At 43.3% G+C, this 132683-nt stretch overlaps 9 protein-coding genes and 2 long non-coding RNA genes across 25 annotated transcripts; 6 read left to right on the forward strand and 5 right to left on the reverse strand.

The window, feature by feature from the left end:
• Positions 1-2068: 2068 nt before the first annotated feature.
• LOC112560290 (RING finger protein 141-like) lies at positions 2069-8313 on the reverse strand. 2 transcript variants are annotated; one of them, XM_025232051.1, is made up of 6 exons: positions 8180-8313; positions 6400-6561; positions 5838-5946; positions 4867-5021; positions 4274-4399; positions 2069-3752 (listed from the first exon to the last, which is right to left on the reverse strand). In XM_025232051.1, the coding sequence occupies exons 2-6, from the start codon at positions 6537-6539 to the stop codon at positions 3593-3595; spliced, it is 690 nt and encodes a 229-aa protein (XP_025087836.1). In that variant the 5' UTR covers positions 6540-6561; positions 8180-8313; the 3' UTR covers positions 2069-3592. The 2 variants fall into 2 exon arrangements, with proteins under 2 accessions (XP_025087836.1, XP_025087835.1); XM_025232050.1 differs by having other exon boundaries at positions 6400-6581.
• An 11943-nt stretch (positions 8314-20256) lies between these two features.
• Positions 20257-21061, reverse strand: LOC112559748. Its single transcript, XR_003098360.1, has 2 exons — positions 20933-21061; positions 20257-20482 (listed from the first exon to the last, which is right to left on the reverse strand). It is a non-coding gene; the product is annotated as an uncharacterized LOC112559748 (long non-coding RNA).
• Positions 21062-21918: 857 nt separating this feature from the next.
• LOC112559747 (pericentrin-like) lies at positions 21919-33493 on the forward strand. Its single transcript, XM_025231130.1, has 3 exons — positions 21919-22813; positions 24894-25480; positions 25826-33493. The coding sequence occupies exons 1-3, from the start codon at positions 22069-22071 to the stop codon at positions 25832-25834; spliced, it is 1341 nt and encodes a 446-aa protein (XP_025086915.1). The 5' UTR covers positions 21919-22068; the 3' UTR covers positions 25835-33493.
• A 244-nt stretch (positions 33494-33737) lies between these two features.
• Positions 33738-53121, reverse strand: LOC112559379 (troponin T, skeletal muscle-like). Of its 12 annotated transcripts, none has more exons than XM_025230571.1 (15): positions 53009-53121; positions 50069-50120; positions 49752-49769; positions 49100-49141; positions 45526-45565; positions 45205-45321; positions 44950-45036; positions 44478-44630; positions 40490-40504; positions 36571-36789; positions 36255-36295; positions 35846-35887; positions 35507-35543; positions 34833-35056; positions 33738-34604 (listed from the first exon to the last, which is right to left on the reverse strand). In XM_025230571.1, the coding sequence occupies exons 2-14, from the start codon at positions 50086-50088 to the stop codon at positions 34877-34879; spliced, it is 1011 nt and encodes a 336-aa protein (XP_025086356.1). In that variant the 5' UTR covers positions 50089-50120; positions 53009-53121; the 3' UTR covers positions 33738-34604; positions 34833-34876. The 12 variants fall into 12 exon arrangements, with proteins under 12 accessions (XP_025086356.1, XP_025086353.1, XP_025086352.1 ...); XM_025230568.1 differs by lacking the exon at positions 49100-49141 and adding an exon at positions 47676-47717 and having other exon boundaries at positions 53009-53119; XM_025230567.1 differs by lacking the exon at positions 49100-49141 and adding an exon at positions 47676-47717 and having other exon boundaries at positions 52935-53042.
• Positions 53122-54719: 1598 nt separating this feature from the next.
• LOC112559531 lies at positions 54720-57326 on the forward strand. Its single transcript, XM_025230860.1, has 3 exons — positions 54720-55918; positions 56515-56750; positions 57185-57326. Exons 1-3 carry the CDS (start codon positions 54999-55001, stop codon positions 57292-57294), a joined length of 1266 nt encoding a protein of 421 aa, XP_025086645.1. The 5' UTR covers positions 54720-54998; the 3' UTR covers positions 57295-57326.
• Positions 57327-57434: 108 nt separating this feature from the next.
• LOC112559532 lies at positions 57435-66925 on the forward strand. 2 transcript variants are annotated; one of them, XM_025230861.1, is made up of 6 exons: positions 57435-57800; positions 58081-58314; positions 58988-59091; positions 61701-61802; positions 62173-62395; positions 64118-66925. In XM_025230861.1, the coding sequence occupies exons 1-6, from the start codon at positions 57461-57463 to the stop codon at positions 64333-64335; spliced, it is 1221 nt and encodes a 406-aa protein (XP_025086646.1). In that variant the 5' UTR covers positions 57435-57460; the 3' UTR covers positions 64336-66925. The 2 variants fall into 2 exon arrangements, with proteins under 2 accessions (XP_025086646.1, XP_025086647.1); XM_025230862.1 differs by having other exon boundaries at positions 64187-66925.
• A 651-nt stretch (positions 66926-67576) lies between these two features.
• Positions 67577-79829, reverse strand: LOC112559530 (kinesin-like protein KIF3B). The gene is given in 27 exon segments (XM_025230859.1): positions 67577-68259; positions 68613-68800; positions 69110-69215; positions 69866-69979; positions 70221-70339; positions 70687-70806; positions 71110-71214; positions 71393-71485; positions 71638-71771; positions 72171-72244; positions 72580-72675; positions 72917-73004; positions 74113-74245; positions 74761-74853; positions 75449-75518; positions 75869-75948; positions 76273-76356; positions 76949-77076; positions 77266-77316; positions 77319-77352; positions 77354-77390; positions 77993-78049; positions 78051-78098; positions 78375-78408; positions 78411-78459; positions 79085-79188; positions 79664-79829. Coding segments are annotated over 26 exon segments (2208 nt in total). The 5' UTR covers positions 79088-79188; positions 79664-79829; the 3' UTR covers positions 67577-68189.
• A 7410-nt stretch (positions 79830-87239) lies between these two features.
• Positions 87240-96751, reverse strand: LOC112560829. 2 transcript variants are annotated; one of them, XM_025232894.1, is made up of 4 exons: positions 96119-96751; positions 89920-90180; positions 89011-89226; positions 87240-87713 (listed from the first exon to the last, which is right to left on the reverse strand). In XM_025232894.1, exons 1-4 carry the CDS (start codon positions 96710-96712, stop codon positions 87399-87401), a joined length of 1386 nt encoding a protein of 461 aa, XP_025088679.1. In that variant the 5' UTR covers positions 96713-96751; the 3' UTR covers positions 87240-87398. The 2 variants fall into 2 exon arrangements, with proteins under 2 accessions (XP_025088679.1, XP_025088680.1); XM_025232895.1 differs by lacking the exon at positions 89920-90180.
• Positions 96752-101006: 4255 nt separating this feature from the next.
• Positions 101007-103024, forward strand: LOC112558601 (zinc finger MYM-type protein 1-like). Its single transcript, XM_025229143.1, has 3 exons — positions 101007-101172; positions 101507-101900; positions 102097-103024. The coding sequence occupies exons 1-3, from the start codon at positions 101007-101009 to the stop codon at positions 103022-103024; spliced, it is 1488 nt and encodes a 495-aa protein (XP_025084928.1).
• A 13322-nt stretch (positions 103025-116346) lies between these two features.
• LOC112559936 lies at positions 116347-117007 on the forward strand. Its single transcript, XR_003098443.1, has 3 exons — positions 116347-116408; positions 116740-116833; positions 116957-117007. It is a non-coding gene; the product is annotated as an uncharacterized LOC112559936 (long non-coding RNA).
• A 7914-nt stretch (positions 117008-124921) lies between these two features.
• On the forward strand, positions 124922-130809 carry LOC112559527 (protein lethal(2)essential for life-like). Its single transcript, XM_025230854.1, is given in 6 exon segments — positions 124922-125082; positions 128147-128336; positions 128773-129090; positions 129244-129316; positions 129319-129375; positions 129378-130809. Coding segments are annotated over 5 exon segments (672 nt in total). The 5' UTR covers positions 124922-125082; positions 128147-128177; the 3' UTR covers positions 129443-130809.
• Positions 130810-132683: the final 1874 nt, after the last annotated feature.

Consider the following 132683-nt stretch of genomic DNA (forward strand, 5'->3'; position numbering starts at 1 on the left):
CTGTCCACTTTTACGACCTGACAGGGCGCCGTGACTTAGGAGGGGAGCGAGAACTAGAGCCGGGGGTGGCAGATGTAGTAGGTACGGGAATAGCGCAGTAGTCAGTGGTTCCCTTAGGATTAGAGCGACAGCGTCAGGCACAGGTAGATTAGGTGACGAGTAGTCACGTGTCTGCTTAGTATATAGTTAGAGGTAGATGTTTAGTCGGGGCCTTTCTTCCCAAACACATTACAGTAGCAAGTCTGTGGGGGCCCGTTCTACAAGAACGTAGTGCGCTGAACGGAGACAAGAGACAGCGCTGACTGCTGGACGATACGAGCAGCCGTGGCCATTGTACAAGCACGTGTAATAAAGGTTCACACACCCGCTGACAAGTTCCTGCCTTTTGGTTGAGTGTTCGACTGTTGTGGTCACCATACGACTCACCTTACCACTCGGTTACACATGTAAAACAAGACAACAATTAAATATATTTCACTCAATATATGTCATCTACTCGTGCATACATTTTTTATATATTTTTCTATTCCAAAAACCAAGACTAGAACTGTGGTGTCTTCTAAAAACATCCTGATATGAAACAAAGAAAAATGTGCAGATCTAAAGAGCTATGTATTCAGAGAGTGAAGTAGAAAATGTAGCATTCCTCCCTCTGTCATAACCTGCACCAGTCTGTGCCACTACTGCCACAAACTTTATGCTCACCCATCCATCATACCCACCTATCATGTCCTCCTGCTTGCCTGTCATCTCCTCCAGCCCAAAAGGATTAAAGATTTCTTGTACAGCTCTGTTTCTAGTATATCTTGATTTGTATTTAGGTTCCTAAGCACTGCAGGCATGAATATTGCTCCCACTGGTCTATAAGGTTGTTGGTCTGGATAGTGATAATGAAATCTCTTTATCTTAATGGTCTTAATGTTGTTAGCCCCATCCAATCAGATTGCTAGTCTGGCTAAAATTTATGCAAATAAATTTGTACTTCGACTAAACTGTTCACTCTTAAACCAGTTTTTTTCTCCCTGCGACCATCACATTTGACTTTGCATGGTCTAACATTCGACAACACTAACCTTTTAAGAATGGCCTTAAAAAGCGTTTCAATGACAGTTGGCCAATAGGAGGAGTATAAGAATTGATACATCATCAGATGTTTGCTGATAATGATGGTTATCACAAATAGCTAGCACATCTTTATATGATACAACCCAGTAGATGGGCTCTATTTCATCTAGATGATACTATTTGGTCATTTTGTCTGCATCAACTGCTCAAAACAATATGTAATCTTTCTTCTTAGATAACTGTTACAGTAGACAATGCATAATACCATTCATAACTGTCAACAAACTTGCAAGAACTGCAGAGCTTTAAATGAATTCATGACACAAAACAGCTGCTTCTATCAATGTAACAACAAATGATATACAAAAAAGTAATGTCTTCTTAGGATTATCAAACCAAAACATTCACACTAAAACTGACCAGAAAACAGTGACACATTTCCAAACACATGAATTATATACAGTGATACCTCGGTTCTCGAACGCCTTGACTTTCGACCAAATCGGTATTCGACCAGGAAATTCGAGAAAATTTTGTCTTGGAATCCGAACAAATATTTGGAACTCGAACATCCGAACGTCCGAGATGAGCCGAGTTGAGCCGAATGGCGTTCATTCTGCCCAGCGCGCCCTGCTTGAGTCATCAGTGACAATAACCATCCCCCTTCCCTCCTCCCTCCACATTCATTCCCTCCTGCCATAAAGTTTGGTACAGGTACAGTAAATGAAACACAATTTACTGTACTGTACAGTACATTTTTTTTTTGTTTTGTTTTTGTTTTAATAAATACACTTTTATTTCTTATTTCTTGTTGAGACTCATGTTTTTCTACATATTATATACAAATTAGGCCAGTAAATAGGCATTTTCTGGGGCTTGGAACGAATTAATCCAGTTTCCATTATTTCCTTTGGGTTTCATTGCTTCGGTTCTCGAACAATTTGGTTCTCGACCGTCCTCCCGGAACGAATTATGTTCGAGAACCGAGGTATCACTGTATTGTTATTCACATTCCCTTACATGGGTATAAAATTAATCACAAAAAATTCTCTATTACTCTCAATCTCAACTTCATTTAAAATGATACGCTTTAAACTATATCTTCTGTATTTTGTGGTACAAGCCGTAAATATTGCACATAGGTCAACAATTTATAGAAAGGCTATAAATAAACTGCATGAAAAATCACACATTATACTTCACACTATACTTATGGATGGAACACAAAGTTAAAAATGATAAAACATTAGAATGACAAAATGTGTCAAATGGCAAATATTTAATATTAGAACGTCTGAATGTGGCATAAATCTTTGATGCAAATCCTGTCCCAAAATTTATGGTGAGTTAAATATTTGTGATGACAGACTTGTACTATCTGATTATTATCTGCTTTTGTCTTACTCCTCAATACTGCATGTAAAAATAGCACAAATATGCACAAAAGATAAAAACATAGGACAAGATTTGACTCTATGTACAAAGACACTGAAAAAAGAGTGTGCTTGCTTTTACTTTTTATTTGCAGTAGCCTAAACACACATACCTGTCTGGATGCCTAAGGCTATGTTAACATACTTAATCTACACTTTAGAATTTAATATTAAAACACCAGGGGAACAAAAGCCTAGTAACAGCTCAATGTATATTATCATAAAGCTTCAGTCTACAGATTCCAATGAATTTCAACAAAGTTAAGCATTTAATAAAACCTCCTACGATTCAAGTCTTAACTCTTTCAGTTTACACCCACGAATGCAAATGTCTTCACAGCTCTATAGCTCAATTGCATCAATAAAAATACTGAATGAGTTAAAAACCTCTAAGGCAGACTGTGCTGCAGTGTTTTCGTAGTATTGAAGAACTAGAAAAGAGATACCTACCCAAAAGTTCTTAGAAAACTGGTGTCTGCTGCAAAGTGTCCTGACTGTCCTTAAGTGTAGCTTCCAGCCCTTTTGACATATGCCCTTGTTCTTAGATAATTGAAAAGGAAGACTGCCACAGGAAGACTGAGCTTAGGTGATCTACTAAAAGGTCAACTGTAAAATTGGAAAGATTACTTTGATTTTACAGACTAAAAGTGCCTTCAGCAGCATCGCTTGTGTGCATGGCATCCCAAACACCAAACAATTATCTTCTACATAATCAAACTTTTCCAGACACATTAATCTGATCAGCCAAAACATATCAAGTCTTCCCAGGAAAACATATCTATCTCCAAAACAATTTAATGCAGTTTTGTACAGAAACACAAATATGTTTTAAAGCATAAATTTGGTCTACATTTAAAGTGACAAACAATTAAAAAGGTTTTCATGACTAATACAACATGTTTGAGCAGAAAATGCTGACAGAGGCTTTGCACAAGTGTCTGGTCCCGGATTCTACAGTTTTGAACTATGAAACACCTGAATCAAGATATGGCTTGGAACTGATGTCTACTGTACCTCCTGCAAGCCTTTCTGCATGAGTACCTCATCCTTATGTCCTTGCTATGAACATTTAGATGGCGTCCATAATTAAAACATTAGGTTAATGGCTCTCCAGTACGATCGACTAGACCTACTAGGTACCCCTTCACTTCTGTCTCGTAGTCTGTGGAGTCTGGCTTTTCTGTCAAAATCCAAGTGTCATCAGCTCCCCTCACCTTTTTACGACACAGCGGACAGTTGCTTTGTCGACGTTCACTTTTTAAACAAACAGCATCATATTACAGGTTAGTGGCATGTCTTGCAATTAACATTTTTATATAAAGAAAGCAAACTAAGTGGGTCTAAAGAATTAACGTGAAACACATTTTATCGTAACTTGCTTACATCCCCATCTAGGCAGGAGATTGAATGAATAAATGGTTCATGGCAGCAAGTCTGGGGCAAATTAGTCATTATCACAACTGCAGTTTTTGCGCTGGCAATATCTTGTATATTTTATTGCTGATATATATGGGGACTAATACAATCAGGGAGGTCATAATGAATCCAATCTATGAATTTTTAGCTCCAGCTAGTAAAACAATTAACAACCTTAGTTTGGTTTTTTTTTAAAAATTGTTAAATTGCTGATTTCAGGCAGAAATATTTAGTGACTACCCAAAGTTTGAAAGGGGTGTTATCATGAAAATGAGGGACTTGCAATCTTGCTAGCATTTGCACAATCTTTTTCCTTGACTCATTCTACAGAGAAAATATAGATGGACTTCAATTCCAACCTGGTCCAAGAGTCAATGCAGATCTCACAGAAGTTGTGGCCACAAGCCAAGATAACTTCTGCTTTACGCTCCATGCATATACAGCATTCATTCTCTTCATCTACAACTGTCCCACCTGATGTGAACCTGACAACAAAAGACAGTCACAAGGCCTTGTTTTCTGTATTAGTATAGCACATGGATTCATACTGAAAATGTTTGTACAGGCAAAACAAACTTTTGTAACTGTTCTAAAATACAATACGAAATCATGCACAAGGAACAAATTTTAATGATGGCTGCCCCTTTCTAGCATAAAATCTTTTTTAACTGGTGGATTTTTATCCCCTCTGCCAGCACATTTCTAGTCCTGCATGTTTTCTCTTCTTCCATTATTATTAATTTACCTGTTTAAAGTTTTTTTTTTTTTGCATGCCTTATTGCCTTGTACTGTTTAACTGTGCTTAGAGCTTTCCCTGTAAGAAATAGGAAGGTTTGTCTTCTTCTTCACAAGGGAGGGAGGGAGGGATAGTATCAAGCAACACTTTAAGTGTAAGAAACATTACTAAGGGGACATGAAATAATCCAGTGAAAATTATCCATGAGCTGCTCACTCATTGAATATGGCTGAGGATGAAATGTCCTCTGGACATGAATGCTGAAGAGTGGAGAGACTGCCTAGCTGTTCCACGATTTCACGGTATATCACAGCATACTGACGCAGTGTCAGGGCCCGACAAGAATCCACCCGTTGTGTTTGGGCATTCACCTGCCAAATGTGGATTTCATCATGTTGATCAAACTGTCAAGTACATACATTGTCCAAAAATGAATGGTCTTTTGTAGCCCTAGCAAAGAAATCTGAGAACAGAATGCACATCTTGCTGATCATGGGAATTGAGCTGATGGTGGTGACCTAGTGACAAAAGCACCTGTCAGCACAACAATGAGGATCTGGTGTCATGGGTTTATAGTTTGTCTCGAACATACCTCTCTAAACATGACATCTGTTATCTGTTCACAGGGCTGACCTTTTGTGTGTGTAGAAATAGAAACTGAGTGAATGGCTATGATTTGAATGATAGTCAATGAATGTGTAAGATGCATTTGATGCCTACTGACAAGAGTGTGATTGACTTCAGGCATGTTAGCATCTTGATCCTGGTGGGACAAGGCACTCTATAAATAAGTAATACTATTATTGATCAAGCAGCAATCAGCCTTGATAATTTACAATCCAATTTCTTACAGATTTATGCTTCTGGATAATTAATCTTAACAGCTTACAAAAATATTCCTGATTTTTGCCAAGAAATATGCTAATCAAGTGTACACCAATATGTTCATCAACTGTACCAGGTGACATGACAAGTAGATACATGGCTACCTTTCCTTCCAATCCATGGTTAGATACCTGTCTTGAAAGAGTGGTACAAAAACAGCCTTTTGTCTCTAAAGGTAGATGGAGACAGAAAATTTACACACAAGAAGTTTATTCATTATATTTCTTTTTTAATTTTTGTAAAGAATGTTTTCTGTTCACAAGTAAGAAATCTTATTATTATCTCCAAGGTGCAAGATGTACCTTGTAACATCGTATCCTAATAGTGACTTTCCACAAGAAAGTGGTGTCTGTCCCTTTCTTCACGATAAACCTCAGTTGCTTTCCTCGGCTGTCACAGAATGTGCTGGTTCTGTACATTACACAGGAACAACAATGTGCTACAGTGGCTTGCTTTTTAAAAGTCTAAAATCTTTGATTAACCTTAACTCTTAGGTTAAAAAAAAAAATTTCATGAAGCAAAGAATTAACGAACTCATTCTTACACTATCAAAACCTATAAATAAGAATCAATTGCATAGTTTATGAATGGCTTAAATATAAGTTTATACTTCTTTTATTAATTAGTTACTTGGATGTTGTCTTCTTCTAAGTTTATTAAGTTATCCAAAAGAAAATTTACAGGTTGTAACTGTTTAAAGATGCATTTCAGAAAAGCTAGATGGCATCTGACGAAATGATCATTTATGATGCCTAAATGCAGTCACAAGTAGAAAAGGGGAGAATTAAATAGAAAAAAGGCCCTGAACAGTAAAAGTACTTGCAAACATGCAGAGTTAATTGTTTTGTAAAGTAAGCTACTCACATATTGTTGATCTCATCAATTGACCTCAAGAACTCTGGGTAAGTTAGTGTGGCAACTGTACTCAGCACATCCAAGTGAGCTTGCAGCTTTTGCATGGGATGAATGTTCAGCTCTTCACCCGTGCTTGTTGCCTGGCCCATCGCAGGCTACAACTGGTTGGTGCTAACAAACAGCACCCAAAACTGAGAAAATAAACTTAGTTACAAGCCAGTTCAAAATTTACTTAATTAGGCTATGGTATACAAAAAAGAAAAAAAATGATCTTACTAGTACCAGGGACAGCATTTTCCTTGTTTCAGAATGTTCGTAACTGCTCACTCTTTTGTTCGTTGTAATAAAATGCTACAAACTCATGCCAGTGAGAGTGTCACCATGTTATGTCAGTATACACCCAATATTATATCTCTCTCTATATATATATATCAATGTACGTAAAATGCTATAATTGAGCATTTTTTGTACTCATGTGTACCAAGTTACTGTAGTGCCTTCTCCTACATGCACATGAACCATTATTACAGCCAACACACTCAGCTTTCAAAAAGACCCTACTCAACCACCACCACCATGCCCACACCATGCATTTTTGATAGTTACAGCAATCCTACTGATAACCAACCATGAGAATGTCTTTAACACCTTCTGTTGCACAGGATATTGATTAAAAAAGGAGGTGATATAAGCTCAGTGACTGCTTCATCTATAACAGCAACTATTTTGTATAGGAATAAGAACTTAGTAACATTAACATGTATGTGCACATGTGTGTGTGTGATAGAGAGATTCAGTACTCAAAAGAATTGATACAATAGCCAGTATCAGAAGACTCCTTTAAATAATATTTGCTACCTTTGCTATGTACAATAACATTATGTTTCACTTACATGATAACAGATATTCACTACCAGAATGGCTTATTTACACAATAGCTGATGTGTCAAACTTCTCTTTTGGATCCCATGGTTTGGAATTCATAGCATTCAAGATAGGTCTATCTATATTTTTCTGTCAACATATCCTTCATAAGAGACAAACTTGAAAACACACTAAGTGATGTGATTTTATTTTGATGAAAATTACTTGTTTAGGCCTGATAAAAAAACTGACATTTTGCCAACAAAGGAATGGAATGAGTGGGGAGTTAGAGAGGGTCAATCATAAACCATCTGCACCCAGTAGCAGCATCTACTCCTAGTAAAAAGGACCAGCAGATTCTGTCTAAAAAATAGGAAGTCCCCTAGACTATTGTTTTGAGAAAGATTGTCTTCTTTCCGTCTAGGCAGCGCAGCAGGTTCATATGTTATTAAGGTAAGCGACTCTTGTTTGACTCATGACTTCTGGCACTTTTGTTGATGCACTGCTTTCGTCATCCCTACTTCCGTTCTTAGTAGCGCGCATTTTTAGTTACCAAAATATCAAACTTTCGATTAATATTGTGCTTAACAGGTCTACCATCGAATAAAATAATTTATGTCATGCAAATCTTCTCATATGGTTCTTCATATATAGCTATGCTGACTTTGAAAACGCGGTTTAGTCAGACTAAACTTCAAGCATAGATATATTGCAGCAATACATATAGGGTGTAAAATATATAAAGTAGTAATTACAATGTTCCTGAATCAACTCACTAAATGACCCTCATTGATAAATATTTAATTACTTTGGTATTATCAATGTCGCTATAACACAGTACATGTATAGCTGTAGTCGCTATAGTCCCACAGGGACATTAGCCACCAAACAAAATTAAGGCGCGAACTTCGTAAAATTCACTTACGTGTTTCTTTTAACGTCAGGCCAAAGAAATGGCAGAATCCTTAAATCAGAATAAGAAGGCGACCATTTCAGCTAATTTCTGGAAAATGTACATGCAAACGACTGCGTAACAACCGAGCCACTGCTTCCGGACATCTTTCAAGGGAGATAACATTTTGCGCTTGTTTTGGGGTTGTCAGGGTTAAGAAACAAAGCTTCTACTTTTTTAAGCACTCACAAGCAGGAATCTTGTTCAATTTTTCTTATTTTAGGATTTAATCTAATGATAATTGTTAATTTATGTTTCTTGTTATTGGAAGGACTGGCGGTGGAATGCGCAAAATATTTGTACATAGTTGTTTCCCTTACTACATTTATCGTCTGCTTTACGGTTCCATGTGCAGCTATCACTGATGAAGATGTGCCATTTAGTTTCTTCAGATGATGATATTAAGATTATTTTTGAGTATAAATAATCACATAATTGAACTTCTTAATGTTTGGGCGTTGTGAGTTAGATGACAATCTTGTGTTTGTCAAATGGTCTCTGTAGGTCACCGTGCACTACGTCATCGTTTGCTGTGTACACAGTGGTGAATCAGGGTGGTTGACTTGATATGTGACAGGAGAGCTGCTCTTCAAATCGAAAAGAAAATTTGCTGTAGCCACTTTTCCATTTTAAAGGTATGTATCTTATTATTTACGATTGAATTCACAACATTTTGGTTCTTGTAATTGCCTAGTAAAATAAGCAGTCGACTTTGCCTGCTGTAAAATGTCACCTGTACCAATATCGTCACAGCTATTTCCTGTCCTAGTGCCTCGATCACTGTCTGTCTCAGTCCTAGGTTTACAGTGCATGCGATAGCTGGATGTGTATCCTACACTTCACTTTTGGGTGTGTGTGTGTGAGTCGCTACCTTTACTTTAAGAGGATAGGAACAATGTCACTTTTACTGATGCCCAGCTAGCTGTAAATTTCGCTTGATCCAAGCACGAAGGTATAAATATACATCCGTGATTTAAAGATCGCTATACCTCCTCATGCAGCCGTAGGTGAAAATTACCATGTCCACTTTTAAATGCATTATTTCTTTTGTTAGGGAAATAATTTAAAAATTTTATGAAGCAGAATTTGTGTTTATCGATATATTTTTGTAAGTTTCGTATAGCGTACCATAACATCTATTCTACACTTGTTCTTGCTTTTAGTCAGCAGCATATATACATTTCACAATGACCAACTTTGAGGCTAGTGTTAGTGCGAGGAAAAGGTAACTGTGAGTTGAATGGAAATTTTTACTAAAAAGTTATTTGGAGAAAATTTTAAACATCTTTTCAGACCCTTGCATACAGTCTATTTCTAATACATTTGAGTCATGCCTGCCATTGCAAATCTGTTTAGAAACTGAAAAGGTCAGAAGTGCACAGGCTTTATTTGGAATGGAGTAGCACTCAATAGAAAATACCAGTAATGAGATCTGAAGGAAGTAGTCTTTCTAAGGAGTATAGAGATTATTTGATAACAGTAATGAGATCAGAAGGAAGCAGTCTTGAGAAGGGATATGAGGACAATTAGGATAATAGTAATGAGGTTACAAGGAAGTGATTTTGCTAACTGATACAATGACAGTTAGGATAATAGCAATGAGATCAGAAGGACATGATCTTGCTAAGGGTATAGGGATTATTTGGATATGTCAATGCTTTTTGGGGGGGGACAGGGCATGCAGTACAAGATTTGAATAGTGCAAAAAGGAGACTGTAAAAGTATTTGTAATGCCAACGGCTGCATAAGACTATAATAATAATTTTGAAACCTCTTTGATGGAGTGCTCATGACATTAACAAATCACACACAAAAATAGGCTTACATATGTACACACTCACTTTCACATTCATTTGACTTTTGCACTCAGTTCTGTAGATATTCACAGTACTTGAATTTGAGCAATAAATGAAGTCCTTATTTCTTATGGGAGTATGTTAAAAAAAACAAACAACCCAGAGTGCACAAAGTTCCTGTGTCCTTGAGACCTAGCCAAGCTCAGTGTTGTTGGCAAGCAAGGGCAGAGAAGAGGCTTCAAGTTGAGCATTTTGATCTCTCCAGGCCAGGTCATACTAACCCTCTTGCTGATCAGGTCAAACTGACCTTTTTGCTACTTGCTTCGTGAGCAGATTCTCAATCACTTCTGTGCATCAATGTGTTGTTTCTTTATCATAGGATACAGTACTGTTTTGTTTCAATGCTAAATAATTTGAAAGATTCACATGTGTGTATTTAAACCTGAGGATGTCTTTACCAGGGAAACAAAATTTTTAGTTTGGCCAGTTTTACCTGCAGATATAATTTTGGTTGAAATTTAGATTTGTATTTGGGTTAGGAATCCTATTATGGTAAGCCTTTCTTCATAATTTATTCTCCTCTCACATTATTATTGTAGCCATTTATGTGATACATGTGAGAAAGTAAAACATCAGAATAAAAACATTGGTCAGGAAGTGCTGAGTTCACAGGCATAACAAATGATTGTTTATGAACAGAGGAAGTGTATATAGCATAGCAAAGTATAGAAAATGTTGCGGAATGGCAAATGCTTTGGTCAACTGTAGTGTAATTTGCGGGTCATTGGTCTCTAACTATTGTGGATGAAAGTATTTTAGTATAATTCTCAAATGGTTTTCTTGTATGCTTACCAATTTAATCAGGTATTAAATTCTATTGTGAAGTAACATGCAAAAGAAAACATAAGTGCATTTGGAGTATTTGTATGTTGAATGTCTTGTATGTGCATGCACATCAACTTAAAAGAGTGTGAGTCAAGTTGTATGGATCTAAGGATGGTTGAAAGCATCACAGAAGCCTCAGGGTTTCTGTTCTCAGATAATAAGACCCAGATTTACTCTTAATCATTTTCACATTTGCCTTAATTAGCCAGTGGGCTAGCATAGGGTGTGTGGTGTTGAATGGCATTTGGTGGTTTTGGCTGATGTAGGGATGGTTGAGGATATCATTACCATACTAGAGACCTAGCATTTAGTTCATATCTATCATAACTGTACATGTTGTGCACAAGATTGTGTGGGCTGGTTGAGAGTACCATTACTTACCTTTCAGTGAACCAGCATATTTAGCAGTTCCCACATACACCTCTCTATAGAGACTTTGCTTCCTCTTTCTTATGACCTCTTGTTTTCTTCCCTGTCCTTTTGCTATTAGAATGTGATATGGCATTAGATTACAGGTATAAGTGGCTTTTTCCTCCCATGATAGCTCAGGATATGACTTGCTACAGCCTTGAGATAAATCATATTAGGTTGGGGCCCAACTGAGGGGGGCTGCCCAAAACCAGGTCCGCTGGCATGCTCCTCGAGGAGTAACAAGGAATAAACTAAACAATATTAGATTGGACATTAGACCCTGGAGATATTTAGTATTTTAGCTTCTTGTACATGTAACACTGAAGAGTTACAGAAAGTCAAATTTGAGTGGGGAGAGGATGCTGTTGATGTTTAAGAAATGTAGTGATTATTTCTGGTCTGGAATAGCATGCTAAAGAGGGAACCAAATGTATAGAGTTGTAGAGAGGTATTAGTGGCCTGTTAGTAAGTGAACCAAATGTGTAGGCATATTTGCACACACAGATCATGGTCTTACAGGCATACATGCTCATAGTACGGCTAAAAAAACAATCCATGCAGTGTTTTTATTTATTTATTTTTTAATTAAAGACAATGACAACTACCTTTATGTAAACACTTGTCTTGGAATGGCTGTTTTCTTTATTATTGAGAGCGGTCCAGTGGCGCAACGGTAAGCGCCTGTCACCAATACAGTGAAGGTTGGCTGCCCAGAGTTCATTTCTCGTCTCGGGCACGCTGTTCTTTCTCTGCACGTGGCATCTGTTTACAGGGCTGGCTGCCTTGCCGTAATATAGCCTCAGTTGCTGCCACCGTGTAAAACACCAACCCCCCCAACCCACCCCCCCGCGCACCCTTCTATATTATTGAGAGTAAAAAGTTGATTGTTTTTGTGCTGCTCAGTTAAATCTAGGACAAATAATTTCAATTAACCTTTGCAAATCTAAAACGATTGAAGACTTTCTTTTCTTAGCAAAGAATTTCATATACATTTTTTTTTGTGGCGACAATAGTTACTTTAAAGCACATCATTGATAACATAAAATGTAAAACTTAGTATGACTTAGTATGCTTCTTAACAGACTTAAACACAAGCTTGATTGCAGCTCTTTCCTCTTGGGTAAAATTAGGCCTCTCATGGTTGTATGATCAAGCATGCTTGATATTTATTTCAATGATATACATCTCAATATCGTCAGGTATAGCTGGCTGATTGAAGACTGGCTGGCTGACTTGAAGGAATGAACTGTCTGGGCTGTATCTTACCAGACTTGCTTACCTACCACATCTCAAGAAATGTCTTTGTGGCAAGTCTTGTTAGATGCTGCGTTCATCCATCCAGCCTTCCTCAGATAGTCTTGTAGATGAGGGCATCAAACAGGCAGACATTGGTACACTGTGTCTGTGGTTGGCAGTGGATATCACCATTTGATATTATACTTCTTGGCTGTGGATATCGCTGTATAATATGATGCCTCTGGCTGCTGTTCCTCTGGTTGGGTAGCTATAGATCAACTGTACCAGTCTACCTTCAGGGATGTTTTACCTTTTTTCCACTGGATTCAACCTCTGAGAGTTTGATGAAGTCCTGTCCATTGAACACATGCAGGTGTTTGAAGACTTAAGAGGTATGTTCTTTTTGGTGCCAGCAGACTCCTCTTTGCTTTTGGTCCCTTGCTACCTCTGTTTGCCTTACTGCTGATTCCTGTCTGTGGTATCAGGTCTCCATTGAACATTGGTAAGATAATGATGCCACACACACATCAGATCACACTGAACATCGAGAGACAGGATAAATATATCACACACATTATTGCATTTTCTGTTGCTGATATAAAGGTCATGTATTTGGTGATGCAGTGGCTAAAGTGCTTGTTATCATTGAGAATCTATTGTCATAGGCTTGAACCATGATCAAGGTGCCTTTTTCTGGATGTAACACCTATTTACAGGGCTGTCTGTTGTTGTTGATTTTTCTTGGGGGGGGGGGTACCTTGGTTTCCTCCACAGTGTGCGTATGCATGTGTGTATGTGCTCTGTATGTTGTGTGCTTGTGTGTGTGTTCCTGTTCAGGTATCAAGGTGCATTAGGTGCTACCTTAGAACTGTGTGCTAATGCGACTGCTTTTGAGCCCAGCCTTGGTGCAGGGGTGGGGGTCATTACAAATGTGTTTTATGTGTTATTATTAGAGTTGATGACATACAGAGACCATGACACAGACACTAACCCTGTCTGTCATTTTCAGACACTCTTACCTGCATCCCTACCAGGTTAAAAAAATATTACTTGCAGAACTGAGAGAGCAGGGATGGGTGTGAAGTGCGAAAGCTGTAAATAATGCCCATAAGCTATTTCAAAGATTTCCCTGGACATGGCTTTTACACACAAGATATTGTCACATAAGTGACGTGCGGTTCAGACACCACGCCCTCCCAACTGTTACTAGTGTTCACGGATGTCAAAGGCACGCGATACTCCAGCGTGCATATCAAAGAACGGGTGGCCACAAAATGGATTGTTGTGTTGGACGTACCAGCACATAAAAAGATATGGAGACGCGAAGTATACATGAATTACAGGCGCTCACTATCTTGACAATTATTTTTGACAGGAAAAGCTAGCATTAACCCAATTCTTCGCTTCTTGTGGTCAGTGTGCGCTGAGGTCACACCTGCAGTCTACAGAAAGCATAGTTGCCGGACTGCATCCCACAGCTAGGACCTCACCGGACTGCTGCCCCCAGTGGACCTCTGAGGTCACTTCTTATGTCGGAGGTTGCCTGACGGCCGCGCTTATCGACATTGAAACAATAAGGGACTCGACTCATTGCTGCCCGCGGCAGTGCTCCCCTCCCCCTATTTTTTTGTCTGCCCTTTGACCTTTTCCTGCTGGAATGTTAGTTCGTGTGGAGGTCGAGCGGCGAAAGTCGGGCTGGGGACTGGGTTGGGGGAAGGAGGGTATGCAAGGCATCCGAAGCTCTCTCGTCTGCACACCATCATCTGATTACCCCGCACCTTCTTCCCTCCCTCCATCCTTCCCTCCCCTCCCTCCTTCCTATTGATCTCCTGTCCATGTGTCGTCTTCCTTCCTTCGAGCGCCGCCACTGTTATTTTAATGAATTACTTGTAGGTTTTCTGAAAACTAGATGGCCAATGACTTGTTGCGGTGTGAGAATTTTGTCGTATTTTAAATAGCAGTTGATAATACGGGGGATCAGTAGAATGAATGTCTAATGGAAAAGACCAGTAATACAGTTTATTGCAAAGGTCAGTAAGGTCATTTGTTTGATGGCTAAAGTCGTTTACATTTGATTGTTAAGGGTCAGCGAGTCTTCACGGGTCAGTGGGTTACTGTAGATGTCCTGTGTGGTGCGATGGTCTGATCGGGAAGACTGCACGGACTGTTTATAGTGATGTGTGTGGTGGTGGGGCGGGGTGTGGGTTACACCCATCCAGCATCGTCGCTAAAGACGTGTGTACATCCAGTTACATCAGTAGAGGGGTGTGTGAGAGAGAGGGTAGGGGTCTTAGCGTCCGTGTGCTTGGAGACGGTGACCACTCTGCTAGTGAATACATTTCACGATTTTATTTCTCTTGGACTAACCCTTGTTGATGCTGTGTGTAGCAGTCTGGAGTCGGCATCCAGCTCCTCATGTCGACGGACTGATGGAACTGTATCTTGTATAGGCAGGCCTGCGCACTGACGACCCTAGGATCCCGTGCCTCCGGCCACTTGCCCTGCTAGTCTACTCCCGAGGTACGAGCACCACAGTCTGTCGGTGCTGCCACGGAAGACGAGGCCGAGCCAGATTTACACAGGAGAGTGCAGTGAGTGGCTGGCTGTGTGCAGTCAACTCGGTCGTCGTGTGGCACTGGGGGGGAGAGAAGCGACGCGCGAATAGTTTTCACTTCCCTTCTCTCACTCCTTACTTACCGCTCCCGACACTGCGTGCAACAACCGCTAGTGGGTGTCCAGTGAGCGAAGACACTAACAGGTACTGGGATTTCTCCAACCGTTTCTTTTTTAAGACGCCTTATTTTGTTTTTTAAGTCATTTGCATAATTTATGCTAATTGTATTCCAAGTCTAGCCTGATGACATTGGGATGACGCTGTATAACGACCTTGTGTCGTATTGTGGGGGCTGCTGGTGGCTGCTGTGATGTCCTCGCTGCTCGCATGTCGGAGAGATGACCGTGGAGAAGATGGGGGCTGGTGGTGGGTGCCTGAGCATACAGTCAGCTGGCAGATGCCTTGGCGCTCACGGAATGTGTGGGGGGAAGGGGCAGTAGTTGACATGCTTTGGTTCGGGCAGTCAGGGTTTTTTTCCTTTCTTTCTCTCTCTCACACACTCGCATACTGCATGCGAAATGTCATTAAAGGTGAGTTACCTGCACAGGTGGTAGTTTTGTCATCTACCAGGCACCCAGTAGCCGCGTCTAGGCAGCCCGGTGTTGTATCTCACCTGATGTTGACACATTGCTTAACCTGATGTACCTGGTAAAAAAAGGAAACAGGCGCGAGTTGTCTTTCCCAGCACATTACAGAAACTCACGGCGGTGTCAGCAGCTTGTGACCCGGAAGGGATTTATAAATTATAAATTAAATTATAAGTTGGTGGCAGCGCGAGCCACGTGTAGGATTGTGTAATAATGTGACGTCGGCTGTACGTCTGCTTTTGCGTAATTATTTTATGACGTCATTGTTCATTAGTTTTATGACGTCATCCATCGCTGCCTTTGTGACGTCAGCCTGTTCATTACCGGCCTTGTGCATGTCACGTGTGTGGCATGTCGGTAATGTCTCTGTCCAATGTCAGAGTGGGGCTCGTGTGAGGTGTGGGTGGAATCGCCAGGTGGCTGCGGGTATCTGCAGTCTCGTCGGTTATCCCACCGCTTGCATGACGGCGACATTGTGACCAGCAGATCGAAGACGAGCACACAGACAAGCACGATGGCTGGTTTATGCACACAAACGCTTGTCAGGAGACACTTCCATGGCTGAGACACCCGTACAACTTTTCTCCCCAAAGTAACAAACTCTCAAACGCTGGCCGTGCTGTGCTTGAGGCACTTACAACCCAACTAGCATAGCCATAGACATCATAGTACCTTGATAGTTCTTGCTTGCCGCTCACACCTACTGCACAAGGTAATTGGTCAGGTGGACCACTCAGGTAACGCTATAAGCACGCAACAAACTTGCTGAGTTATTGTCAGTTATCGCCACACCAGTAGCATCATCTCCATCTGCTCGAATGGATACCTGAAGCTTTATGTTCTGCTTTATTGCACACCTGGAGCGTTATGTGCCTGTCTTGCTGTGTACCTGCAGCGTTCCCTTCACATGCTGTTAGATACCGGTAGCATTATGATTATATTGTATAATGGATGCTGGAAACCTTTGTGTTCATCTGCTCTAAGGATACTGGTAGCATTATGTTCATCTGCACTCCTCCATACCCGCGGACTCCACCCCGTTCCGCCTCAGACCGCCTTCGTCGTCTCTGTGTCCTCAGCTCGTCGAATGGATGTGGTGTGTGCTGATGGAGTCTTTTGTGGTCAATCTTATCGCCCTCACCCGGCTGCACAGTGCACTCATCTGTATGGATTCAGTGAACTTCCATTTCTCTTGTTGGTAGAGACGTGTAGTCTGTGTGGGTTTGTCTCTCTTGTCGCAGACCTCGGCTCCACTTTGTGATAACCTAACCCTAACCCCGATAAGACAGACCTCATGCAGTTCCCGCATATCCAAACAATACATTTTGCACCTAGGGAGTTGACCTTTCGGTCACATAACGTATCGCACTACCTACAGCTGACGAGTTGACCCTTAGGGTGTGCACTGTGGGTTCATTTTAGCACCTGATAGATAGTTATTGTTCATATGGACCGTCATAGTGTTCATCAAAGTGTTCACATGACGGTTCAGTGCAGACTTTGCCAGACTTATCAAACCAGGATCAGTTATTGTCACACTGTGTGTACACACTATTGGCAGTGCCAAATAGTTCCACCTGCGATCTTTGTATACCGTGTAAGGAAGGCGAGAGCTGACACTACAATGTATACATGGCAGTAGTGACACTGTGTAGGTGACAGGACAGATCACAGTGTACAGGTGTAATAGTACACGGAGTATATGTGATACATGTGTGTATGGCAGTAGTGACACTGTGTAGGTGACAGGACACATCACGGAGTACAGAGTATGTAACAGTACACTGAGTATATGGCAGTAGTGACACTGTGTAGGTGACAGGACACATCACAGTGTACAGGTGTAACAGTACACTGAGTATATGGCAGTAGTGACACTGTGTAGGTGACAGGACACATTACAGTGTACAGGTGTGTAACAGTACACTGAGTGTATGTGATGATAGAACTGCAGCAGTAAGCAGATTGCTGGCGGTATCGATGCACCCATAAATGTAATTATTACAAGTCGCCCAATTAGTATGAAGTGACATTTTCTGATGCCAAAGAAAATCATTACTGTCGATGTCAGATTACATCACATCAGCCCCGAGGCAAGACAGGTGAGCACGCCTGTTCTCAAGCTCACCTGTCACAACTTTATTGCTGTTGCTGGCAGAATGTTGTCACGCGCAGGTAACTTGCTCAGTCATACACGCGTTCGTGCGCGCGCACATGTGCACGTGTGTGTGGTACGTGTTGGTATGTGCGTGTCTGTGTGTTGGGAGGGAGGGTTGGGTCTATTTTAATGGCAGACCGACATAAAGATGCAGCTTTCCTGGCTTTCAGCCGCTACTGATAGCGAGGTGTGACCACCACGTAACATCAGAGTTTGTGGAGAGCAATGTTAGTGAGAGATAAAAACATTGCTGACAACAACCAGGTGGGTGGGGCACGCGGTGTAGGGGTGAAAGGGGTGTGTGTGTCAATGGGTGTTTTACGCCGAGCCAGCAGCTGTAAGACTATCACAAGGCAGCCAGCCCTGTAGAGAGATGCCACATGCAGAGAAATACCGCGGACCCGAGACGAGAACTGAACCCAGGGTTACTCGACACAAAGTAGGATGATAAGGTTAGTGCCACACGCGCAAGGGGCCACACCATGGGTCAGAGGGTACGTGTTGGAGCCTGCCCCACACTGACATCCGGGCACGTTTATGACGTCATCATTGGACAGGAGACAGCGTCTTTCGTGAAGATGTCGCTGAAAGAGGACGCGAAGACTAGAGATGGGTGACCCGGGGCCCAGGGCACTTTTGTTGCTAATCAGCGACAACGGCGGCATTTAAAAGCATTGCCATGGGTTGCTATCGGGGTGACGTGTGTGTCACGTGTGTTTTTTGGGGGAGGATGGAACTGTGTGACAGAAGTAATAACTTCCCTGTCTTGGCTAGAGCTCGGCAGGCCATTTTGTTTGTTTTCCTTACCTAGCTTTCTAAAGGAAGGAGTGAAGTAACTGCCTCCGAGCTCTGAAACTGGCGACGTAGGAAGACGGAGGGAGACCACGTGGTGAGGTGTGTTCGCGGTCTCTGTCGTAACGTACAACCTTTCGTACATAGGACTACTTGTTGTGACAGTCTCTTCGTCGGCATTATGGCTTTGTCAGGGCTATATTCCTCCATCCCTTCCACAAACAAATCCGTTGTAAATTTGAGAGACTTCAAAGCTGGATGCCAGACCGACATTCTGAGAGTAAGTACAATCATGCAAGACTTACTGACGACACTGCTGTGGCTGCCCCCTGGCACGTGTTCACAACAAACTGTCGCTAATCCCTCACAAATGTCCTCGCCCTATACTACAACATTCTTACAGTTTACAACTCTCCCCCTACCATCCTCAAACAACTTCAGTCTGCCTCTAATCACCCCACTCCATACAAATGTCACGGTGATTATGGTAAACTAAAAAGGAGATTCCAATGTTTATGGTCAGCTCATGAGATGGTCCGCTGGTCTAAACATCTTATACCTTAATTATACTTTTACAAAATTGAAGCCCGAAGACTTACTTGCCTGTTCCAGAAATTTGTTGACTAGCTTTCATGTTATTTTGTCGCCTGCTGGTCTGGTAGTGTTCATACTGAATTCACTCATACTGCTTGGATGCGCATGTTTGTGTGTGTGTGTACGTTGTGTGTATGGTGTGTGTGGGCGCTTGCTTGCTTTGCCCGATGTTTTTTTTTTTTTTTGCACGTGCATGGAAAGTAACGGTAAATGAGGACTCTATCCGTGCAGACGATAAGAAGTGTAAGGAGAGCTCCAATTGTGATCCGGGCGGCACCAGGTCGTCTGTAGGTCGCATGGTCCGGGCAGTGCACACAGACGCAAGCCCTTAGAGTAGACAAGATTTGGACCCAGCATCAGTGAAATGGCACATTTTGTTTCCCTCCCTTTTGCTTTCAGCCCGAGTGATGTTTGCTGTTGCAATCAGCAGAGTTTGCCGAGTGCATGTTCACAAGGCAGCCTGCACCTCTTTCCATCATCAAAGATGAGACATTTTCGTGTGCATGTGAGCTAGTGCGTCTTTCAAGGAGGGTGATGGGTGGGTAAATGTATATAGTTGTAATTTAAGATTGTAATCTGAAATCCTATTAGCAGGAGATGAAAGAAGATAATTGCTTTTATAATCTTTTTCAAATTTACATTTGGTACAATCATGTTTTATTCCTTTTTTTCAACCTTTTTTCACGTTTCTTTTTCTGTGTTCATGTTCATTTATTTGTTAAACTTTTGTTTACCATCCTTTTACATATTTGAATATTAATACAGGTGATTCTAACTCATATTTACAAGAACAATACTTCTGGCTTCAGTGATTAACTAGTCTCATACTTTCTGATTGTTTAAAAAGTACAGATGTAATATTAAGTGTGTTTCATGTTCTTTCATTGCCAATTGTATTGTCTTTCAACACCATTCTAACTTTAACTGATGTGTGCTTAATAATAATGAAGAATGAAGAACAATGGCAACACACTGGGTTCTGGCAGTAAAGGGCCATTGGTTCAGATTTAATGGTAATGACTGCAGTTAGTAACATCAGGAGAATACCAAGAATATATTGAGAAATCTTTAGAATCATATGGTCTGCAAAAAAGGTGATTGTCAATTCAGCTTATTCACTGCTTATTCACAACTTGAGGTCACTTCCATAGCAAATGAAGCACAGCGAAGTGGAATCCAGCCAATAGCTCCTAACAGATCGCACTGCGAAATAACATTATGTACATAGGCAAGCTGCAAAGTAGAAGGGAGAAAATGCAGCAGAAGTACATGTAAATATGAAGGTCCAATATTTTTATCCAAATCGAAGCATGACTACAACACAGAAACAAAAGGAAAGCTGATCCCCTCAGCCTCAGGCAAAGGGGCAGGCTGAAAGTTTCTTCCCCATGTTATTAGCCCTGGGGCTTTATGGAGCAAAGGTAAGTGATGATCCCAGGTAAATCAATTCCAAGCATCTTGCTTTCACAGTTAAAATGTGGCATCAAGACTGAAAATGCTGCTTTACCTTTGGGATCATAGTTATAAATCAGTGGCATAGACTCCTTGGGATAAAGTAACATAAAGCAATATCCAAGGGTCCGAACAGTGTGTAATAACTACTGAGGATGTTTTTCCGTGAATACCCTACTTTACCCACAGATAATGACTTACCCTTGCTTCCTGAATATGGTTCCCACTGTTTGTCACAGGAAGCATATTTAGTAGTGCCATGTCATAAGATTGCTAACAGAGTAGAATCTTTCATCACAGGGCTAACTGTCCTTTCCTTTTCAGTTTTTTTTCAGCCAACACATGAGAAAGCATCAGTGAGGCCCTGCCATGGCCTATTTCTGTCATGACCAGTCAAGCTTGTGAATCATGCATCATGAGGAAGTGTCGTCTGAAAGCTGGGATCCATCACCAACTGCTATGCATTGTGTCTCCACAGCTGACCTGACACTGTGTGCAGTTGCCATACACAATTCCACATTTTTTACAAAAAGTTCATTCAAGCAACTGTCCTTAAGTCAAAGAAAGTGCTAGGCTATGGATAAATTTAGTGTAGGTGTTGTGATTATGTTGTGTATCTTCATTCGGCGCTTTCTGTGTGGAAGGCAGTAGCAGAGCTTCTGTGTTTCTGTGAGGACAAAATGTTCATATGCAGGAGTCCATGCTAGGGTTAAGCATCAGCATGGCAGTGAGATTGTTAGAATGCAGGCTTCCTCAGGCTGAAGTGTAGGCTGAGATGGAGCTCAAGATATGGGTGGATGGCATCCAAAGAGTGGTGTGTGGCGCCACCTTGGATACCACTTGTCAGGATGTGGTAGTTGCCCTTGCTCATGCCATGGGCCGCACAGGCCGCTTCACACTGATAGAGAAATGGCGAGACATTGACCGTCCACTGGCCCCTACTGAGTGCCCACTTCGAGTTCTCCATAAGTGGGGGGAGTATGCACCCCAGGTGAAATTTCTGTTGTGTCAGGCTGACTTGGATCAGAAACAGCAGCCATCCAAAGAGAAGACATCCGCCTTTGTGGAAAATCGACCTTTTTTTACACCGAAGTCACTGTCCCTTCATGGGCCAGCATCGGACATGTCTGTGAAACGTGCTTTGACATTCAGTGGTGTGCATGGCACCTCTGCTTCACACTCGTCCTTGCAATCAAATGCTTTGGCACCAACCACAAAGTTGCGCAGAACTCATCTGGGACCAGTCCCTATTGGCAGTGAGAAACATTCATCATCTTTGCTACAGTCATCCTCACATTCATCTCCAAGACATCCTGCGTTGCTAGGAAAGGGCAGCCATGAGCAGCACAAGGAAGCATCACCACCAAAACAGGCACAGCGACATCCAGTGGCACCCCCACGCAAAGCGATTATCACCTGTACTACAACAAGAACAGAATGCTAGGATGGTGCCTCATGATTCTTTAGGTTCACCCCCTTTATCTTCTTCCTCCTCTTCCTCAACTCTTCAGAATTCTGACAGCAGCAGGGTACAGTCTTCTTCAACAGAGAGTTCCCAGCAATGTCAGTCATCTGAGTCAAATTCCCCTGTAAACAGTTTCAGACAATCACATGTTCATTCTAGTTCTGGTCTACAGTCTCAGGGAGTACAGCATTCACGTGGCTACCCACCTGATCCGAAGCAGGTTGAAGAATGCTCGAACCAGTCAAGTCCTTCGCCTCCACTTTTACCTTCATCATTGCCACCCAGTGTCACTGGCAGGGACCTATCACTTGATGACTTGATGCAGGACCACAAAAGCTCCATGGCAGACATAGAGACTTCAGTCACAGGCAGGGATCATTCTCATCAAGCTAGTTTGGAGATTGAGGAGTATGACCTGGACAGCAACTTCCCGGACACATACAAAGACTTCAGTGGGAATGAGTGGCCTGCAGTGACTGTAGAGTATCGACTGGAGGATGGGTTGGGGCCAGGTGGCGCTCATGTGGAGAATGAACATGCCAAGCTGGTGAGACTTGTTGACATGCAGCAGGAACGCATGAAGACGCAGGAGTCACAGATTGATCTAATTAACACAGGTATAGTATTCATTGACAAATATAAACATCAATTATCTATCTAAGGCTGCTTTTAACTCGGATAAGATGATTATTAACACAAGTAAAAAGTTCATTTGGGCTTGAACACTATTATGGTGGTAATTATAAATATTTGAAGTAAATTCATTAACACAGGCATGGCTTGAACAAAGAAAGTTAGTTCTATGATCTTGACAAGGGGTAGTAGACTTTAAGTGGTTCACTGTTTTTAGGGCACATGGAAGACTGAGCTTGACCCTTTTCTTCTGATGCAGTGGCGTAGGAATCAGGGGGCGAGGGAGGCAGCTGCCCCCTCAAAAAAAAAGATTCTAAGGAGGCAAGAATGTGAATGTTGTTCACTGTCAGCATGAAGTTTTCCCCCATAGAGGGTGTCTTAAGACGAGATATGAACCCTGGGTTTTTAACTGCAGTGGTGACAAGCAAATTCTCTGCTGTTAGTTTCTGTAACAATCTTTACCAGGCACCCCTGTGCAGCCTTTGACATAATATATGTCTAAATATAGTGTATAATGTTTATAGTAATTTATGTTTGCCAGTGGTAGTCATCATAAAAGAAACATGCGTGGAATTGCATTTGTTTCAACAAATATAGAGTAAAACCTTTCCTTCTGTGACCTCTTAGACATGTCTCCACAAATTTTGACAGTCGTGTTTTGCAATATAAATTTCATTCCTATGACTACCTCCCAACACAACTTATGACCGACAGTTTGTACACTATTATCAACTATTTTGCAGAAATCATTTTCTGAAAAAAAAATGAAGTAAATTTTAAAATAGACAATTTCTGGCCAACCATTTGCCTTATATAATGACTTTCAGCAGAATTAACATAAATCCAAAACATTTTAAAAGAGGTTATTCCTTGTTACTCCTTGGGGAGCATAGGCTGCAACAACACCTCGCCAGCGACCCGGTTTGGACCCCTGTGGTCCCCACGTTCTTTTTGCCTTGCTCTCTACTCTTCTTTCCCAAGTCTACTTTGGTCTCCCAACTCTCCTCTTTCCCTGAGGGTTCCAGTCAAGAAGTAAATTTTAAAATAGACAAAATCTGGCCAACCATTTGCCTTATATAATGACTTCCTGCAGAATTAACTTAAATTCAAAATATTTTAAAAGAGACCTTGGTTATTGTTGTCTGTTTACCAGTCCACCAGATTTCTTCCATTTCAGTTATAATCTATTAAAAACTTTTATTTTCATATACAATATGGATTTTGGGCACAGAATGTGGAAAATAGTGACTGGGAATATGAATTCTTGTGACAGACATTGTGTCACTTTGGAGAGTGATTCTATAAATTTTCAACCAAGCGCAGCAATAGTAGAATTAATAAATGTCTCCAAGCTTAAGAAAAAATGATAAAGAAAAGCACTATGACATGGTTTCAACATTTAAATAAATAAACATGAATCTGTAGATGTTTGAAGTCTTGGTTTGTGGAATAAAAGCAAACTGGTCAACTTCCCTTCTAAGACCTCTCTCACAACCTGATTTAGGTGAATTTTTAGCCTGTCTTAATGGGAAGGTTTGGCTGTATTGTGCTTTGCTGTGAAATTCTGAAGAAGTTATCATGTATGTGAAGGAAGGCAACACATGATAGGTGTTATACCATTGTTATAGACATTGAAGTGGGTAGATAGATCATTTTTGTGATGTGTATAGTGCACATAGTTTAATTTCATAATTTGCAAAATTAACTTCAAGAATTTTGAGGTATTTGATATGCAATACTTATCAGGAGACCATTGGCCTCTGGCCTAGAGGGTGGAAGCAATGTGGAGGAGATGACATGTTAATTCTTCCCTGAAGATTTTGAAATGCTGAATTGAGTGGCATTTAGCACAGATTGAGCTCTGACATTTTGTTTTAGAGAGAGGAATCTTTCACATTATTATGAATAGTAGTAACAACACTATACACAATACACTATAAATACATGCACATCAGACCCAAACTTGCACAGTCCATTACAACTATGCAGTGTGGAGCAGGTTGATATTATGCAAATTGCATTATGTAAACAAGAAAAGTAATGTAACTGGTTTGTTGATTTCAGAAATTACCTCCCTTGAGGAATGTGAACGAGAGTACGAGGAGAATCTGCAGGACATTTTGGTGGAGCTGCTGCAGCTGGAGAATGTGGAGAGGGATCTTGAACCTGAGCTGTCTAGGCTGGAGAATGTGGAGTGGGATAATGTCTTGGATGGTGAGAAAAAATGTGAGCAGGATTTAAAATGTCAGATTGCTGACTGTCAAGCCCAGATTGATGTCTACCAAGAGAAAATTGAGCAGCTTCAGCAGAGAGAGAGGGATCTCACTGAAGAGATTGAAGCAGAGAAAGTGAGAATCCAACATGAAGAAGACATCTTGAAAGCAGAGGAAGCAAGAGCTCAAGAAGAGGCTGACAAGCTGGGCATTGAGGTTGAGAGCCTTCAGGGGCAGCTGCAGGAGTTGCACAAAACAGCTGGAGAAAGAGAAGTGGTGTTAAGGGAACTAGACACTGCTTTAAAATCTGCAGAAATTGATTTGCAAGAGAGACAATGTCAGTTGCTTGAGCTGGAGGAGAACTTGAAGGAGGAGAACTTGAAATGTTATCTTCAAATCCTTCCAAAGATGATCTTCAGCGACAGGAGAGTGGAGAAAGTAAGTAAGATATAAAGAATATTAAAATGTACAGAGTAGTGTTAAGAAAATGTAGTTTACAATGCAAAACTAGGTCTGTAGAGTGGAATAAAGGCAAACAATATATGTTATTCAGTGCATATTAAGCTTTGTGAATGTCTGTAAAAGCATACAGAGAGAAGACTCTATCCAGATAATAAAATGAAATCAAAAAAGATTTCTTGCATGTGTTTTTGCTTGTCAGATAATAGCCAACCCTGCATTCAAGCAAATTTTATTGTGCAAATTTAGATTTTCAATGTTTATAGTAAGTTTTAGATTACTCTGGCATGATTTGTAATCACTTTGCTACTTTCCTTCCTCCAGCTATTCTGAAGATCCTTGAAGGCCGACTTTCTCCACGACTGCCAGCTGCTTCAGGTCCCATGCCAGAGAATGCTACCTTGCCACCTTTTATCTCTGCTTTGGCTCCCAAAAACCCGAGTGGAGTCTGGGTTTGATAACCTATAAAACATGGTGGCAACACCTAAATATAAACTGAAGTTTGATCTGAGGACCCAGAAAACTTGTTCACACCATGTCACTTCTGACTGCAGTGGGCTTTACAAATCTGCATCCATTTTGAGTTAGATGGCTCAGAAAATTTGGTTGTGTCACCTTTTAAGCTGCTTATGCCCTCAGACCTGAGCGGAATTGAGGACTGATGATTCAAACAAATCTTTTATCGTGTCATTGGTCTCCATAGAGGTAGGATAGATTTTGGTCGTAACTCAGTCCGGTGTCGGGGTAGGACTTCTACCTGCTGACTGGTTTGATGACTAGTGCCAGTGTTTCACCCAAACTCAGTTGGTACCAGAGCTGGGCTCTGCTTTGTAAAATAACATTTTGAGGTCTGGAGATAGTCAGCTCACAGCTGACACAGACCTGGAATGACCCGTGATGTGTCATACATTCCAAGAAACTGAAATGTTTCCATGGTACATGCTGCATATAGTGACATCGTCACAAATTCATGATCTTGTTCATTTATAAAGTAAATTCTTGAATGGCTGACAGTGCATCACAAATTTCATAAACTCGTTCATTCCTGTGATCGTCAGGTGCTAACATTCTCTTTTACAGAAGACAAATGAACAACAGATGACAGTAATACTAATGCTCATACTGATGACTCTTGCCAAACATTTTGAGAGGAAAACAATTTGATGTGATCTTAAATAAAAGCACACACATACACACACTTCCTAGTTGTAGAACAATAATAATGATAATGAGGATTTATAGAGTGCTTTTCCTATGATTTGCTCATAGCGCTTTACATAAATAATATACAGGCTGAACCACCAGCAACCATGCACCCATATTCGCATACAGCAGACGTGCTCACTTCTACAACCACATCCACTCATACACAAGTTACAGAAATGTGTTTTGCACCCATGTGGTCAGGACAATAGCACGATGAATCATATAATTAGCTTCGAAACAGTCACCCAATCTCAAACCTGTTAGTGCTGGACAGTACAGCAACTCAGCGTTTGATCAGCCGCTTCACACACAAAAAACATTCAAAAATAAAGAGCAGTTTTAGATCAAGGCTAATCGTCATGGCCAATTGAGAGCATGTTTGCAAGCTGCTGTATGGTAGAAAATGCCATTGTTGCTTTCGTGATATGTTTTTTTAGTTGTGCAATGGGATGGTCAGTCTGTTTAGAGCCAGTAAATGTGCAAAGTGCTTTGTGTGAAAAGTAAGCCAGCAGAAAACATTAGTATTGTCAAATACAACCAAAAAAAATGAAAAGTGGGATACTTCATGTGATCTTATCTGTGATCTAAGGCTCATGCAGCAGTTCTTTGTTTCACTTTTTGCTGGATCTTAATTACTTAATTATAGACTAAGCTTTATATATTTTTTAAAAGTTTGCCTTTTGCTTGTTTTTAACATTCCTCTATTGATGTTTGTTGAGCTTGTTTGAAACTGGATTCCACAGAACCAAAAACAAAAATGTTGAGCTCACTACATCTTCGAGAAAGTTAAGGTGAAGATTTCTAACCAGTGGTCAAATATTTCCTGAACAGCTACATATCTCTGTTCTTTACAATGCTTCTATCAGTTATTCTGTCAGAAGTCTCAATATCAGATGGCAAATTTAGGGTAGATCATGTGTTATTTATCTGTAATCATTGTTTTCCCTCTTTGTACACAATTGTTCAGCCATTTTTTTTAAATGTGAATTGTTCTGGTCAGAAGTGTATATTACTGCACAGTTAACCTGGACAAGTGTGCATAGCTGCCAAAATTTGTATAAAAAAAAAGACTTATGATGCGCACATATTTTCTACGGGTTAGATAAGCTTTTGAGGTTATAGATTTTCTTAGGTACAGTCCTAGCTGATTATTTCACAACTCATTATCTCACCATCTCTTATCTTGACAAACCTGCCTCTTGCCACACATTGTGGTAAAACAAATTTCCCTCAATTCTTCCTTATGTGGATCATATACGGTCTTTCTCTTCTGCTTTGATTTATGCTAAAGATGTGTATTGGATGTGTTAGGTAATGAACTGATGATGCATATACTGCACCTTAAGCCAGATGATAAGATAAATTTGTAGAATACATTTCCCTATGGGAGGTGAGCTCAATGTACTGTACACAAAGGACAACGAAGAAAGACCAGCACTAGAAAACTGATGGCACTGTGGCAAACAGGAAGAGCTTGGACAAAGACGAGGAATTGTGATGTGAGTAGGACATTGTGCTGGATTATGAAAGATATTTCTTACGAAAGAAGTGGATTTTGAGGCTGGACTTGAAAGCTTCCATCATAGACATAGCTTGAAGGGAAAATGAGCTGAGAAGAAGAATCTGCCAGATTTCTCTCATCTGATGGGTGGCACAGAGGAGTTAGCACGTGTACTCATTAGTAAAAGCATTTGTCATCAACTTCTGACTTTTGGGCTTGAAACTGACCAGGCATCATAATTTCAGTGTTAGGTAAATCATCTGAACATTTTGATAGTTGTGCAAGGTTTTCTTTCAAATACAGAGGTGAAAATTAAGCAACGAAAAAATGTTATTATGAGCAGTTGTGATACTTTTACATACAGACACATTCGACTTGAGTAAAAATGATAAATGCCGAGAGCTGTTTAGAACAGTAAAAAATGTTTGACTTAATTTATACGCTTCAATTTGGACTTTTCCATCTGCAAAGGGGTTTTTTTTTAATTTTTTTTTGTTTGCTTCCCTATTCTATATTTACCTCTGTCAACATGAGCCAACATCTGTCAAGTTTTTATGAGACTTTTGTGACAGTCTGCGGCTGTGTACACCCACCTGTACAAGTGCCTTACCAGAAGTTGTGAAACAAGATTCCATATCTATGTTAAACGACAATCTTACTAAGCCTTATTCTTTTTTTTTTGGCACTAATTTTTTTTTTATTCCTGCAAAACTGCATAAAAGGTGACAGGAGAGACAGGATGAACACATGTGAAAATATCCTTGTTCGTCAGACAGTTGGCGACCCACGTAGTATTAAATGAAGTAAATCAAAAAATGAAATTGAAGTGAAACAGTGTACAGAAAAAACAATAAAAGGAACAGACGTATGGTAAGTTGAATTCAAGTTCTGGTCTGCTTTGTCAGTGTCAGCTTGCTTGTGCACTTTAAGGAAATACTTTTTCATGGTTCTGAAAGTGGACCCTTACAGCGACAACCACAGGACGATTCCTGATATGTTCAGTGGCACATCTGAAACTGGTACACGTGATGTATCTCTTTAGCTGGCTTGGGAGATGTAAAATATATTTTGAGTTGTATGACTGTTCAGCTCTATGGTTTATTTATGAGAAACTGTTCAAGAAACATTTTTGATTGAAGGGCGTTTTCATGTTTCCCTACAACCATCTAGGGGAAGGGAGAGAACGGACTAAACTATTTCTATTGTTATATTAAAAACAAATTCATATATTTTGTCATCCTTATTGTTAGAAAAATTGTAAAAGAAGTTATTTATGGAAATTGTTGCCTTACTTATTGACAAGTAGCAGAAATATAAAGTATAAAACATTCCAGATTAGAAACTAGTCTTTAATGTTTAGGGATTTCACAACTCTGGCCAAATTATACAACGACCATTGCATCCTTTAAAGGCCAAACTGTTTGCTTATGGCAGGACAGAATGGTTCAGCCTAAGCGAGGTAAGGAGCACATGCAGGGCAGGCAACCTCATTGATCAACCTTAGTGGTTATTGGTCTACCTTAGTGGCTATTGGTCTACCTTAGTGGTCATTAATCTAGCTTAGTGGTCATTTGCTTACCCTAGTGATCATTGGTCAACCTTAGTGGTCATTGGTCACTGCTTCCATCTGGCCCGACAAGTGCCCTTGCCTCTCCCTGCCAGATGGAATTCATTCTTGTCAGACAGTGAAGGTCTTTAACTGAATGAATAAAAGAGCAATTTGTAAAACTGTGAAAACTGTGGTCTTTGGTCTTTTCATTATTAAAAAAAACATATTCACATTACTTGCCTATGTGCTTATTTCCCGCTCAAAATACAATGAGACAACAAAGGACACTGCTCACTGACTCACTATATCACCAGGTGTTCAAAAGGAAAAAAACTTGATAGACATCGAATGTCTTTATGTAGTCAGTGGTCTTAATTTTGCCAGGAGTGTCAAGCAACTGTCCCTTCAGACAACTTGTGCATCATGCCATGGCTTACTTTAAGATGTAGTGGAGTAGTAGCAGTAAGCAAGTCATGTTGTGGTTGCCTCTGCACTCGGATTCCTTTACTCATGTGGCATTTACAGCCTACCTCAGAACAAGCACCTACTGTATCAATTTCTGCAACTTGATTCACATGCTTTTGCTGTGACTTCCATCTCGCTGTTGAGAGATGTGCTACATAAATTATTTTTATGTAAGCACTAATATTTTCTCAGTTTTCTGTAGGGGCTTGATAACAAATATTGTAAGACTGAGTGATTATTAAAGAAGCATTGTATAATTGATAGCAGAAGTATTCTGTGATTGGATGATTTGTAACAGAAGCATTGTGTGATTGGATGATTTGTAACAGAAGTATTCTGTGATTGGATGATTTGTAACAGAAGTATTGTGTGATTGGATGACTGGTAATGAAAGTATTTTATGATTGGGTGATTGGTAATGGGAATTCGTCTCGCTGCAGCTTGTTAATAAAATCTTCTTGCAGTTGTTTATGTGTACTTACGGTGTACTTAGTAAGCCAGATTTATTGATTTGTTTTGACAACTGAATATTTCTTCAGTTAATAGCAAAGGTTAGATGGATGTGGTGATGTTCTTTGAAGAAGAGGTCACAGACAAGCCACTCCTACATAAACTCTTTTTTTGTTTTTTTGTAGGAGTAGCGGGTGTGTGTGTGGGCGCTAATCAACAGTTTTATCGGAGTGAACACCTGAGTGGTGAGGAGGAGAAGTTGACAAAATGGTCTTAAAAATAAAATTTTGACTGGAAATGCCCTCCTGTATCATTTGATTTATCTGTCAAAAAAAAAATGTTAGGGACATACCAATATTAAACAATTTTTTTTCCAAGTGTGCATAAGGATGTATGTATTTATGCAACACATCATTTTAAGTAGTATGATCCAACAATTGTATACAAATAAGATTTGTTGAATAGTAGCTGTCCTGAGTGTTGACAGTGTGTATGTGTGTACATATGCAAATGAACATGAAAACTTTGACCCTTTTTTTAAAAATAGCCACCATATTCTCATGAGAGTTGATGCAAAGATGTATGAGTGGACAGCGTATTGTACTGTATGTACCAAGTAATGAGTGCATGTGCCAAAGCAAGGAATGATTTAGAAGTGTGGAAGCAGAAAGCATACTGAGTAGTGCTGAGCGAGATCATGCTGTGGAGCTCATTTCCTGATGTGTGCATGCCCATTGCAGAAGATATTCACAAAGGTGAACTTAAACTAAATAGTGAAATTGTGAACCTTGGTGAGGCATGATGCTAAGTGTCATATGAATCAAGCAATGAGAGAATACTCAATAGAATGTTGCATGAACTCTGTAGTGTGCGATGTCAGATGTTAATACAGCGTGCTGTTACTGGAACTATGATACACAGTGATTGGATGTTCGTGAAATGTGATTGGATCGTGAAGGTTCATAGTGATTGGATGTTGGTGTTGAGATTGAATGGTGAAGTAGAGTGACTGAATGGTAAGTGCACTTTGACTATATGTTGGTGCTGACTACATGGCGAGATGTAGTAAGTGGACATAAAACTTGTGTTCACTTAAGGTGTGCGGATTTATTTAGTAATGAAATGCTGAAGTACCGTGACTGCATCCCAGTGTTATTGGATGGTTGTTGTTTATTGTGAATGTTGAAGTACACAGTGCTGCTTGTAAAAGGAGCCTGCTTGAAATCAGTATGCTTATGAACAGAGTGGACTGTACTGCTATATACAGTATGATTGGACTTGATTGATAAAATGACATTAAAAGTTTAGAAGACAGTCAGTGACTGCTGACACCAAAGTACATCAACCTTTTGACCTTAAGGTGTTCATTTCAGTTGATAAACATTATGTATCAAATTCTCATCCACCGATTCAGTTTTAGCTTTCTGTATCTTAACTGTAGTGAGTTTTGTGGAGGTTTTTTTAGCATTTTATTGTTAAATGGATTTTTGTAATGAGGTTTCCAGCTCATTTACAGACTTGGCTATACCTAGATAAAAGCACATGGTCTCCATGGTGTCCATTTTGCTAGGTGCTGTCTACGCAATGTGTGCCATTCTGCAACTTGCTGAAGATTCTATTTCTATGGTAAGGTTCACAGCACTGTCAAGGTCTGCTGTGGACACATGCAGTGACACACTTTGTTGTAGTGCTAGTATTCTGTTTGAGATCCACAAAGACACTTTAAATGACACCAGCAGCTCTCTGGGCCAGGATTTTTGTAGGACTGGCAAGATTCTTTCTGAAGTCCACCAAGACATGTTGTGAGACTTTAAATGACATCAGCAGCTCTTTGGGCCAGAATTTTAGTAGCACTTGCCAGATACTCTCACTATTTTGGAAAAGTTTTCAAGTGGCACCGACATAGTTCTCCCTGTTTCAGTATTATGGGGCAGATTTTCTGCCATGCTGCACCGTGCAGCAAAGGTTGCAGTACATGTCTTTTTGTGAGGAACCGAAGACTTTGCTGACGTGGTTTAGTGCAGTCAGCAGTTGAAACAGACGTGTTGCAATTTTCACCTGATTAATTAGTGCAGCACAATACACCTTTATTGTCTCATGAGAAAAGTTCATGTACTCATTGGGTTAGTGTTGTTCTTATGTATCAAGTGTTCCTAACGTGATAGTCCCATTATATAACACTCCTTACATGATACTTCTGTTATATAATGTGCTCCTTACGTGATACTTCCGTTATATAACGTGCTTCTTGCGTGATAGTTCCATGATATGAAATGTTTGTGTTCCTTACATGATAATATTTTGAGGACACGCTCCTTACGCTGTTAGATGTCATGTTTTGATGGTACCTTTTATCATGTATGTACACATTGTTGATATGCATTTCATGCCATCTTCTCACCGAAGCTCGCATTGCTGACTATAATCAAGACTTTCTTACCGCCAGTCATATTTGTGAACATGGGAAACTTGCACAAGTAGGAATTGTAAGTGTAATATCTGTGACAGAGAAAAGTTATTTTTTAGGTGGGTATTGTGAGAAAACAATGCTGATCCCAGCGAATCAAGTTCATTTGAAGTATTACTTTTTTTCTAAAAGTTTGATTGCATGCTGATGTAAAAAATGTTGTATGATAAGCTTTATGAAGTATGAATGAGGCATGTTAGTTTGGTGATGTCTAAATGTAGTGTGACCACTTGTTTTGCCGCTCGAATGCCTTGCTTATGAACTAGATGGTGAAGAGGAGCGCCTGGTACCGGTCATCTCTGTCAGGAGTGAAGATGTGGCACTGAGAGTCCAGTAAATAAGCTCATACTCTCACTCTTTGCCTTCTCTTTGTGTGTGTGCCTGGCTAAATGGTCGACACTCTTTTCTTCACCTAACCCCGAGTTAGATACAGTGGATAAATCAAGGCATTTTTAGCATAGAAATGGGCTTTGCCTCAAATTGTGAGGTGGAGGCAACAGTCTAATGCTCTCCTTTGTTCATGAACACATGCTGTTCACATGCAAACAAGTAGGCGCACATAATTATACTCACACTGAGTTAGGAATTCACAATGCACTTTGCCAGCAAACCATGACAAGAGTCCTTTATTGCAAGAAAAACCCTCAGGGTTTGCCGAGAATATGGGATTTCTATAGGAATATCACACCATCTCCAAATCTCTCAAATCGTAGTTGTTGATAGCAGTATTAATTTCTGTAATATATATATACACTATGAGACAATGGTTTGCATACATGAGTCTACAGAGGATGTTAGTCCACGAGGCAAAACTAGCAGATTGTGAGTTGTTTTGTAAGGTTTTTGGTTTTTGTTCTTGTCAGCCAGAGGACAGGCCTAACCCGGTGTCGAAAAAGACCAAGTGTACAATTTTGGTAGCCTTCTCTCTCTCTAGGTTGTGTTGTGTGGATAGTTGTATTAACTCACCCCCAAATAAATTAATACAAGTATCAGTGAACACAGCCATTGTTCACACCCGTGAAGAGCTCACATATGGTAAATGAACAGGAAGTTTTCTTCTAGTAAGAACCGAGCAGAGAACAGGAACACGAAAGAATCACAGCATCATGTAAACAAGTCGGGTGGATCCAAAAGCCGAAGGAAATTAATCTACGGAAATTTGAACGCTTTCTTACTCTAGTGACCAGAAGAATGCAAGGAGGGAGTGCCTCAACGGCTCTAATCGACCAATGGCAATGAGTGGTCCAAGATGACGTCATACCGACAAGACAGGCTGTTGGCTATCTGAGGTCCAGTGAAAAAAAAATTGTTTTTGGAAAGTGTAGTGGATCGTCTGAGGAGACGCAAGATTAATTATTTTGTCAACGGAAGGATAAGCAGAGAACCAGCGAGACTAGGCCTCCGACCACTTCAGCAGGCCACAGGCGCATGAAGAATAAATAGACGACACGTGACCGATCAGGCACTGCAACAGATACACCGACAGGTCACTGGTGATGACCGCAGTAGCCAGTCTCACTCACACTTAATGTACTCAACCACCCCACACTCCACCCCACACTCCACCCCGCTTCTCTCTCTCACACACACACGTGAGCGCACCAACTCACACACTTAATGTACTCAGCCACCCCACACTCCACCCCACACTCCACCCCGCTTCTCTCTCTCTCACGTGTGCGCACCAACTCACACACTGGGCAGCAGCATCTGTCGACAGGGAGGCGAGCTGAAGCTTTATTCTGCCTCCGCCGCCACCGCCGCCTCCTCCTGCTCCCCACCCTCGCTCACTGGCCGCACGTGCTGGATCTCGGGTGGCGGGGGCTCCTTGGCCAGGTCCTCGAAAAGGACTTTGCGCTCCACGTAGGTCCTGTGGTCTGTGTGTCGCTCGTACTTGCTGCACAGCTGGATCTTGGGCTGCACACGTGAATACCACAGGTTGTGACTACCTGACCACATCGGTCGTTGTGTTCACCTCCTGTCATACATCGAGTGGCAGGTGAACTCTCTCACGACTCTCTTGTCATGCAGCACGCACAGCTACGTCCTCTACTCCCCGTCCTCTCCTCCACACCCGTCTACCGCACACCGGATATTAAATACTTCAAGGCAAGACGCAGATACACAGATACACAGATATACAGTTATACAGTTACACTGATACACAGCTCACTTAGAATAAGTTTATTCTGACATCGCCTGTGCTAGACATGCAGACTGTGCGTGCGCCTATCTGTACATATAATGTATATATGCGTGCATGCACCTATGTCTGTACACCTGTGTGTTTGTCTGTGTGCATTTTTAGACTGTACACATACTTGTGTGTGTCTGTGTGCGTGTATGTTCATGCGTGGGATAACTTACTGGAGCGCCGGTGAATTTATCTGCCAGGCGGTCAAAGCTGAAACACGAGAAATACAATCTTTTTAATTCGCAAGAAAAAGAATTTATGTTTGAAAGCGCGTGCTACTTCATCGCCATCTGCTCTCTCCCCACACATGAGCACATGGAAACGGCTCTCTCCCCACACATGGTCAGACAAAACATCTTTTAGTGTAACACGAACAAGGCTACACCCAAAACCCTCTGAGAAAGGTGTTGAGAGCTTCGCCAGTGAAAACAATCATGAAAGTAACAACAAACATGAAAGTAACAACAAACACAAACGTAACAACAAACAAGCAACAAACGCCAGTTACTTACGATTCATCCACCTGCACTGCAGACACGCCCCTCTTGCCTTTGCTGAAACGGAGGAAAAGCTGTGGTGAGTAAGAGAAAAAGCAAGAGGGGGAACATCTGTCATGAAAGTGCGCGGATATTTTTGATATGCATGTTGAAATATCATAATTTACTAAAAGATAGACGGACTGGCTACTAGAGACAACACAGTCGTTACACATGATAAATCATGGATGTACTACCAGTGTACTACCAATGGCGGAGCTTGTATTCTTGTCACAGTGTACTACCAGTGTCAGCGTTCACGCCTGTATTACTAGTAGTAATGCATCAGTGGTAACACCTGCATTACCAATGGTAACATCTAATTAGTGCAACTAAGATAATTGGAAGTTTTGTCTAAATATTCCAGTCCACTGAAGCTACTGACCCTTTGTTCATTTGCCTGGCTCTCTCCGCTAGTTCAATCATCTGCAACAGAAACAGAAATGTGTCAGGTATTGTGTGTCGAGGTGTGCAACAGGTGTTACGTACACACTGCAGTCACACCTCGGTGACACACACACACGAGGGCAAGGAGGTCTCTGGCGCATGCCTTTGCTGCACGTGCACACCTCACCCACCCAGCCGTGACGGCCACTACCACCACCACCTCACCCACCCAGCCGTGACGCCCACCACCACCACCACCACCACCACCTCACCCACCCAGCCGTGACGCCCACCACCCCCATCACGTGACTCACGTCGTACTGCTGACGTTTGTAGCGCTGCTCCAGGTCGTACTTGTCGCCCTCCAGGCGGCGGATGTGCTCCTGCAGCTCGCGGGCCTTCTCCAGCAGTTTGCTGGCATCCATGCCCTCCAGGGTCAGCGGCTGGATGCGCTGGGACAAGATGGCGCGCTTCTCCTCCTCCAGCTGTTCCTTGGACTTCTGCAGCTCCTCCTTGCTCATGACGCTGTCCAGCTGCACAGGGGTGGGGGGCAGGGAAAGTGCGTGGGGGGAAGGACAACAGAAAGATGGAGGATGTAAGACACTTTTATATGCCAGCTCTGCAGAAGCACTCTAAAGTTCACAACTAGCAGGCCGTGTACTTATCAACATGTCTTATTATCTCAGACAGCATGTTGTCGTTGTTCTACCCACAACCTGTTTAAGTTGTTTTTTTTTCAACTCTAGATTTGCTAGCGACAAAACATTGCACCTTGTTGTCTTGCTATATCTTGCTATGATCGCCGGGTATGTTTGTAAGCATATTTTTATCACTAAAGGACACTGGGTAATCAGACGTGTGTCTAAGTCTATTATTACAGAGCATTATTATCGTTGTGTATGAAGATGGACTGTGAAAGGCATCGTGAGAACGGATAAGATGAAAAGGACGATGTGGGATGGACAACATCAAGATGGAGGATGGCAGCAGCGATCGACGCAAAACAAGAGGACAGTGCAAATGGAGCCAAAACGTTTGGAAAGATAATTTTCGAAAATTCCTCTCGGCATCAATATTTTTAGTAGATACGAGCTAGTCAATTCCAAATATTTAGAAATATTTAAATATAGAACAAAGTCAGTTCCAGCAGCGCAGTTTATCCTGACTTTCTCATAGCATTTACAAATCTTTTTAGGACTTCAATGTTAACAACAATGCAAAATTTATTTACAGAGCAGTGATTCTTTGAGCTGAAGGTGGCAATGAAACATGATTACTGTAGGTGGGAGGTGACACTGCCTCACAGACTGCTGTGAGGTACAAAGACCATGTCGACCGCAAACACAAGGTTAGTGTGGTCCAGGATCACAGATGTGATTAGGAGCGCGATGTCAAGCCGATGACAGGGTTTAAACACAGAAGGAAGCAGCAAGAACAGAAGAACTTTCCAGAAAGGAGATGATGACTTCCAGGGTTCTTGGTGAGAACTTTAGGCTCGCCACACACTGCGCACACACACAGCGCTTGCAGACGCCGACAAGAACACACACAGACACACAGACAGACACACACAGACACACAGACACACAATGAAGACATATCACACAACACATTGTCAAGTCCCCTAACACATCAACTAACCAAATGTATCAGCTGACCACATCACATTTGTGTCAGTGACTGGCTAGGTCACACGTGTGTCAGCTGACCAGATCAGATATACACATTTCATGTGACTGGCATCTTACATGTACACGTGTGTCAGCTGACTCATCAGGTCACGTGTACACGTGTGTCAGCTGACTCATCAGGTCACGTGTACTCTTGTGTCAGCTGACTCATCAGATCACGTGTACACGTGTCAAAAGACACAAACATAAAGGGTCACGTGTTAGTGCGATCATCCAAAGCTACATTGTCGTCTTACATAATGATCAGACATCTGAGTGACTGCCCTTGTAGCGTGGTCATACGTGATGATCCAGCCACTGCTCACGTGGTTAGCTCCCTTACATTGTGGTCTGACAACTGGACAACAGCTACTTGTCAGTGAGTTATTCCCCTTACACCACACCTAAATGTGATGATCCAGCCACTGGCTGAGAAGGTTTTTCTTGAACACGTTTGCCGTCACACACAGGGTCAAATGTCAGCAAGATGTCACAGAGCATCTTAACAGGACTTCAGTAATAAAAGGACTATCGTTAATCCTCATGAACTATTTGTGGAATCCATTCATCACGATAACAGTGACATCAGTTGTTGCCGATGTTTTAGTTCTACTTGCACAGACTGTTCATCTTCAATCCTAAGTTGCTACAAACAGAAGCTCAATGTCCCAATTCTACATCCACTAGTAATTTCTGTTTTAACGAAGAGAGAACTAGTCTCGCTTTGGGTATTTTGATGTTTCTTTGCTCCGTCACAGACGATTTGTATCCCCCTCCCGACTGGATGACCACATGTACTAGCGAGGTAGAACGACAGTTGTTAATACAACGAACAAAGCAACTGACTGTTTAAAAGCTAATGAAGACTCTGTAACGGATGTGCACCTCAGTCTTTTGTATCTTTGTTTACACTTGCAAAAAGCCCGGATATCTCGTCAGACTTTTGCCAGACAAAATCTTGTTACATGGAAACATTGAGACCAGGTCTGTACAATTTCCAGAGCACAACTTGAGTCCTCATACGCTTTTCACTAATCTGACAATGTCTAACCTGATTTATTCTCGGTTGGAACTGTGAAGAGCTTAGGACAACACACAGTCTAGTCAGGAAAACTAACAAAAGCGAAGGTCGTGTTTTATTATAAATTGTTTGCCGATTGGAAAACAAACAAAACTGTTTTATCTGTAGTTTTTTTTAAATATCCAGCAGAAGGGAACACAGTTTAGTTAGTAAGGTAGTTAGGGGGCTGAAGCACACAGACAAGAGCATTTGCTATCAGTCGGACCGAAACATTTGTACACACCTGATGTTCATTAATAAAGTTTAGGTAGTGAATTCATCAAAGGTTTACCAGCTCAGGTCAAAAAGTGTTTATCGAGATTGTTTAGCAAGCGGGGGACAAAGCCAGAAGAAACAGGCCGAGAAAAGACTGGGTGGGAGGGCAGGAGGTCGGGCTCACAGAAAGTCTTTATGTCAAAAGCAAAGAGAACAAAAAGAGACCTTTCCTACAGTTGCAGGACCTTTCCTTTTAAAAAGGTAGGATTTAGACAACAGTCGGGTTTAGTTTTCTGAAACGATTTCGGGCAGTAGCAAATAGCAATAGAAAACAAATGTATTGTAAACAGGAAACAACAAACACAACGGATGCACTTTTGACAAATTAAAAAGTTTAAACAAGAAAAGGAAGACTGAAGGAACAATAGTTTAAAAAGGCAACAGAGAGAATAACAGCAAGTTGTCACTCGTAACCACCATCACACACACACACACACATTTATGATCACCTGTTCTAAGTACTACATTATGGAAAAGATGCCGTGTACTGGGCACTGACAGTAACAGGTTTAAAAAAGTTTAAACAAAAGCTTTGCATCTTCTTTTAGTTGTAGTTCTACAGACACGTGAGCCTACTCAGTGTATACTCCAGACATGACACACACCCACAGTGCTCTCTTTGCTAGCAAATGGTCTGTAAGACAAGGTGGCACTACAAGCTACCCACTCATCTACTCACCTATCTTGCTACCTGGCTACTAGCGATCTCACCCATCTACCCACATTTTGTAAAGCATGTAAACATGGTCTATGCATTGCCTAGCATTACCACTCAAAGGAATTTCTTAAACTTAAAGGTAAAATGTATAATAAGTCACAAAAGCTTCTGATGTCAGATAAACGAAAAAACCGTTTTAAAACATTAAGCTAAAGTTCCAAACATGTTATACTGACACTCTGTAGTTAGCGTGTACTCAATAACAAACGAATATTAATCATATCACAAGAAGCTTAAACTTCCATTAATGATATCACAAAAAGCTAAAACTTAGATTATTGTTAGTGTCAGCTAGCCATTGTCAATCCAAATAAGTTTTAGCAGTTGCAGAGCACGATGGGAAGGCAGGAACTCATTGGCATAGTTCTTGTGCTAGCAGCCACCTACCACTAAAGTCTGTTTGTCAGGGAGGTGGGAGGAAACCGGAGGCTATAGCGGATGTAGTGTCAGCCTGAGGGAGGAGAGGCGGAGACAACAAATATACAGAAAGCAAACAGAAAGAACTTTACCCCTCGAACGAGTTCCTGATGAGAAATATTAGTGTTTCATTAACAGCAGCGTGTGTCAACATTAGCGTTGTCAATGGTTACACTATATCAATATGTATACATACAACAGCATATATCATCACAACCCAACTGCAGTTTTAGGCAACCAACTTTTTTAAAATATAAAAAATACATTTTGGGTTTTGCATCTTGAAAATTAATCTACAACTCACAAGGCAATCATTAGAAATCAGTATCTGGACAGTTTCTGTGCGTCACGTTCACAAAAGACAAGAAAAGAAAATGTAGACATTTGAAAAAAAAAGGTGATTGCCATTGGTTACATGAAGTCAATGTGAACATTAGAAACACACATTCACATTATATTATGGCAATTCAACAGCAGAGCCCAATGCTCGGACTGTCCGGTCTGTTTGATAGGAAAGCTCGTGATGACCTCCCTGTCAGTCTCCTAACCACCTGTTCGTGATGCAGGTGAGATGTCACCGCCACAAAGCGCGTGTCATGTCGGAATGTGGGGGCTAAGGAGGACTTTACACTTCGGTAACCTATTTTATTGGTTAAATTATATAAACATAAGAGAGTAAACATTGGTTTTGGCCATAAGACGGTCCATGTGATGATGACAGGTGGGTCCGATCGTCCGTCATGACGACTCGCTAAATACTGACGAGAGAGAAACGAGGGCGATGTGTGGGACGTCATACAGCAACAGAAACAGAACACGTGAAGTTGGAGGAATACTAATGATCTTTGTTGTGAAACCGCATGACAGTATGCACAGACTCTCCCTCTCCCCCCCTGACACGCTGACCGCAGATGGCATAAACAAGACGTCAACGACAACAGGATGTGACGTAATGCACGACAGACACGCCAGCATGTCGCTGGCAAAGGTCACTGGCACACGCGAGGTCAGAACGTAAAGACGAGTGTCTGACAGACAACAACCTCTAGCTTTCCTTCTTTTTTTCTCTCTCTCACTCTGCTGGTGCACAACACTTAAGTCTCGCTCTGCTGTCAACAAACTGCAATGGCGGGCAAACTGCAGATTGCAAACACACGTCAACAAACAGAAAATGTCTGTCAAACTAATCCGATGAGTGAACGCCGCGCCACATGATCTTCCCTAACTGTCCTCGCAGCATCTGTCAACCGCCAAAGCCACCTAGCAACGTCATCAAGCATCTTCTGGCCGAGCTCAGCGCCCCCTGCCGGCGGTGCCTCCCTCTACCAACGCCTGCGTGCGACACAAAGGTGAGTGTGTGACCTACCTACACAAGCAGCAGCTGCAGGACCTACTCTGTGTGTGTGTGTGGACTGTGGCAAGTTCCTACCTGATGCTACTCTATTCCCTCGGACTGTCGAGCTGTTACACCAAGAAAGCTGTTAGGGAGTCTATTAGTAAGACTTGCGGCACCAAAATACTGTTTATCTACATTTAGTAGTTGATGCTACATGTCCATCAATATTATTAGGATTAATATTTTGAAAAAAACGAAAGCTTGTTTTCGCCATGTTCTACGCAAACGCTGTCCACCCTGGAGGGAGAACTCAGTCGATGTTTCCAGAAAAGGGAAAAGCTTTTTGTCTGACAACATTTCATTCCATCTTTAGCAAAAGTTAGGACGCGTGGTATGTCTGAGGGCAGCTGAGTGCAAACTTGAACTGATTTACAATTAGGACATATTAAGGTCTCTATGTCAAGGCTGGCGAACAATTAAAAAAGAGAGAAATCTCGGCAGTTTGAGAGGCTAGGAGTACGATGTGTCTGCCCCTACACTTGGGCCACTGCACCACTTTGTAAGCCACAGCTGTGACTTGAGTGAGCAAGTGTCAGTCAGTCCCAGTGAACTGTCAGACTTTGTCAACAATATCCTGAAATAGTTAGGGAGCAGTTGTAGGGTAGAAGCAGACTAGAGCAAGGAGTCATCAGTGAACAGTGCAAGCTTCTTTAAGTGAACTGTGTAGGTTACACTGTGTGAACAGTGTCAGCTAGGCTGTTAGCTAGGCTGTGTGAACTGTGTCAGACTGTGTGAACTGTCAGCTAGGTTGTGTGAACTGTGTTAGCTAGGCTGTGTGAACTGTGTCAGACTGTGTGAACTGTCATCTAGGCTGTGTGAACTGTTAGCTAGAACGTTTGAAGTGTAAATACTAGTTTGGGTGGAGGCCGCTTGCTGCCCTCGCTCCCCCTGCAGGGTGGACCATTAGCACTATGCATAAAGCTGAGAAACGGATACCACGCAGAAGAATGGAAGAGCTACTTATCTGCAATTAAAAATATGCAAAGAACAGGATGAAGACTTTTCTTCAAAATAAAATTCTAATCATCATGAAATACTGCAATATGACATTCTAAAATGATTTTCTAAAAGAATTTTTATTTGTCTACAAATGTAATCGGCTTGCTAAATATCAGCACAAAACAGGCAAAAAAAAAAAAAAAGAGGAAAACAACAAACAAAACCAAAACCCGAATATTTCTGCACAGGTAAGAACATGTCCAACTGCTCGTTAAATAGTCTGAGCTTATAGCCGACAGCACTACAGTCCATGGACTTTGCAATGTTTTCTAGACAGCTGGTCGCAGTGCAGATGCCTTATCTAATGCATGAGCCAGTTACTAAATATTGACAAGAGAGCTAAATGAAAAAATAAATGATATTTTGAACGAAACAACATGAACTACTTCGCCACAAAACTAAAGCCAAGGACATAAACAAGAGAGTAGTTGAGATCACAAGTGCCCCCTGTCACCCACAATGCTGTCCTGTCCTCAGGCGACACGACTTTAGTTTCTCGCCCTGTTCAGGCTTACCACATGTTTCCAGAGAACACATTCATAAAAGAAAAGTTTGCAAAGGTCTCATCATTTGTTTCTTGTACACCAAGACACAAAGTGACCCTTGCATGAACGATGCCAACCCAGCACTTAAAAGTCTGTGACAGGAGGCACTGGAAGAAAACCAAATAATGAACATTGAATCAACTAATTCTGTGCATTGAAAGTGATAATCAGGGATTGGAAACAAAAAGAAAGAGAGAAAAAAACCGCACAAACTGAAAACCAAGTAAAAGTGTTTGAGTGACATGGTCAAACCAGAAAGGTCAGTCCTTTGGCCATGTAAACACCAGAGGTTGGGTGTGCGGGGAGAGTGTGTTTGTTTATCACACGATACTCCCCCAGCCCTCGGTTACAATTCACTGACTTACACCTGACAGGTATGGTCAGACTTTAAAACGGAACATTGAGCCCCAAGACTCCTGCTGAGCTATAACGGATCCCAGGGACACGACAGACTTCTGTACCCGGGCATCAGTCTAGTATAAACTGGGAAATAGTTGGACTGATGCTGGGAGCTGGGGTCGGCTGATCGCACCAACATCTTTACTTGAGGCTGGCACAGGACACATCACAGGACACATCACAGGACACACACCTGTGTCCACTACCCTGTGTCTTGACAGAAGTAACCAGCAGGTCAGCAAGGGACTGTAGGCTCTCCCAGTAATACAGGGATGGTGCCAGGGGGTCAGTGCACCACTCACACTGAATGTCAATCACACTGCACAGTGTGATTCAGTAGCCGACAAGCTGGGAGCGCAATTCACTGTGATGTGAATTCAAACACACCAACACGTGTGATTCAGTAGTAGGTGAGGGTTTCATGGTTTCAGCAACCAGAACCTCATCACAGTCCCCTGCCCAGCTCGCCACTCAAATAAGAGACTAAACATATTTAAATCGTGTTTCTATCCAGTTTTTCTAAGCAGTCCCCCGGTCTTTCAAGGAGTGACGACTTTCTGGTCGACGATGAGCACAGGAAGCTTCGCGAACTCAAGAGACAAGCTGTGCGGTGTGGGACGCTCGAGACTTGCGCGTGACGGCGCCAAAACACAGACATACACACGTGCACACACGTACACACACGTGCACACACGTACACACACACAGACACACGCACGAGAGACAGGGGAGACTACTTACACCGCCATGCACCTTCTCAGCATCACTGCGCTTGGTGATGACGAAGTTAGGGCCCTTGGGCTTGTTGAGCCTCTCCTCCGCCTCTCGCTTCTTGCGGTCCCTGTCCTCCTTGTTGCGCTTCTCCTCCTCCTGCTTCTTGCGGCGTCTCTCCTCCTGAACGAAGAAGAAGGCCAGGGAACCGTTGGAGATGAGAGAACTCGGCAAAACCACGTGGTCTCTTTGTTTTACATGAGTAAACTACAATGTGAGGACACGACATGCTAACTGGCTGTTTAATCATGAATACTGTCCAAGCTCAGTTGTTTGAGCAGATTATTCATGTTGTACTCAGTGTACACAGCTGTAAACAATTACACATTTACTCTCTCTATGTTATTTATTTCAATGTGAACCAAGTAAACCAAAGCTGGTCATTCAAACAATTTGTGGCAGACAGCACGTGTGTCTGTGAGGGCAAGGAACTCAGACTCACATCATCAGCCTTCCTTCTGGCCTCCTCTTGTGACCTCAGCACGGCCCACTTCTTCTCTTCCTCTTCTCTCTCCTTGGCACGTTGTACCTGTCACACAATCCAACAGGTTGTCAGACAACAAACAGCCGAGCTTACAGTCCAACAGGTTGTAACACAAGGTTTGTGGGAAGGTTTGCATGCCGGGAGTAGTCCAGTTCAAGTTTGTGATGTGACACTAAGGTGTCGTAGCCCTATGACCGGCTGAACAGTGCTCACCCTCTTTTCTTTCAGGGCGGCGATCTCGGCGTACTCCTTCTCTCGCTCGGCGCGCCGCATCTCCTCGTACTCCGCCAGCTCCTGCCGCTGCTTCTCCAGGCGAGCCTGCTTGGCCTCCTGCACCACACAGCACGGCATCAAGACGAGAAACACACACACAACACACACACAAACACACAAGCAGCAGTCATTTATTCGCACATCACACTCGTCACATCACATTGCATCTCCCGAGTTGTCTGCCAGTCAGACCAATTTTCACACGAATTTTCTGCTCATTCATCCATCTATCCGTCTGTTAGATGACCTCTGGGTTCATACCTCCATTGCTCTTTTTGCCTCCTCGGGATCGGAAGGGATTCTGGTCAGAAAAATAAATAAAATTGGATGTAAGCAATATTCAATGAGAAAGGAATAAATCAAGAAGTGAGGAAGATACAACAAAACAATTCTGTAAAGATGCCAGACGACATGCCACAGACACACAATCACACTTGCTTATCTCGGTTCATCTATGCAAATATTTGTATGGATTGACTTTGACCATTGACTTTGAGTAGCTTACAAGTATCAGAACATATTTGTTATAAGTTAAACATCTCACACACTCACACACACACTCACACTCACAAAATGCATGTCAGACACCATGGTGTGGTGCTGCACCAAACCTTCAGTAACACTCACAGTCATTCATCGTAACACCAGTCAGCAGCACACGAACATACAGACTGAACTCAAAAATAAACAAACACACAAATGGATAATAAAAGACAATAGTAGGTCAGGTATGTTTAACATATTGCTAGAATCTGAAGACTTGTATCTGTATTGCCAGAGGACAATAGAACATCATAGAAAGCTGAGAGCTAATGGAGAAAAGGAGGGAAAGAGATTTATTGACACGATACCGTGTTGCATGCCAAGGACAACAAATCTTCCCAACACATAAACAACTCGTCTCGCCAAAAACAGTTTAATCACGTGACCTGCTAACCAATGCTTCACACGCAGACACAAGAACGACAGCTCGCAAATAAGCAAAAACAAACAAGCAGTCAGGGTTAGGTGAGAAAATGTCGGCTACTGACTGACATTAGTTGGGTTAGTAAGAACTGGATACAGCAACAGACAGAACAACAGCAACAGACAGAACGACAGCAACAGACAGAACGACAGCAACAGACAGAACGACAGCAACAGACAGAACAACAGCAACAGACAGAACGACAGCAACAGACAGAACAACAGCAACAGACAGAACGACAGCCAGACGAACTCCAGAGGCCGCCAGACTTTTACAAAGTTGTTGTTGTTGTTGTTGTTGTTGTTGTTGTTGTTGTTGTTATTGTTACTATTATTATTCTGGACCATGAGGGTTTGGTGCAGTTGCCCTTCAAATCATCCGCGTATCGCTCTATTTCCTCCTCACTGATGACTGTCCTGGGAGGGCAGCCTCGTTCTGAGTCTTGCAGGTAGAGACTAGAGGTTGATGAGGTGGTTTGCAAAGCTTGTGGGACTTGAATGAGTTCTGCGGCCAAAATGAATGAATACGCCAGCAGCTTAGGGTGTGTTCTCTATGAATGTATGTGGGGTTTCTGTGTGTGCGCTCCGTGCAATGTTAGCTAGTTTGTTTTCACTGTCCTGAGAACACTGGACTCGTTTTAACATGAATAACATGTAGGGTGGGCCATGCGCTGGTCAGAAGTCCAGATGCACAACACAGCGCATTTCTAAAACTTGTTAGAAGAATTTAAAATTTAAAAGATTTTAAAAATCGCTTTGAAGTCATGTGGATGCTTTGCTCGAGGGCCGAAGCAACATATTAACAGCAGTATTGTGAATGTTCATGGCTCGCAGATGTTCTAAGCTGCTGAAACAGTTTTCACAGAGATGGTCATGGTTAGGAAAATGAGCTTCGGGGGGAAGAACTCGAGGTGCAAGAACAGATAGACAAACACGATTACATACGGGTAGTCTCACACACGCGCTCAAACATACCAACACACGGACGTATACAAATATATTCTGATCATACACGCACACACACACACACGCACACACACACACACACAAACACACACAAAGATACAGGCGTTGACGCCAAATACAAGAGAACTAACAACAACAATATGAACCACACAGACACACACAACATTTCCCACTCTACATGTTTGTCATTGCATTCCAGTGCATTACTGTTCCAAATACACAACGGCACTGAGAACAGAAGAGACTACAGCATTCCGTCCATCCGACACACCAGCCAGCACTCGGTGTCCACGATTAGTCCGTGTAAACGCAAGTCTAGAAAACAACATTCCAGTCAACCACAAGCTTCAAACCACAATTCATTCCTCTCAACTCGCTGATGGTTTAAACCGCTGTGAAAACAACAACATTCCAGTCTAACAGTTGCCAAGCAACAACGACAGGCAGACACGTGGCAAGGGGTTGTCGTCGTCACTTACGGAAGTTCGGGGGCCCTGTCTGTATATGTCGCTCGTTCCGGCCTGTGCATTACATTCACAAGCAATTAAAACTTGTTCATTAGGCTTTTAGTCATGTGACTTTTACTTTTAAGTAAGCTGACGATCAACATCTGCTTCTGTCACACGCCATTCATCGCTTTCTCCACGTTTTAGACAACTTTGCAGAGCAGGTTAATACAAGACGATAACACTATTATCTACTCAACTATAAATAGCCACAAGTTATCTTTGATGTCGACAAGCTTTTTGTCCTGTGTGGGTACAGTACATGGGTACAGTACATGGGTACACTAGGATACAGCGCTGCTGTCGAGTCACGGGACCAGGACACGCACGCACGCACGCACGCACACACTGCTGAAACATGCGTGTGGTCATGTCGCACTTGCTCACACGTGCACGCATGTGCATGACACGAAGACACAAGTGTTGTGGTTGTGTGACACAACACACCCATCATCCTTCACTCGTCTGACGATCCGTGCACTCGCCATGACAGGCCCACGTCACCATTGCCTCACAGGTGAGAGACGGCGAGGTCACCGGTAGAGTTCACAGGTGAGGAAAAGAGTCAATTAGTAAAAATGTATCAATACCTACATCTGCATGTCACTGGCTTCCATTGGTATGTCCACACACCTGGCATTGTGACATCTTTGATTGTGATGTCACCATGTGACATGGCGTCTCGTGAGTGTATTGTGTCAGGCTCGTCTAGCATCCTCCCTGTCCTCCTAACCTCGGGCATCAACTCTACGGTAAACCGCACGTGTGTCTGGCCTGACATGTTGCATCGCTCTGCACACCCTCCACTGGCACACACCAGGGTGTAAGCCCACCTGCCACAGTCCAGCAGCCACTGTACCACTCAGCCCACAGCCGCCTACAGTGCACGTGTCGGCTGTCACACACCCGCTACGGCGAGGATCACAACATGCCGGGGGACCACAGGCAGGTGCTCAGGCACTAATATGCAATCCAGGTGATGCAGGGACCAAAGTCAAGGTAACTAGTTCACTCAGTCTAGACACCCGCATGATGTGCCAAGGGGCAGATGAGAGGAGAGAGAGAAGCAAAGTTGTGTTGTGCTGGCTTTGTAGACAGAGCCACACCCACGCTACTCTTGTGTCACGTGACAGGCACAACGATGAAGTCAGCAGGCTAGAGATAGATGACAGCTACAACCACGGTGCGAGGGGTCACAGGGTCATAGAGTGACGGCTGTTCTCCACAGACAAAACTGGAATATCACGGGTGAGCTAGCAACTACAGACAGCAGCACAAGGCTCAGGATGTGGACTACAAGATGGAGCTACAGCTAGGACACGGTCCACCCAGCAAACTCTCATCTACAGCAAGATGTCTGGGGCTGGTCAACATTCACACGTGCATACTGGACTTACTCCTCCTGCACTGGCTTGCTGCTGGCGGCAGACTCTCCCTCCCTGATATTCCGACAGGGTGTTCACATCAAACAGCAGTTCATGGCACATTTCTTTGTTATAATTCAAATGTCGACTTTTCTCTCTCTACATTTCCTTTCTTTCCTCACCTCTCTCTCTCTCGCACACCCTTTCATTTACTGTGTGCATGATGAATGTGTACAAATATTCAGTTCATAGTTTGTGTATACATGTATCAGCTTCTAAACTTCATTCAGCGATTGAAAAATATGTTTGGCGATTGAACTATGGATCTGCTCTAAGTAAATAGTCTATAAATAATTTGTATGTGCAGAAAATAAATTACTACTGTAGAATTGGTCTTAAAAATAGAAAACTAGAAAAGGTTTTAAAAATAATTGACAAAAGGAGGTAAGGGGGAGGTAAGGAGAAGATGTCTAGAATTATAAAACAGAAGTCCTGTCAACAAACAAGGTGATACACTGTCTACAGAGTAGGATAGGACACACTTCCAGGTGATCTCATGATCTTAGGTCACAGCGAGGTACTACAAAGGGAATGTCTGAGAGAAGGAGAGAAGGGGTCAGAGAGAAGGGGTCAGAGAAGGGGTCAGACAGGTTCTAAAGACAGGGCAGGAAACTGCGCTACTCACTCCTCTTGTGGGGTCTCGCTGCAAAGATAATGAGACAAAAGATGAAGTCAGCTGGCGAGGTCCAGCTGTGGCCAAGTCATGGTTTAGTTACAACATTGTCAAAACATGTACACATTGCATAATTAACAGCTGTGTGACGACGTGCACGCCTGACATTCAGTGTTCAGACTCACAAACAGTTGGGGACATGGTTCACTTTCATAAACAATCGTGACACAAAGTACAAGAAGCTCGCTCAGGACTCGGACACTACAACAGTTGTCACCAACATCAACAGTCTGGTCAAGTGCTGACCAACATCAACATGTTATACTTACACAGTCTCCTCGTCGGCCATCTTCGTGTGTAGCTTGTGAGAAAGTGGTCAAGCTGAAAAATAAATAAAGTAGAATAAACAGAGGAAAATGTTACAGAATCTTGTTAAACAAACAGTACACGATGAATGTAGGAATTAATTAATTTACTAGTTTAAAATAGTTTAGCTATGGTCTGTAGCCACCACCTGGCATCACCAGATAACCAAATAGTTTAGCTATGGTCTGTAGCCACTAGCCGGCATCATCAGCACATAAAATAGTTTAGCTATGGTCTGTAGCCACCACCTGGCATCACCAGCAAGATTTCCAAAGAGCTTTGCTGGCTGAGCTAAAAATAGCAACCCGTCCGTTAGCGGAGCGAGCTGCGTTTTTCCTCCCCCTCCCTCCCTCCCCTCCCTCGACATCTGCAGACATCAGACGATGAAGCCGAGCAGCTTGGCCTGTCTCACTCGTGAGGTTGTGACCTCTACAACTTGCTGTGAGCTCCCCTTGTCCTGACTGAAGCACACCTGTAGCGACTGTAACACCTGCCGGCAGCAGATGTCGTTGGTTTCTGCTGAAATCGAGGAATGTGAGGCGGTTTGTTGCTACGGCAACCAGACAGAAGGCTGGAGACGAACGGTGGTGGGAAGCAGCTGGTAGACCAACCTTTCAGTTGTTGCTTCCGATGCACTTTCAGCGACTGTAGACAGCAGCTGTTCACTGCTCTTTGTAGATATTTTCGCTGTTCGTAGTAGACTTTGACCTCTTCGTTACTACTCATAATACATGTACTCAGCACAATGTGCAGTCTGCTGTACACAGCCACACCGTCTGTCAATCATGGCCGTGAAGGTTTCTGAGGACAGGAGGCAGTGCTGTACCCGCTGCCAGAAATCCGTGTACATCCTCCCACACCACAGACAGACTACACTTCGCTAGTAGTTGCTAAACATCGGTCCGGTGAGCAACAAACGACCTGATGAATCACTGACGTGTCAAGACAAACAAACAAACAAACAAACAAACAAACAAACAATACCATCATGTAGCCCAAATGGCTGCACCACTCCCAGCACACCGAGATATTGCTGCTAAACAACAACAAAGCGAAAGAAATCGAAAGAAGAAAAACTCAGATGTGAGCCATTACTTAGGAAAGAAGAGAACGTATCAAACGTATCAACATGCAGGAAAAGCGAAGAAAGCCCAGGAAGACAGCAAGGAGGCAACGACGATGTTGTATGTCACAGGGTCAGAACACCCAACGACCGTGACGTCACCACGCCAAACCGTCATATGACTGACATCACAGCGTCAACAATGTACGACAGTGACGCAACAGGTAGTACTGTTGGTGACATCACGTGACAAGTACTGTTAGTGACATCACGTGACAAGTACTGTTAGTGACATCACGTGACAAGTACTGTTAGTTGACATCACGTGACAAGTACTGTTGTTGACATCACGTGACAAGTACTGTTAGTGACATCACGTGACACGTACTGTTAGTGACATCACGTGACAAGTACTGTTGGTGACATCACGTGACAAGTACTGTTAGTGACATCACGTGACAAGTACTGTCGTTCCCAGCAACCTTGGCTTGACCTCCAGTGCACTTACATAATCGGCCTTGAGTTGCCTCCACTTCTCACCTCCGACCTCCGTTAGGACGGAAGGTCCACTGGTCTCCGAGCCCAGACTTCAACATTTGTAAAGTGTCGGAAGCATCTGACATGTCCGACTGTTACGTCTGCCACTTTGGGAATCCTCGCGACATCGTACTTGTCTTGTTTGTCTATCCTGACTGGCGGGAACCTTGTAGACATGTTCTGCTGTTGTTCATCAAGGCTGTCTGAACATGAACAAGATGGCTGCTGCATGCATCAGACATTGCTAAGGCCAGTAAAGGGTGCTCAGTACAAACTGAGAGACCATAACCTCTTACAGACTATTTCCACAACCTGCAGCCTGCACTTGACACCTGCACTGACACCTGCACTGACACCTGAACAAGCTAATTGCTATGTTCATGAAGAATTTCCAACACTGACAATAAATATAAGTTGTAGGCGGTGACTGGCCACAACTCGGGGGACAGTGTTGAGAGGACCTGCACACCTGTAGTGAGCATCACACAGACCGCACTGCACACACTACACTTCAAGTGTCGACATGTGAACGATGACATCACAAAGTTAACGGTTCACCTCTCTGTTCGCCAGCTCGTCCTACAGACTGACTCGGTTTACCCGAAGGTCGGTTTGCTAACAAAGTGCGGGGCCACCACAGTCGCAGCCAAGCAGGAGTCCAGTGCAGTGAGGACCGGCGACTCCATGCTGACCTCCCTGCGCACCTAAAGGTGGGAGGAAAAGCGGAGGGCCAGACTGCGGCGAGCCTTACCTGACTATTCCGTGAACGATTTGATCCGAGAGTAAGATTAACATGGGTTAGTCTGTCCACGAGACACCAGGCTTGAGACACGAGGTTTGATGAAGACAGATGGAAGGCAGTCGGACTGGAAGTGAACTTTGTTTGCAAAGACTGGGATGGGGAGAGAAAGTTGGAAGTTTCAGTTTCATCACAAACTCACTTCGGAGATGAAAGCTATTTATATTTCGTTCGTTCTATCATATGTTACACAATATTACAATATTACACAAAATATTACTCAGTGAAACAGCCGCCGGTGTCCGGCGTATCACTCACACCTGCATGTGCGCTGGCATCCATGGCTTACCTGAGTTTCGTAGAAAACCGAAATACAACATTCAGGTAGTCGCTTATTAAAGCACAGAGCACACAATCAGATGCTGTTGACAAAACATTCGCAAATCACACGCAGATGATGAGATAACTGATCAGTGAAATCACCAATTACCTGAGAGAAGACGGTTGGGCGGCAGAGCTACAGCTGATGAAATGTGAAAAAACAAGCCCACAGCCGACACTTACCTAGATCAGTCGAAACAAGATGGCTGCCAGAGCTGGGCTGCTGGAATGTAGTACGGGGTAGAGGCTGATTGCAGCAAAGGATGTTTATAGAGGCGCACACGACATTCGCTTTCAGTCTTTACGTGCAGCTGCACGTTCCGGGGAGGTTGACTTTGTCCACCTTTTCACCAAGAAGTCAGCTGAGCTCACAACTCACTGCAATTTGTCTCAGGTGTTTAACTTTCGTCCCCAGCAAGAGGGTTGAGTGAGTTTGAAATTCTTTTCTGTTCAAAATTTGACTTTATTTTAATAAAACATGAGCTCCATGCAGGCCTTATACCCCTCCAGGAATAAAAGTGGACTCGCCCGCACTGCGCGTGCAACTGGGAAACGGTTGCCACAGCAGCCCTGCAAGGCCCGCTGGTCGCCGGCCCCTACTCCTTTTATAGTCAATGAGTAACCCGACCGCTGCCAGCACGCGCGCCGCGTATTTTGGGCACGAGCGTGCAGGAGGCAGTGTGATGACGTCGACAAGAACTGTGCTCTACGTCATCACACCTCGCCAGGCAGTGTGCACGAAGACATCGTTGAGCGGACTTTACTAAGGAGGTCTTAAGGGGCAGCGCTCACTACAACTTGTGTCACGTGGCAGGGACTACAGCCAGCAAGATGGAGGTTCTGTCTGCTCCAGTGTCACAGACAACCAGACGGTCAACAGCTCCAAGCCTCCGACTCATTGGTTCAAGAGAGATTCAATTCGGTCCATCCATACACTGACAACTGACAAATATTTATTTGTGGTAACAGAATAAATAAAAGTTGTACATCTCTAGCCCTCGTCTCTGTAGACGAAGCTGACATTATTACAAAACAAAGACACTAAAATCACAGAGAGAAAAATTAGGATAGGTACAGTGATGATGTTTGATGTCTGAATTGACAAGGATGAACATTTTTGAGTAATGAATGACATATCACGTGATACATATTCAATTTGTCAGTGTTAGTTTAATCTGGGTGGGAAGCCTGTGTAAGACATCAGATGTTTTGATATAGATGAAGTAGAACTCCTGCTTTGAACTTGTATAGACTGGATTCTGTTTGTTGGGGATGTGAAGGAAGCTGTTCCGAAGAACGCTGAATATTTCAGCCTCGTTTTGAATAAGTCGATTCTCGGTATAGGGAGCATTGCGAGTGAGGAACCCTCTTATTACTTTGGTAGAAAATCGTGTACAAAGTGCAGGGGACATTTTGCCTCAGTATTTTATAGGCGAGCAGACTTTTCTGGAATGCCAGTCTGTTTATGAGTGGCAGCACCATCAGAGACCGGCAACCGTGGGGCTGTACTTTGTTGTGGGTAGCACCGATAGTTGACTGTCCTCTGGATGCTTACAGAAGCACCACCACCAGAGTCCCACAGACACGAGGGGCAGTCCATGGCCGACTGAATACAAACAGCATCTCCCACAGCGGGGATGTCGGTGTTTCATTCTCGACGGAGGTTTACTGTGGTGAAGTCGTGCTTCTGTCTGGGGTAGGTTGGGACAGGACCTACTGTCATCAACAGCCACAGCCAGAAGTCTACAGCTTTTGAGGATAGGGCTGTATACAAGCGAAGTCTTCTTATTCTTATTCTTATTCTTATTCTTATTCTTATTCTTATTCTATTCTTATTCTTTCTGTCGACACCAGCCATCAAGAGTTACACGAGTGACGCGGAATCTTGACGTCATGATTACGTAGCTAATATGTTTTACGTCAGTGTGATGTCATGACACAGCCAGTCAGCGTGCCAGCAGACATCTTGAAAAGTCTCAACGCAGACATTTTGTCAAACTTGTAAGGCAGACGCCTCAAGCAATCCACTGAAATATTCTCGCGGACTGTAGCTCAACGTACTACGTGCAGTGCACTACTTCAACCACGACATGATTGTACGACACGTCACGATTGTCAGCAGCAGTAGCCTGTGATGTTGTAAGGGACCACGAAGCCCCCGCGTCCCTGCACCATGAGTTACTCGGAGCCAGCGGCCAACGATGACCAGCTGGCCGAGGAGGAGTTCGACATGCTAGATGACCATCTCGCTGTGAAGGTTCTTCAGGGGCGAGAGGGCCGACACCCCAGTCCCCCGCCACCACCGCCCACCCCTCCACCCCGCGCCACCCCTAAGAACAGAGACTCCAGACTGTCCCGGGGCTGCGGAGACGGCAGGCGACATGTCAACCATGCCCGCACCTTCCACGACCGCAACAGCTTGCACCTGCAGCACCTGCGTCACCTCCGAGCAGCGACAGACACTGGCAACGACGCCCACGACTGCGACCGCCGAAGCTGCCATCAACAACCGCACAACGGCTGTCACGAGAAGGCAAGAGAAGAGCAGCATCATCAATGTCCGCACCAGTTCCACATCGACGATAACCACGACGACGTCGACGACCCAACAGAAAGTTCGAGTGGCAGGTTGTTCAAGGCCAGCAGCAAGGTCCTCTCGGCCTACTGCTTTCAAGACGAGAAAAGTTCAAAGGGCACGCAGGAGACCGGATGCTCAGATCCACGACGTACTGCACCGCCAAAAGAAGCGACCTTGAACTCCAGGCTGAAGGTGAGTCAGTCGCTGTCGGAACACAGCAAGGAGCCCCGCAGGGTGGAGCCCCGTACCCCACGCGCCAAGAAGACAGTGAGTGACAGTCACGTGAGTGACAAGGTCAGCACCAGTCGTACCAGTGACAGAGTCGGCACGAGCTTAGCTGACTTCGTCAAGCAAGAAGCGACCTTCACCGAGGGCGCAGCCATGGATGATGACGAGCTCGCCGCTAGTGACCCTAGTCTGGTGGTGTCAGAGGTCACTGTGATGGAGATCAGCAACATGTCCGAGTACCAGCTGGCGGTCCTCGGGAACGAGGACTCCAAGGAGACGCAAGAAAGGTATTTCCAACTATCTTGCCTCGCTAGATACACATCCACCTGACCTGTAGCTTCGCCAGCTGCTCCATTTCTGTTTGACACTCGCATTCTCATAATTACTGTGACAGTTTTTAGGTTAACGCCCTACACCATGACACGTCCGTTAATAATAAGCTTATGTAGCTGGACATGACAGCGCCATGTATAACTGACGCCTTAAATAGTAAGAACTAAGGGAATACGATGCTTCATTCCACTGACCGATTGTAATTATTGTCAAGTGGTGTAGCGCCTGCATCATTTGTGTAGCTCCACAAGACCTACCTATGATGCTTGCTTTTTGTGTCACATGCCCCACAAGACTTACCTGTGATGTGTAAGGTCTTGTGCCCCCAGAGTGCATGTAAATGTCATCCAAGACCTAGGTGCGAGGCCTTGTGCCCGCGTTCATGTAGATGACGGTAGTAGTCTGCTCCTTTCCTTTTCCTTTTCCTTGCTGTATTCGTTATTTATGAAAACGGACTGGGAAGTGAACAAAAGCTTCGCAACGACCTGACAGACACAACGTCCCCCACTAACGGCTCTCAACTTCCCGTTTGTCGAAACGTCGACGACAGCACCACCATGATGGAAGATGCAGACGATCCCAGGACGAGCGCCGTGGTGGCGGACCTGGTGGGCGGCCTGGACTCACACATCAGAGCGCTGTGCCGCAACCTGGCCTCCTTGGTGTTGCCGGACAGGTGGCTCACACGGGAGCCTACCTCCCAGCGGCCTCCTACTCCGGCTCCTGGCCAAAGAGTCCCAGTGACGTCAAAGTGTTGGACCTCGTCAGCGTGTCGGACGATGACAGGCACGTAGCCAGACTTGTAAGGTCTTGTAATGCCGGCATTAATCCTGCCTACGTTAGAGGTCAGTCCGTTAGTCAGTCCAGCACTACATGACTCTGGGGTAGACAGATCACTCCCATTAAAATACCAGTCACTGCCTTTTCTCTGACTACAGGTTTTCTGCTTTGTATTCTTTGATACTCCTGAAGGTATTCACCTGTTTCCCATCCAGAGGTATTCATCTGGTTTCTTGCCTGTAGATATTCATTTGCCCGTATCTAAAGTTAACCGATGTTCTAATTGCACATGGATGCTTCTCATCTATGACTGTTTCCCACAGTCTTTAGAAACACGATGTTCCCCTCTACTTGACATACTCGCCTTTGTCATATCTATACCTTGTCATAATTTGTTGGAGCTCTTCTGGTTCTCACCTGGACTTGTTCTTCTACTCCAGGTACTACGATTGTCTTTCCTCCTATACTGACGTCACAGAGGTGCCGCCTGATGGCCGCACGCTGGACACTACAGCCACGAAGACGCCGCTACACACCACGAGCTGCATGACGTTTGCACACAGTCCAGCACAGAACACAGTTCACTGGACAAATCCTCTCAGGTCGAGAAGGAGTCTTCGCCAAAAGGTTCTCGAGTAGCGCCCACGTTTGGAAGTGACAACCAAGAGGTTGCACGCGGAGTGTCAGCCAGTCTGGTCGTCCACAGCCACGACACCATGGCACAGGTCAGAGGTCAGCGCGGCCAGAACCCAGATCACAAAGAGAAGAGTGTGAAGGTCAACCAGGTTCGCTCCATGTTGGCCTTGCTCTCGAGGTCACGTGAGGAGCCGTCCAATGTCGTCGAGGTCAGCACGGAAAGCCCGCATGTGGCGGAGATGGACTGGAGTGGGGAAGTGGAGACCGGAGGAAACAGAGGTTTAGTGGCAGATGAAGCAGGTGGAGCAGGTCAACACCTTGCAAGCTGGAACAGCTCCGTGCTGCGAGAACTGAGTCAGGTGCTGGACCAGTCCGATGTTCTGAAGGGCATGTGGAACAATCACAAGATGCAGCTGGCTGGTCAGCTCACTTCTGCTTGCATGTCTTGGGGGTTTCCGTCGCTTTTTCTGACTCCACTTCTGACCATGCTCGTTCTTGCCATCGTATTCTTGCCACCTGTCTGTCTCCACTGTCTGACCATCTTTCTTGTCGTCTGTCTGTGTGAGCATCTCTCTCTCTCTGTCTGTGGTGCTGATTGTTTCATTGAGGTGTGTGGTGTAGAAGGTTAGCCGAGATTGTGTGTGTGTGTGCTGGCTAGTCGAGTGTAGAGGTGCTGGCTAACCGAGAATGTGTGCTGTAGAGGTGTTGGCTAGCCGAGACCGAGAAGCTGCACGCGCAGGACGCCTGGAGCAAGGTCTGGCACGTGCTCGTCACATGATCCAGTCTCTCCGCTGCCAGCGGCGCCAGACGCACCAGTACCTGGAGCAGAAGGAGGAGGAGTGGGCCACGGCCTTACGTTGCCATAGAAACGAAGCGACTTTCCTTCGAAGGAAAATTCTGGTGGGACTGGAGGAGAAGAAACACTTGATTGCAGGTGAGTCGTCTTCTCTCCCCCATTTCCTTGTCCTTGTTCCCGCTGCAGGTGCTGTCTGTAAGTAAAGTCTCCCCTCCCACACACTGCCTCCTTCAGTCGGTGACTACCTGCATCCTGTGCTGAGGCTGAAGATTGATGCAAGAGCCTAAACTGACCACAAGGTCAGCCTCTACCCCTAATACCCTGACAAAGATACCTACTGACCTCGGATCAACATGGGGAACTTGTCTCGAAGATGTTCCCCACCTTTAGTCCAAGTCACACCAGATGGTGTTCGGCAAACTTAACGTAGGACACTTAGAAGGTCAGGGTCACCATCAGATGATTGAAAAACGATGTAGCGGGTGAAGATGAAGAGGGGAAGCAGGGCACGCAGGAGGTCTCAAATAAATGTCTTAGAATATGTATTAAATGTTTTAATCAGTGAAAATGGAGAAAGGTACTACACGACAGACGTCCTGGGTCGGACTCTCTTTACTCAAGATAAATCGAAATGCACTTCTGGTCATAGCCCCAAATATATGGTATCTTCACTATTTAGATTCCAGCTGACAATGTCAGACACTAGAACTTGTCTAACAATTATTCTAGCTGCTAACACACACAAACACACACACACATACACACATGCAATGACCGAGGCACTAACACGCGACTTTATTTCCACGGTGAGACCCCAAGAAGGACGGTCGCCTGGCAGCCATCCTGGACTCGCTACTGGCCCTGCACATGGAGCGAGAACACTTCCTGGCGCTGGACCTGGCCAAACAAAACAAGGTTAGTGCCAGTCACAAGGTCAGTGTCACATGACTAGGGGTCAACCATCGCTGGGTCAGAATGTGAGTGATTGACAGTCCCACCCAGGGATCAGAACGTGAACGCGAGGTCAAGGCTTGTCGACATCAAGGACATGCAAAGACCCACGAGTCCAGGTTACATCAGAGTACAGAGGTCATGTCAGTGCTGTAGGTCACACTGTCAGCTGAGGTTACGTCAGTGTAAAGACGACAGTCTTGCGAGTCCTGTAAGCTTAGTGCAAACATGACAATCACAAGGTGCCGAACACTTTGATGTCTGCTCCTAGGCACGCACGCCCGCACCCATGACAGAGCGGGAAAGAACGAGGGGACCCGTGTCTATGTATATATAGAACCCACCTGTATAGATCCCACCTGTATGACAGATTGTATATATAGCCAACCTCTATTGAACACACCTTTGTAACACATAGTTTACCTCTATGACAGTTTGTATATATGTAGCCAACCTCTATTGAACACACCTCTATAACACATAGTGTACCACCTCTATAGCAGATTGTATTTAGCCTGTGGGAGTGGTGGAGCCCACCTTTATTACACTCCACTGAGCTTGACAGAATATAGAGCCTACTTGTGTAACAGACTATGTAGCCTGACTACTAGACCCCCCCCCCTCGATAACAGAACTCATATCAATCAATGTTTGGCGTCTGGCACGTGAGGAGACAACAACGGACCCCCATCTGGTTCTGTCTGCTGCTCTTGAGGTTCTTGTCGACGGTTCATCTCTTTGGGCCTCTGTTCCTCTCTGCATGCGGTTCCGTCGTAGCGCTGTTCTGGGGAGGGAGTCTGGAGGCAGGCAGCACACGTGACCTCGCCATCGCCAGTGACGCAGTTGGATTGCTTCTGCCAACGTCCACGTCCCTGCCCTGTCTCGCAGCTCTTTATTAGAGATGGTGTTGGGCCAGGAGATCTTTGGTTTGGAACACTTCTAGCTTTTTCTCGATGGAGAAAATAGAGTAGGACACCCAGGACGTTGCTCTTGAAGTTCTTGGAACCTACCGATAATGGTGGGACTCTAGTTTGTGTGAAGAGAACAATCTTAACATTGGTGGCTCTCTGTTTGCGCACAAACCTACAAACTAGCCTGGACATCACCTGATGGACGGACACAAAGGCAGATAGATCACATCATCATCAACATCAAATGGAGGCACTCCCTGCAACACGTGCAAGTCAAGCGAGGAGCAGACGCTGGCAGCGATCACCACCTATTAGTCGCAAAGCTGAAACTGAAGTTGAGAACAACTAAGATTGGACAGAACAGAAACCAACGTTTGGACATGGTCAACTCAGAGAGACCAAGCAATCAAAAATTGTATTAAAAACAACTTCAGCATCCTCTAAAATAAATCAGCAATAACAATCGATGCCAGATCTCAGCCTGAGTGAATTGTGGGTTCCACCTCTGTGACAGACCTAATATAACATCAGAGGCTTAGATGGCTCACACCTGCACACACCCAAAGCTAAACACCCGGGTCCACTACACACACCTGCAGTCAGGTAAGCCTGTGGCTCACTGAGAAGCCTTGAGCACAGGCAGTGGGGTGGGTGCCAGACTGTGATGACTATAAACAACATCCACTTGTCAGCGCGGCGCTGAGTCTGGGCTACCACACCTCTGGAATGTCTGGAGCTACTTGTGTCGTCCTGTACCTACCTGTGCCAGACTGACACACATACATCACTGTTTGAGAACAGTGGGGGCACTGACAGACTAGGTGGGGGTGAGGAACTGAGAAAAAGAAGAGAAGAAAGATGAGAAGAATGCATTCAAACTAAGGATACACGGATTTATTTTGCTTTTGATAGACGCAGTACGTACCATACCTCAGACCTCTCTCAAAGTATCTCAGAGGTTGTGATGTGGGAATAATCCAATGTGGGCGCTTGGTATTTAGACGGCGCTAGTGGGCGCCCACACAGTGGGCCGATTGTAGACAGTACGAGACCGGTGACAAGGCCGCGTCTGTCTATAACAACAGCACAACAGTGGCGTATGAACCGGGTGGGGGAGGGCGAGGAGGGCAGCCGCCCCCTCAGAGGAGACAAGAATGTGAACGTCGTTCACTGTAAGCGTGAACTATGCCCCCTTCCCTGAAGACGAGCATCTTCCTACGCCACTGTATAGACAGTGAGACGATCTGTGCCACCATCTGACTGACACACCATTGAGTTAGTTCCTGAGGCCGTCGATCTTTAAGTCGGTTTTTGAATTAAGTGGTAAAACAAACTTACAGTTCGTCTTTAGCAGCAGTTAGTTTAACTTTCATGCAGAAAACATTTCAGAAACACCTCTCAATACCAATAAACATTTTAAACATAATAATCTAACAAAGTAGTTCCAGAATTAGTTACTAGGAACCAGATGTCTGTAACTGTAATTAATAAACCTGTGACAGCTTGATTGTAATACGGATGTCCCTACTCGAGGAATGCCTGTAGAAGTCATCACGGCTCTAGTGTCTAGAGTCGATGGACCACTCAAATATTTCACCATGAGCGAGATGTTTCAGGTGCTGCATGGAGTTCAGCTCACCTACGGGTTGTCACTGTCGACAGATCAACGAATTAAAATTGTTGGCCATCAGACAACAGCTGTCCATGGAGGAGCTGAAAGAACGCAACATGGAGCTGACCAATGCCCTCAGTCTCCTCTTGCAGGTCGGTGGAAACACATGACCTCACAGACCATCCTACGAACACTGTGACAGAGAAGACCATTGTATAACATTACTACTACATCGCGAGAGCATTTGTAACACTATTACTACATCACATATGTGCAGTGAAAGCGAATGTCTGTCCCTATAGTATTGCTGCTTGCTTCACCTGACCACAATATTAGCTCCTCTGCATGGTACTGCCTGCTACAGTCCTGCACAATATGTATTACATGTACTGACTTCATAGTCAGACCACAACATTAACTACTAGGCATGCTACATCTAATATGAACTGCGTTGTTTAATGGAACCCTATTTAATTACCACAAAAATGTAATAATACGAAAGCTCCATTTGACTGTGAACAGTGCTTGCCGCACACCGGGCCAGGAATCCGCCTCCCGTCTCCCTCCAACCCCCGCTTCGCGTCTTCTTCGACTTCTCGAGGTGTGAGTGGGGGTGGGAGCTGGGGTAGCAGCAGTTACCGAGGATCAGACTTGACAGATCTGTTGTACTGTGACCGAGCCGTCTACCTCCCTCGACAGTCTACTTGCCCCGACTTGGTGGCCATTAGGGTGTACAGCGTGGGAGGTAAGCAAGGCAGGACTACATCTTTCCTGAGGTCACGAGTGCGTTAGGTATGTGTTGTGTGTTATGCCGTCTGGGCAAGGTCAAACATGTCATGTACCCCGAAGTACCGCTGTACTGGACAATATATTGGCAATGTGTTGACAAACAAGCTTAAACTGACCACGCTGGCTTAAGTTCCAATGACCATTGGTCTCCTGCCACCTTCACTCAACTTTGTCAAACTTGGTCAGGCGTTTGACATTTGCCCCGTTATGTATGGTTATGTATGGATATGTATGGATATGTATGGTGCTCGATATCGTAGCCTTGAGCATGTCCCCTTGTGTCTGTTCACTTCGACCTGTACTGCCATGCTCTCCAGTAACGTACTGTGAACACATGATCACTTCTACCCATACTGTGATCACACAATCTACCTTACATCTACTTGTACTGTGAACACACCAACAAGCTCACTTCCACATACTGTGAACACACCATCTACTCCCTTACCTATGCTGTAAACATCACATCACGATCACTTCTATTTGTATGGTAAACACCTCATCTACTCCTCTACCTCCTCTACCTGTACTGTGAATGCCACACACATTTCTACCTCGCTATATATATCATCTACTCTTCTACCTGTAACGATCACATGTCATGTTCATTTCTATATGAACAACGAACACCACAAATGCTCACTTCTACCTTACTGTGAACACATCATGCTCACTTCTACATATACTATGAACACATCATGTTGACTTCTACCAGCACTGGGAATACCACCAATGCTCACTTCTACCTATACTGTGAACAAATCATGATCACTTTTACCTGTATGGTGAACACAATCTACCTCCTCTACCTGTAATGTGAACACGTCATGTTCATTTCTACCTGTACTCACTATATATGATCTACTCTTCTACCTATGCTGTGAGCATCACATCATGCTCATTTCTACCTGTACTCCTTTACATTTCTACCAGTAATGTGAACACCACATCATTTTCTCCTCTCCTGTGAGGCAGCAAGCACCAGGTAAAGCTTGACTTATTCTAGAGCCCACTCCCTGAATCATGTCATGCATCTGTAATCTTAGTGTATGGCCCACTCTCTGAATCATCCTGTAGATGTCTTTTGTCTGTACTATTGTATGTGCCATGAGTGTGTTGTACTATTGTGTATATTATGCAGTTGTACATCCTCTGTATCTTTACTCGTGGACACTGTACTTGTCTTTCACTGAAGGCAGGTTGTGAAGACTAGCTCATGACAATGTATATCTACTGGTTCTGAAGCTACACTGCTGTCTGCACCCAGATATGAGTCACCCCCTCCCTACTATATACACCTGCAAGCTACACCCCTCCAAAATACACAGCACTGAGCCACCCCCACCCTCATACACACGGCACTGTGAGCCATCAACCCCCTCCTAAACACAGAGGAAGAGGGGAAAGGCAAGAGGGATGTGGAATGAGGGGAGAAAAAGGGAGAAAGACAGTGGGGCCGACAGGAAATGACAGAGGGTTAGAGGTAAAGAGCAAAGCAGACAGAGGGGTAGATTGGTCTGCAGGGGGAAAGGTATCTGGCAGCGAGAGCAAGAGAGAGAAAAACCATTGTCTGGAACTTCTTGATGATGTCTGTCTCTTGTCTTGTTGTTACTTTATGTAATGAAAGTTTTGTTACAAGACTTACTAGTAAGCAGGGTCACCTGCCTTGCGACTACAGGTGAGCAGTCTCACTTGGCATCGGCTGTGGAAGACACCTGTGATGTCAACAGACAACATTGTGCTGCAGATGGGGACCATCACCACACTGACCAGCACCACCACAACATTCATCACGACCAGACTGGCCACGACAGGAGTCTGGCAGAAGACTTGCTGCGAGAGTTAAGTCTTTACGGACCTGGCAGTCCCAACTTCACTCTTGCCGATGTGCAGTAAGCCATCCACAGGGTGCTCTGTATATGGCGTGCGGTGTGTCTGCACATCGCACTGAACAATGTCAAGGCCACCAAGCAGGACGCAGTTGGTGGAGAGGACAGTGACACCTGAACAAACCTTGCATGAAGCTGTGGGTTTTTCACCACCTGGGCAAAGATTTTGATCACTGCCATGTGTGGGAACTTTGGCCTGTGGTCAGTGTTTAGCACATAATAGGGAAGGGGGGAGGTGGAGCTGAGGGGACCCAGGTAAATTTACCAAACAAGCCATTACATGCTTCTCACAATGTCATTGAAAAAATATTGACACGTTTCTTTATATATTATATATATTTTATAAGTGAACGCTAAATAAATGTGATATAACACCGGTGAGGTGAAGGTATGTGCATGAACTACTCGTAGGTCATGTGTTGGTCACATGTTTATCCCCTGGGTAGGTCATGTAGCACCTCATCCCACAACCAGAACTTGATATGACAAGCAACCGAAGGATAGCAAGAACATTTTATTTATGTCTTGAACATGGTCCATGTCATCTGCTCTTGTACATATAAAATGTACGACCTTGATCTGCATGAACACTGTTCACATAGTATGCACTAACAGAGAGCACACAGCAGCAAGACGGCAGCCACAGGTTTACAAAGGTGGTAAAAATAATCTTTTTTAAAAAAGAAAAATATTCTGGACGGAGCAGCGCACAATGCAGACAAGAAGCAAAATAAATCTAAAGAGATGTATGATCAGAGCTTACTCAAGAGAAACAACTCTTACTTCGTGCAAACAAAAAAATTAATGTACACAAATCTATACTCATGAGAAAACCATGTAAGATTCTTCAGGTAGAGGTGTAAATTGTAAAGAAGTCTTTGGACAAAGAATGAAACAATGACAACACTTGAATGTATTTCTAATAAATAATGCAAAAACAATGACTTCACACATGGTACATTCAAACACAGGCATAAGGATACTGATATGTTGAATATAAGAAGTGTTAGCAACCAAACATTTTTAAAAAACGATCCCGGCGCTGCTATCAAAATTAAAAACTGATGTCCACATTGTGATTAAAGCTTGTGCATTCTTAGGCATCCAGACGTGCATGCATACACACTGAGGATTACAAAAAAGAACAGAAACATAACTCAGACCACAGATATCTCCCTCTCTAAGCTATTAAAATTTTTTTAATTATCAGAAGCAAAGTGCCAAACGTCAACTTTTTGCAGTCTTAACCAGGATTCAAATGATCTTTTCCAATTAAACAAAGAGATAGAAAATAAAAACGGTATTTAGACTGTTGTCTGTTTAGAATTGGGTCACAGAAATCTCCCCTCTTTGTGACTTGTGAGAAATGGCAATCCGAAAGCCAGCAAACTGCAGAGTTGTGTATGTCAATACAGATATGTGTTATAGCGATGTCATGAATTATTTAGAGAAAGTAACACCCAGTAAAGGGCTCGTGAACAGGGTGTGGAGGCCACAAACACCAGCATAACAGACAGGCACTCAGAGGCAGGAGGCACAAACATCAGTGCAACAAACAGGCATCCAGGGACAGGAGACAGAAATACCTGCATAATGATTACCACAAACCAATTTATTGCTGCATATTTCTCATCTGAAAAAAGAACTGAAAACTGATGATGATTTTGCAAAAAAATGTGTTTCAAAATACCAGCTTGTCAATACAACAAACCCCTAAAATAAAATTGTGTGTGTGTGAGAGCACACAAGAAGAGAGAAAGGGAGCAGCCAATAAAGCCAGTGAATAGCTAGCATCATAAAATTTAAAAATATGAGTACCTCAACTAATGAGAATTCCTGTTTGTCAAAAATGTCGCGCATGGTATCTTCACATGCACTGCTTGACTGAAAAGAAAAGCCAGGCTAAAAAACTTCCCTCTCTCCCAAGTGCCACTCAAGGTCATGGCAGATTAAGCATGGAAACACAGACTAGCTACAGCGAGGAATCAGATTCAACATTAAGCTGAAGAAGGCTGAAAAAGATGTGCATCTACAAGACATCACAGCTATTCAGGACTGACCTGCTCATGAGTCAACCTGAAGGGAAAGGGAAGAGCAGAACTGTAGTCAGCTGCATGTCAGGTGTAATGCCAGCAGTTCATGGGAAGCAGCCATAATCATCATTAAACATGCATTTTGCCAGCCAGCATACACCGACAAATATTCCACACAAAATCATTACAATTCTTTTGTCTATATACACATTTAACACATCTCCCTCCTCTCTTTTTTTTTTTACATTATCTACCAGGTCTTCTGCTTACGCAAAAAATTGCGTACAGTACGCATTAAAAGTTCGGAGGACCCCTTCAATTTTCGTCAATGGGGTCCTCTCCAAAGTTGGGGGAAGAACAGGGACCCCTTAAAAATCTGAAGAAGGGGTCCCTGGGACCCCAAAGAATTTAGCCTTAGCGGAAGCCCTGTCTACATTGTCAATGCTGGGACAAACTATTTTTGCAATCCAGATGTCACATACACTAGCTCCGTTTGGAAATATTTTGTTGGAAAAAAAAACCAAACAAAAACTATCCCCCTAAAAAATTAGATGTAAAACTATTCAAAGATCATCAGATCAGTCACCATGAAGACAACATTGTCATCCATTCATCAGAGCATTCACATCACCATGAAGATCATCAGTCACATCACCTGAAGATCATCAGACAACAGTCACATTGTCACCATGAAGATCATCAGACAACAGTCACACTGTCACCATGAAGATCATCAGACAACAGTCACACTGTCACCGTGAAGATCAACATTTAATTCTCCTGACAGACACAAAAGGATCAGGGTTCATTAAGTAGATTCTTTTGAAAGAACCAGGTGGGTCATTACAGATAAAAAAAGATTATTCAGGTATGCACTGCATCATGGTCAAGAAATTTACCATATTTACATCAGCAAGTGTGAAAATCCAGCATTTAGACTGTTTCCTTGTGAACAATGGTGGTATTACATGAGCACAATTCAGCCGATTTATGATGTTCCCTATATAGTGTGATGTGTCTCATGCGAGTGCACATCGATTGTAATGAATGTTCCAGAATCACAGATTAGCTGTTCCCCTGTATTCCCCATGAATTGTCATGCTCCTTAAGCAACAAGACACTTGTCAAAAATATGCTCCTAACATTTACAGTAAATATCACTCATCAGCATTCAGCCAAATGGTATCTGTCTCCTACCAAAACACCAGCAGTGGCTCCTAAAATCTCAGCAACATTTTATTTCTTGTAAGAATGGCATAAATAAAAATATGCTTAGCTCTCATAAATCTTCCACATTCTTGAAAAACTTTTTTTTCCCATTTCTCCATATAGTATTTTATTCCATCAAAAACAATAAAATATTTCAAAGTACACTTTTAAAAGCAAGATCAGAATTAGTTTTAAGATACAAAATAGAAATAAAAATATGCAGCTGGTTTATAACTTCACAGGTTGAAAAGGCAATATTTATGCAATCTACAAAAAGTCAGTCACAACTATAAATCCCCCACCCCCACAACACTACACCTTCAAACCTGTACAAACACATCAGCTACAAGCATCAGCAACTTCAGCATCAGTTTGTTTGTTTTTTTGTGACTAAAAGTGGAATCGGCAAGTACACAGCAACAATCCTTGTTTAAAAATAAGGAGCAAGGTAGCTGAAAAGCTATAATTAAAGTATCTCCTGATAAAGAGATCGTCTGATTCCAGCAAGCCTGATAATAAGAGAAAGTGTACCTTCAAGAAAAAGTGTTTAATAGAGAGCAGCAGCAAATGGAGAAAAACACAAAATTTTCTCCCAGTGTTGATAGATGGATGACAATGGCTACTTTGGAACCAGTCCACGCGAAGTTGGATATTTTTGGTCCTCCACTCTCTTGCTGGCTGTTTTGGGTCTTGAAATTGAACCAAAGAATGTCAGTATACAGTTTAACAATAAATAAGAAACATCATTTAACATTTTTCCTTTTCTTTCTCCACCTCTTTTCTCTGATGGTACATATCAAAATCATTAAAAAAATACTTTTTAGAACATCTAGATTATCACAAGGAGAAATTACTCTTAATCCAGCCATTTTGTTTGTAATGGAAAACACAACAAAGTCACTTCTAATGCATTATCCTGTGAAGCTTGATGGAGCAGCAAAGACCAGAACTCTGTTAAGGAAGAGTGAATGCAGTTGTCTAACAATATCTTTAAAAATAGTTTGAAAAGAGAAACAGGACAGATTAAAATACTTCAGTGTACCTTGCAGCCTTCTTCTTGGCTTTGGCTTTGCCCATGATTACAGCAGCTCCCCCATCAATGTCAATGTCATCTTCATCTTGAAGAGCTGCATCCAAGGCTGCCTGGACCCTAGGGGCTACGGTAGGCCCCTCATAGTCCCTGGTTGTACGATTAGGCATGTCCAGCTCCACACACAGAATGTTTTCTCCCTTTAGAAGAGAGCAGAATCCTTCAGCACATGCTTGCTTCCTCTTCAGTAAGACTTAACTTATCTTTCACAATAAATTGTCTTCCCTCTGTCTCACAGTAAAGGTTCACAAGAACTTGCATGTCAGTGACTGCTTTTCTGATTAAACAACAAAAATGGTGGTCCCCAGTGGACCTTCAGCTTTCCGCTTTCCTTTCATTTCTATTATCCATACACTAAAAAGAATTACAGTAAATACCAACAATGAACTGATGGAATTAAGCATTCCATAACGAAAAGTAAAGAAAGCAACCAGTAAGAAGAATGTCACCTTAAACCGAGGGTTGCCTCCCATAGCACCAACTTTTCGAGCAAACTCTGAGACAGGACGTTTGTTTCCCAGTGCTGAGACAGGTCGTTTGGCCATTGTTTGAGTGCTAAAGGGGAGGGAACCCAAAATTTTATATTCACTTCACCAACTTCTTGTTTTGTTTGGGTCTATCTAGCATCAGGTAATGCTAGCAATCGCAGGGACTACATCTACTTGCATCACTGACCACAGCATGGCAACAACAAATAACTTATAACTGGCTATTTTCTCTCAATCTGAAGGAGACATTTCCCAAAGAACAAAACCTACATGACTCAAGATGTAAAAATAAAACCCCATGAAAATGGTCAAAATGAATTCAGTAACTTTTTGATAAATCTACTGCGAATATACTTCTGCAGAATTTTTCATTTCCTAACATCTATCAAAGATTTTGGTGACCTCACCAAGAGCTTTCCATGCCCAGGACATTGAGCTCACCTCCATATGGGAAAATGCACTCAATTCAAGTACTGTTGTTATTATTATTATAAATTCAACCTCTTTATATCCCAACCTTCGTATTTTATACATGACAGCAGTCATGATCTAAGTATATAAGTATATAAGCAGCTACATGTTATCTTTTCTGTAGCACTGCTGCTACTGTCAGTTAACATTAACAATCATGTGAAGGAAATCTATAACTGTCTTCACAAATGACTAAACTTGTATTATAGATAATCACATGAGTGAAATCTGAAAGGATTGTCTCACTTTTTGTTGGCTAGTGGGCGCAGCATCCAGGTGTCAGCATCTTCATCATACACAGCGCGGTTCATCAGTTTGGTCTTCTCTTCGGGGGGTATGAAGTTCTCAATTATAAGATACCTGAACATCATTTGTAAATGTGAGCACAAATTTACATGTGACATGTACTATCTGAGTCTTCTTGTTAGTGGTATAATGTTCCCATATCTGTTCTTATATCTGAAATGCGTATCTACATACATAGTGTTCCTAATTCTGATATGTTATGTTCATATATTTGACCTATGATGTTCTTATACTTTGACTTGAATAACATATTTGATGTGAATAATATTGCGATGTAGGAGGGACTGTGCCGTACTTGAGCTTAAGTTCTCTTGTCAGCTCCATCAGCGTCTGTTCCAGCTCCTGCCGCTCCTTAGTGTGCTCCTCCTGCAGGTCCTGGATCTCAGCCTTTGTTGCTTGCAGCTTACCAAACAGCTGAATGCATGCACACACGCATAATCACAAAATAAACACCATATTAGCAGGTGTTACAGATACACAGTAAGCACTAAATTTATAGCAAAAATCAATTAATGTTTCAATATTTGTTACCATCTGCAAACCAAAAACAATCATATTGTTTTAAAACAGCAAATAATGCATCTTTATCGGTCAAAGTTTACAAGTGTTCTGACACCATCTGAATTAATTTTATGATCATTAAGATTGCTGATCCTCATGGTCATGGACTATGATATAACTGTCAAATATCAAATAGATTGCGAATAAGAAATGTCATGTAAAGGGCCTGTCATCAGCACACACAGTTTAATGGTGCTGACCTTCTTGAGTTTCTTTGTCTTGACTTCCACCTCCTGTTGCAGAGAGTTGTAGGTTTCTTTTATCTCCACAGCCGACTCTTCCTTCTCTTCCAGCTTCTGCTGAATTTCACGCTCTTTGCGCTGCAGCCATAGAAACAGAGACCATTACCATCTACAAAATCTGTGCTTGACTGATCTAACCATAAGAATTGTGTCTGTTGAGAAAATTTCGAGATATCTTGATTCAAGCATGATACTTTTTGTATTTTGTTGACAGAGTTCTAAAATAACACTAAATAAGTAAAACCTAAAGACTGCTCTAGAATCTCCTGTTGTTTTTGTATTTTGTTGACACAGTTTTATACTATAACTAAATTAAGTAAAACCTACAGACTGCTCTAAAAGTTCTTGTCATTTTTGTATCACTAAAGAAGCAAAACCCACAGCCTGCTCTAGAAGTTCCTGTCGTTTCTGCTCCAGAGCTCGCTGCTGCTCATTGGTGTGGTCCACAATGTTCTTGCCACCCATCAGGAGTTTGCTTTCCATAGCCTGCAACACAGTGTCTGACATCTGTCCCATACTGCTTTTCTGGTGTCAAGACATGGGGGATTATTTCTTTGTAACAGGATTTCAAAACAATTTATGTTTATTACTAGTTGTTAATCTGCACTTAAACATGCCCTTACTTAAACGTCTTCATCAACCTCACCTGATTTCTTTATATTACCTTTATTTTCATGGCCAGCTGGTCTCTTTGTTCCTTTTCTTTGGCCAGCCGGGATTCTTTCTCTTGGAGTTCTCCAAGGAGTTGCTCCTTTTCCTGAACAAAAGAAATGAACTTACAAGACAGATAAACAGAAGACTTGAAATCACATGCCAACTTACCCCTCTACACAACACGCACTAAATTATTTGGCACTAGGTTTAAACTTATTCAGTGAGGAAGGACAGACCCAAACAGTAACAACAAACCTCAGCAATGAGTGACTGGTTATTGAGGATAGCCTTCTTCTGTTCTTCCAGCCTAGTCATCTGTTCTTGCATGAACAATCCCTCATCTTCTTCATCCCCTTCATCATCATCTTCATCATCTTCTATAATCTGTCCTGTTAGCCACAAATCATCAATAAACAGTCAAAAGATAGATACAATTTCTGTTAAAAAAATCACCAACCCCCCCCCCCCAAAAAAAAAAAAACAAAACAAAACAGTAGCACATTCCGTACAAAGAAATAATAGTTAAAATATCTGCAGCGTTTTTATGTCCTGATCTCTGTCTTTTTTGTGTCTTTACTAGAAGTGAGTATTTTATAACTACTTGGTAGTGAAATCTGTGACCACATTTACGAAATATGATGTCTGCAATGGAATGATTAAATGCACTAGACATGTCAGTTACAGCCCATCTGAGCACATGGCAGAGGCCTTCTGCTCCCAACAGAAATTAAAGACCAACAATACCTGTAACAAGCTAACAAATTACTAGTAATATGCTAACAAATTACCATCTCTTGTTCTCCTTGATCTTCTCTTCTTTTTCTTTTTGGGGCCACCCCGTTCAGCCAACTGGTTCTTCAACCTGATCAATAGAGGTCACAAACCACAGAGGTAGAGTGCATGCTTCAGACAAGCAAGAATACTCTGTATTTTGCAATTATCAACACTTAGCCAGTCATAGAGGGGGTGGTGGTGTGGGAATCAGCTGAACATCACAGAAGACTTAGAGCTAGGTCACGGTCATCACAGAACATAACTGGTTTGGCCTACATATGCTGGGCAAGTTATAGAGTTAAACTTTGGAGAACTCTGGGACTTCTTGTGTGAAAATGTGAGCTGCCGCAAAAATGTTAACAGAACAAACAGAGATGGGACTTGAATGTTATTAAATTTAGTAAAACAATAGGAAATACATACCTGTTAATTTCCTCTTGAAATTCACGAAGCAAGGCGTCTTTTGGATCTTCATTGATTCTGGGCTTATTCTTTATGTTCTTTGCACGACTGGCATACCTGAAGACAATGGCATCTATTTAACACTTCTTTTAACAACAGTAACACCATTTAGCATGTGATCCTAGGTTAGTGTTTTATGCTTCCTCTGACTGCTGTTTTAGTCGGTAAAGCAAAATTTCTATCAAAACTTCCAGCAAAACCCATACAACAAACAGCTGTTTTTAAATCTAATGTAGGAAGTGTGAAAAGTCTCTTTTTGAACCTTTGACCTTCTGCCTATGTTCGTTAAACAACTTACCTCAGAGTGGTCAAGGTTTCATCATAGTTGTAGCCAGCAGGCCCAATATTAGCCACCATCACTGTTTTGCTGTTTCCTCCTAGCGAGTCTGTACCAAACAATGAATGTCTGATGAATACTTGCTCTCACAATACTACTACCACCACACCACTTTCAGTCTCTCCACCCTGTCACCTTCTAGACAATAACACCTGCATATGGTCGTTTCATTTATTGAATTGTCCCTTAACTGATACCGGTTGTCTGAGGGGAGGGAACATGCATGTGATTAATTCTGCTCCTAATTAGAAAAGTAAGATTAACATCTGAGAAGCTAGAGATACTGTGGTAGCTGCATAAAAACACAGCCTGGGAAGGGCAGAAATAATGTAAGGAACTAGCCTCATCATGGTACAGAGACCTGCTGACAAACGTAAGTGGGCCAGTCACAAGGTTGCCAATATACCTTCTTAAGCAGTGAAGACAAAAGTAAAATCAGTCTTACTGCAGGCTAATTTAGATAAACTAATTGCCAACAATATTTGGTGACATAAAAATATGTAGCTGGAATACCATTTCGTTTTTTAATTTATCTTTTTCTTTCATGTTACATATAGTTTTCAGAGATATTAAGCCGGGTTTTTGTTTTCTTATTTTTTTTTTTTTATCTTGGGAAGAGAAGTAAAAAGGTGTATCTCTCTGTGCGAGCTGATATGATGGCAGTAAAAACTCCACAACAGATATCTACATCAGGATCAATCTGTACAAATCGCTTTTAGTGCCAGTCCTGCTTTACAGATGTGAAACATGGACTCTACTTGCTAAAACTGAGAGGAGAATCCAGGCATTTGAAAACAAGTGCCTGAAGACAGTGTTCTAGGGCTTGTGCAGAAAACATAAAATCAATGACTCTGTATGAAGCAAGGTTGCCACACTTGCAGGACACCATGAAGCCTTTCTTGCATCAGTCAAATGCCATAAACTGGTCTTGTTGTCTTGTGCAGGACCTGCTCACTATTGCCCAAAACATGTTTGAGTGGCAAACCTTGTCAGCTGCTATGCCTATCCATGTGTCACCCCAGCAACTAGTTCCAATCAAGGGACAAATGACTAAATGACAGAAAATTTGGACCTACAAAGAGACAATAAAATTGAGTTTTGGATGGTGCCTCATGTGAAAAGGCATGAAAACAGAAAACATGCTAAATGCTCTGCACCTTGCAAGAGACGAGTGAGTTTGGAGTCCCTGTAGGGAACGTGTGTTGTTTTAACATCCACCAGGGCAGAGATGACGTTGCTAAGAGCTGAAAGTGACAGGTTGATTTTTGTTGCTTCTTTGAATCTGTCACCCTAAAATACCAGAAAGCAAGAAATAAATGATCTTAATTCTTACAATCAGAGTTGACTACATAAGACTAAAATTACATTTCTTCACATAAATTATAAATTACAAACACACTCACACACAAACATATCAGGTAAAACTGCAAGAAATATGATGAAGATAGAATTCTCTCAAACAATAATGGAAAAACTGTGGAAGAGAAGGAGACAGTAATGACAGCAGCACAGTGGTAGTTGTGGTTGTAGCGGTGGTGAAGATGATGATAATGTTGAATGTCTAAATGAAATAAAAGAGAAGAATTTCATAAACACCTAACAAACATTTTGCAATGTTGCTTATGATGAAGAGTAAGAGTTTATTATGCTGATACTGTCTGGATATTTATTGCTGCTAACACTTATAGAGTAATAATTTATTATAATTATTATAACTATAAAATATTGATACAGCATGGAGATTCACAGTTCATAGAGTAACAGTTTAATGAATCTGCTGAAAGGACAATACTGCTAACACTCACAGTGGCCCCAGTCTTTGCTTGTCGCTCACTTCCTGCCAGGTCCACCATGTTCAGTTTGCCAACACGAATGTGATTCTCTCCATCTGCCCCAACCTAAAAACCAAACATAAAACCTCATTAAATGCAGTTATTTGTAAAGAAATATCAGTTTATTATTCATCTATTAATTTTTTGTATTCATTTGTGAGTTATGTTATTTGATTCTATATTTGTCATCAACCCTTGAGATTGATAAAAGAAACAATTTATTTATTCAGTGCTTCCCCTTGGCATGACACTGCTGAAAGCACTAGTTTTAAAGCAAAAGTTTGAGACATCAAGAGAAGCGTGAAGTACACCTAAAAATACACAACTACAATGAACATTTACAATGATATTGAACAATATATTCAACCAAAATAAATGCATAGAAACGCAATCACACGGAACCAAATGTTTAATTAAAATAACAAACAGCAGGGTTAATATTAACAATGGCCTCTAAACCATAGCAACTACAAAAATCAATGGGTCAGCGAAAAACTTCCTATTGGATCAACACCATGAGAGCTTGTTTGTCATCAGATGGACCACATAAATTCATGTAAGCAAATCATGATACTAACAAAACTATATAGGTTATATGACACTTCTATTTCACAAAATATTAACAGACTTATAGCTATAAATGAGGCAAAAAAGTTTTTACCTCACTACATTCAACTGTGATGATAAAAATGGCATGAGAGCGTGAACTGTGTTCATTCATGTTTGTGGCCCTGAAAGAACAAACGCAATTTCATGAAATATCAAAAGTAGTTTGGATAACGACATTACATACTAGCACATGCTTTTGTTATTTTGTTATGCATTTATTTCTTGCCTAGTATATTATGTAATTATGATTACTCATCTTGACATATGTTATATGGAGTGGTTGTTGCTGAGAATAGTCATGATATTTGTTTCATTAAAGGAGAAGCAAGTCTAGCACCCTCCTTATAAACCATTTAACAATCATTTGTAATGTCCCTGCGATATATGCTATAATGTATGTACAGTAAACTGATTTAAGAGCTACAATAAATGGCAAGTAGGCCTGTGGTGCTGATAAACAACGTGTGCTTACCCAACTGATCTGTTCTGGTTCCCAACATTCATCACATGTTCGATCTCACGCACACTTTTAGTCACAAAAGAAGACAAGTCCTGGAGACAGCAAATACATTAAAGCAAACAAAACAAATAAATAAAACAACTGAGTTTAACATGCTGACTAATTCTGCTACTGAAATGTCCCTAGCACCATAGTATAATATTAATTAATGACATAAAAGTGCCAAAATGGAGGAATTTTTAGTAAAAAAAACAAGCAAACACAAAACCCCAAAAAACTGCCCACATTTAACTACTAAATATAAAGAAACTCCTTTCCCAAAAGAAGTGCGTGTGCACACACGCATACCCTCAAAAACACACATACACACCCCACCCATACATTCTCCCAAGAAACTCATGAGTATTTTTAATTACCTTTACATAAACTCCCGTGTCTGGACGTTCCTTGAGCTCTAGACGTTTGCTTTGGTCCTTAGACAGCAAGTCCCTGATTTCTTCCTGTTAATCATATTAACTCACCAGTATTTTCCTTCTACAAAGTGCATGATATATGTCTTGAGTGTCAATTTTACTTTTATAGAATTAAGGCTAGACAACCCTGCCATTTGTTGATTGTGAAAGTAAAAGTCAAGCTCTCCATCAAAGTATAGAAGAACAGGAACATGATTTTAACATAATTAGAGTGAACTGCAAAATGAAGTGAAGGCACATTTAGAGGCCATAATAATGAAGTGAAGGTAGCTCACTGCCCTGGAGCAACATGGAGAACTCAAGGATAAGTGTCTTGTTTCCAAAGTTATAAAGCAGTGTTCATCCCCGCATATTTTATCCCTGAAGCTATAGTAATCAACGCAGTGCAAAAAGATGTCCTGAGGTCAAGAAAAATGAATTAATGTCTGTGAGGCCTCAATACCACTTTATAACTGGAAACGAGACGCTTTTCCTTGAGTTCCCCATTTTGCCCTGGGGAAACAACTTGCTCTCGCTTCATAATTAAGCCCCTAGAAGAATAACATTCTCTCAGGAAAAGATACTATTGACCATGCAATATTGTAGCCTGCACAAGACTCTTACATCCAGGACAACTCACCTGGTATATCTCTAGGTATGACGCCCTCACTAAGTACTGCTGATTTTCAGAACGGGAAATGTGACCAAAGAGACCTGCTCAAGACGAACGGGGAATCACACCCCATAACTCTTGATTACCCTTGACACCTGTACACAAAATTACAATCGTTTTCATAATTCCTCTTTTTTACTTCTCTCTACAGCAGCTACCTCTGTGTGCATATATGAGTCCCTACTGTGTACATCCATGTGTCTCTGTGTGAAAATACACGTGTACAAATGTACCTCATATCAACAGGCTATGTTCAAATGATGATGCAACCAACTGCCACAAACCTTGCATTGTGAATGTTTTTCCGGTGCCTGTCTGCCCATATGCAAAGATGGTCCATTAAAACCCTGGAGCACAGAGTCTACCAGGTCATTGCACAGTTTCATCATACAAATCCTGCTGCTTAGAGCTGGACATACAGAAAATCAGGTTTCAACATGACCTATGGATCTTATGAGAGTGTACTTATAACTAAACACACATAGCCAACACTAGACTGTGCTACCCCCCTCAAGTTTCTATTAACATATCATATTTCTGTGATATACCTTTCGATAACAAGATGATACCAAAAGCAAACACAATGTTCAGCACGCAGAATTTCTTTTCTGGGCTAGTCCAGAAGTTATATATAAAATGAACATATCTATCTAAAACTAATTCACATCTCAGCATTTCAGGACCCTGTCTCTGCTCATTTACTTTTCTGCAAGCAGTCGGAAGTAAAGTCTCTAGGCCTCTATATTGTTTTGTCCATCAGTAGCACATACTTTAATACTTTCACAAAAATCTTGCAAATGTTTAAAAGTTTGCATCTCGGCTACTGTTTCTTTTAAAGCAGTACCGACACTTAATTTCACATGATATTCACAAGGTTTTCAGCAGATACTTTTACACAGACCCACTTGTGTCAAGCACATTGCTGGAAATACGTGGTCTTAGCACATGACTCAACAACTTGACTGCTCAATCAATGTTAAAGAGCAGAAAAGTGATTGCATGGTTACTTACTTCCAGTCGTACACTGCATCAAAAGTAAATGTTTTGGTGGTTCTCCTGCCTGACCCTTAGGTTTCGGACGTCAATAACTCCTTTCTTGACATCTATGTCCACAACCCTGACAAATGATATGGAAAGTCTGATGATATGTATTAAGAATAATGGGGACCTACAAAAGCACAAAGACTTCTGGAAAACAAGTAAAATGACTTAGAGTCAAAAGCAGCTTTGATTTTTTTTCACAAAATATTCACAATAAATAAAAGGTCTATTTTGTTCTTAAGGTAGAAGTGTTTACTTTTTGAGAATTTATCCTGATTTTTCCAAGCACATTCTCATCAGCTTCACTGTAATATTCACTTAGAAAGCCCCATGAAATCATGATCAGTCCAACCTTTGATGCCCATCACTTATTTCCTTCTCATTCATGGCCGACATCTCACCACTACCTTCACACACTCGCTCTTGCTGGATTTTGACTGCAACAGAAGAACAAAGTGAATCAGAAGAAAGACAAAGACACAAGTTTGATGATGTCAAAATAACAATAAGCTTCTGTAAACAAAACAAAAAACCAAATAATAAATTCAAAGTGTCAAAGTACGATTGAGCATCAGTTCAACCTAAAAATATTACTTAAAGCAAAATTTATGAAGGAAGTAATATGAAAAAGGTCATGAAAATGTTGACAACACAAAACTAACAAATGTTTTGTATGTTGGTTGTTGAAATTTTAATCTCTCTAGTTCTATACATTGATCATACATGTAATGATGGCTTATAGTAACTCTTCACTTTGTACAACATTCTCTAAAGAAAAATTCTAGTTGGATGGTATGCAAAAAGTGAAGAATGGTCCACAAAATTTGTACTTAAAATTGACACTAGCGGGAAAAACTAATCATGGCTCACAACAAACTGTTTTGTGACAACTAGATTGCTAAAGAAAATAAAAAATACTTCAGTATGACTTTCTAAAATTTGTACAAATATAAATGAAACATTGCGAATCACACTGCAAAGTTTGAAGGATTACACATGCACTGTCAGACAAAACATGTTAATTATATTCAAAGTTTAGTCTATATATGACATGATACTAACCATGACTTCAATTTGACACAATGCCAGAACAGCACAAATTTATTCTGGCAGCCTAGGAAAGCAGAACATTTTCAAGTCTGTAACTGGGAGATGTAGAAAATCTGCTGAGAAGGAAAAGAACATTTACCTTTTAAATTCATCTGAATAAATTAATGACATAAGATATAAATATATATCGATGCTGTAAGTTACACAATACTTTAACATTAATATATATATACACTTCTGTGTTCTACTAAGGAAAAGTCAGTGACGTTCGCTCGATCCCGAGATACACACACTTGCACACATCAAATGCACTGAGGTTCACTTTTAATAACGTCAATAGGCAATAGCACAGGGTGAATGAATACTATTAGGGTTCCTCCGTGAAATTGAAACACAGAGTTTATATTTTGTCTCACGTTTATTATTGCTTTGAACATGCTCGATTACCTTTAGAGTTCAGTTAATGTTGTGAGAAATATCTGATTGTGAAAGGCTGCTGTGGTCAGAGGCCATGTCGCCGAGTTGGATCAACACACAATAAATATTATTTCTTGAAGATGTGAGAAATAATATGAAAAAACTGTAACTCACCTTTGGACCAGAACTGATGTGAGTTGATGTGAAAATGAAAATTCTCAATCCATTGCCTCATTATTATCAAACACCGATCGTTGAGGTAGAAAGTGAGGACTTTACTGACTCACAGGCATTGTCGGTAGATGGCGTTCTAGGCAACAGGCTGCTGTGGCGGGCTCAAACACTTCAGTGGAAATAAATGAGTGAATGGCGCGCCGCATCTACACTGGCGTTTCCGGTAGGCCATGGCTGTCTCGCTCCGCCACACACGTCCGGCAAAGTACCACCTCGTGTAACCAAGTACGCCCACACGTGGCAATGAAAGCGCTAGCTTAATTAATCAAGTCAAATCGAATCAAACTTTATTGTCTGTCCGAGGAAATCCAAGTGATAATTTTTTAGGCTCACTATCACTACACACATACAAACATAATATGAGCATATTAAATACGAAGCACACACACAACATAACGGGCAGACATACCCATACACGATATTCAACACGCACGCACACATCTACACCCTCACACACACACATCAGAAGGATGCCAGGCATTAATTATAACCTACGAGTCCTTGTGCCTTTTATTCAGGATGGTGATGGCTGCTGTCTCAAGGACCTCTGGAAGGCAGCTTTTCACGCACGTGACACTGTAGCGCCTGTCCGAGGGCAACAGTTGAAAGTTAGGATGGAGAGCTAGGGGTGTTTGTCTGGCGATGCTGTATGCCATCTTTCACACTGCATGAAGATACAAGTCAGACAATGGCAGCTGTGATGTACCAATAATTTTATTTGCCTGTGGATGACTCTGGCCAGTCTTGCCTTGTCTTTGACGATCGAGGTGACCACACCAGATGAGAATGTGAGCTAGAATGTCAACAACAACCTGGAGTAACAATGAACTAAACTAGTAAGTTACTGACAGTGAGGCGGCAGAAAAGCCTGCCTCTACACTAGTAGTCACTGATAGTGAGGTGGTACAGCAGTGCAGGGTACCTTGGCACAGTGCTAGACAACAGTTAAACTATCTTTTCACGATCACATTAGTATGTTTGATGTACCTGTTGAGACAACATATGATTCTGGGATCAGCAGCCCTGTCCTTGAAATTCAGTCTTTCTCTGTGGTTCGGAGTCCTCTGTATTGGGGGTAATTAAAGCTTTACAGAAATACAATAAAGACATATACGTGTCCCAAGAAAAACAAAGCCTCACAATCTTGGTCACGATGATGGAATCGCCAGAAAAGAATTAAAAATAAACCTACATCTGTACTTAACTAGCGCAGAAGTACTTGCATAACATAGCTAGGTACAGCGATATGTAGGGTCACATAGAACCTTGAATATTCTTGTACTTTGTCACACACACACTAACACACATTTGTATACACATACCTCACCTTGATTTAAGAGCTTCGTTTACTTAAAAAAAAATCGGTCAAATGCTCCTTTCCGTCCAATCACGTATACAGTCAGATGTGAACCTGCGCATGGAAACGAAATATACTGTACGTAGCTCCTCAGCCGATCAGTCATTCAAAGGCTCAAAGCTATTAAAAATGTTTTGTGTTGGGCGGGGGTGTCTGAACTGAAACACACACACACAAAAAGACTTTTTGAAATGATCTGCAGAATCTGCATGAATGCCGGACACAGCAAGGTATATATAAGTTGTTCCACTCTACTGGGCCAAGATGAGAGAACCTTTGTCTCGAGTTGTCTTTTTCTCGGTGGCAAGTCATGAGAGAGAGATGAAGAGCACAGATACCAGCACAAACATGGAGTATTTATGAGGTATTAGAAGGTGAACTTGCTGGTAACATGGACACAAATGGTAGTGTAGCCGTTGAGGGATGGAAAGCCGATGTAACTATATATACAAGTAGAGAGACGGCAAGAGCCATGTGTGTGTGAATGCATGTTGCTATGAGAAATGTCCTGTCGCAGGATGTGTAAATATTGCTAACCCTTTCCCTCAATCCTTCATGCTTCCCTTTCCACAAATCCGTTGCCATCCCTCTACCTTTACCCCTACCTCGTGGAATGGTGAAGCACGTTGTTGTGTTATTGGTTTGTGGGTATTAGAGGTGGCACTCATTAAACTGTCCAGTTAGAAAACACACAAGAGACAGCTTCATGTCGGCTCCCGCCCAAGTATATTTAAATCTCTTAACCGGAACTAAACCTTTTACGTATTGTTCATTTTGGGAATAAGGCCAACACTTGCCTTATGTCACATCTCCCTTTCTTTAAAATGGACATTGTTTCAATATAACTTAATTAACATTAATTTTAATATTCTTGAATTTCCTATTCAAGTCTATGTGCGTTTGATTCGAGTCAATCATTTACAAGTCAAGTCTCTGTGGATCTTGATGATGCGACCACTCTTGGTAGTCTTGACAGGCTGGTCTGGAGGAGCGATGACTTTGGACGCTGGCACTTCCTGGCTGCGGCTCCTGGACATGGCTCTGGATTGTCAACAGTAACGTCTGGATCGTCTGAGTGTAGACCAGACAAGAGGTCGGATCCTCTTCGACTTTGGGTTTGTTGGAATAAGGGACGACAGAGTCTTTGGGATAGGTCTGGGAGTCTCTGGATTGGATCTCTGGAATCAAGAGACGGCGGTTGCGTCGTTGGCGACCGTAGGGAGTCTCTACCTCATATGATCTGTTGGGCAGAGACTTGATGATTGTCCCTGGTGTCTGGGTTGGCTTCACCCAACTGGCTGACCTGGTTCCAACTCAGCGGCTGGTCTGGCACGGTGTGCTCTGTCGAAGTTCTGTTTATGTTTCAACTTCTGCATCTTATGAAAGTCCTTCTTCTTTTTCCTTTTCTCGGAAAACTGAGATGGTATTGTGGGGACCATGGTGCGTAGTCTTCTCCCGAACAACAGTTCTGCTGGACTGAGACCTTGCTGAAGTGGCGTAGCGCGATATGTGAGAATCGCTAAATAAGGATCATCTGCCTTCTTCAGGATTGATTTCACGGTTTGAACGGCGCGTTCGGCTTCGCCATTCGCTTTGATAGTACGGGCTGCTTGTTGTGTGAGTGAACTCGTACTGTTGAGCGAACGTTTGGAACTGCTTGCTGGAGAACTGTGGGCCGTTGTCTGAGATGACAATTTGTGGAATTCCATGGCGGAAAATATGCTCTTAACATGGTTGATGACTGTTTCCGCCGAAGTATTCTTTAGGTGTGCCAACTCAATATAACGTGAATAATAGTCCACCACTAGTAAGTACTGTTCTTTTTTCAGTTCAAAGATGTCCATGCCAACTTTCTGCCAAGGAATGCTAGTGTGACAGAGGGAATGAGTGGCTCAGGGGGAATTGGCCTCTCTTTGATGCAAATTGTGCACTTCTGTACCATGGACTCTATCTGCTTAGAAGCTTTGGCCACCAAACGCTCTCTCTGCCAAGGCACGACATTTTACGATGCCTTGATGTCCAATGTGAAGTCTGTGGAGAATGTCTGTTCTCAGTACTTCAGGGATATCAGTCTTGATCTGTAGAGAAGAAGTCCATCATGTTCTGTGACTTCTGAACGTACTGTCCAAAATGCTTTCAGTTCTTCATGTTCTGGACTAGAACGTGGCCATCCATTGTGGAGATAATACAGCACTGTCTTACAAACAGTATCTCTTGCAGTCTCATTCTTGATTTCTTCGATGCGTTTTCACTGGCTGGCAAGCTCTGAATCACTTGCTTGATGAAGATCTCTTCTTCTTCACTTCTCTCATCTTTCTGAGTGTTTCTTACTGGGCTCGTGAGAGTGTGTCAGCAGTCACGAGATTCTGCCTTTTGTGTAGACAATGTTGTACTTGAACCTCATCAGCGCATCCGGAATCTCTGAAATTCTCGGAGGTAGATCTTCAAGGTTCTTGTTTTCAGTAGAGCCAATAATGGCTTGTGGTCAGTTTCGATTGTCAGATCACGAAGTCCTGTGATGTAGTCACAGAACTTTTCACACGCCCAAGTCACTGCGAGTGCTTCACGCTCAACTTGCGCGTACCTGCGCTCAGTTTCCGTCATACTTCTTGATGCGTAGAAAACTGGCTTGAGGTGACCATCTGACTGTTTCTGAAGTAATACTGCACCGAGACCGAAAGATGAAGCATCTGTTGAGACGACGGTCGTTTTGTCAGTACCATAGTGTGCCAACACTGGAGCTTCAGTCAGCTGTTTCTAATCTTCTCAAACGAGGTTTCTTGAGCAGTGTCCCAACACCACTCTATGTTTTTCTTGAGCAGGTCACGTAGCGGTTGCTGTCGTTTGCGAGGTTAGGGCCTGCAAACTTCGCAACGTGGTTAACCATTCCTAACAATCTTCTGAGATCAGAAATGTTCTCTGGCTTGGGAAAATTCTTCACAGCAGACAGTTCTCTGGGTCGATGGCGATCCCATCTTTCGAGATGATGTGCCGAGAAAGGATATCTTCTCTTTGGCAAACTGGCACTTCTCATCGTTCAGGGTAATGCCCGCTTCTTGAAGCGTCGACATCACTTTCTTCAAGTGACGATCATGTTCTTGCTTGTTCTTACCGAAAATGAGCAGGTCGTCAATGTCACAAATCACATTTCATGGTTCGCCAGAAGTTGAGACATTCGTCGTTGAAATACTTCTGGCCCTGAACTTATCCCGAAGGGTAAGCGTGTATAACAGTACCTTCCAAAAGGTGTAATGAAGTTGTTAACTCCTGACTTCCTTCATCCAGTGGAAGTTGATGGAAACCCTTTTTTGCAATCAAGCTTGTGAACATTTTTGCTCCTGACAGCTGGGCTAACAGTTCATCTGTTGACGGTAACGGGTAGTTCTCTCTGCGAACTGCTTCATTTAGTTTGCTCAGATCGACGCAGATTCTGACTCTCTCGTCGCTCTTGGCACCACTACTATTGGGCGCACCAATCACTGGGCTTAGTGACTGTGCGAATCACTCCCTGTTCTTCAAGTTGATCCAATTCTGCCTTGACTTTCTGTTTTCAAGGGCAAAGGTAAGCGTCTTGGAGCTGCTACTGCATATGGAACAGCTTGTTCTTTCAGACGAATCTTGTAAGGATCTTGTAGACTTCCTAGTCCTCTGAAAAGTTTTGGGAATTCTTCCTTGTACTGTTTTTCGTGGTCCTCTATAACTGTGTTGATTCGCTCAATCAACTTCAACGCTGTAATGGCTGGTCGACCTAGCAATGGTTCTTCAAGTGTTTTTACGACATACACATCTTGCAGTGTAGAGACATTCTTGTATGTCAGTTTTGCCTTGAACATGCCTTCCACAGCTATCTCAACACGACCTGGACCATACAGTTTCTTGCGCACTTTCTGTAGTGGTCGCTTGGCTGCTGGAACTGCGGTCTGAGGTACGACGGTAACATCAGCTCCGGTGTCAAGCTTAAATACATTCTCTGTGTCTTCCATCAGGAGACTGACTTTCCAAGGATCTGTTGTCACACTGCCTACAATCATACCCATGTAAGCTTCTTCGTCTTCTTCTTCCTCTTCCACTGTGTGAATCTTAGAAGAACCTGAAGAGCGACAGACTGCAGCATAGTGACCAATCTTGGAACATTTTCTGCATTTAGCGTTCTTTGCAGGACAACCATCTCTGTTGTGGGAACCTTTTCCGCATCGAGAGCATGGCTTAGTCTCTGGTTTTCCCCGAAGGCCTGGCTTCGTACCGCAACGAACTTTTCGCTGACCTTTCTGAATCTTGTTGATGGTTTTCTCAACTGTACTCTCGCTGTTGCTTGCCAACATCGAGTGTGCTTGAGTCTTGGAAGTCTCATGAGCTCTGCAAATTTCTATTGCTTCTGTAAGCTTGAGTGTTTTCTTCTGCAACAATTTTTCACGCATAGTGTCATCTTGAACACCGATCACAAGCCTGTCACGAATCATGCGGTCAACATCCTTGAAATCACATGATTTTGCTAACTTGCGTAAAGCTGCGACGTAAGTATCAAATGACTCATCCTTGTTTTGGTTTCGGCTATGAAACTTGTAGCTCTCATACACTTCATGTGTGCTACCCAAACAAAAGTCGTTGAACTTGTCGATGACAGTCTGAATATCTTTGTCGTTCTCCCCTTCTGCAAAGGATAATCCTTCATAGATTTCTTGTGCGTCCTCACCAATGCAAGCTAATAGAACTGCACAACGATAAGCTGAATCTTCTTTATCAAGGCGCGTAGCTACCTCATAGTTCTGCCACTGACGAATAAATTTTTTCCAATTTACTTCAATGTTAGAAGACAAATCCAGCTTTGAGGGAACCGGAACGTTTGCAGTGAAGTGTTTTCTCTGATGTATCTCTGCCATCTTGCGAGAAATGTCACTTTGCGAACTGACGGCGCAATATTTCAAAATGAGAAAAACGTGCCCACCTCAAGGTTTCTGGAGAAATCACACAGCTAGCACTTTGCTGCTCACTTCTGACACCATGTTGTGTTATTGGTTTGTGGGTATTAGAGGTGGCACTCATTAAACTGTCCAGTTAGAAAACACACAAGAGACAGCTTCATGTCGGCTCCCGCCCAAGTATATTTAAATCTCTTAACCGGAACTAAACCTTTTACGTATTGTTCATTTTGGGAATAAGGCCAACACTTGCCTTATGTCACACACGTGACTTCCAGACAATTAGTTCATTGCATTATTGGTTTTATTTGTAACACCTGTGACCTTTTGAGGGGTCGAATTCGTGACGTCATCAAAACCCTCTGACTGGGCTCAGGTAGCGATCGAGGTATGGGCCTTAATCATCTGTCTTGCCCCAAGTGTAACTCACGTGCACTCTGCTGTTTATGGCGGTTGGGGCTGTGATTCAACACAGACGAGACGAGACAGAGGAGGAGGAGAGTAGCTAGCCTGTAAACTCTGGTGCTATGTAACGGAGTGGTGAGGTTATGGTGTGTCAGCAAACTTTCTACCACACACTCTACAGTGCCTTTCAGACGAGGATGATAAATCAAAACACCGACAACAATTTAAAATTTAAAAATAATATAATTTGAATTAAAAGAAAACACAAAACAAATCCGAATTTCCCAACCCCCAGTCACACCACAAACATCCAAACACTACCACAAGCTCTTTCCTTTGCTCGAACAAAAACCTATCAACACCAACTTAACACAAAGGCCGGCCATCCCTGTGTGGCGCGGCACCCTTTCCTAGCTTAAAAAAAAAAAAACACATAAAAAAAAAATTATCGCAGCGAGTTTGTGACGCTCAGAGGCAGGAAATAACCAACAAGTGTACAACCCTCTATACTTATTGGGGTAAAAAATCTTTAATGATTCTAAGATAGTTTCTTCCATTTCATGGATTTTCTCTTTTGTTTCAGCTTCCTGTTCAAACTCCATTTTTTATGTGCATTTCCCAAGAAATTTAGTGAAATTGCCCTTCACAGATGTCAAAAGGAATTTTCTGCCATATTTTTCCACTTAAGTGCCCAATCAAGTCAAAAGTTTTATTTAAAAAAAATTCATTTTAGATTTTAAATTGAATGCACTGGTTGGTATTACCATTATTTATAGGCAGAGAATTTAGCTGAGATAAAATATTTTCTCCATATTGAAATACTTGATATTTAATATTTGAAACTGTAGCTCAGCGCCTGTTTATTGTTGTTGCTATGTGGGGAAATATTCTGTTGAAAATAAACAAAATTTTTAAGAGTTTGTCTTTGATTATTAGACTTTGAAAGCAGCATGGGGGCCAGGTCTGGCTTTTGACTGACAGATGTCTGCAATCTTCACAACAAGAAATCCTGCAACTGGCGAAAAAAATCCTGAAACAGCAGACTCTGCCTATAACCAGATAGTTTATTAAAAGTGTTTTCATCTTTCACAGGTTTCCAGGAATATCCAAGTGCCTCAGAAATTATGCTTTTCAGTTCCTCTATTTCCTCAACTGTGTTGACTGCATGTCTGTCAAACAAAATTTTATGTTCATAGACAAGCAGCGTCTTGAGAGCTGGGGCATGCCGAGCCAGGCTGATAAGTGCATCTTTTGGGATGAAGAGGTTAAGCAGCACAGTGTGCACACACGTCAGTCTCGACGCCATGGTCTGTGAACATAGATACATGATGAGGTTTAGCAGCACAGTTTGCACACACTTTAGTCACCATGTACTGTAAAACAGATAAATGATGAGGTTAAGCAGCACATTCTGCACACTTCAGTCTAGACGCCGTGTACTGTAAACAGACAGTTTGGTTAGAGGAAGACTAGTTCAAAAAGTTTTAATGAATTAGCATTTCTTTTTCAAGGGGTTTAAGGATTTGTACTACAGATGCCCTGTTCTATCATGCAACTAGTTTTTTTTCTGAAAATGGAAAATTGTTATTTAAAAGCCAGATGCAAAACTGCTTTCAAATGACTGAGCTCAGTACCAGATGTCAACCACCAAAATCTGGATAAAAACCTTTATTCCATTTACATTACAAGCTGTGACCAAACCCCAGTTCTCCAGCTCCCTCATGCAGGCGAAGTGCTCGGTCAGAGACTTCAGCTGTGAAGTAGACCACCTAGGCCATGTTGTCTGCATGTTTCACAAGTTTTTGAGTAGTGTTAATAATAAACTGGTAGGTTTGCTGGTTTACTGTATCTAGCCTGGTTGTTTTGGAGGATGTTGGTGTTGGTCTTCAGCTGGAAGTTGTACACATTCTTGCAGTACTCAATCCATTGGTTGAGAACTGCATTGGTTTCTGTGAGGTTGCCATTGCTGTATTTGATGCCTGAGGTCTCGTGCTGATCTGTCTTAGTGAGGGTCTTCACAAGTTGGTAGGCCTTCTTACTGTCACCTTGTGCCATTCCATCCTCTATGGCCTGGCATTGGCTCTCAATTCAGTTCTCCCTAGCTGCCTTCATTCCTTTCTTGAAGGCACAGTTCGCCTCTTTGTATTTGGAAGCTGCTTCGGGTTTGCTTTTCTTTTTCCTCTTCACAGTCATTCTTTGGTCACAGAGATCTAGGATGTCGTTCAGGATCCATGGCTGTTTCTTATTTCTATGTCACCTTAGAACCTCCTGGGTTGTTGATATTAACACCTCTTTGATGTTTCCAGAGAGGGTGTCTTCATCACAGTCCACCAGGTTCAGCATGTGGTCTTGAAGACTTCTGCAACGTTTGGGTCTTGAAGCTTCTCTAAATCAAAGTGAATATTTGAAGGGAGTGTTTGCGAGTCGCTTTGCTTTTAGCTTCAGCTTCAGGTCTGTTAGGTAACACTGTACAATAGGTCCCAACTTGTTAAGTATCTAGCATTATGTGATTTAAAAAAACAACAACATTTTCTCATTGACATTTCTTTAAGGACAATTATGTCAAGTTTTCTTATGCCAAATACAAGTAATATAATGCACATTGCCTGGATGTTAGTAGGCAGGTCCTCCAAATCCGAGAAAGGCACATCGCTGTAGGCGGCTAGCATGAAGGCAATGTGTTCTAGTGTGGCTCCATACATATCGGCTACAGACAGCAAGAGTGTCCTAGAAATGTTGTAAAGAATATGGTCAAATACCAAGCTGCATGCGTAGGGATTTGGGCACAAGTCCACTGGCCTGGTCTTGAACACATAGTGCACCTGAAACAGACAGTAACTACTTTAAGACAGTGTGGATGTTCAAGTTCTGTTGTCAAACAATACCAAGCTCTAAAAATAAAAATGTCGAGCTCAGCACAGAACTTAAATATCACAAGAAGCTATTTCCCTAAATCTGTGTAAATACTCTTGTTCTGTTATCATAGGTACAAGCACACAACTTGTCATGCATGGAAAGAGGTAATAATTACTGTAGATTTACCTCCAACTTAAAAGTATTTCTTATCTTACACTGGATGTAAATAGTCAATGATATAAGCATATGCATGGAGTTTTGTATGTCCTATTTTTGGATCTCCTACTGGCTGTAGTTTAAATGGTCAATGATGTAAGCAAATCTACAGAGTTTTGTGATCTCTTTCATTACATGTTTATGGTTGCAAGATTGCATGTCAAAAATATAACAGGTTATCAGGAAATGGTATTTTGTACTGAGCTGTATCAGCACGTGTGCATCTTGGTAGTCCATTGCATGAGCCTAGTCAACCTTCACTATACAACACTTCATCATTTACTGGATTATTCACATCTCTGTAAACTGCGCAACTGATAAAGAAACCATGATCTTTCTGATTTTGTGGGATGACTTTGTTCTAAGTTCTTTTAAAATCTGACAAAGACGTTAGGAAGATTTGTAAAAACTAGAATTTGATTAAGACCAGTGTGGAAACCTGCCTTTAGTTTCCTCCCAGGTATGAGTTGCAGGGCATGCCAGTGAATGGCTGATCCCTCAACATAATTCAGATGAAGGGTATGCTCATCATTGATCAGGTACAGCTCCTGCAGGCTGAATTCTACAAGTTGTTGCAAAATCAGGGTGTTCAGATATTGGATGGGGCATTTGAGCACACGTAGCGACGTGCAGTAGACCAGACAGTTCATAGGACGCACTGAAGATGTCAACTTCACTCCATGAGAAAAATCCAGGCAGGCAACCTGTCATTCAGGAGGGAAAACACAGTATATAACCTGCCAACGAAGTAACAAAATCTCATGTATAGCAAGGAACGATGAAAATGTATCCTCAAAAACTGAAACCCATTATTGAAGTAGACAAAAGTATGTAAACCACTTCTTGTTATATTCTTGCTCCCTGGACTCGGGAACCATTCTAGCAAGTTTAAGGCACATTTCTATGGAATAGCCTTTAGTTTTTTCACAACTCCAACTAACAGAATCCAGTCAAAGCAGGACTTCTCCAAAACCTATATCAAAACCTTTGATCACTTGCAGAGACCTTCCACCCAATGTAAACACCATTACTAACCATGGAAAAAATTACCATGCACCAAGTGCTGCTTATCTGTTAGTCAAAAATTGATGTAAAATCAACATCAACCCCATCTTTGTATTTAAACCAATTTGTCCTCTTTAAAGTTTAATTTTCCCTTATTTTAGTGCCTTTGTTTTGTAGCAAAGTAGTGTTTCCTGTCTTTAGATTGAAGGCTAGATGTAAAAAGGAAGGGGGCGCTACTCTGTGGCTTGACCCCGGCTCACAATCATTCTCTACGTTTTTTGACGTGTTTGAATTCTACGGGAATTTCGCTTCCTCCAGCTTGTGCATGAATGGTTATAAGTGTTACTTCAATACGTCTGACTGTGAGGAGCACCGTATTGCTGCGTGTGAGTGTCCCTGTACGGGAGAAATTTCTTTTACCAAACCGCGTCCATTTTGTGACCGTTGGTTAGATCTATAGATAGTCAGAAACGGACTGAAACGGACTACATGTGCGGCCAATCGGGACTATCTGGCTGTTTACAACACTCCCTTCAGTGACTGAGTATCGTCCCTACCAAGCAGATCTATTACAATCCCAATACCTAGTTGAATCGGCGATAGATCTGCCATGATCGTGCTATGAGCAGTGTACTCTGTACGTGTGTGCCTGTACGGCAGACTTTCACACTTCGATGTGTTAGAGTGGCGCTGTCTTCATGCTGATATACAGTCGAAACTTTCTGCTCTCGCTGCGGCAGAAGGCCACACAGGCCCCTGATGTGAATTTCAGTGACATTCCGACACAGGGCGGGCAAAGAAAAAAGAAACTGAGAGGATCTAGAGGAGGAGTCAGACACAGACTGAAGAGGAGAGGGTGCCGACATCCACTGCCAGCCATCACCCTGTCGAATGTGCGCTCTTTCCACAACAAACAGGATGAGCTCTCTGCGCTCATTAAATTCGATGGAGACTACCGACGTTGTGATCTCTTCTGTTTCACTGAAACATGGCTAACAGAGGAGGAGACATTCGGACTTGAAGGATACACAACGATTCGATTTGACAGAATGCACAAGCGACAAACAAGCATGTAGGGGGAGGCTTGTGTATGCTTGCAAATGAGAAAATGGGCCACGAACTACACAGTACGAGAACAGACTAGTACCCCCCATTATGAGATACTGACAGTGTCCTTCAGGCCGCATTATTTACCTCGTGAATTCGGCCAAATCACTGTGGTCCTCGTCTATGTGCCCGGCCAGACTTCAACCTTGCAGCTGAGCACATTGCAGACACATATAATCGAGCGACAACAAGATCAGTTGATCAGCCTGTGTTTTTGCTCGGTGACTTCAACCGCTGTGATGTCTGTAAGCTGCTCCCCTGTCTCCATCAATACGTCACGTGTCCCACCCGCCTCGACAGAACGCTAGACAGGTGTTTCGGTAATGTGCCGGCTGCTTATGTTTCCAAGTGCCGGCCGCCGCTGGGCAGATCGGACCACAACATTGTTCATCTGCTACCCACATACAGACAGCTCCTTAAACGTGAAAAGCCGACAACACTATGTATTAGGACCTGGACAAATGAAGCAACTGAGCTGCTCAGAGACTGCCTAGAGGCCACTGACTGGGATCTGTTCTTCACTACCTGTGGAGACGACCTGGACTGTCTGGCAGACACAATCACCTCTTACATCACCTTCTGTGAAGAGTCTGTCATCCCTACCAAGCAGATCTGCAGCTATCCAAATAACAAACCATGGCTAGGTAAAGGACTGAAGCACTGTCTCAATGAAAAGAAGATAGCTTTTATGCAAGGAGACAAACAGAAAGTGAAAGAAAGGAGAAGGAGTTCAGGGCAAAGGCAAGAACGGCTAGAGTGGAATACAGAAAGAAGGTAGAAAAGCAATTAATTGAGGGCAACGCAAGAGATGCTTGGAAGGGCCTGGACACCATGATGGGTAGAGAACGCAAGACACAGAGAGTAAAGTGTGATGACCCAGTGTCATTTGTTAATGAGTCAACACTTTCTACGCGCGGTTTGATGTGAGAGACTCAGCAGTGAAGCAGAAAAATATCTGTTCTTCACTGTCGGCAGCCACTGTCACCATCTGTGAGGGAGATGTTGTCAGAATTCTCTCTCATGTGAACCCACGTAAAGCTCCTGGACCTGACCACGTGAGAGGCAAAGTACTCAAAGAGTGTGCTAGTCAGCTGAGTGGTGTTTTTACCAGACTTTTTCAGCTCTCCCCTTGACTCTCATAGTGTCCCCGCGTGTGGAGAACATCCACAATAATACCAGTGCCAAAGAAGCCTCATGCTACCAACTTGAAAGACTTTCGACCTGTGGCTCTCACGTCTGTTGTGGCCAAGTGTTTGGAGAGAGTTGTGGAAGATTGTTAATCCCCACCATGGCTGATCGCCTGGATCCTTTGCAGTTTGCCTACAAAGCCACGCAGAGGGGTGTCTGATGCAACTCTCACGCTTTTAAATACTATCCTACAACACTTGACACTTCTGGCACCTATGTTCGGGTCCTGTTCATGGACTTTTCCAGCGCCTTCAACACGGTCCAGCCACACCTTCTTGTACAGCGCCTACTAGACCTGGATGTCAACACTGGCCTAGTTCTATGGATCAGATCATTCCTGAAGGACCGACCACAGAGGGTGGTTTCAGAGTTCCACCGACAGGTACTATAGGGTCCAGCAGCTCGTCTGACGGAGTTTATTTGTCAGTGGATGGAATGATTCTGTCAGATGAGCAGATCCTCAACACGGGTACCCTCAGGATGTGTGCTTTCCCCCATCCTGTTCTCTGTATATACAAATGGGATTACTATTAACAGTGCTATTCTCAAACTTGTTAAATATGCAGATGACATGGCCCTTGTGGGCTGCCTGAAAGACGAGCAGTCCCTGTCACAGTACCTGGCCTGTGTGGGGGAGCTGGAGGAGTGGTTTGACCGCAGCTTTCTGGATCTGAACGTTGACAAAACGGAGGAGATGGCCTTTGGAAGAGCCTACGAAGGAAGAGATGGCACAACCCCTCTCTCTCCACCACTCCAAATCAAGGGACAGCAGGTTCAGAGGGCTGCTGTGTTTAGGTACCTTGGTACAGTGATCGACGGGAGGCTCTCATTTAGTGATCACGTGAACCAAGTGTACAAAAAGGCCCAGCAACGGCTGTACCTTCTGAGGAGACTTCGCAGCTTCGACGTCAGCTCTGGGTGATTGAGACTGTGTACAGGTCTCTTGTTGAGAGCATCCTCTCATTCAACATTGCTGCCTGGTATGGTCACCTACTAGTCAAAGACAAGGCAAGGCTGGCCAGAATCATCCACCAGGCAAATAAAATTATTGGTCAAGCACAGCTGCCACTTTCTGACTTGTACCTTCATGCAGTCAGAAGGATGGCACATAACATCATTTCGGACCTGAAACACCCTCTCCACACCAGCTTCCAGCTGTTGCCCTCAGGCAGGCGCTATAAGGTACCACGCATAAGGAAAGCTGCCTACCAGAGGTCCTTCGTGCCAGCAGCCATCACCATCCTAAATAAAGGCACAAGGACTCAGGAGGAATCAAACAGAGACTGAAGAAGAGTGAGTGCTGACATCTGTTGTCAGCCATCACCTCGTGTGTCATTCTTGTCAATGACATTTTTCTGGACGCAGCCGCGGTAAAGTTGAAGAAAAATGAACAATTAGCAAAATAAACAACTGATCAATGCTTACGTGTCATCTACGGTGTCACCGATCACCGCAACTAAAAAATATATCCATGTATTCATATTGCCATGGCATAGCGTCGCACGAACTGTTTCATCCTACACTTTGTGCGAGTTTGCTGCCTGTCTCGCGGTAAGTCGCTGCGATCTGCACGGTTCGGACACGATAGGGACTGTCATTTCTGGTACTGTCATCTGACACCACAGACACTGTTACTTCTGGCACCACAGGCATTGTCACAAGAGTTCTGTGGTGATGGTTTGGAAGAGTAGCATACCACCCTGGCGTTTCCTCTTCACTGTCGTCATCCTGAAGGTATGGCGCCTCCCGCAGTTGAATGTCCTTTATCTTGGAGTATACCAAATGATCGTCTAGGTACACAAGAAGGACTGAAATTAAAAAGTTCGGCATGGTGGTCTGCATTAACCTCTGGAAAGTGGCTGGTGTGGACGTCAGACCCATTGGCATCCTGAACGGGCGTGTTGCCAGCGGCCCTAGCCAGTCCTTTTGTTGACAATGTCTTCTCAAGATGAGCTTCATGCACGGCTGCCTGTACTGCCTGCGCCACATCTGCGGTAGAGTCCATTATCCGATCAAGAACGTTCTTCCCTAGTAGAAGCGACACGCGCCTCCTGCGCTCACTTGTGACCACATCGACCAGGTCCTTGACCACCAGGATAGGAACGTCCTCAGACGCTGGCCGTAAACATGTCCACCACCGCCACTCCTGAGTTTGTTTTAGCTGTAAGTCCTGTATGTGCCCTCGTGCCCACTCGTCAGTGACCGTCGTTACCTCACTGCCGGTGTCGAGCAACGCCATCACTCTAATGCCATAAATGACAACCTCCGCCGTCGGACACTTTCCAGTCAGGCCAGCTACACTTTATTTCCCTGTCATCCTGTTACGGAAAACGGGGGCAGTCACTTTCCCTGACCGGTCGGGCTGCAGTCCTCCGAGATGGTGTCAATCGCCGCCACTTCGACGCTCTGCGCCGCCTTCTACCTCGCCTGCTTAAATTCTGGAGCTTCGCGGCGTATTCGTCAACACCTCATCACGTTGCTGTGGCACTGAATTTTTTTTTCTTTCCGTTTGCCGTACGCCTCCACTAGGACACCCAAGATCTTTCTCGGCGTCTCTCTTGCGTCATGCGGAAGCATCATAACTCGACGTCTGGCAGGTCCTCCAGCGAGCTCAAGATGTAACCACGAGCCGCATTCTGACACATCGGTTTAGGGCGAGAGCTAACTCGACCTCTGTTTCAATCTCGTCGACACTCGTTGGTCCACCGGCAAACTACTGAAAGCGGACTAACTAGTATGCTCGTAGAGCCTCTGCCCACCCAACGGATAGCATCATGGTCCTCTCTATGTACTAATCTTCTGTCGTGGGCTTCTGCCCGTGATGAACAAATGTTTCTTTTTGTTAAGCAGTGCTTTTAGGCCCTTGGTCACCCAAAGTTTGTTGTTAGGATAAACATACACTGCCTTGATGGACTGGTGCAATCAACACTATTTTACTCCTCACTTTTACTTCTAACTGTGTGTTAAATGTCTGTATGGGTATGTGAGCAAAGACAAATTTCTGTCCTCCTGGGCAGACAATAAAGTCTGTTTTGATTTTTTGATTTTTTTGATTTTGAAAAAGCATAACTTTTGCTTATTTTGTTACCCTTATAAACAAACTTTTGTTATAGTATTGTTGATGCGTGCCCAAATTATACTATAGGGACAGACTTGTTATTTTGCTGTGAGACAGCATTTAGTTGGTAACAAATCCCTACCACTCATTAAACTTGTTATAACACAATAGGAAACATCAAACTATCTCAGCCTCAGCTACAGTTGAAGAAAAGTGGTGAAAATAACTAAAACATTTTGTACATCTGTAGAACATACTTTGACTAGAGTTGTACCTCTGCTCACCTTATGCAGCACATTGTGATCGTGATAGAAGTGAAGGAGCTTGGAGGCACCAGTCCGAGTTTCCTCTGAGAAGTAGAGCAAACGGTAGAGACTGACCTGCAGGGAGGGGCTGAAGCTGAGCATCCTCTGCAGAGGTTGGATGTAGGGCACAGCAGACCGGATAATGAAGGAGGAGGAGAGGTCGGGTGGGTGGTAGATGACCAGTGACTTTAGACGAAAACAGTGTGTCTCTAGAGCCCCTAGCAGAGCAAAGTCACTTTCCTCAGGATTGTCAATTAATTCCCAGTCTCTCAGCCATATAACAGCATGGGTGAAGAACTGTCCATACCGTGCAATACATGTGATTTCTTCAAATAAGTAGTTGGTGGACTTGAGAGCATCAAAGGATTGTGCATAGCGGCGGTCGTTTTCAAAATGTCTCCAGCCGAAAGAAGAGTCAAGAATTCTGCTCCATGCTGGGAAGGCTTCCACTGCCATTATCTTTTCCTTCCAGTACAAATACTGGAAGATACTACCTACCACGACATCGGACAAGGAGGTAATGGCGGTTCCTCTAGGGGTGGCATCCACATCATCCAAATCTATGCGCGACATTGCTGTAGCAACTTGCGAGTTAGAGGGCCGTTCTTTGTTGTTTGTGCAAATGACAAGGTGACGTCACAATAAGGTGACGTCAAAATAAGGTGACGTCAAAATAAGGTGACGACAAAAAGGAGCCCAGCCTGCAAGAGCGGTGGCCATTGGTCGAAGAAGCAACATGCCGGATCGGTCGAGGCCCGGATCACCAACGACCGCGCACCCCTCTGGTGGTCTCCAGGGAGGGGGCGACAAGTGTGCTACTGGAACCAAGTCTACACCCAAGTCTACAGTCAAGCTGCCTACACAAGGAACTACTATCGGAACATGGAATGTTCGTACACTCTATCAATGCGGGAAAGTGAAAGAACTCACACACGAGTTACAGCGCTGGGACATAGTGGGACTTGCGGAAGTCCGATGGACTGGTTTCGGGGAGTCAACTACAGATGAAGGCCACAAGCTCTGGTTCAGCGGAGACGAAACCAAGCATGAACGTGGTGTCGCTTTCATTGTCAGGAAGGAGGTGGCTGGAACTGTCATCAGCTGCACCCCAGTCTCTAGCAGACTTATCTCCATCCGAATCTCTGCTCGACCGCACAACCTCACCATCATACAAGTGTACGCCCCAACATCAGAACACGAAGATGAAGAGGTTGAGGAATTCTACGAGGAGCTGGACATCATCATCAAGAAAACTCCGAAGAAAGACATCTTGCTTGTCCTTGGCGACTGGAATGCTACGATCGGCCCTGACGCTTACCAACAATGGGCAGGAACAGTCGGCAAGTTTGGCCTAGGCAACACCAACGCAAGAGGCCTACGGCTACTAGAATTCGCTCAGAGTCACCGTCTCACCATTGCCAATACCCTCCACCCGCACAAGAAGTCAAGAACTGTTACGTGGCATTCGCCGGGAGGTCTGGTCCATAACCAGATTGACTTCATCTTGCTGCCTCAGCGTTTCAAATCAAGCATCAACAAAGCACAAACGAGGTCCTTTCCTGGCGCTGACATAGGCAGCGACCACAACCTCGTCCTCACTAGCCTCAAGTTGAAACTGAAGTTGAGACGTGACAACAAGAGCCCTCGCATCCGATTCAACCTTGAGAAGCTCAAAGATCCGGACACAGAGAGGATCTTCCAGGCCCAGGTGGGGGCAAATTTTGCAGCCCTGGGCTACTTTAGACTGCGACATAGACGCCCTTGCTGGAAGTATCAAAGAGGTGCTACTCTCTACTGCAGACGAAGTGCTGGGGAAGCAGAGGAAGCGCAAAACAACCCTGGGTGACAGACGACATCCTTGATCTTTGCGACGAAAGGAGAGCCTTGAAGAAAGGGAGAGGTCGAGACCCGACGTCAGCAGACAAGTACAGACTTGTCAACCAGCAGATCAGAACAAGGATGAAGGAGGCAAAAGAAGATTGGATCGAAGACCAGTGTTGCAGCGTGGAAATAGGCATGGCAAGCGGAGACAGCAAGAAGGCATATGAAACACAGAAGGCCCTCACCAAGACTCAGCAGCGACCAGCCACGGTCATCGAAGACAGCACCGGACAGCTCCTTACGGAGAAAGCTGCTGTGCTAAGCCGTTGGACTGAATATTGCCAAGACTTGTACAACTACAAGATCGAGCCAGACACCAGCATTCTCCAGCATCACCAGACTGGGACAAGAGAGGCTGAAGACCTGCCAGTCCTCACTGATGAGGTGAGAAAAACTATGCACAGTCTGAAGGGAGGAAAGTCACCTGGTGTACCTGGAGGAGCCGCAACAACCAAGGCCTTCACCACACTGTGTCAAAAGATATGGGAAGAGAAGAAATGGCCAGAAGAATGGGCTCAGTCTATCATCATCCCACTCCCTAAGTCTCAATACAGAAATCGTGTGGACGCAGAGGCTGAGCTGCGAATAGCAGTGGGTACGAACATCATTGACCAACATCAAACATCCCCCACCCACTCGCTGTCACCCTCAAATTATCTGCTATCGCTTACAACCAAAGGGGCCGCACTGGCCATCGGGAACACAAAGCCAGTAACGAATTAGTTGCATACCAATACCCCAGTCTTGCCAATCAGACAGGAACCCTTACACTTTGTGAAAAGCTAGCGAAGCACGAGGACTTCCATCTTACTACACACCAACGGTTTAGTGCGAATTGACGGCTTTGACTTCACCTAAGTAAGGCAAAGACTCTGAGTCCAGTATACAGTGTATACAGTGTATTGGTAGTTTTCTTTAGAGACAGGGAGACTGGTATTATTGCTATCTACGACTCAGGGGGAAGTGCATAAGTAACATTTCTAAAACTACACAAGGGCACTCACTCTTTTATCATCAACGACTGTGGCTGGTACTCAACATAAGTTATCTGTGTTATACTGTTTGGTTTGTATATATGTGTCCGTGTTTTGGTAGATGGCCGTAGAACGTGTCGCATCGCTGGCTCAGCACCGTCGGGTAGCGGAGCGAGGAAGGGGTGGCCCTGCGGCCATTGCTACCCTAGTTTCGTCCCCTGGCCACGGTGGTCTGGCCAGTTTATGGCCCTTAATTATAGGGTAGCCCTGCGTCCCTTCCTCTCTGGTCTCTTTGGTTCTCTTTGGGGTGGATGGGGCTATTTTCCCAGGGTGTGCGGACACCAAGTTCAGGTATAGGGCTGTGCCTCTTTGTAACGTGTATTATCTCGCGGACGCTGGGCCTGTGGGTAGGGAAAGGTTCTGGAGGTTTCTTGAAGCCTATAGAAACCTGCCACACAGGTATATGTGGACTGGGAGGACGGCGGGGCGGAAGAGGAGTTTTTGCGGTGGTGGAGAGACCTGTGCCCGTCTCTGGGAGTAGTCGGGGGTTTGCCACGTGCTGTGTGTACTGTCGCTGGAACTGGCGTGGTGTCTAGAAGAGGGTTCCAGCAACCAGCGTATTTTCCCCGCGTTTTTTGTGAGATAGAACAACGCGTGTCACGAGCCGCTGGGTGAGTAGGCTTAATTAATCTTTACCTTTGTTTTTCCACCCGATGGCTACCCTGGCCAGTAGAGGCGGTCCGGTGGCGCAACGGTTATCGCCTGTCACCAATACAGTGAAAGTTTGCTGCCCTGAGTTCATTTCTCGTCTCGGGCACGCTGTTCTTTCTCAGCACGTGCCATCTGTTTACAAGGCTGGTTGCTTGCCGTAATATAGCCTTAGTTGCTGACACGGCGTAAAACACCAATTCCCCCCCCCCTACCCTGGCCAGTATGCAGACGTGTAACCGAGTGTGACTGCGTGGCCTGTGCATGCGCGCATGTGTGCATAGGTGTGTGCGCGCTGGTGTATATGTGCAGAGCTGGAATGTTGATCGTTGCTGTCACGGGGGTTTGGTGTTTTCATGTTTAGGTATACTGTTTGGTAGTGTATTTTGTAATAGAGGTACTGGAAGAGCTGACCAGTAGGTAACATGGGAGACGGGAGGATTGCTCTTGGCCGGAAGGGCGCCTTATTGTACTGTTGTGTTTCTGGACGCAGGCTCAAATTCATTCTTGAATTCGAACTCGAATAAGCTTCAACTTTATCTCAACCCCAGTCGCCGAGTCGTCAGTTCGTACTCTGAAAATCATTAAGTTTCTGAAAAACATAGATACAGTCTTCCGACCTTGTTTCTATTTATAAGTTTTCTTTGCTATGAGAGCGAGAATGTATTAATGTCTGAAAATTTACTCTCATAAGTAACGCTCATAAACACTGTTAAAAGTTAGGCATGTATGCAATGCCAGTCTTACAAAGACCAGGTCTTTCGCGAGTTGATGTGTCACTAAGTATATATCCCCGGTTTTGTTGTTGACAGTAAGGCGATGTCGCAGCAAGGTAGACAAATAAAATCCCGGTCCAGCTCAAACCATAAGGCTGTGGAATTCCAGTCCCAGAGAACGATTAGATCATTTTTCTCTGCTTCGTCACATGATGAGGGTAAGTCACAGGAAAGACTTAAAGAGAGAGAGAGAACTCAGATTCCTCTTGTACATTATGATTTTTGTGTGTTACCTAAGTAATAATTTGAAAAAATTTATAAAATCACACCAACTTATTTTGTTAACCTTTTTCTAATTATTTCAGCTGCCAGTCTGTGTCTGATTATCAAACTTTTTTAAAACGAAGGTGAAAGGACCCCGTTCAATTTAATTTTTTGATTTAAAATATCGTAGAAGCGGGCACTTGTAGAGGTTTACTGTTAGATATACTGAAGAACCAACATGTTGAATAGTTTTGATGATGTCCTGCTGTTTTTCTTCCGACAGAAAACATCACGAAACAGAATAGCTTGAAGTCTTCTAACGATATGTGTGAAAATCAACAGGAGAATTTTGATGCCACACATGATGGATGTGATGACAGTGACAATAAAAGAGGTGGATATGATACATGCCATATATCTGCAAGTACAGAGGCGCTTGATGAAATCCATGAGAAGCCGGCTGATGGGCTTCGCTCTGAGACAGAGACAGGTAGTGGTACGATCAAGGCTGTGAGGCTGTGAGGCTGTCAGGCTGCTCTGTTTACAGTTGGCGATGAATACCTCACCAGTCAACAGTCTCCATGTCAGTCTACCCTGTGTTGCAGACACATTAAGTCCTTTTGAGCCTGTAAGCGATATCATCCTCTCCAAAACAGAAAGGTCATTTTCTACTTCATCTGCTAGAAGATTGAAAGCCTCGTGGTTTGAGTTGTATCCTTGGCTTCATCTCTGCACAACTAATTACAAAACATATTGTTTTATTTGCATACAAGCAGCACATCATCATGCTAGCAGTAAAGCTGATCAGGCATTTATTTCGATAGGTTTTAACAACTGGAAGAAAGCCTTAGAAAAATTCAACTGCCACCACATGTCTTCTGCACATCGTGCTGTTGTCGGCAACAAGATGGCTAGAGAATCAGGCATTTCAGTCTATGGTCAGATTTCCACTCAGTATGAATCACAACAAAAGCAAAATCTTGCAAGTTTCATGAACGAATTAAAAAGCCTTGTATTTCTGCTTCGTCAGGCACTGCCTATTCGCGGTCACGATGATGATGAGGGCAACCTTCATCAGTGTTTGAAGATCTGCTTTAGTGAGCACAAATGGACAGAAGACGGAAGCTATTTGTCACCTGAAATAGTGAATGAACTTATCCAGATAATGGCACATTCTATCCTGCGCTGTGTGCTGGCCGACATCAGACAAGCAAACTGGTTTGCACTCTTAGCAGACGAAACGAGAGATATCTCAAACAGAGAGCAATTAGTAATCTGCATAAGATGGGTAACGGAACAGTACGAAGTAGTGGAGGAACCAGTGGGTCTCTTGCAGCTTGACAATTCTTCGGCAGTAACTATCTTCTCTGCGCTGAAAGACTGCGTGATTCGGCTGAATCTCCCCGTCGAAAAGTGCAGAGGTCAGAGGTCAAGCGTACGACGGCGCAAGCACGTTTCAAGGCCACATTTCTGGGGTTGCAAAGCGATTCAGAGATGAGGTTCCATCAGCCATTTCTGTTCACTGTCTGGCCCACTCAGTGAATCTTGTGCTGCAGGAGACTGCAAGAAAGACCAAGATTATTAGAGATGCACTTGATTTTGCCCAGGAAATAATACAGCTTATTACTTTGTCACCCAAGCGTCAGGTGTTGTTTGACACCATACAAAAAGAAGCAGGAGGATCCTCGCCAACCATTAAGCCCCTCTGCCCAACTCGATGGACGGTAAGGACAAGAGCGATGGAATCTCTAATAAAGAACTATGAGATTTTGCAAGAAAGACTAGAGGTGGTCTCCGAGGGCAGCGACGAGTATGCTAGAAGGGCTTCTGGTCTCCTGATGCAGCAGTTCTCGACATTTGTGGGCCGATCACTGGCACGGACTGTGTTTGCTGTAACCGAAGAATTGTCAACAGCACTACAGAAACAGTCAACATCTTGTGAGGACGCTTCTTCTGCAGCTAGTGTCTGCATATACACATTGCAGAAAATGCGTTCCGATGAATATTTTCTAGATTTTTTCAATGATGTTAAAGCCAAGGCAAGCAGACTATGCGATGCACCACGCCTTCCCAGGCAGAGACAAGTTCCACGACAGTTTGACGAAGGCTCAGAGGGACATTGGTACACAGATATTGCAGCCTATGATAGACAACAGTACTTTGAAACCCTAGATCACATAGTCGAAAATATCCAAAGGAGGTTTCATCAAGACAGTTTGAACGTGCCGAGACAGATCGAAAAGCTACTTTGTGAGGCAGCACTAGGCAAAAGCACGGAAATTCCTAGAAATATCGTCAGTACCTATATATATATAGCTCTGACATTGACTTTACCACACTGAAGACACAGCTCTCATTTCTGCCAAGTGCCATTACTGTGAACCCAGACAAAACGACAGTTCAGTCAATCGTCAGAGGTATTTCATCAGAATTAGTAGCGGCAGAGACCGTGAGAAAGATGTTAAGCGAGATCGACAAGCTTTTGAAACTGTATCTTACTATCCCAGTTACCACGGCAACTGCAGAACGCAGTTTTTCTGCCTTAAAACGAACAAAAACATACCTGAGAAGTTCCATGACACAAACGCGCTTGAATAACTGTCTCATGCATGTATTTAAAGAGAGGGTTGATCTGCTTAATCTGGACGAGACTGCAATGGAGTTCATTAATAGAAATCACCGAGGACACAGTTTTTTTGGCACACTGACTTGCCAACCTTGATTAATATGATTTATATGATTATAACGTTTATCTCATTTCTTGTGAATGCGTTAGCCGGGGAGTCATTCTTTAATTTGTTTTTTCTTATTTAATGCTGCTTTGCCTGTTAACAATAAACAGCGTGTTGTGATGCTACCACTGTGTACGTGCGTGCGTGCAGTACCCCCCCCCCCCATCCTTGTTTACGTAATGTGCGAGTGAGAACGCCGTTCACTGTCAGCAGGCAGTTTGCCCCCCCCCCCCAACGCCGAACATCTTGCTACGCCACTGATCAATATTGTCAATATTGTGGCACTGGTACAACAACACCAGCTCACCGCACTACAACAAGATGCGCATGCGCGCGGGTGTGTGTGTTGACTGCAGTGCCAGAGGTTGTCGCGAAACGCGATCGGGAGTTGTGGGACTCGCTCTCTCACAGACACACTCGCAATCACACAGACAAACCTCCGCGCACCCGACGCGAGCAGCGAAGCCAGTCACTCGTCAGTGAAGACAAAACGCGCACACGAAGCGACAACACAAAACTAAAGTATAGTGCGACCGCCAGCTCAAAATAAATAAAATAAAAATGTGGAAGAACGGAAAGAAAAAGAAAACAAAACCCCTTTCATACAGATGGCCAAACAAAACAAATAGGGGAGAGCCCCACCATAACACGCACGCACGCACAAAAAAAAACAAAAAACAAAAACCAATCAGACACACACCCACCAACATGTACACCCACCCCTCTAGCTAATGGCACTCGCGTGGTCACAACTGTCACCGCAATTCAAAAGGTTATTCCCCCCTTCCAGGCCACTGCCTGAGTCCCCCGCCGTTGACAGCCAAGTCTGTTCACTGTATGGCAGCGGTTCTCAACCTGTGGTCAACTTGTTTGTGTTTTATGCCGTGCCAGCAACTAGGGCTACATCAATGATCATACAGGTCAAAAGGATTGTGTCTGTCACCAAACACACGTTCCCTCCTCAAATGTCTTCTTATCGTCATTCTAAAGCACAGTCGTCTCGCTGCCATCGTCTGTCACTCTTCACACAAAGAAATCAGAAATGTGCTAACTGAAGTCGCCCGACTCAGCTAAGTAAGGGTTTATACCTGGGGGAGGGCAGTCTTAAAGTTGAGTGAGAAATTTTGTACTTTGCGGACTTGAGTTGTCTTGTGCACACCGAGTTACTGTACTTAAAGTTGAGTCAGCCAACTTAAGCTTAAGTTCATGTTTTAGTTCGCTTATGCACACCAGCCCAGGTATGTACAGCGTCCCCACAAAGGTGCATTTAATACACACAGGATGAAAACCTCCTAAAGAATATTTTAATCACCATTTAAATCATTTCTCACAGCATCAGCACTGTTAAACACCCCCACTGTCACCGACATTCCTTCTTCTTCTCCTCCTCCCCCCAACTCACACACAAATGAAACGCTTTGATCTCTTTGTGGTATGTAGTATTTTTAAAGTGTCAATTAAAACAAATTCTTTCTACTTAAGCTTCAACAGACGCCTTCAAACAAGAGAGACATGGTTTTATTTATCGGACTTTCAAGACATCACAAGATCATCAGACATCGGCATTACATCCTCCACAGTAGTTCTCCCTGGCAGGACGAATTACCAAGACACGTGAAGTAAGTTGAAGTAGAAAAATAGTAAATAGTGGATTTTAAGTGAAAAACAAAAGTATTGCTAACAACAAGAAAATTCTATTTAGAGGAACTGATTAAATAAACACACGGTTGTTAGGTAACAGCTGTTAAACATGTAGATAATTTTTCTTATTGTAATTAATATGAAGAAAGCTTAAAGTATTAAATAGACCAAGATAGGTGTATCGAAACGACACGTAGATTAAAAGAGAAAACAAATCAACTGGTAATATTGGTAATATGTGCTTCAGTGGTAGATGATACTGACTCATATTTCATCATAATTTTGGGTTGCACAATGGACAATTTTTGTGTTGTTAAGAAAACCTCATTGCAGGCAACTGAAATGGTGGATTGAGCTTCTATTTGTGATCAACAAACAGGAAAGCTTCACACACTTTGTCAATACCTTTACACCAGCACAGTATACAAAGTAGCAAAATATAGAAAAATAGCAAAATATTGTAAGTTATACATTAGCATTATGCAGGAAACTCTATGTATGTGTGTGTGAAAACAGAATGAGAGAAGAATACACATTTTAAAGAGATGCTATAATGTCCGTTACTTGAACCCTCATTTTAGAAGGAAAAAAAAAACCAAAAGCATATGATAAAAATGTCAAGGTTACAGGCACATAATAAACACAGGAGAGAAAGAATGAAAGATCAGAGCACAAATCAGTGATTACGAGAGATTAATGGAAGAGATTATTGAACAAGATCAATATTAGAAAAATGATTGAAAGTTGTGAAATAGCCACAACAGTACCAAATATATTAAGAAGAAAAAAGGTCTAATTAAAAACGGCCTCTACAGTTTCTGAATTACACTAAAAATATCAAATGAATAAAGTTTACCGTTTTTGTAACAGTAAAAATCCATTTGCTGGAGCTGTAGCCGTTTTCACAAAATGAGTTTCTGACTTCACTGCTGACAAAGTCATCTCTTACAATCTAAACTTTGTTACAGTCATTCTGTGAATTCGTCAGTTTGGCCAGGTTTACCTAGCATATCCTCGCATTTCTGACGAATCAGTTCTTCAAGAACAAACCAGGAAACAACAGGTGTCTGTGTTGCTTTGTTTAACAGTCTAGCAGTATCCATTGTAAAAGATGGACGTCTGATGCCTGCTGTAGCAGAACCAGAGGAAACGGTTCTGTCACTTGTGTCCACGGCCCTGACGTCTGCTTGTCTAGAAGTCGACGGTTGTTCCTCTTCACGAGAGGTGGAAGGCTGAGGACTAAAGGTCAGCGCTCTAGCCGTGTCCATGTTTGGTGTATTTCTCGTCACCACCTCGTCCTCGGTATTGCCACTCTCTCTGTCAAGTCCTATATACTTAAATGGTGCCTCCTCTAATGGTGATGACGCTGGAGAGGAGGAAGAAGTTTCATCGACAATGTAAGGTAGTGTAGATTGTTCCATTATCAAGTATGAGTGCTCTGTGCGCCTCATCTTAGGTAAGGACGATCCTTCTTCCTCCGAACTCGACGAATCCGCCACTCTTGTACGTTTTTCAGCAGACAGCAATGTAGACCTCTCAGCATAAACTATCCTTTCTCTCTGCATGGCATCCCAGTCCCTTGGTGTGTCAGATTGGGTGTCCAATTCAAATCCACTGAATGTTTCAGGTATACACCAATTTGTGTAGTCTCCTTTATACCTATTTCCTCGCTGGTACATTCCCCATTGTTTAGGAGCAAGGATGGCCAGGTCACTGATCATCGTTTGGTAATACTCTGGAAATTCTATGTGGGAGTGATGGACGAGATCTATTGCATAACAAATGGAGCTTTGCTTGCGTGTAGGTTTTTTATTCCAGTAAGGCTCAAGACTGAAATTAGAATCTGTCAGTCCTTCGAAAACATCAATGAAAGTGCCTTTCAGTCTCTGCTCAAGAGACTGATTGTCTTCAATGAGGTTCTGGCAGAGAGTAAGGAAGACACGCAGGAGCTCCTTAAAGAGCCTTTTAGCTCGGTACGCCAAGGGGTCTCTTGCCTCCACAGTAACAGAAAGGTCGACAGCATCAGTTAAGCTCCAAGGCTGTCGTCGTGGCCGTTCACGAATATTGCAGAACACTCTCTTGGCGATTTCAGAACCTTTAAAAGTTCTCAGATGTGCGCACACAGAGTCAATGTCACTGCGAACACCAAAAGCCTCCAAACACTTTATAGCTTCAGTCAAACGTCTATTGTAGCCTGGTGTTGGTTGTAGTACCCTGTTTTGTTGCAGTCTGAAGGTAACTGGTGTCCACGGCGCACAGCGGATGAAGGCTTCTTCACAGACCTTGATTGGCTTTCGGTGACTCATCTTCATGGAATTTTTGTAAAGTCCTGATACACAAATCTTTTATTTTCTTCGTTTTGTATAGATAAAATAGTTATCTTTCTCTAATGCCTTTCTCTTTGAACCTTTCTCTGTCGCTGCTCAGCGTGCAATGGGGACACGGGCGGAGCTCTGGGGGAAAGCGCAGCAAACCGTGTGACGTCATCAAAAAATGGACCAATCCATGAGAAGGATGCTTGCAGCAGTTGCCGCTGGTTTTCACATCTCTGGCTGTCATGAGGAGGCAGGCATAGCCTAACTGCTTTTTTTCAAAAATGATTCACGCTTGTTATACGCCAGTGATGCCCAACCTTTTTCGGCCTGCGGGCCATACACATTTCCGACATGCGTGTCACGGGCCCTTCACCGCACAAATACAAAAAAGACAAAAATAGAGCAGATACCATTTTTATTAGAAACAAGTTGTACTTACCATTAATTATGTAGTAATTAGTGGGATATTTGAAGTTGTTTTCCCGAAACCAACTTCTGAATGTCCGGCCTCATCGTAGAGACACCAAGTCGGAGCACTGAATCGAAATGTTCGTCCATCGAAAAAAAGATTGAGAGACGCCCCTACGTGGGGATAAATACTTCTTCTTCCTTTTTTTTGGTTTTTATTTTTTTAGTTTTCTTTTTTATTACTAACATGCCGATTTCCTGCACTGTGGGCAGAAGTTTTGCGGGCCGGATGGCACCGCGTCGCGGGCCGGATATGGCCCGCTGGCCGTAGGTTGGGAATCCCTGTTCTACGCTGTTTGTAGCGGGTGTCTGGGTGTCATAACAAATCACAATCCAGAAGTATTTCTATACGGGCCTGCGAGATTTGTGGGATGAAAAGACGCTAACAGATTTTTCAACACTTTTGTAAAAACAAAAGAAAGATAAGAAAATTCTAACTACTTGTTAGTACAAGTATTGTTTCATATAAAGGACAAGCATGTCCTACTGTAGATGGCGTTTGGGTGTGTTTGTGTGTGTGTGTGAAGAGTAGCAACGAATAAGTGTGTGAGTTTGAGTTTAGAAAGAGTATGTGTGTTTGTGTGGCGAGGCTTTGTACCACACATTCCACCTCGCTGTATCCACATGCTTGGGGGCAATGACAAGTTGAGGTTTATTGTCTTCACCAGACATCTGGCAACCGACAACTCGTCACACCATGTTGGTCAGCTCGTGAAATCTTTAGTATAATTTAGTGTTTATAGTCCCTGCACATTTTCCCAAAGTTACAGTAAGCTCAGTGCGATATATACAAACAAAAAGATATTAAACTACAAAAATGCATAAAGCACATTGGTACACAGACCAAGCTTGTCAGTAGAGAAGTACAGACATACTAACAGCCATGAGTGAGTCAGAGACCTACACCAAGTACTACAGGACTGAACACCTGCGAGAGCGAAAGGGTGTGAATGATGGACGTTTCCGGAATGCGTGTCAGTTAGATGTTTAAAAAAAATAAATAAATAAAGAGAGGTGTGATTAGAGAGAGAGAGTGAAGGGTGAGAGGAGGTAAGGTGACCAGACGTTTGGGGAGCAAAAGTGGGATGCGTGCCGATGATGGTGTCGTCACCGACAAAGAACGCCGAAAAAGGAGGTGGTGGTGGTGGTGGGGGGGAACCTTTCCTCTGACTTTGCCGAGTAGTGAGGCTTTCAACGGCAGATCTGTCCACGCCACTATAGTATTCCATTTTAAAAAGAAAAACGTTTTTTTTAAAAAATTAAAATATAAATATTCCTACCTTATCTTGTTTTCCATCTTCTTTTTCTGGTCTGAAGAAGGAGCACCTGCAGATGTTGAGTTTCAAGTCTGCAGTATACAATTTCCAGGCCTGAGGTAGGCGGGGCCGTCGGGGTAGTGGGCCAAGTGTCAGAGGGCCGCTGGACACAATGCGTCGGGGTAGCGGGCCAAGTGTCAGAGGGCCGCTGGACACAATGATTTATCGCGCATGAACCGTCTAGATCAGGGGTGGGCAGTTAATTTTCCCAAGGGGCCGAATGAGAAACTGGGATGGTTTTAGAGGGCCGGACTAATATAGTTAACTCAGTGTTACCCAGTACTGTATATATACTATATATACTGGCGGGCGGGCCAGCGTGCGGGCCGGTCAGAGACAAGAGGCGGGCCGGATTCGGCCCGCGGGACGCCCTTTGCCCAGGTCTGGTCTAGATTCTAGAAGAACGCTCGTGCATTGAGGTCTCTGAATTAATGTGCCACTTGGGGGACCTGCGAGCAAGTTGGAATTGACAGTAAAGAGGTGGATATGTCACTGATGTATGGCCACTCTGTGGATGGAGAGGATGGGGTCCGCCACTGGCACTGCAACCTCTAAGCCCGAAGTGAGATGTCAAAGGAGTTTGTTTCCCATAGTTACTTCACGACACCGTGAAACTTTCTCTTCTCTTTTCTCCATCACCAAGCAAACTACATTAGTCTACAACTCTATACCCGGGGTGGGCTTAAACACGGCCTGTAGATGCCTGTGGATCGGCATCGTCTGCCAAAATGTAAAACGCACTTGTTTTCATTTTTTTTTAAACATCGGCCTAGGTTAATTTGCTAAAAATGTATTTTATCAAGTATAACAGAGTTAGAAATCGGCAGTCTGTAGCATTCCAACACAGACAAAGTAAAAAGATAAAAAATAATAGCAGGCTGACATAGGGGACGGCTGCCTTCAAAGGAAAGCGAGCGACTACAAACAGCTTCACTTTACACAACAAAGTCGGCAGGTGAAAGCCATTATGTACTCATTTGTTGTCCATTCCATTATCACTAGGTTTGGGGTGTAGTCAGCTGGCGTGGGGTTAGGGTAGGGAGGAAAGTTAATGCCACTGAGAAGTAACCAAAGAAGCTGACACCTTCATTACGATGGACGAGCAGACGACCACCGGCGATGTACCAGCGGCGCGTGCAATAAGATGTCGGCCGGCAGGTCATTGTCGTCACGGGTCAAACACCGGAGCCCGCAGAGCAACGAAAAGTAAATCGGGATCAACAAGACAAACCAAAACAAAGGCGTGGATGCGAATCAGTGAGCGTGAATAAGATTTTTAAAGACATGGGTGGCTGGCCAGCCGGTGCGCAAAGTGCAAAGTGCGTGAGCGACTGAGGCTGAGAGATTTGTGTACAGACGTGTGTGCGTGTGTGTGTGTGTGGGAGACATGTGCTGAATCTGTATTTTGGGGATTTTTGTTTGTGTAGTTATGATATGCGATTAGCGTCTAAGACAAAGTCAGGGAATTCTCTTTGTGTAGATAAGGTTTGGCGTCTGTCGGGGCTGACGACGCTGTTGTTGGAAGGGAACAAGAGACGCTTGTGATTGTATATGCATGGTCGTAGAGTGTGTTGCTGATGTACTTCACTTTCTGCAGACTCAGTCAAACACTTGATCAATCGGAGTGAAAAGTTACCGCACGGCGAAGGATGAACAGACCGCCGTCAGTCAGCAAACTGAGGACGTTGACCGTTGACCACCTGCGTGTGACCAGACCGTTGGCCACGCACCGACACTCGAGTCGCGAGGACGAACTGTGTTCGTGACAATAACAGAGGGTGTGACCATGAACGTGTATTGTGAAGTGATCGGCTGTTGGTCTCGGCGAGCTGTAACAAAGTAAATAAACCGGAAGCTATGTCGTTTCCTGCCTCTTTTTAGTAGTTAATCTTAAATGTGAAAAAAACGGAAGTTTTGTGGTTCCGAGCCTCGTTCTAGCAGTTAAGTGAAAAAAATCGTCTGCCACTTGTCCAGGGATATTATTTCTTGGTGTGACACTGTAACAGTGTAACTGGTCCTTGGCTGTGAACGGCGGGTGACTCAGGCAGTGGCCTGGAAGGGGGAATAACCTTTTGAACTGCGATGACAGTTGTGACCACGCGAGTGCCATTGGCTAGAGGGGTGGGTGTACATGGTGGTGGGTGTGTGTCTGATTGGTTTTTGTTTGTTGTTTTTTTTGTGCGTGCGTGTTATGGTGGGGCTCTCCCCTATTTGTTTTGTTTGGCCATCTGTATGAAAGGGGTTTTGTTTTCTTTTTTTTTCCTTTCTTCCATATTTTTATTTTTTATTATTTTTTTTTTAAGTTTTGTGTTGTCGCTTTGTGTGCGCGTTTCTCCATCACCAAGCAAACTACATTAGTCTACAACTCTATACCAGGGGTGGCCTTCAGTACGGCCTGATTATGCCTTTGGATCGGCATCGTCTGCCAAAATGTAAAATGCACTTGTTTGTTTGTTTGTTTGTTTGTTTGTTTGTTTTTTTAAACATCGGCCTAGGTTAATTTCCTAAAAATGTATTTTATCAAGTATAGCAGAGTTAGAAATCGGCAGTCTGTAGCATTCCAACACAGACAAAGTAAAAAGAAAAAAATAATAACAGACTGACATGTCTGATGGAGTCGTTAGAGGCTGCCTTCAAAGGAAAGCGAGCGACTTCCAACAGCTTCACTTTACACAACAAAGTCGGCAGGTGAAAGCCATTGTGTACTCATTTGTTGTCCATTCTATTATCACCAGGTTTGGGGTGTAGTCAGCTGGCGTGGGTTGCCGCTGGGAAGTGGGGGAACTCGACAACATTAACAAAGAAGCTGACACCTTCATTACGATGGACGAGCAGACGACCACCGGCGATGTACCAGCGGCGCGTGCAATAAGATGTCGGCCGGCAGGTCATTGTCGTCACGGGTCAAACACCGGAGCCCGCAGAGCAACGAAAAAGAAATAAGGATCAACAAAACACCGCCAAAAAGGCAAAAGCCAAAACCAAAGGCGCGGATGAGAATCAGTGTACAGTATTGTTAAAGACAAGCGGGACATGATGGACTTGCCACAAAGCCGGACATTTTATGAGCAGGCGGGACACGAGGTCAAAAGCGTCTGGTCACCTTACCTCGGGGCTGAAGCGCGGGGCCCTTCGAGAGCGGGGCCTGGGGCGGCCGCCCCACTTGCCACCCCCCTAACGCCGCCGCTGATTACATAAGATTACACTTCCTTCAATTTCTGACCATCCTGCGTGCCTGCTATCGTGAAAATTAAATTTGATCATGCTTGAGTTATAAGCAAGGCCCAGTCGGATATCTTGATAAAGTTTGGCGAAATCCATTTAAGATGCGAGCTCTCAAAACTTGAGAGAGAATGTGTGTGTGTGTATGCAACCGGATCCGTGGGTGTCAAGTAGAGGAACAGATGAGGTGGAAAAACTCGATCGAGATATCAGCAAGATTTTATCTATTTATTGTGGACGTTTATTTAGCTGTAGTGGCTACAGTGTTTCAACCACATATCATAAGGTTCGTCTATTTAGCGAGCCCACACTGATCACGTGTCAGATTTTATCTTTTGTAGGTAGAATGTCGTCTACAAAAATATTACTGGGGTCTGCAGTGACAGGTGAATTATTATGTAGCCATCCATTAATGTGTGCCTGTATGTATGTGTGTATGTATGTGTGTGTCTGTGTGTGTGTATGTGTGTGTGTATGTATGTATGTGTGTGTATGTATGTGTGTATGTGTGTATGTATGTATGTATATATGTATGTATGTATGTATGTATGTATGTGTGTATGTAGGTATGTGTGTATGTATGTATTGAAATAGGAAGAATGAGGATTATCGCGTGGAGTGAAAATGTGATGGATGCTCAGGTTTATCCATTCAGCCTTGTGTTGTTTTGTCAAAGTCTACGATTTCAGACATAGTTGAGATATGCACTCCATAAGAAGATTGATATCATCTGGCGACATGACAAATATCAGTAACAATGTACTCAGTGGTGTGTACTCCACGCAGAAGGACAGCGTTCACACATACACCACCATTGGCAGCTGGCATACAAAAGCTGTACAAACACTTTGCCAACACAGTCTCCACACAGGACAGGCCACAGACTCTGGCATTGCAGGGAGAAGGAGTCCTGGCCCAACGATCCAGACATCAACAAAGGTCAAAAGGGAGGCGAGCCCGTGGACCAGCGTGGATTGTGGTGTCTTCGGATAAAAAAATGGAAATCATCGAGATGAGAGCTGACATCTCATCGAACGCGCAGTGGCGGGTGCGACACTACACCCACGCCGACACACACGCCGACACACACGCAGACATGCACACACGCAGACATGCACACACGCACACACAGCGAAATGCAGTGAAAGAATGACACACGCATGTATTATGTATGTGCGTCTCATTTATTTTGGTAAATTTGCGTATTATTGTCCATGTTTATGTATATAAGCATTATGTATGTGTGTGTTTATGTGTGTGTGCATGCATATATATGTTTGTGTGTTTCCCTTTTGGTGGGGTGTTATTGCTTTGGGCAATTATCTACCTTCATTTGATTTTCACCTTCCCACTCCGCCCTACGTCAAGTCACTCCCTTGTCACCACTGTAGTAAGAACTGAAAGGTGTCGGACTCAGATCTGGACTCGGGACACTCTGAGTGATGATGTTTCGTAGAACTGGCTGTCGAGAGTTTGACCGGGTACTACAGGCTATACTCAGCATGGTGCGAACCGGGTGGGGTGTTGATGGGGTACATTCTGCTTTTGGTGTTTATTTCTCCTCTTTCTTCAGTCGAGAAAATGACTTGCATAGTGGGGGACCCTATGAATAGATGAGTCTCATTGTAAACTTAATGTGGATTTGAAGACCTGCAAAAATGAATTTGATGTAATATTTTGTGGCTGTGAGGAACACGAAGTGAATATAAGTCCTTATGTAGAAAAGTCTAAGAGCATGTAAGGACCAGTAAAGTTCCTACAAATCCTGTCGATGCTACAATGTAAAGTACAGAATATCATGACATTAGCTTGTATTTATATATCTGGGTGTGTTTCTGTGCTCGTGTGCATGCTTTGTGTTGCTGTGTATGTGGGTGGCCTGGGTATGTATACATGTGCTTGTTTATTGTTTATTTCAGCACTACATCCATGGCAGCAGTCAAGGGCATCATGGAGACCTACATCAACATGCTGCTCAGTGTCCTTATTGGCAGACTTTGTCTTTTCCATCGTGCTGTAGGTGGAACTGTCAGCTACTCCTGTAGAAACCAGTAGCCACCAATCAGACCATTAGCCTTACTTCGTGCAAGTTCCACGTTGACTGATTTTCTGTATATCTGTTTTAGATACGATCATTCATCTGTCACCTACTGTGACGTATTACTAGGCTGGGAGAAGGCTGGCCTGACTAGCCCGAGGGGAAAGGGGTATCTTTAGCTGGCTCGCTCCACCCGGCTTTCACCCTCACACACAATCGCCGCCTGTACGCACGTCCGCACGCGTCCTGACTAACAGTCACACCCGCGTGCGCAAACACTCCACTGACAAGACAGTGTACACGTAAAAGATTATAATTAAAACAAAAGCAAGTTAGGTTGACATGAAGACGATTGAACAACAATGAATTGAGAAAATAATTTGATCTTACGTATCTTACGTATCTGCACATATGTCCGGACACGCGGTCCGTCCCTGACACACAATTCACAGTCTTGGAATAATATCGTACTGATAGTCTCACTCGACTGCTTCGCTTGTTGCTTCCTGAAGCTGGGTGTAGCTGGCTACGTACCCCTGGGCTTCTAGGCGATTCCTTGTCACTGTCCCACCACGGTTGCCCCAGGCAACGGATGCAGCGACGATACTCGTAGTAGAGCTGACTTCTGAACTGGAAGTCGTTGTTTCCTGAAGACGGGTGCAGTTGCCTGCATGCACCTGGTCTCGTAGATTATTTCTTGTCACTGTCCCACCCAGTTACTCCAGGCAATGGGTGCAGCGACGATTCTCGCAGTAGAGATGACTGTAGGCTGTTCTGTAGATGACCACACAGGGCCGGTGGCACGGTGGTGTCTGCCAGCCGCTGCCTCGCACGTCTTGCTGCCGGACACAGTTAACTCCCTCACTTGTTGGGAGAATCAATCCTTGGTTACAGCGCACACTCTCCTCTCTACTCCACCAGATCACAAGTGCCAGCAGGTAGTGATACGCTCTGATTGAACGGGCTTCCCTATTTCAGACCTGCTGCCTGCGACTGACTATCACTCAGAGACTACGTCTCTGCTGGAACACGAGGGAAAAAGCCTCGACTATTGTTGTTGTTGTTGTTGTTTAGTAGGAAAGTGCTTCCACCTTGCGGCGATTTCGCACTATGGGGGGGGGGGGGGAATACACCGTGCTAGCAACTAAGGCTATATCACGGCAAGCAGCCAGCCCTGTAAACAGATGCCACGTGCAGAGAAAGAACAGCGTGCCCGAGACGAGAAATGAACTCAGGGCAGCCAACCTTCACTGTATTGGTGACAGGCGCTAACCGTTGCGCCACCGGACCTTGGAAGCCTCGACCACACTTCGGTTCTAGCTTATATACTACCGGGCCACGTGGCCCCTGTCAATTCTATCGAACTAGTTCTGACGCTGTCGAACTCTGACTAGAGGGACTACACCAGAGAGCTTAGATGTAGAGAGGGATCACTCGTGACCGCGGGAAAACTCGTCAGTTAGAGTTATCTTTCGTAGTAGGATGCTACGAAACAACATGGCACAAGGCGATCGTCTGAGGCAAGGTGGGCAATTTTGCTCTGCAATAAACTGTCAGAACGCCAGATTTAAATCAACCTCAAAAGAAAAACTTTTCCACAATTTCCCAAAGGACGAAGAGAGGTAAGCTAAAAATTTATTCTCAAATTACGATCGATAAGTGTCTACTGTAGTTCAGAGCAGTCTACTACAACACGTTTGTTCGATTTCTATGATTATTAAAACGACTTTACTGATTATACTGTGAAACTGTGTGATGAATTCTCACTTATCTGATTACAAACCTATTTAAATTTGTTATAGTATTTTCATTTAAGGCATTCGTCACTGGGGTGAGGTGTTATAAAAAGATTTGTTATTAATATATTGAAAAAATTATTACAACAGGTGCAAAATATGGATGAACTTTACGAGTACAACTGTCCAACCCAAAAAAAAAGTCTTGTCTGGAATGCAGTCCCCACAATTTTCTCCATTCCAAATCCACCATGCAAGGTTGATAACTTATGATTATAAGATAATAATATATAATAGATAATAATATATTCCAATATATATTACTAAGCCATATTTTACCATCATGGTCCTTTGTTTCTGTCATATTTTATTTTTTTAATTAACATTTATCATGAGAGATCACTCTAACTGGGACATAAGGCTAATGATGATCATAGCTTGCACTGCAAAAGGTCTGTTTGAATGTGTGTGTGTTTGTACAGATTCTACATATAGATTTATTGGATATTTTGGTTACTGTTAACTCATTTTCATTATGCTAATAGGTGCAAAATCTGTAAATCACATTTCCATGTACCTGTATTTGTAGGTAACTTCTTCAAGAAAGCGACCAATGGACAGAATATCCAAACCTACCTCTGCAAAGCAGCCCAGGATTTAACAGAAAGCTGTAGTCTTGCAAGGTAATTGTTTTTAAATCATATATGTCTTCTTGCTATTTTTCATTCATTAAGAAAATATTTATAAAATGAGGGATGATATTGTCCAGTACATTACAAGCATCTTTTTTATACATCTGTTTGCAGAAGAACAAGCAGATATTGCAGTTGAGCCTTCATGCTCTATAACTGTGCCAGATCTCCTACAAAGCTGAATTAAAGATGGAGATCACAAATCTTAAAGAAAAACTCAGCAGCCTGATGGAAGAGCTCGAAAAGAAGGAAACAAAAAAGCGTAGCAGAAACAGAAGGAGCCAAAAGAAAGCAAAAAAAGCTACCATTTTAAAACAACTGTCTACCATTCTTCCATCTGAGAGCATTTTTTTTTACATCACAGTTAAAAGAAAATAATAAGAGCAAGAATGGATATAGATGGACAGAGAATGACAAAGTAACAGCTCTCTCTTTGCTTCATACAAGTCTGAAGGCCTATCGTTTGCTGAAGAAAATTTTTTTGCTCCCTTCTGTATCAACATTAAAGAGGACGATGCAAAAAATAAAGATTTACCCAGGATTTAGTGAAAAAATATTAGAAGGACTCAAGGTGAAAATAGCTGCATATCCTCCAAACTCAAATCTGTGTGCTCTACTGATAGATAAAATGACTATTAAAGAACAAGTTAAATATAATGAAGAAAAAGATGAAGTAGAAGGCTTTGAAGACTTCGGGAGTGACTCAAGAACACACCTCATAGCCAATCATGCTACAGTGTTTATGTTGAGAGGATTGATATCTTCCTGGAAACAGCCAGTTGGCTATTTTCTCTCAAGTGGACCAATGCCCAGTGAAAGGCAGTTTGACCTGATCAAAGAATGTGTGAATTAAGTGCAGGGTGCTGGTTTGAAGGTGAAGGTGATCATAGCAGACCAGGGGGCAAACAATAGAAAAACATTTGAAAAGCAGTTTAATATTTCAGAAAGCCATCCATTCTTATTACATAATAACGGGAAGATCTTTTTCATGTATGATCCCCCACATCTTCTAAAAAACATACGTAACAATTTAAAGAAGCATGGTTTCTTGTAAATGCAGTTTGTGCTCTTGGAACATGTGGAAAAACTTTTTCAAGTTTGACAAACAAAATTCTGTGCGAATGGCACCAAAGTTAACTGAAAAACACATGATCCTTCCCCCTTTCAGTAAAATGAATGTTTCGTTGGCTGCACAGGTACTGTCTCACTCAGTTGCAGCTGGGATATCAACATTAGTGCAGTTTGGAAACACTTCCTGATGCTGCTAAACAAACAGCACTATTTATTGAACGCTTGACCAGTTGTTTAATGCATTTAACAGCAGCAGACTCAGTTCAGGAAAGACAGATGGGTCATGCAATGTCACGATCATCTGGGCATAAAGAGTTTCTCTGTGACACTTTGCAATGGTTGCGCACTGTTGAAACACCCTCATCCAATGCACTACCTTGTCTGACAGGGTGGAAGATGACTGTGCAGGCTCTGCTTGAGCTTTTTGATGAGCTTCAGACAAATCATGGTATTTCATTCCTTCTTACAGATAGACTGAATCAAGACTGCTTAGAAAACTTTTTTCTTGCATTCGGCAAAAAGGGGAGCATCTACATAATCCCACTGCAGAACAGTTTAGATTATTCTTCCGTCAGCTCATGATTGAGAACCTGTTTCATCACAGTCGTGGAACTAATTGCCAGAAGGACAATGACAGCTCTTTATTGACTCTGACATCTGTGACCGCTGAAAAACAACAGGACATAATGATATGTAATGAAGATATTGATGAGAATGACTATGACCATGACAGTGATTGTTTAAATGACAAAGACATTATTGATAAAGTAAATATCACTTTCAATAATTTTGATGATGATAACTGTAGTGACCCTCTAGCCATTTTCTCCATACAACCACCACCAAAAAACAAATGTTTAAACATTGCAGAAGAAAATGTGTTGCACTATATTTCAGGATATCTTGTTAAAAAGTTAATGGGAAAGATTTGTGATCAATGTAAGACAACTATTGCAGGATCTCTCACAGGATCAGAATCAGAAAAGTTTCTTATAAACAAGCAGTTTGGTGGACTCAATATTCCAAGTAAAATTCTGAGTGAGACAGTTAAGATATTAGAGTGTACCTATTGTAAAAATATTGACCAGTTACTTCCTGGGAAAAAAATTAAATCTCAGTTGATTCGACTTCTGTGGGAAGAGCTAAAAAGCATTGACCTCTGTTGTCCACTTGGTGCATGTGATCTGAAAGAAAGTGTGATTAATCTGTTTATCAATGTTCGCCTTCATTGTTCGTTGAAAGATAGCTCTGTGTCCTTTTTTGAAAAAGGAACAAAAAGAAATAGAAAAATGTTGAAGTTTCATCATTTGTAGCTTTTCAGCTAAAGTAATTTAAAATTATTTTAGAACAGTGTGAAAGAAAATGTTATAAATCTTTATTTAAAGTACATGTGTGAATGATCCCTTTTGAGTATCTGCTTGCTGTATATTTTATAGTAAGCATCGCTGTTATCTTTAAATTGTCCACCAATGTTCTTACAATAAGGGATATGAATGTAGATAAATATATACATTATTATTAGCAGTATTATGATTTGTGTGATAATTTATTGCTCATGCTTGTATGTTAACAGAAATCTATATGTCTCAGTACGTGAGCAAGTCTTCTGAATGTGGCTTGTTTATATTCATGTGTAAGTTTGTTTTTAACTGCTTTTCTCATATTCATAAATTCTCATAATTTAGATTTTTATGGATTTTAAATAAATGCAAATTTGTGCTCATGGATGTGCTGTTTGAATTTATAAAAGTTATCCTTTTAAATATAGTCAGCTGTCATACTTGTATTAAAACTCTCCCAAACTACACTCGTCTAAGCAATTCTCATCAATAAAAGACACAAAAATCTGTTCTTAGATAAAAGTCATTTGATATCGCAAACACCTAGACATTTACTCCAAAGATAAACACTGCTAGCGCCGACTTTGTTTAGTAGTGGTTGATAGTAGCAACTGCACGTAGCATATCATTTCGAAGGGACGCAACTCCGTCACTGCTTTTTAACAAGTAAGGATAAAGAAGGAGTGCACCCTCTCTACATCTCAGCTCTCTGACTACACCCCCTCGCGCTATACTCGGATACCCATCATCTATCCACCGCTCATCTTCCCACGGTCGGCCACACCACCCTCCGACAGTCTAGCTCCCCTATTCGGCACCGGCGTCCAGTCGGTGGTAAAGAAAACAAACTCTGTTCTCACGACCGAGTGTACAGTGTACTGGCCTTTCATTAACACCCGTGAAGTGATGCCTGCGGCCCCCGTTTCGTAAGCGGCCTCGATTCCCAGGCTCAGCTACCACAAAGGGAGATAACATCTTCACCCCTATTGTTCACCCGCAGCCTGTATCGCCTCAGGTACCAACTGCCCCTCCTTACTGTTTCTGTTACTAGTTCGGCGCTGTTTTCTGGCCTTGAACCAGGCTGGTTCATGACACCTACACATTGATGTGTAAAACTTTGTCACGATTTAAGAATGTCTCTGCAACATTTTGTCACTCTGTAGAATTGTTACTCTGCTCCACTCCACTGGCTGAGTCTCACTCTGCTACCAGCGCCATAGAAGTCTGTATTAATGAAGTCCAAGACTGGATGGTGACAAACAAACTGAAACTCAGCGATGATAGATGATACAACGGAATCCCTTCTACGTTCAAGAAGAAGAAATTCATCTTCCCTCGTTTCTCTACCAAGTGACATCAAGGTGGGCGAAACCAACATTACCTTTGTGTCCTCCATCAGGAATCTGGGATTTATTGTCACTGCAGTCATCTATCTCTCTCTCTAATCGTCTTCGTGCATCAGGTTGCACATCAGGTTGCACATCAGGCCTCAGTTGCTGCATGTACCTGAAGGGTCCTCTTCCTGCACGATCAGTCAGTCGCCAGGAGGACAAGCCAACCCACCCCTATGAGCAGGGCCGCCGAGAGCCAGCCCGGGCCCCGGGACAGACCTCTCCGGGCCCCTTGTACTTGTAATCGTAAATTATTTTCCCAGTATATAATGTATGTTTACAATTCGAATCTCAATATCTACACTCAAACTCAACTTCTGCATGTGTAATGCTTGGGTGTTCTGTCCTTAGACCTTTCTTTAAAAGAAAAAGAAAAGGAGAAGAAGAAGAAAAAAAAAATCCACTGACCAAGGCCGGGCCCCCTTGACAGCCGCGGGCCCGGGTACACCAGACCCCCCTGTCCCCCCCTCTCGTCAGGCCTGCCTATGAGGACCGGTACCCAGCTTAACTGGTTAACATGGTGTGTCGGACGACAACGATGACGACGACGACGATGATGATGATGATGATGTCAGTCATGATGCCGCGACAGGAGACAGGAGACTGACGAGTTGAAACAATGCAGCAAAGAAACAGCAGACTACCCGAGGTACCAGGGCTGCACTCAGTGCACTCAAGGAGCCAGGTGCCGGACAAGGTGCGGCGATGCCGTGACATCCTCTCTCACCTTGTTCAGGTGACATGGTGTGTAGACCGGACCAACCTGACACCTTGTTTACGGACCCAGTTCTGACACGTCACCTGCGACACCACCAAGAACATTCTAGCTAACGGTCGTACAACGTCATTATGTGACGTCAGCATTGGGCCATGTTGACGCATTCTTGGGTCCTAGGACAACGGCTCTTCAAAAAAACAAACAAACAAAAACAAACATTAGGAAAGTCCCACAACCAATCTCAGAAAGGAACTCTGTATCGTGCTGTCGTCTGTGCAAAGCTCCAGACAATGTGGAGGGCGCAATGTGTGACCACAGGTGACCTCGTGTGACCAGCCAGACCCCGGCCTGTAGATGATGTCATTGTAACCCAACGGCTACGCCGGTAACTTTTGTACACAGAAACACCTGTGGCCACCATGGCTTCTAACACCTGCAGCCTGTAGAGGTCCTTGCTTGACCAGGTGTAAGTGTAACTCAGGCTGTCCCGCTGGACATGGGTCATCTCGTCATTCACACATCGTACGTGAGCCTTTCATGACAGTAAACAAAGCTACCAACAAACAGTAAACAAAGCTACCAACAAATAGTAAACAAAGCTACCAACAAGTGTGTTTGTGGAGGTTCAGGAGTCAGTGACTGTCTCTCACTGGAACATGAAAGAAATTGTTTAGGGACGAGGGGCAATTTGATGGCGAGATCTTCACACGAAGGTTACAGGTAGTTAACCTCATTTCTTTGTGTTGAGAAGCGGGTGGTTCCTGTGACACCTGCATCCCCGTGAGGCACTGGGCGTGTTGCCGATAGTGTTTCCTTGCTTTGGGTCCAGTGCAAACAGAACCAGACAGCACTCGGTGTAAAACACAGGGTGCACTGGCTGACATCAAGTCTCTGAACTCGGGGTGGGCGGCGATAAAATCATGTAACAGAGTCTTGCAGCATTAGACAGTAGGCACGGGGTCTCGGGTTTTTAATCACAAAATCCAATCATCATCATCATCATCATCATCATCATCATCATCATCATCATCATCATCATCATCATCATCATCATCATGTTATTTGTGCTGTTGCCGCCGCTACAATAATTCAGAGACATGACTGGACAGGTAGACGAAGGAGACATAAAAAGCTGAGAGGAGAGACTACAGCCCGGTGTGTTGATGGTGGAAGATCACCCACACCACGGACAGTCCTTGCCAAGTTTTCTCTGATCCACACAAATTCCTGCCTCTGTGGTTGGATGATTAGCTTGTGAAGTGCACTGCGATAGCGAGAGGTTAAATAATTACCTTTCCCATGATCGGCATTCCCACAGACTAAACCTTCTGGAATTCTCTATCCAGAACAACCCCACGCGTGCAGCCTGCAGGCTGTTTTGGCTGGTTCACCCCTCGCATCACCTGGGTACAGTCCTTGCAAGGACCTACACATACTAACCTTCCCCCCCACCACCACCAGCCCCACATCTACCACTACCCCCTCCCCCGACAAACGCCCCCACCACTGTTCGCCCGCTTTACGCACGAGGAGCCTGGGCGCGCGCAGCTCCCTCTACGACCCCGGTGGGGGGGAGAGCTTCGGGGGAGGGCGAACCTGTTTGCCACAAACCGGGAAAAGGTCTTTAACGTGTAATCTCCTTGCAATGCAACTTCTGGAGGGGTTGTGGGAGTGGGAGTTCAGTTGATTTCCCAGGTCTTCTAGTGTTTTGAACCAGCTTCAGCCCCTCCTGGGTATAGGATGGAGGGAAGCGGAAGCTTCTAGAAGTGAGGGTTTTTTCCCTCCTTGTTGTTCTCCTTAGCCCCGAATTATCTCTTATTTTGTGATGACTGTTTTTAGACGAGAACTGCCACTTCTACTCTTCGTGATCGACAAGCAGGTTGCCCTGTGTCTCAGTGACTCACCTGGCTTACCGAGACACATAAAGGTGTAGAAGCATCTACCTGACATCACACGTAGTCTTTCTGCGCCTGCTAGCGGTTGTTTGGGAGGCTGCGATCTTCACAGCACCAACCCTCACTTTGCTGTTTGTCTGCTGTGATTCTGGTGGCGGTAGAGGGCAGCACGCGCAGCCAGAGGTCACGAGTAAGTAAAGGTCGACGAGGAGCATCACTTCTTTGACTGTCACGTGATACATTTTCCTGCTCTTACCCGAGTTATTTGTAAATTCTAGATTGATTCTAGAGAGACACGATGATAACAATCGGTCCGCGTGACGGCGAACTGATAAACAAACCTCCATCTTTCAAACAATAAACAAATGTTGTTTGGCCAATGCGGAGTTCTGTTCAAATAGTTGTCCTGTTATCTCCTCTTTCTTCTTTTCTGTGCATCAAGACATTGCCGAGCACCTGTTCTCACCTGCAGATCTGGGCAGGCTGCATTCTTCAGGCAGGCGTTGACTTCAAAAGAGCGGCAGCCACAGGTAACAGTCGGCGCCTCAGCAGCTCCCGGGGAGAGTAACATAACCTTTGGAGTTACCTTTTCCTTACAGGTAAACACCTGTTTGTCTGTCTGTCAGTCTGTCTGTCAGTCCGTTTGCCATCCTTTCTTCCTCCACCTATCTGTTTACCTGTGTGTGTTCAATAATTTTATGGTCACTGTGTACAGACTTGTTTATGCAAGTGCGGGGTTCGGATCCAGCCATCTTACATTCGAACTAATTTTTTTCTCGAAATCGTGTTGACAAATTTAAAAGTCGGATTACGAGTAAAGTGGAACATGGTCAAACAGACTGATGACAGAGGAGCAGTTGTGTAAAGAACAAAGCTGAATGTTCTAGAAGCAGTTGTTTGTATGACTGCTGCTGTCCTTCCATCCCACCCCGAATCGCATCCCATAAACACGCACGTGCCGCATCCCAACAGGCCCCGCGCGGCGCGGATGTTCTTACATCGCAAAGCCAAGGGCAGGCAGGATCTTCCAGAGTGTTTCATCGACAGGAGGGAAAGGGGAATAGTTATCTTGGCACCGGCAAGGGGAAACAATGTCATGTGTGGACTGTATTTTCTCGTGGTTGTCACTGTATTTTTACAGCCAAATGTTGCCGGCAGTGCGAGTGCGTGCTTCGTCCTTTTGTGGTGGGCAGAGTTCTCATACACATCCATCAAGTTAATGGCAGTGTCAGCAACTGCTTACAGTGGTTTTTAAATATTTGATCCCACATTATCTTATCACCTCATGTACCCAAAGGTCAACAAGTAATTTTATCATCAGCCTGCTACCCTTACTTTAATTAGAAAATAGCGGTGGATAGTAACTTCTCGAAAGATTTTTACCAGCTAAAAATGATATACGGAAGTGACATATTACCCACGTTATGCCCCTCATCTCTCCCTGTCTCACTACATCTTCATCCTCTAAATTTTTTAAGTTGTTGTTGGGGAGTTCTGAACATCGATAAGGCAGAGCATGGAAGCAGTATTCCAAGTAGAGGCAAAGCCATTTCTCAAAATTCTCCTTCTCTCTATCTTGCCCACCCGTAATGCCACCTCCACACTCCCACCTGCTGTCTGCACGAGCTCGCGTGCCAAAGCCGGCGCAAGGCCGCACGTGCAAATGTTTCAGCGCCACTTATAGTCGCGCCTCCACATCCTCCACAACCCAATGCACAGCCGCCGCCTGCTTGTGATGCTCGCAGCTCAGAGCCTCTGTGAGTGTTGTCACATCCGGTTACCTCGCTTCCTGGAGCTGTGAGTGTTTGTCTGCCTACAAGCTCAGGTAAGCCATCTTGAGCTACCTTTACCCAAACTTACTCCACCGTCTCGGATTAACACCTGTTTGCTTGGTGCTCAGTGCCAACCTTACCTGGGGGCGCCTCCCTCTCTCTCTCTGCATCTCTCTCTCTCAGAACATTTCTCACCGTGAACTCTGTGACACCGTGAAACTGTCAAGAGATTTGAATGATGTAAGAGGCAGGGCGTGTTATAAAGGAAGATGTTTTTTTACAACTTGAGCTTTCGCTGAAGGTAAAGAAGGAAAAGAGTTCAGTGAAAATTGTTCCCAAAGCCGTTTTTATGCATTTAACCTTTTGTTATAGCACCTGAAGAATTTCCTTTGTGTGTTTTATGACTGTCTTGCCGCGCCCACATACGAGCCCGGGATTAAACAGGGTGTCAACTCGGGTGTGTCACGTCTGCTCAACGCACAGCACACGGGTAGAACGGCCTTAAAACCGAGTGAAATAAAACTAATTTTACCAGCCAATCGTTAGTGGAAAAAAAACTGTTGGCAATAAATCTGTGAACTCTTGCTCCCTGAACTGTCTGAACCCTGATGCAAGAGCTAGACTACTCATTTCCAGTGTTTTGTAAACAAATCGGCAACAAACAATTGGTGAGTAGCTGGTGTCTGAGACACTCGACATCACTGGTCAACAGAAACATGCTTTAACACCAGGAGGGTTAATAGGGGGTTAACTACTGAGTTTGTGATTAGTAATAGAGTAATCACAGGTGAAACTCCGCACACGGCTCGCGAGACTTTCATGAACATTATCAAAGATTGTTTATGAAGGACAGTTTGGTGGACAGGCTTGGCAGAACAGAAACCACAAAGGTGTTCGTTCTTCTGCATCAAAAATAAACTATTTTCTTCTCCTTAACTTCTTCATCAGAAGCTGCTTGTAAGAAAAGATTACCTGCATGCCACAGGTATTGCGTGTGTGGGATTGAACAGGTGAGGTGAGACTAGGTCCTCTGCACGTCCATAGCAGGCAGGTGTTGCTGACTTCTGTCAAGGTGTATATACCTACACTTACCTGACTACTTCTCAGTACCTGCACAGAGCAGACACCGAACATTCCACAAGAAATCTCTTATCTTTGATGTCATTTTTTTCCGGTTTACTGCTGACTCATGAAGCGTCTGAAGGAAGAGAGCAGCACCTGCCAAGGCCCTCATGCCACCCTCCACACCACATCACCGCCCACAGGCTCCAGCCAACGCCAGCAGCTTAGCAAAACATAAATAAACAAAAAGACACGCCAGTCAACAACAGACTGGCTCTAGTTTTTAATCTGAGCAACAACAACACAACAACAACAACCTTTTAAGATGTGGCGCTGTACCAACATTACTTACCTGCCATAATTTATGTTTATTTTTAGCAACATCAATTACTGATCGCTTTTGTCGTTGCCGCCGCCGTTGCACGTGCATGTACACTCACAAGAGTTGTGTACACACAAGGACGTGCGTGCACACGTGTACACGATAGCTCAAGGAGATGGCTGGTATCTAGGACTCACTCACTCAGTTCTCTACAGTCACTTGCTGATTTCTCTCCTCCCCCTGTCGTTCCTCTTGTCTATTTTTATCATTTCCGTATATCACAACTGGGAGTTGTTGACATTGTAGATATATTCTTTCAACTAAATAAAAATCTGCTTGGTGAGCAATCATTTTCCTGAAGGAAAAGAGAGAGGAGTGAGCAGCATTCAGCCCGAGCCTCTTACGGGCAAAAGTAGTGAAGTAGTCTCCTGACTCCTGACTCCTGACACCAGAACCCAAGGGTTACCTGCGCCATACTTTGACCTTTGGCCACGGCGCGTGGGTTGTTGTCAGTTTGTCGATGTCAGAGGTCGGTCCGTTTACTCTCCATTTGCCACCAAACAGTTCTGCAGTAGGGTCAGAGGTCAGCGGCTGCGAGAGACTGTTTACTCGGCTGCCTGCTAGAGTCTTGCTTGTCAAGGTGCCAGGCTCAGTGCCAGACAGTCGACAAACACACCTGGAGGCCTGTCTAGCGGTGTCAGGTGTCGTCACAGGACTTTGTTGTTGACAGCAGGGATAGCTAATGAAAATGGGATGGAGAGGTTTTATTCGCTGTTGTTCGCCTTAGATGGTGTTGTACGATGAAAACATTTTCCACTGCATCTGTTGGGGTCGATAAGTTGTTGATGTGAGACGATGCTCGGCAACATCGCAATTTTCTTGGCCGCCATCAGCATCGTCAAGCCATGGAGGTCCAGCTGCATGGTAATGACCAACTCCAGTGAGGCGATGCCCTCGGTTGAGTAAAAAAACCCATCCGTCTGTAACAAAGACAACTGTTACATATTTACTAATTAGAAAAAAGACTTCTAGCATCTTGAGGGGGAAAGTTGTGAAAGGCACGTGCACGGGGACTTCATTCTTGATTGGTGAATCACTTTTTGCAGGTGACTGTGCTCTATGCGTCAAGTTTGCAATGTGTGTGCTAAGCTGACGAGTACAAAGATGGAGAGAGAGGAGTGAGACAGAAGTGAACAAACTGAAAAAGTTGACAAGAAACTAACGAGAGACTAGAGGCTAGACATACCCACCACCCGTATCTCCCTGTATGGCCAAAGGCACTAATTCTCTCATGACCTTTCACCTACTCGGCTACATGCTCAGGATTTTATTTTGCTTGTCTACACAGCCTCGGCATTATATTTCTTTTGCTTGTGCCAGTCCACTAGACACTTGTACTGCTGTAGGTAGTGTCACGAGTATAGTGTACGCTTCTACTGCTGTAAAAAGTGTCACAAATATGTTGTACACTTGTACTGTAAATATGTCTCCAGCACAAAAGGTAATAATAAAGGTAGTGTCACGATGACAGTAGACACTACACTAAGTAGTGTCACGAACACAGTAGACAGTGCAGTAAGTAATGTCACGATGACAGTAACTATAACTGAGGATCATACACACCACCACCACCACCACCACCACCACCACCACCACACAGTCCTACAAATGACACATGTGTCACTGTGAGCCAATACCACGTGTCACTAACTTATGTCACATGCGTGTCCCAGTTTCCACTCTTCACGACCTCTGACCGCCAGGATGCCGTTCGAACACTTGGTGCCCATGAAGTTCGAGGACTGGGGCTTCTTTGACCGCCAGCGCTCTGTCTTCAGCAGCATGTTCAAGGATGTCGGCGACGAGTGGAAGGAGTTCGACAGGGAGCTCGAGAAGATTCGCTCCGAGATGTTCCAGCTCAAGGTTAGTGCCAGAGAGAGGCAGCTGACCCTTGCTTTTCAAAGGGTTAGAGGAGGATGACGGGCAGAATTTGGTCCGAGGTGTGGCATCTCGAGTTCGGGGAGTAGAGAGATGTAGCCATGACAAATGAGTGAGTGGGCGAGGGAGCGGAGGGAGGGTGAGGGGAAGGGAAGAGGAAAGTGGACCTTGGGCCTAAGGTTAAGGTCAGTTGAGGTGAGAAAACGGTGCAAATCAACAATTTTTGACAACTTTCAGATCATTAAAGCAGAAGAATGAGTGTATAGACTATAGAGGGTATCTTTTAGCTGGAGGTAAGAGTCCAGTGTAGCTGTGATGTCAAGAAGGAAAGTGTCGATGGGCAGGCTATGATGTGGGAGACATTTTTGTTGAATGGTTTGACTGCACAACATTGTCCCCCCGCCCCCTGCATTGTTTACAGCCCATCGACTTCGGAGGTGACTTTGGCAGTGACTTCGGAAAAGACTTCGGAAAAGACTTCGGAAAGGACTTCGGCGATATGGGGAGCTTCGGATCTTCAAAACTGACCTCCAAGTCCACCACGACTACAACTACTACTACTAGAAGTTCGTCTTCGTCATCAGGTGCCTCACCGGAGTCCTCCCTGCTGCTGAAGGTGGACCGACCCATCGTGCAGGACAGCCAGGGCAATAAGCGACTGTCCCTGCGCTTCGACTGTCAGCAGTTCAAACCCGAGGAGATTTCCGTCAAGACAGTGGACAATCGCCTCGTTGTACACGTGAGTCAGTCCCAATGTCAGGTGCACAAACAATCTCATGTAGGCTCACTTCATAACAACCTAGGGCAGTATTTTTATCCAAAATGTGCTTGTAATAAATCTTTAATTACATTTCCGTGTGTTTTGATGCCTGTTTGTGCTGCTGATGTGCAGGCTAAGCATACAGAGGAAAGCCCTGGGCGCAAAGTGTACCGAGAGTTCAGCCGACAGTACATTCTTCCGGAAAAGATGACCCCCTCACCTTGAACTCTACCCTCACGTCTGACGGCGTCCTGTCCATCGAGGGTCAGCTCCAGCGGCCATTGAAGCTCCCAGAGAGCGACTCTTGCCCATCAGGATGTTGATGCAGTAGTTCCACAGCCCTCAGCCGTCACAGACTTAGATGTTCCAGAAAATCCATTTTACCGTTACCAGCCTGCGACGATACCTTTTCATGCTGCACAAGAAATGCACGCTTCTAGAATTATAGAATAAATAAATATATAAATGGACAATATGTAGTAATCCACCGTGTAACCTAGCGTTACCTGTAACACCAAACATGTCAAGCCTGAGACAACAATAATTACAACCCAAAATGTCATCTGACCATCACAGATTACAAACAAAACAACATAAAATGTATCATACATTTACTAGCCAGAAAAGCAGTGAAAAGGGTTTATTATTTTCCTAGCAATGTAATTGTTTCCCCTTGACAGTTACATCCTGGCTCGTCGGTCACTGAGCATCAGTGTTTGGCTTTTCTGTTGATTTCTGTACATATTGGCACAACAACTCAGGCATTGTACTTCCACAGTTGTAGCTCCTACAATACTGGCTTCATGCAAGTCTGAAGCTGTTCAGTAGCTCAGCTCTTTTACATGGAAAGATAACAAGAATTGTCTGTTGACAGCTCAGTATTTTGGACAACAGACAAAGCAACTACTACTGAAAGGTTGTCCTACGCTGTAGTAAAATGTCTGGGAAACAATTTGAAGCTGTAATCATGGTATCTGTGACACAATCTTTTGTAACCAGTCCACATTACTCAACTTAGACATTTTTATAGCATATCTTAAAGTTGTTGATTGTACAATTAAATATATTATATTAGTGTGATTTAATTACATTCTTGATATAATGTATCTACTTAATTAAGTTAGCACATGTCTAAAAATAATTTTACAAAGATGTGTGCTTGAATCAGAACATTGGGTTAGTTCTAAATACAACATACCATTGCAGGTGTTGTCAGAAAACAACAAAAGTTTCGGTCCGCTGCGGAAGCTTAACTTTTGCTCTTTCCACATAATTGAAGCTCAACTATTTTGCATGACAGCTCAATGCCATACAGGTTCGGACAGTTGATGTTCATGTTCGAGAATTTTAAGTTGGCAACATCACGCCATCAAAATTCATTAAGTTTTTCTCGCGATGTTTTCACTTGCACAAGTCTGGTTTTAACTGTTTTCACGATAATCTGACCTGACTTTTATTTTTATTATTTGGTACATTGTGTTTAATTTATTGGGCTTCTGCACCTATTGGAATGATTCGACTCCACAGAGTAAAGGTGAATGTAAAAGGGTTTTGGTAATCTAAGGTTTTATACACGCACATTTTAAATAAAATTTGTTTGGAAGAAACTTGTGTCATGGACTTGTAGACTAATGTGGATAATTTTTAAGACTTTCACTTTTTCTTCTCGTGCTGGACATTAAAAAGGCTTTCGTCTAAGTAGTTTTTTTTTCTTTTATTGATAAATGTCTGTCAGCTTTAAACTGCAATAGCAAGACAGGGGGATTCTTTGCCTCTTTAGCTATTCCTAATCTATGCAGAAATTAATGATTTCATAATAAAACGAAACAACATGATTCCAGTATTAACCTTGATCTTTTTTTAACTTGATCTTTCAATCTTTCTTCTCGATGTGGTGAGGATGCAATCTTTTGCTTCAACGGAAGAAGAGGTTTTCCATGTCTGCATTAATTCACTAACAAAAAATAAATTACGGAATGTCTGTACAGCAAATTATTTTCAATAAATCAACCTCTGTGTGTACAACAACGCAGACCTACGACATGGGAAGGCACTCCTGCAGCAGTACGCTGGGCACGTGGGCGTTATCTCCCTTGGTAAGAGTTTTCTCTCTTTCACTTCTCGTTGCCATCAGCCCATCCATCTCCACACTACCACGCACCCACCCTTGCATTTTGAGATCTTGCTTCTCGGAGTTAAGTTCCCTTCAAGATCCCCCCGCCCCACACACAGACTCGTGCGCTCACTGACCTTCCATGGACTTTTTCTTCTCGCGGATATCCATCATCAAAATAAATCCATGTTTGTTTTTTATCACTTACAGTCCCACTGGGCGAAAGTATTTCTTGCTCACTTTGTCAACAAAAGCAACACACACGAACGTGCGCATGTACACACAGACGGGCGCGCGCATAACGTTTAATCACGGGAAGAATGTTCCAGAAGGAGTTGGCATAAGAATTCAAGGAGCAAAGGACCAACGGAGCCAAGAAAACAATAATCTGCGATGTGAATCCTGTTGTATAAATGTATGAACAAACGTCTTCTACTCTTTAGTCCCTCGCTCAACTAATTGTGAGAAGTGAATATCGAGCTGAACTTTGACATCAACGTTTCTAGACAGGAAATGAGAAACCGTGTGGTAAACAAACAATATTGTGATGGGAGAGGCCCTGGTGTTTTGTAACCCCTAAATAAGTGACTCAACACCACTGTGGCGGCCTGACTCACAAAACACTTTATCGATACTTTCCCAGTCAAGACTGCGTGCTCGGGGGGTGGGTCGAGGGAAACTCAGGGGTGGGGGGTGGCGGGAGGAACTTGATGCCTCAGTGAACCCAGGCTGGCGAAGCCCAGCTCGTGGTGTTGCTGCACGCACCAGACCCGACAGCAACTCTTTAGCAGGGGGCGCAATTCTCATCATCGTTGTTGTCTCCGGAATGTCGAGAATGTGCGCGCGACTCTGGCGGGAGGAAGGAGTGGGGCAGGGTGTGAAAAAAATCTTTTAGCTCTGGAAAGACAGTAAAAGCAAATGCTTGTGATAATTAGCTTACACGTTACTGGTGTTTTATCTTTTCTAATGACTTCGTAAAGCTGATTGCAATTTAAGATACCAATCAACTAACTCAAGATACATCCCGACAAACGTCAACAGAACGACGTCAACAACACATGACGTCACAGCTGTAAACACTTGTGGAATTCTCGATGCATAGAATGAGATATGATGGTAATGTGATCTGGTGTGATAGGATTTGAAAAAAAGATGTGATGTGACATAATATGTAATACTATTATGGTGTCGTGAAGTACGAGGTGAAATGATGTGTCATGGTGTGATGTGATGTATGATGTGATGTGACGGGTTTATTTTATGGGATGTCAAGTTACTTTATCTTATTTGATTTTGAGTGTGATGTGACGATGTAATTAGGCTTAATCGTCATGTGACATGGTGCGTTGTGATATTAGGATGTGATGTGATGAGGATGTAATTACCGCAGTGTGAGGTGGTGTACGTGTTTCACGTGTTTGTGACTGTATACATGTTTACCTTTTCTTTGGCTAATTAT

Source organism: Pomacea canaliculata, linkage group LG3 (genome assembly GCF_003073045.1).
Source record: "Pomacea canaliculata isolate SZHN2017 linkage group LG3, ASM307304v1, whole genome shotgun sequence".
In the NCBI taxonomy this organism is placed as follows: Eukaryota; Metazoa; Mollusca; class Gastropoda; order Architaenioglossa; family Ampullariidae; genus Pomacea; species Pomacea canaliculata.

What these genes read in the sequence shown, in the direction of transcription:
- LOC112560290 (XM_025232051.1), bottom strand. Translation starts at nt 6,539, where the DNA reads ATGGGCCAGGCAACAAGCACGGGTGAAGAGCTGAACATTCATCCCATG. An exon ending in ATTGATGAGATCAACAATAT is followed by an intron (nt 5,947 to 6,399) that starts GTGAGTAGCTTA and finishes TGTAATGTACAG; the next exon opens with AACCAGCACATTCTGTGACA. An exon ending in TCCTCAGCCATATTCAATGA is followed by an intron (nt 4,400 to 4,866) that starts GTGAGCAGCTCA and finishes TTTTGTTGTCAG; the next exon opens with GTTCACATCAGGTGGGACAG.
- LOC112559747 (XM_025231130.1), top strand. Translation starts at nt 22,069, where the DNA reads ATGAGCAGCACAAGGAAGCATCACCACCAAAACAGGCACAGCGACATC. An exon ending in GATTGATCTAATTAACACAG is followed by an intron (nt 22,814 to 24,893) that starts GTATAGTATTCA and finishes TGTTGATTTCAG; the next exon opens with AAATTACCTCCCTTGAGGAA.
- LOC112559379 (XM_025230571.1), bottom strand. Translation starts at nt 50,088, where the DNA reads ATGGCCGACGAGGAGACTGT. An exon ending in AGGCAAAAAGAGCAATGGAG is followed by an intron (nt 45,322 to 45,525) that starts GTATGAACCCAG and finishes TGTGTGGTGCAG; the next exon opens with GAGGCCAAGCAGGCTCGCCT. An exon ending in GCAGTGCAGGTGGATGAATC is followed by an intron (nt 35,544 to 35,845) that starts GTAAGTAACTGG and finishes CTCGTGTTTCAG; the next exon opens with CTTTGACCGCCTGGCAGATA.
- LOC112559531 (XM_025230860.1), top strand. Translation starts at nt 54,999, where the DNA reads ATGAGTTACTCGGAGCCAGCGGCCAACGATGACCAGCTGGCCGAGGAG. An exon ending in TCCAAGGAGACGCAAGAAAG is followed by an intron (nt 55,919 to 56,514) that starts GTATTTCCAACT and finishes CGTCGACGACAG; the next exon opens with CACCACCATGATGGAAGATG. An exon ending in AGCGTGTCGGACGATGACAG is followed by an intron (nt 56,751 to 57,184) that starts GCACGTAGCCAG and finishes CTTCTACTCCAG; the next exon opens with GTACTACGATTGTCTTTCCT.
- LOC112559532 (XM_025230861.1), top strand. Translation starts at nt 57,461, where the DNA reads ATGGCACAGGTCAGAGGTCAGCGCGGCCAGAACCCAGATCACAAAGAG. An exon ending in ACCTGGCCAAACAAAACAAG is followed by an intron (nt 59,092 to 61,700) that starts GTTAGTGCCAGT and finishes CACTGTCGACAG; the next exon opens with ATCAACGAATTAAAATTGTT. An exon ending in CCCTCAGTCTCCTCTTGCAG is followed by an intron (nt 61,803 to 62,172) that starts GTCGGTGGAAAC and finishes GACTGTGAACAG; the next exon opens with TGCTTGCCGCACACCGGGCC.
- LOC112560829 (XM_025232894.1), bottom strand. Translation starts at nt 96,712, where the DNA reads ATGTCGCGCATAGATTTGGATGATGTGGATGCCACCCCTAGAGGAACC. An exon ending in ATCACAATGTGCTGCATAAG is followed by an intron (nt 90,181 to 96,118) that starts GTGAGCAGAGGT and finishes CCTGAATGACAG; the next exon opens with GTTGCCTGCCTGGATTTTTC. An exon ending in ACCTGCCTACTAACATCCAG is followed by an intron (nt 87,714 to 89,010) that starts GCAATGTGCATT and finishes CTATGTTCACAG; the next exon opens with ACCATGGCGTCGAGACTGAC.
- LOC112558601 (XM_025229143.1), top strand. Translation starts at nt 101,007, where the DNA reads ATGTGTGAAAATCAACAGGAGAATTTTGATGCCACACATGATGGATGT. An exon ending in TCGCTCTGAGACAGAGACAG is followed by an intron (nt 101,173 to 101,506) that starts GTAGTGGTACGA and finishes TTATTTCGATAG; the next exon opens with GTTTTAACAACTGGAAGAAA. An exon ending in GACATCAGACAAGCAAACTG is followed by an intron (nt 101,901 to 102,096) that starts GTTTGCACTCTT and finishes CCCGTCGAAAAG; the next exon opens with TGCAGAGGTCAGAGGTCAAG.